Source organism: Coffea eugenioides, chromosome 9 (genome assembly GCF_003713205.1).
Source record: "Coffea eugenioides isolate CCC68of chromosome 9, Ceug_1.0, whole genome shotgun sequence".
Classification (NCBI taxonomy): domain Eukaryota; kingdom Viridiplantae; phylum Streptophyta; class Magnoliopsida; order Gentianales; family Rubiaceae; genus Coffea; species Coffea eugenioides.
Window position 1 is genome coordinate 2,271,242 of NC_040043.1, and position 139,043 is coordinate 2,410,284.

Consider the following 139,043-nt stretch of genomic DNA (forward strand, 5'->3'; position numbering starts at 1 on the left):
CGCAAATTTCACTGGTGAGTATAATACTAAAAAACAATTATAAACTCTCCAATTTTGATCATACCTAGTTTGCACCGTTCAATGAGAAGGTAATGTTTATTGTTTCATTTGTTGCCTTCAATAGAAAAGATATATGAAAGTTCACATGGTTATATTTTTCCACTTCAATTGAAAAGATAATGATTTGATTGTACAACCTCATCTAAATTCATGCTCCATGCTCTTAACTGCTGATTAGAGAGAGTATCTAACAAAAAGAGTTCAGAAAGTTCCTCAAAGTCCACCACCACGTAGGGCATTTTAATTATTCTCTCATGTTCAAGAAAGATGTTGATCCCAAATGTTCTTGAAACCTTGGAAGTTTCATACATTGCTAGGGTTTAAAATGTTTTATACAAAATTTAGTAATGATGTAATCCCATCTCAAATTGGCCCGTCCTTGCAGATGAATACCCGAGAAGAAGCCTTCTAAATCACATACAGCTCAAGTCATCAACTCCTCCCCGAGGCTCTATTTAACGCCATCAACAAAACTCTGGAGCAAAATGAATGTAATCGTCAAATGATGTGAAAGTATTGCATTTACAAATCAACCGGTAAATTGCATAAGTGCCAGCATTTAATTTCGTACATATATTGAGGTAGACATGGAATATTAATCTCTACGTAGAAGTAGAACCTAAAACATTAGCAATACAATAGTCAAAAAGACAGTTTTCAAGAGGATTGGGCTGTAGTGACTCAGAAAAATCAACAGCTTAAGCAATCTACTATGAAGATTATGGTCCAACTATCTATTCTTACTTAAAAATCAATGAATTAGCATTTGATCAGCAGTCAACAAGCTGCAGATTTACTTTACAATGTGGGGAACCTTGTTCAGTCCTTATATTTCATTGTTTCTTTCTTGAACCCAATTGTTGGAATTTGTTTGGCATACCCTTCAACCTCATGCCGTAGCTTAGTAATCCCAGATTTAAGTTAGCATCCTTCATTGTTGCCACAAAGTCCTTCAATTTTGTACCTGAACAAAAGCAAAGATAGAGCTATTTGAACACCCTGCCAGCTTATTAAGCTCCAGAGGATCTCAAAAAAGATGAGTCAAAGTAACATATGATTCAGAGCCAGTTTCACGGCTGCATCAAAGAACTCACCCACTTTGACGAAATCTTCTTCAGCAAATCCTCTAGAAGTGAGAGCTAGGGTTCCTATCACGAGCCAGAGTCGGTGAGTCATTAACAGACACAGAGAGGTTATCCTTTTGTCTTGACTGCCTGCACACTTTACGCTACCATCACACCATTCACTAAAGACAAATCATAGATGGAGTCGTTGAAGAATTGAGTAATACTTGTGTCCAAGTCGGGCCTCTCTGGTTACCCCAACGATTTAAAATTAAAAATGCATAAGCACTTAAAAAATGGCATACATGGAGAAGTGTGCTATATCAGAACAGCATTGTATTGCTGTTGTTTTCTTTTCTTTTCTTTTTTCCCCCCTTTTCTGAGCTTTGAAAGCAAATGATGATTTGAGAAACCCTAGGTCTAATGCAGCCTGAATGGACACAGAAATATAGAATCTAGACAACAATAAACACTTCTCTGTAAAACAATAAAATCTCTCAATCACTAAGCCTAAATTTCGTATATGCATCTCTATTGCTATAGGATAGGGTGAGAGAAGTGATTCTGGTACACATGTACTTACAATCTACTGCAGCAAAGCTACCAAATTCAGAGGCAATTGCATCAAATATGACGAACATTGCCCAAATTGAACTCCACCAAAGTTGGTTGGCATCTATATTCTACAGTGAACGGTTCAGCCACAACAAAAGGGAACAAAATTGAAATTGGCATACTAGCGCATCAAGCATTAACCATGTTCCTGTAGTTCATTTGTTCACGGGCATGTTCGTTTTCATCCCTGAAACTGATGGTCCAGAAGGCGAGGGAGGTACTAACTATAAGGATGAGAAGGATGGCCACGAATAGTGCCTTATCAGCCTGTCAATCCATCTGGGATTTGGCTAGGTAACCTGTTTTGCATGAGTCACAATCATAGCACCCTCCCCTGTTGCTGCTGTTTGCCCACATTTGGCATTCCTCGTTCTGGGAAGCAAACCCGGATTCTGGGATCTCTCAGAAGCTTTCATTTCTTTGTAGAAAATCATAACGTTTTGGTGGACTACAGCAGCCCAATTGCAGACAAGCAACATAGCATCAATCAAACATGCATCAAAACTTAATTGCCCAATCGTGAATTTTGCTATGACCCCGTAGTAGAGGAAGAGACAGGGGGGTGGAGGAGAGATGAATACCGTCATAAACAAAAGGAGACGACGATCAAATAAAAAAAGATGTTAAATTGTTAATAACCTGAACATAGTACAAGTAATAACTCTTGCTGCAGAGTGGCAAAACGAACTCAGACAAATATATCAATGTCAAATAATTAAACAGAAAATAAACCTATAAACAAGGCAACAAATAGCCAAATATGTCGATGGTATTTGTTGAGAGAGGTAATCAAACCTTGTGCAAGCAAAAATCTAAAAGGGATTACAATAAAAAAAAAAATTTCTGCAATTTGAGCCCATGAAAGAAGAATGGATGTGCATATGCCAGCCCAAATATGCGGTTCAACAAACAAGAAGAATTCTTTACAAACTATCAAAATACGAGAAATTCAATGGCCATTCTTGCTCTGTGAGAACCATTACCTTCAATAACTTCTCCATAGTTTTGAAAAGCCTCTTCCAGACTTGCTTGATCCGTTTGATATGAGAGCCCTATAAAAATAAAGGGTAAGAACAATGCATAAAAAAAAAGACATCTTTGCCCGTAGACAGGGAGATAGGTAAAAAATTGAAAAGTCAAAAACATCGAAATATTCCCTGATATTGATATTTCACCTAGGGAAAAAAAAGTGGAGCAAAAACTTTCAAAATAAAAGTAAAGGGCGAGGGAGTGGAGATCGATAGAGGAAAGGCAGTGAGAGAGGCCGATGAGGGCGAGGATCTTGCGGCGGAATTGAAAGGGAAGAGGGGATCCGGCGACGATGAACTTGAAATGGAGGTGATGTGAAACCCCGATCTAGACAACCAAAACACCATGGTTTAGGCAGCGGAAATTTGACCCAACTAATCCCTAGAAGTCACGAACAATTTTGATATTATCTCAACCCGTAACTACTCGAATTAACGAACCAAATTGGAGGTAGTAGAACGCCACAATCAAGGAGATACTCGATTGATAAGTTCGGGTGAATAACTTGAGAAGATTCTCAAGTATTCAAAGGCAACTCTCTTGCTAAAGAGAAAGTGAAAACTCACTAATTGTATTTAATAGTCAGAAACTGATCCCCAACAAAGAGGAAGTGAGGCTATTTATAGCCCTTACAAGCATTAACCCTAATCCAAAAGTTGACCAAACTACCCTACATACTTAAGAAAGATTTTGGGCTTTACTTGCTAACAAATGGGCCGCAATTAAACTAGCTTAATTACCTAGACCTTCTAAAGCGAGAAATAACCAAAATCAACGAGGAAAATCAAATAATCCTACTAAACTCAAGTATTCTTCACTTGAATCTTCCAATTCCCCATGTGCTTGAATGGGTCTTGGTCTTTTTATTCTCATCATTCCCCTCCTCTTAAAAGCAATTTGCCCACAAATTGAAGCACGAATGGTGACAAGACGAGTTACATGCCTTCGACTCAATCTTGTTATGATGGCTACAGATGGCATCCAATTCAAAGCCCATGTACTAAGTTGGAAAATAACCCTTGTCGAACCTTGAATCTCACAAATCATCTTCAATGTATGCTCAACTTTATTGTTTGTGGTCATGAGGTAAGGGTCCTCAAAGTGGTATGAAGTGTATCCCGTGAAATCGAACTCCGGCTCGAACACACTTGCAAGGTACCAAGGCGGATTTGGTGATGTTGGAGCTGCATGTGGACTAAGAGCAAGATGAAAATCATAATGGTCATTGAGGTACTTGTTCTTTAAACGAACCCTTGGTACACAACCATCCCTAAAATATGGAGTGTTCCCTTCAAGATGAGCTCGAATCAACTCCCCTTTGGTGTGGACTGATTTGAGTTGACATTGTTCCAGGAATGGATACCAAGGGGGTTTAACTCTTGGAGTACCAACTCCATGGAGGCTTGCAACGTCTACAATTGATTTTCGAATGGAACACACCAAGATCAGCTCAACTTGCCTTTGCTTGATCTGTATAAAAGAAGAAACACTAAACAAAACAAAGGTAAGTTTGTTAAGAAAATAATAGGCCTTCACCGGTTTGCTCAAGATCAGCCAACTTTCTCTTCTTTCTTCCTTTTTACCACCCATCTCGTTAGATTTTTCCATCTCTTTTTCTAGTTCAACAGCTGCCCCTTTTATCTCATTACTTTCAACTTCCTCGGGTTTTACCTCTGCAGGCACAATTCCCTCATCTAGCTTTTTCTCCATTCTATAACGCTCAAACTCACTTTTCATGCATGCTAGATCAATATAAAGTTGGTCATAAGTAAGTGATACAAGTGCAAGACGACGACTATTAAATAAGAAGGAATACTTATTAGTATGTCCATCAATTTTAACTTCTCGCCTCGACATCCATGCTTTGCCCAACAACACATGTGTCACTTGAATTGGGACAACATCACACAACACCTCATCCACATATTTGTCGATTTGAATAGGTACAAGTGTGTGCTTAGTAACCCAAACATCCCCATGAGTGCTCGTCAACTTGTACGGTTGAAAATGATCAATGGTTGGAAGATTTAATTTCTCAACCATGATAGCACTTGCAAGATTGACTTCACAACTACCATCAATGGCCAAGCTACAAATTTTATCTTTGACACCGCAACGAGTATAAAATCAACCAAGCAACTGAGATTTGACGAGGTCCAATTGCTCATCTACACCACGTAATGCCACTTCTTTGACTCCCTTAGGATCAGGAAAATAATGTTGTGGGCTAACTTTTATGCGTCTTATACTCGCCATGACGTATGAGGGAACCTGCAAAAAGTTAGCAACGAAACCGAAGATATTGCCTTTCACGCTCCCTTACGTGTATCCACTCGCACTCGTGTATATGGATGTCACTCTAATGGACTTACCAAATACCTTTACCTGTTGGGTTAGGTAGTTGAGAAATGCTGCTCAAGTCCAACAACCGTTACCAACCTTTCCACAAGTGTAATCACAAGAATGTAGGAGAAAATGTAGGAAAGTGTTCCTAGAATCTAGGAAGAGAATATAGGAGAGTTTTCTAAAGTGGATGAGAGAATATAGGAAAGTTCCTAAAAATAGATGAGAGAATTTTAGGAGAGTTTCCTAAAAAATGGATGAGAGAATTTAGGAAAGTTTTCAAAAAAATGGATGAGAGAGTTTAGGAAAATTTCCTAAAAATGGATGAGAGAATATAGGAAAGTTTCCAAAAAATGGATGAGAGAGTTTAGGAAAGTTTCCTAAAAAGGTAGGAGAGAGTGTGTCCAAGTGAGTACAAAGAGTTATCCAAGTGCTTTACTTAGTTTCCTAATTGATTTTGGAAACAAGTTAGTTTTTGAAAACCTTTTGAAAATCCTCTTCCTCTTGAACAACTTTTGGTAACCTTCTTGAAACAACTTTTGGTAACCTTCTTGAAACAACTTTTGGTAACCTTCTTGAAACAACCTTTGGTAATCTTCTTGAAACAACTTTTGGTAACTTCCAAATTCTACTCCAAGAAAGATTGCACAAATCAGATTTGGTTCTCTATTCAAAACAATTCGGTTGCCCATTTCTTTCCTTTCTTCTTTTTTTTTTGTCTTTTTTTTTTGACTACAACTATCAACCACGACACAAAACAAGGAAGTCCACAAATAATAACAACCAAGAACTCCAAGATTTTTCAAGAACGTTCAAGGAAGTTGTCAGGAACTTCAGAAATTTCAAGATTGTGGCCAAGAATTCAAGAAACTCAAGATTATTGTAAGTTCTCTTCAAGATTCACAAAATTCCAACAAGTTTTGCCAAAATTCAGATTTGAAAATCAAGTAAACAAGTTGGATAACACAAACAACAAGACTGGACAGATTTGTATTCAGATGAATAGTAACTATGAACAGTGTCGGTGAACAGTACGATGAACAGTGTCGGTGAACAGTAACGATGAACAGTCGATGAACAGTAATAATTTTTTTTTTTTTTGGTTCTAAACAAACGAACAGATTGGGATAAACATATATGACTCGAAATAAACGAAAAACAAAAAAAAAGATATAACCTGGTGGTTGTCAACTAGCTCTGGTACCAACTGATGTGAAACCCCGATCTATACAACCAAAACACCATGGTTTAGGCAGCGGAAATTTGACCCAACTAATCCCTAGAAGTCACGAACAATTTTGATATTATCTCAACCCGTAACTACTCGAATTAACGAACCAAATTGGAGGTAGTAGAACGCCACAATCAAGGAAATACTCGATTGATAAGTTCGAGTGAATAACTTGAGAAGATTCTCAAGTATTCAAAGGCAACTCTCTTGCCAAAGAGAAAGTGAAAACTCATTAATTGTATTTAATAGTCAGAAATTGATCCCCAACAAAGAGGAAGTGGGGCTATTTATAGCCCTTACAAGCATTAACCCTAATCCAAAAGTTGACCAAACTACCCTACATATTTAAGAAAGATTTTGGGCCTTACTTACTAACAAATGGGCCGCAATTAAACTAGCTTAATTACCTAGACCTTCTAAAGCGAGAAATAACCAAAATCAACGAGGAAAATCAAATAATCCTACTAAACTCAAGTATTCTTCACTTGAATCTTCCAATTTTTCATGTGTTTGAATGGGTCTTGATCTTTAAATTCTCATCAGGAGGGAGGCGGAGAGGGAATCCCAAGGCTGGTAGGAGAAGCAGGACTCGTGGTTTTGGATGACAGAGGAGAGGAAAATGACGTGGCGGCGGAAAAAACAGAGAGAGGTTGAGAGTAAGAGAGAGGGGGAAGAGAGAGAGAGGAAGAGGAAAGTATGGAAGAGAGAGAGAGGAAAAAAAATCGAGAAGAAAAGGAAGAGAATACTGTTGGCATTTTAGTCTGACCTAGGCGTCGCGCGATGCGCTAAACAGATACCAGTGAAGATCACATGAGGATGACGAAATCACGTGCAGAACGACGAAACCCTTCGCACTTTTATTACTTATGTAGATAAGCACAAATGAGTCCATTCAATACTTTAGTGACTCCCTTAAACAAATCAAAAAAGAGGATGTTAACCAAGTTAAGAAATGGTTGCAAACATTAAATCCAACAGTCTCGATTTCAACCTCGATACTGAACTCGAAGGAGTGGTGAATAATAGACAGCTATATATTGGGTCTTCAGGAAACCAGAAATCGTCTTTATAATCTGTAGCATCAGTGATAGAGACGAGGAGGCTGCCATGGGATTGCTGTCTTAAGTAAGCCCTCAAGAATAGAGGATCCTGAGTGACTGAGCTTCCTACCACCTATCAAACAGAATTTGAAGTTAGTATAGCACAAGCACAATAAGAAATCCTGCACAAAATTATCCGATTATCTAAACAATTTTATCCATATGATAAATACCTTAACAATTCCAATTTATCCATATGAATTATGACTCTAGTTGCACTTTATCGTCCATAGAATTTTATACTTAATTTATCTTTAAAGATAAAATTAGGGTTAATTACATTAAGTCCCCTAAAATACATACTAATTCTTATTATATCTCATAAAAAATATTTATCACTTAATCCCTTTAAACCTAAACTATCCCTCTATTATTCTACCATTTTGGCTTTTTCATTTCTTCTCTATTTTCTATTTTCCTTTCTTTTTTCTTCCTATCATCTTCTATTTTCTCTTCTTTATTTTTTCTATTGTCCCTTCATTCCCTCATTCTACCAAATAATTTCAATTCTCAAATTTCAACACAAATATTTCAAGGCTAATATATGATTTTTTTTAAAAAAATCAAAAAAATCAAATCTACTATTTTCATTCTCATCCCTTCTTCCAACCTGCTGCTATAGCCATAAATCTATTTACTCTCACTCTTGACTATCCAATTAAAAAAAATGCAAGGATAGATTTGATGGGTTGTTGCCATCTCTCAACGGCATAAGGACAACAACATTTGAATTGAGACCAAACTCAAATTCAAATTTGTTTTGCTTTACTTGAGTTCGAACTCAAACTCGATCAAATCAAATCCAATCGAGCTCAATCGAGTCCAATCAAGTTTAAGTAATAGAAATTTATATTGTATATAATTTTAAACAAGGGACAAGATAGACAATTCATACTAATAAATGAAAAATAATATATATATGTATGTGAAGTTCGATGGAGCTCGATTAAATTCGATGAACTTTCAAGCTTCACATATTAAGGTCAAACTTGAACTCATCTAGCATCTCAAGTTGCTTGAACTCGAAGTTGAATTTTGATCGAATAAACTCATGAGCTACTCGATTAAACTGGACTTGTTTGCACTCCACTACAAAGTGTAGAAGATGAGGATTGAATTCCTTTTCAACTCTCTTTGTAGACTCTATTCCCATACCCCAGAATATGGGGCCTTTGTATTTCCTTTCTATTTGTTTCAATTGAAACAGTGCTTCCCTCTATTATTTTATTAATAGTATATAACTTTATTAATAGTATATAACAGTTTTTTTTAAATCATTAGAAATCTAAAGAAGTTAGGGGCTTTGGAGTAAAGAGACACTGTGACAAAGATGGAAGGAGGGAAAACCAGAATAGAGAAAAGAAAAAGAAAAGGACATAAGATAACAATCTTCGAGGGGTAATTTTTTGTTCTTTGGGGACAAAGTGACACCCAAAAAAAAAGTTAGGAGGTAAAGTTAGAATAGAAATTTAAAACAATTAACCTGTAAAATTACCACTAATATTTTATCCATCCTCATCTTTTCTTTTTCCCTTTAGTTTCTTGTTTGTTTACAAAGATATCAAAAATTAAAAATATTTAGATGTGGATGTAAAATTTAGAACTTTTGATTAATCAATTAGTAATAGTGATAAAATAGATTAGAAGTGACAAGAGGTTATGGGAATAAATAAGAGAGAGAGAAAAAAATGAAAGACGAAAACAAGAGGAAAGAATAACTAAAATAGCATGGGCAAAATGCTTAAAAAATGCTTTAGGAGACAAAAGGCAACTAGGATCATAATTCATTAGGTAAACTGCAAATGAACAATTTTCTTCGTATTGAAAATGAGGGCGATATTGGAACTTCATCTATTATTTAATAGTCAAACATGATTTTGAAAGAAAGAGTGGGTAAAGTGCTTACAAAATAATGTTAGGGGGCAAAGTGTAAATCACTCCAAAAAAAAAAAGGTTGAGGGGCTTTAATGCTATTAACCCAACTTAAATGGTAGCAATTCCCTTCTTACAAAAATAAATATATGTATATGGAAAATGCATGTTGGTCGAAAGCAAGCAAGTGTTTCAGCTGTTCCTCAACACCTATTCTCTGCTTGTCATCCCACTCCCCCCATGCAGGCAACATGTCAACAGGCCCCATTAAAGGAGTAATACTTGACGGTTTGATAATACTCTTAGCTGGCCAAACAAGAGAATGAATCCGCAAATGAAAATGTTTTGAGTTTGATACTTGGATTGACTGTGGGGTTTGAAGCTATGATGAATATATGGTAGGATACAGTGGCCTGTTTCCGTGCAAATGCTTGGCCCATCTTCTAGCCATGAAAGAGTCATGGTAGTCCCAGCTCTCCGCACTGCTTGTCCTCCCACCCATGCTCGCAACAGAATCTAAGCCGTCATTCCTTTCACTTTGATCTGGAATCCCGACTACAATTTCCCCAGTCTTGCTGCATTCATCAATTCCACTGTCAACGTAGCTATATTCCACGCAGACATGCCCACATTTTCGCAATATTAGTGGTATCCTTCTTTCTTCACCACCCCTTAGTTCTCCAAGCTTTATAACCCGAGCATCCTCCTTGATTTTTAGCCGTATCTCCTTGATTGCCCCGCCCAACATTCTGGCAAGAAATTCCTCAAACTCGTGCATGACAAATCCATTCAAAGTGCCGAAACCGAACCCTACATGAAAGCGATATATTCTCACGGGAACTTCTGTGCTGAAGCTATGGTAGGACCTGGTCGGACCATCCGAGAGGTGCAGAATACAAGACTCCGGGTTTCTGTAGACACGATCACTGAGTACTTTCACCCCTTTCTTTAGGCCTACAATTGGATTTGCAGGTCCTGTATGAAAAAGCCGATCAATGACTTGTAATGCTGTTCTTTTCCCATAGGAAGTCATGCGCTTGAGGGGAAACATACGTGCAGCCGCAGAAGAGTAGGTGACAATGGCCAAACGGTCCACGGCTCGCAGTGAGAAGATCACCAATGCCATGGCTTGTTTCATAAGCCTCAGGTGTGGCCCGTTGGGGCTGGCAACTAAGACCAAATCAGTTGCTGGTTGATGTTCTAATCTTACACAAAGATAAGCTCTTGTTGAAGTACAAGCAAAAGGGTACTGTCCAGCTGTGGCAGGATGCTCTGCTGGTACAAGTGATGATTGTACCATCAAATGTGAGGGACTAGTCAATTGATGCTGTAATGAAATATCACGAGAATGACCTACACTAACCCCAGAATTCGTATGTGCGCACAAGTGAATGTCAGGATGAGCTAGATGGAAAGGTAACAAAGAGATGTGGAGACGCTGATGGTCTGATGCATGGTCAGGCTCTACTGGATCATCGTCATCATAGTGAGCAGAGAGTAGAAAGGAGCGTCTGTGAACCCGAAAACTAGCGATAGAGTCATCAAGGATCTGGAGAATGGGATCAGACTGGTTGCTTTGGAGGGAGCAATGTGAATCTAAATTACGAGGAAGCTGTGTCCAATGGGCACGGCAAATTGGGCAGGTCATGCTACCATGGCAAACATTGGAAGAGATGCAGGCAAAGTGAAATGCATGAGAGCATTGTGCAGTGAATATAGCTGGGCACGGGTTGCTGCCTGAGCTGCAATTCAAAGGATCCAGACAGATCGTACAAATGCTCTGCCAGAAAAAGGAAAAAAGGGAAAAAAAAAAAAAAACCTTGTCATAAAGCCTACGACAGCAAAACCAGAATAATATAGTGAAGTATGCCAAAACTGGAAGGGGAATGAATTCTGCATTTATAATAAAAGAAATGAATCGATTTCGACAGTTGCTCTTTGTCCCAATCCTAAATCCATAATGCAAAAAGACACCTGCATTATAACTCAAATTACCAGCCAGATTAAATTTCGATAATCCGCGTACTGTCTTTCTACCCAAGTAGTTGGAATGGCAACTCAAATTTGAAAAACAACCTACCAAAGAATTCCATTATCTTCTTTTTCGGAAACATGATGATGATGATGTGGAGATTTAGGTAGTCTCTCTTAGTGGCCTTTCATTGAGAAACTTGAAGAGTCTATCTCACAAATTCTTCCAACAGTGTTGAACCTAAAATATTTGATATCGTCTCCTCCAAAATTCAAGAAATTTGAATTACAATAAAAAGAAAAAGTTCATTTCAAGAACTTGATCCAAGAATCAATTTTTAAGTAAGTAGGACTTTTAGGAAGGAATGAGATGGCTTTTATTTGACTACAAGTAGAATTTCGCAATGTCAGTATCACGAAATCATCATCACTCTTTCTTCAAATTTCATGTAAGAGATCCCAAATCCAATACTGTAACCCCTGTCTCACATATACAAGCAGCATATCTTAGTTCACCAGCGGAGACTCTGGGTGGGGTCATTAAACAGAAAAATATTTAGTTTTTTGGGCTTGGCTGGGCTATATCTTCATCTACAGATAAGTAGATTAGGTGAAGTATGAAGTGCGACAAAACAAGCTAATAAATAAGGGGGAAGGACTATAAAGTCGGACGCATGACTGGGACATGTGGAATTGCAGGAAAATCGCAACCAAGTAATGAGTGCAAGGAAAACGAAGTTTGTGGGCAAATTTGTTAGTGCTGTTTAGTAATGAGATTAGGGATGCGGGGGCACAAGAAAGCAATATTATATGTCAGGGCACTGTTAATGAATGTTACAATAACCACTTGAGTAGTAATGATAAGTTTTTGCTCAACGGAGAAGAAGATAGATAGTAGTGTTGGTGACATTAAGTAGTGCAAGCACCTTACTAGCAGAAATAGTAGTGTTGGTGGTGGAAACTGCTTGGTCTGAGGTCCCATTGGAGCAGATTGGGCGCGGAGAGGTAATTGCGGGCTTAAAAAGGTAGCAGCAGGGTGAATCGGAAGATACCTGCTTCAGCAAATGGGCAAAACAAATGAAACAATTATTGAGGTGAAGGAACGAAAATTAGACCAAACTGGAGACGGAGAGATAGGAGGAGGGGTAAGATTGGGTAAACGAAAATTTCATTTCATTCTGGAATAGACGCTTCGCTATAAAATGCAAACATGTAATTTTATTGACACAATGAGTACACAAGAAGAAGAAGGAGAGCAAGAGCATCTAACCCACATGAGTTAACATCCTTTTATTCATTTGCACTAGAAATATATGATGGTGCGGGATTGCTGTTATTGTACATGCAGCAGTATCAATTTTGTTGAACTTGAGAGATTGAGCAATGAGAAATTTAAGGGGGCGAGAGAGAGAGGGAGAGAAGACTCACATGGAGAGCATTGGAGGGGGTGTCGGGGAGGACATTGACATGGGAGGTTTGGTTTGTACTGGTATTAGAAGTGGTGGTCCAGGAAAAGGAGGCGCATGTTTGGGAAAGTATCTTCTTGGCGGCCTTCTTCAATTTCCGAGATGCTCCTCCTCCTCCTCCTCCCACCATTTCAATACTCTGCTTCAATTCAAAATACTACAAGAATTAGCTTTTCGTCTCTCTGTCTCTTGTCTCTCTGTCTGATTAGCTTGGGATGATGGATCTTTGCGAAGAAAAGCCATAAGAAATCCAGATAATTGAGCAACTTTAACTTCTGAATTGCATCCTGAAATGGAGCAGTAGAAGTTGCAATTGCTGCCGTTTCTGGAAACCAATTGCTGCCGCGTGGTTGGCTTAGCTGAGTGCTAAGCGCTAACTACTACCAGTAATCTCATCTAAGGAGCAGCAGCACTACAGTAGTTGCTAGTTTTGCTGCTAAGCGTAAGCGCAAGTGCTCTTACTTTTTTGTTGTGGTGTTCTTCTGTTTGGACTTTTAACTACTGCTGCAGCAGCAGCAGCATGGTGGTGGTAGTGGTATCCATTTTCTGGCGCGTCACTCCCACCTGGAGCCGGCAGAGGGGACCCCGCCTCAGAAGGGCCCACAACGCTGCCCACTTTTATTTTTCGTTTCCTTTTTGCAGATGGATCTAAATGTTTTGAGCGCGAGCGCGGAATACCTGCCTCGAGTGTGGTCTGCTTCTTGTTGTCCACGCCATACGTACAGCACTTGGTAGTAATAGGAAAAAATCTATTATGTCGCTATTCTCTGTCTATCTTCTTCTTCTTCTTTTTTTTTTTTTCAACAATAGGCATTTACAGAAAAAAAAAAGTTAAACTACACTCAGGACACACTAGGAGAAAAGATATTCTCTGTCTATCTTACTGTTATCATTTAAAAAGTACCACAATTTTGATATTTTAAATGTAATTATGAAACCTACGAACTACTTTCGTTCAGTGACTATTGAAAAAAGATTAAATCTCTCTTTGGACTATAGATTGAAGATTCGAACTCTATCTACTTGGAGTGAAAAAAAATTCAAAAGAAATATCAGAACTCCTCACCTGCTAGCCCTTTGTTTTACTCTTGCTGAAAAAGAAAATGAAAAAAGCAAAATGGCAAGTGATATGCACAAAATTTGAAAAGGGAAATAGTGATATGCTTAAAAAAGAAAAATCGAAGACTAAGCTCTAATTTGATATGTGATGATAATTAATTTAATATAATGCTCCAATCTTAACATTCCATCTTTAAAATTTTTGTACGTTAGACTGTATTGCAAATGCTTAGTTTTTTACATGCAATAAACGTTTTGCATGATTGCTAATTACTACATTTTGTTCACCGCAATTTCTTAGATAATATTATGTTAACAATCAAAATATTATAAAAAAATTAGTATATCTAAAATGTTATATTCACGCACAACACAAAGTACTTGATGTGTTACTTACTAGTAAAAGAAAAAGTACCAACTTGTAGCGACCGTCGGTGATGCTGACAACAAAAGACAACACAACTGCACTTTTTTTTTTTTTTCTTTGGAAGGAACAACACAACTGCACTTTTCAAAGCAAATTCCCGCCGGTACACATACAAATTAAACTTGTAATTCCTAAAATCAGCTGCTAAACCTGGGTTCTGAGTATTTTTCTGCTTAGTTTGTTGTAACAAAATTTTAGCACTACCATGGTAAGGATAAAAAAAAAATTGAAAAAGGGAAAAAGTGTCTCAATTCAAATGATACCTAGTGCATTTCTCAAAGTTACGTGTATTGTATTGATGTGCAGTTGCTCACACTCCCAAGTCCCAGGACAAAACATTCTTGAAAGTCTTACTACTATTAACTGCTCCGCCGGGCATGAAGCTGGAGAAATACTTGTGCAGTGGTAGTAGTAGTAGTAATATACTCCTATCTAATACTAGTACCATCGAGTTCACCTTAAAACGTCCAAGAAACATGGAGGAATAAGGAACGCAGCAATCCGGTGGAGGAGGGTACGTGAGTACCAAACCTACACACAAAAGTAGGGATGTAATCGAGCCAAGTCAAACTCGAGTATTGCTATACTCGACCTCGATTCGACTCATATATACCTAGGCTCGAACTCGACTCGAGCTCGATCGAGTACAAAAAATCGATATTCGAAACTTGACTCGAAAAACTCGCTTTAAACTCGAGACTCGACTCGATAAGGCTCGACCTTTAGTCAAGCCTTATCAAGTCGAGCCTAATCAAGCTTTTTGACGCACTTTCGTCTTTTCTTCCCTTTTTTAGACATTTTTTCTTTTTAGGTCTTTTTACAATTATGTTATTACTTTTTTGCCATTATGAAATTTTATTATAAAGAAGAATTTATTGTAAATTTCGTAAAACTTATACCTATAATGGTTATTTTATAATTATAATACATATATATTATTTAAATTATAAATATATTATTTAAATACTCCCGGCTCAACGAGTAGCTCGACAAGTCTCGAGCCTCAAAATATTGGCTCGAAACTCGACTCGAATGACAACTAGTAGCTACAAATAACACTAGTTAGTTGCTGTATTGTTGCGTCTCTGCTAATTAATTTCTGGGTTGCTGCTATAGTAATAGAATACCCTCTGCCTGTCTGGGCATTAAACAACCACAACACCCACCTACACAATAAAAGAAATCTAGAAAAAAAAAGAAAGAAAGTGTAGATAAATATTTCGAGTGATTGCTAATAAATTTACATTCACTAGCTAGCTAGCACCCCCAAGCAACAATACACACATGTTTATAATAACGGCCAAGCTTCAGCGAAAGCACCAATACTTAAAGATGAGCCAGTCAAAACATTTCAAAGCCATCTTACAATTGTACTCTGTCTGTCAGTAGTGTTTTCTTTCAATAAAGAGTTACTCCAAAAAGGTAAAGAAGCATTTTGATTTTTTGACGACAAGACTTGCAGCACTTTAGATTAGTCTGTCAATGTTGAGCATCCCCGCTTTCATATTTTTCTGACGAGAAAGCAAAGGGCTTTTCGGATTATGGATTTTTACGGGGCATATATATATATATATATGGTCATGGTCCCCTCGAAAGAAGTGAAACAAGGAATGACACGATCTCTGATTCCAGTTCCGATGTCCTTCGGCCTACAAGGCCCAATATCCCCCTATTATGTTATTTATTTATTTATATGTATTGCAATGCCAATTGTTTAACGAACAACAATTATCTAATCTACATAAATGCTCTATTGGAGAGGAGGTTAAAGAGACCCGTACGAGGAATGAACCATCAGACCACAGGTTTGAGCCCCTTACTTAATACATGACAGAGACTTAAATGAATTCTTTCTGACCACTAAATTAAAATCTACTGATTATATCCTCACAAGACTTTCGAGTCGTGTTTGCGTGCGTGTCTTTTTTTTTTTTTTTAAGTTGCGAGTTGAATGAGTTGTTTCTTTCCAATGCTGTTGGCATTGTTTGTCATGCTATTATTATACTTTTCTATATACTTGTATTTGTTAGAATTAATTGTTCGAATTTTTTTGTTCGTGCTTTCCTTTTCAGTTAATTCTGAACTTAGGACTGCTTTACGCTAATGTTTCCAATTAGCAATCCTAAAGAGAAACACTCTACTGCCATGTGGTTGAATCTATATTTGCCATCTTTTTTTTATTCTTACATTGTTGATGTTTGTCTAATAGAAAATATAAATCATGCATATATGTCAAACAATAATAATATTCTAAGTGGGCCTGGCTCCCTAGCGGATTGTTATATACAAACGGACGTCCACCTCATCTCTGTGCTCAAATTCTCATCACAACACGAGAGGGGATTGCTGGGTCCCAAGCCCCAGCTGTCGTTTCAAGCAAGCATATTATTGCGTACGCCGTACGCCCCCCTCTTTGTCGTCATGGACACTCACAGAATTGTTGTTGCATTGATGGAGATTCGATTTAATTAAACGTAACCATGAATGAAGTTTACTCCAAAAAAAAAATTGTTAAATTAATACTCCACAGTAATTGCGTGATACTCCATAAAATGGTGGTTTGATTGAAAGGGTAAAAAGGAAAAAACGCCCAATATCAAACACTACTGTCGTGTCGGCAGTACACGAGGACATCAAAACCTAGAAAACCAGCTATACGACTGTGCGCAAAAGTAGCAGTACTAGTGTATTTCCCCTCCTCATCTTTCTTTCTTTCAAAGCCCCGTGTGAAAATGAATCCAGAAATACCCAGTCAATAGCACACTTTTATTTTTGAGTTTTTAACTTGACGACAACATTGCACGGCCTAGGGTCGATTATCACCGTTCGCTTGGATTGTGGCTCAGGACATGCAAAGAAGCAAACATACACTACCGTGTGCATATATGCACTTGTGGTTAATCTCAAAAACCATAGCTCCCCATGGGGACAAGACAAAACATAGAACAAAGCACACCATTCCGAGCGTTTGCTGCAAATTGACCATAAACTTTTTGTCATCAAAGCTAATGGAATAACAAACTTCTGTCGGTTACAAAGATGCAGTCATATTCCTAATCAAACGGAAATCACTTGTGGGAAGCTACACATGTAGGAAATATACTACCGCCTATCAAGCAAAATGAACGAATGATATACATACCTTACAAGGAAGTAACATCCCAAAAGAATCGAAGGAAAACAAAGTTGCAGGGAGTAGGGGAACATCTTTCCAACCATCCACACATTTTATCTGCAACCTCCAGCTCCAGAGTAATGGATGACTAGAAGAAATGTCTCGGCAATCGCTCCGCCAGCAATTTGTATACCTAAACAGCTCTCCTTTCACAAGTGAACAAAATAATCCCTACTCAGCCAACTTCATAGAGCATGCATTAAGCGGACCAGCATCATCCTGCACTGGAGGACCTCTACACAGCAGAAATTGTCAGCAGACTTTTAGGGGTTGATGTTGCACTCCCTCAAGTACATCTGATCATTGTCAACGTATTTAGCCCAGTAACTTCGATACTTGGGTATGCCAATCTCAAGCCATGGTTTTAAGTTGCCATTGTAATGTACAACCGCTGCTCGATCAATCTCCTTCGGGCTTATATTTGGATTGTAACCAAGGCCCAGCACATGCCAGTATCGATCAAGGGCATACGTGCGATTCCAAAATGTTATCAATCCAGGTGGCAGTGTCCCCAATTTCCACAACTGCCTATCATGGTTCTGTAACAGCACCAAAACCTTACACTAGTAAGCCTTCAGAATTGAAGCAGATTCAGACTAACACTACTGAAACGAGTAATCTAATGACATGAACACAAAGGACAACTTGCCAGTAATCCAAATAAGCATCAAAGCTGGATTATTAACACAGCAAAAATAGAAATAAGCATGCCTGTAGTGACACATATTAGTAATGATAAATGCAAGATTTCACAGTACTTGTTTATTTCAAGCAGCAAGGGAAAATATTTCACTGATATTGGTCAACAAATGCATTTGGATCGATGAAAGGAACAATGCCTATTCAAGAATCAGGAACCAATGTACTTCTCCAGCCAAATCCCTTACCAGATTTTGCCATGAGTGGTAGACTTCTGTTATGTTTTGCCTCTTCCACTCATCCAAGTCAACAATATTCATTCCAAACGCCCAACCACAAGCACGAGGGTCAAATTTTTTGGAAATCAGAGGATTTGAAAAGTTTAGGTAACGATCAAACCGATGAAAGCTTTCTCCACAAGTCTCAACCACACCAATCACCTTTCCCTTCAGATTAAGGGACCACAGCTTAGTTAGATCCTTCTGCACCACAATATCATCATCTAAGAACAGAACCTTGCCTAGCTTGGGGAAAATTTCTGGCAGGTAAAAACGTAGATGATTCATTATTGACAGGTATTTCGGGTTCCTGAACTTCAAATTTGAATCAGATTCAGCACGGCGATTCTTGAAGTAGTAATCAATCATGGAGGGAGAACCCAGCTGCTTGAGAACAGGACTGTAACTTGAATTTAACCAAGAAAATTCCTCGACATTCTGGACCTGTATCGTGGCATTGCTGGGTGGATTTGCCAAAAACCACATCCTCATTGCAGCATAATTTAGCCTGTCCGTGACGATGTGGAAAACATGCCTTGAAGTGTCCTGCTGACATCGAAATTTGTTATGACAAAACATTACAGCAACTGATATCCACAACAAAAGCAAATGGACATCATCACCTAGATTGATACAAAATCAAGAAAACACAAATAGTCTGTACATCATCACATTAATCAGTACCTTTTTTGAGTTAAAAGGAAACCCATGCACATTAATGAGAGGATAATACCACTTACCTTTGCGTGAGAGATAGTTGAGTTTACAACAACAGCAGCTGCCAGTACATTATCTGAGAACAGTGCATAGTGGTAGAGCCTGGAGTCTTCCAATTTATCTTGACCTGGAAATTGTTGTTGGGAAGAATTTAGCATGAAGTACTCAGTTGAAAGACGCAACGGAAGACAATGAAGTCCTTTAGGAAGAGTTTTGGCGGTTAAATGAGTCAAGAATAAGGTCTGCTTCTTGTGGACCCGAAGCTGTTCTTCAGTGGAGTGAAGCATGGCTCGAAGCTTCTTTACCACTGCAGCACAATCATCTTGAATTTGCTTGCCTTTAGTTAGGGTTTGCTCCATGGCTTTCAACTTCTCAAAGGCACTGCAATGGAATTGGACACCATCAAAGTCGATCAATAAATCAATCCGCACACACACAAACACAGACACAGGAGACAATAAACTGAAAAAGAAGACCAAAAACTTATCTAGTCACTATTTCATGCAATCTAATCCTTACTAATGTATCATACGAGTTAAAAATGAGATTGTAGAAGAATCGTTCAGAAGAGATAATAATGTCCATGATGGGCACCATTAGTGAAGGGTAGAGAAGAAATACAAACGTTGTAACCCCAACAAGCATGTTGCAACCATTAAGGCACAAACAATAAATTCGGCAACTCATTTTTAATTAATTATTCCAAACATATCTTGCAATCTGAAAGAAAGGAAATTACATGAACTTGAAACATAGACACACCAACCCTAACTATCAGAGTTGCATTTCAACCCTCGAACAAGAATAAAACCCATTTAACCCCCTCAGCAAACAAATGAAGAAGTAACTCCATGTGCTATCAGCCACAGTGAACAATCTACTGCAAAATTAAAAAATGGGATCAACATTGGATGGGGTTAATTCATAAATGTCTTACATAAAACTTTAAAGCTGGACTCAATTAATTGTTAACTAATCATCCAACGAGAAGCCCCGCCAAAAAAAAACCCCCCCAAAAAAAAATCATCTAATGAGGAAAACATATTTGAACGGCTATATACAAAGATATACCTAATTCGAAAACTTACTTCCTGGGTAGGTCAGAATCTTTGGTGACATCCCCAAGCACTCGTTGAACTTCCTTCATACGCAATCGGAGCTCCCTTATAAAGTGGGGATTATTTCTAGTTGCTGAGAGGGAGAGATAAACTTTTCCCCTAATGAGTTGATCCTTTAGTTGGCTAACACGAGCATCTGGCAGAGCTGCTTGTTCTTTCTGCTTATCATTTTGGGCATCCATTTGTTCTCTAGCACCATTTCTACCAGAGTTTCTGGAAGTGTGATGCTCAACATTTGTTTGCTAGAAAGATAGAGGTTCCAGAAGTTCAGTACCACTATAAAGCTCCTATAATCCCATATCTATCAAATTAGTAAAACAAACTCTCACATTAATTTGCGACAATCAAACTCCAAATTGTATTTCAGCGGAAATTATGAAAAAACAATAAAGACATGAGACATGCTCACAGTGAGAAATAATTCGTTGTTATAATCTGTTTTAAGAAGGTCTGCAGAAGTTCAATAAATAGAAAAACTTCATCCATCTTAAAAAGTTTACCACTGATTGGAAACAAAAATGCTCAGGGAACTGGAAGATAACCTTGTTCTAGGGTAACAAAATGAACCTCCATGAGGTACTTATCTCACTATTTAAGATCAATAGTAGAAGGCAGCTTTAAAAAGCTTTCAATCAAGCAAGTTCATGTGACCAAATGCTAAATCCCAGCTTCCACATTACTGAAACACCAAGCCATGCATTTAGCAGCGAAAAGAAAACAGATTGAAAAGCATAGAACATATACCATTTTCCCAAAGGCACTGTCTGACTTCTCAGAACTGGTTCTACTCATTTCTTTAGTTGAATCAGTATGTATAGTCTTGAATTCAGTTTCCTGAGAATGTAACTCTTCTCCATCCTTAGACTGAGCTTTCAGCTCTTTGGTGGTGGTGACCTGCCTGATGGGATTTTCAAAAGCGTCTCCAGTGCGGCCTCCGCTCAGGACAGATGAGACAGTGGCTTGATGCTGCAGAGAATCTGCAAATAGAGTTTAGAAATGAAGTCAGGCATCTAAAACAGGCATAAACTGGAAGTATGGTATCATGGATGCAAGTCATGTGTGTACAGAATGGCTGCTCAATATAACAAGAAAATTTATTAAAAAAAACCTTCAGTTAGCTGTCTTGTTATGCGAGCATTGTCATTGGCGGAGGCATCAGAAACATTAGCAGCAAGAGATTGGGTAGAATTTTCTGAATAAACAAAGCCCAACGGCTCTTTCAGAATGGTAGTTGATTCCTGTCAATTAAGATTGAAATGGATAAAGCGGAAGAGCAAAAGATCTTTTTTTTTTTTTGGGTACAAGAAACATTAGAAAAGGGAAAACAGACAAACAGAGCAAGAGCAGAAATGGGGAAAGCAATTAAACTACATACTTGGGGCAGTATATTGAGTGGCCTGATGTCACCTCCAAAGGTCTACAATCATCAAAATAAAGAATTCATTGAGGAAATTAACACGGGAAAGAAAAAGATTTAAATTTGTCTAAAGTTACAGAACAAGTAGTAATAATTAAACGAGCCAAGAAAATGGATGAGGCAAAATTATTAGGATAAAACTTACAAAGGCAGAAGCTTCTTCAACAATAAAGTCATTCCCAGCTGAAATAAGCAAATTAGAAAGTGAAAAACCAAAAGAAATAAAACTACGAAGTATGCTCTAGTTAAAAGAGCAAACTGAAAATAAACGTTGCAGAAATTATTTAAAAAGTGGAGTAATTGGTCATCCTGCTACTTACAAGAAGAAGAAGAAGTAGCAGAAGACGGAAGATAAATGCCGAGAGTTTCAGTGTAGAGGACAATAGGGGCAAGAACCGTGGATACCAACAGCAACAACAACGCAGCCTTTCTAAGCTTCATCCTCCCTCCCCCGGCCGTAACCACCCTATAACCAGCGGCGATTTCTTTTTATCTTTCCTTTTTCTTTTGACTTCCTCCGGCGACGGTAACCTCTCGCACTGGGGCCTACCACAGATGACCAATATAAACCTTTAATCCCACCAAATCTCTCTGATAATGAACGTAAAAAATGTACGGATATTCTTTTTCGCCCAAAATCATCAAATTTCTGGACCAACGCCCCCCACTACACACTGATCTTGTGCTTGTATACAGTACCAATGCACCAAGCAGGATAAAAAAGAAGAAGAACCCAAGAAGAAGAAGAAGAAGAAGAAGAAAATGGTGAAAAACAGAAATTAAGGATTGATTGAATTTTTATTTTTTTTTTTGGCAATTAAACCAAAGACTCCGAATTAGGACGTTAGGGTCGGACGAAACCCGACTTCCCCAGCTTCTAGAGAGAGAGAGACAGAGACAGAGAGCAGCGTCGGCGACTAAAATGACAAAATAATACTCGATGCTGACAACGGGACTTGGGGCTAGCTGGTAGTAATATTTATTTTATTTGGTGGTCACAACTCACAAGTCACGTGCACCCAAATTTTTTTTTGCTGAAATAACTTTAATACCCTTAGTGCCAACCAAAATTTGCCCCCATGAGTTGTGGACCAATTACGCATTAAAAGTAGTTTTAAGTACTAAGGTTTTTAAAATCATAATAGATTTTAATTATCAAAAAATTGCTCTAACTATAATTGTAATTCTTCATAGCTTATTCAAAATCATAATAATGAATTTTAATTATCAAAAAGTGCTCTAACTAGAATAATTGTAATTCATTATAGCTAGTATTGCTAATTACGGATTCTGCTTCCCAACCGCCTTATTATAGGCCTTGTTGAAGTATCTGGTTCCAATGAGCTTCCTGCAGTGTCACAAACACACGTCACTCGTACTTTTGTGTGCAACACACCTCCCTGCTGATTAATTGTGGTGTACGTGTGCGTGTCTATACATATATATATACACGCACACATTATGTTTAATTCTTCATACTATAAACAAATATGACGTAATAATTAGATAATTAGCCGAAAGAGAGAGAGAAAGCGATTTGGAAGGGAAAACATAAAAAACCAATCAAGAGAGGGGAACGATTTACTTAACCAACTACTTCTAAAGTAATCGGCCATCGTAGGAGGTCAAATGTTCAAGTTATTTTTCATCACAAAATTGTCACTTAATGTGACTTATCTTAGATCTGTATGGATGACTCTTGCACCCGTATGGTCCAACGGTGATTTAGTGTTCGTCGGCTCTTCATGGTCATGTTGAATTACCCCCTAATATATATTAGAATAAGAGTAGAAGTAGGTGTAAATGGTGTTAATAGACAAAAGGGGGGGGGGATCGATTTACATTTTGCAAGGAAAGCCTTGGTCATCCATTCAGCCCAAACGCCTGCCTACATAGCAAATAAAGTGATATCAGATAGGAACTAATTTGTTTAATTACTATTCCTATAATGCACATACACAAATTTTTTTTTCTTCTCTAGTACACAAATAAAGGCAGTTTTTTTTTTCATTTAAAGTTATCATATTTGTTTGATATTTTAAATCAGAGCTTAAATTCAATTGTGATCAAACAAATTTAGGTTTATCAAATCAACGACTTAATCAAGACTCAATTTTTGGACTTTAAAATTTAGGTTTCAAATTTTAGCCTTATCAAACGAAACCTTAGTGATAACAAAATTGGATTAATTACATGAATCTCTCCTGAAATTTAACCATATATTACGAAAAATGAACCTTGCGATTTAGGCAAAAAATAGTCTGCCTTCTCGAATGTCCCTTGATATCCTGGGCTCCTACTAGTTTTAATTTTTTTTTCCCCCAAAAAAGTGAAAGGGTTTGCTTTGGTAGGACGTGTCCCACCAAAAGTCCCCCAGAAGGTCAGAGAACACCGCGTGGATTGTAAGCCCGGGCACGTCATCTCTCAACAGTCTGCCACGTATTCTCATCAGACAATCTCTCTCTCTCTCTCTCTCTCCAACGCTCATATCTCATCTCGATTCCCCGGTGCACGCTTACCACTGGCCAAACCTCCCACCGCCGGCCATGTCTGATTTCTTTTGTTTTATATCTCCATATAATATATATGCACTATTACCTTACTGGTGCGAGTGGTACTAATTGATGAAATAGTACTAACGAATACTACTAGATAGCATTAATAGCAGCAGCTAGCCGTAATGGAGGCTGGGGAAGAGGATATCTCAGCAGCAGCAGCCAACCTGCGTAACGACGCCCACCAGCAGCAGCAGCAACCGCCCGTCTCATCCTCCAATATTATCAGCGTTGATAACAATAGCGTCATCAATCTCCATAGCCTCACCCACCTCACCGATTACCTTCCTCACCTCCAAACCCACGTTAACCCCTTGGACTCCATCCCTTTCTTTCACCCAATCTCCGGCTTCTACCTTTCCCCAACCGACGTCATCTTTCGCAACATCCTCTTCGACCTCTCTCTCTCTGCTGGGAGCTCAGGCTCAGCAACCCACCACCTGCAGCAGCTGGACGCCTACCACAGAGCCGGCCCCCGTAAGCACATCTACTTCGATCACTCCCACGTCCGCGCCGCCATCGTCACTTGCGGAGGCCTGTGTCCCGGAATGAACACCGTCATCAGGGAGCTGGTGGTCGGGCTCTGGGACCTGTATGGGGTCCGCCACATCTTTGGCATTAAATCTGGGTATCGGGGCTTTTATTCCGCTTCTACTGATCCCGTCCCACTCTGTCCCAATATGGTTCACGACTTGCACAAGAGGGGTGGCACCGTGCTGGAGACCTCCAGGGGTGGTTTTGATCTTCATCTCATTGTGAATGCCATTGAAAATCGTGGATATAATCAGGTCAGAGTCATTTGATACACTTGCACACAAAAGTAAATTAAGAAAACAATTTTGTCCTGCATGTAATTAGCGAAAGATTGGCAAGGCTGTAGCTGGTTTGAATGCCTTGTGTACTTGGTGGGATCTTAATCCTATACATATATTATTTTTTCCCTATATGAAAAAAAAAGAAATGAGTATATTGCACCTTCTCATTCCATGATCAAGAATGACACAGGTTTACATTATCGGTGGAGATGGCACAATGCGTGGGGCAGTAAAAATATTTGAGGAAATAAAGCGGCGGAAATTGAAGATAGCAGTTGCTGGAATTCCTAAAACAGTGGACAATGATGTCGGGGTGATTGACAGATCGTTTGGGTTTCAGACGGCGGTAGAGATGGCCCAGGAAGCAATCAGCGCAGCTCATGTGGAGGCAGAGAGCGCAGTTAACGGCGTAGGGTTGGTGAAGCTGATGGGGCGCAGCACAGGGCACATTGCACTCCACGCAACTCTAAGTAGCCGGGACGTGGATTGCTGTTTAATCCCTGAAATTGAGTTTTACTTGGAAGGGAAAGGAGGGCTGTTTGAGTTCCTGGAAAGCCGGCTGAAACAGAATGGGCATGCAGTGTTGGTGGTAGCAGAGGGAGCTGGACAAAATCTAATACCCAGAAGTAAAGAAGCTGCTGAAGGACAGGCGGGGAAGGATGAATCCGGGAACGCGGTGTTGTTGGATGTTGGTGGGTGGTTGAAATCGGAGTTGAAGAAGTGGTGGGGGAGGGATCACCCGGAGGAGGAGCTGTTCACCGTCAAGTACATAGATCCTACGTACATGATCCGTGCGGTGGCGGCGAATGCAACGGATAATTTGTACTGCACTCTATTGGCGCACGCAGCCATCCACGGAGCAATGGCCGGCTACAGTGGGTTTGTGTGCGGGCCGATTAATGGGAATTATGGGTATATTCCGGTTGAAGAGGTGGCGGGGGCCAACAATGTGGTCGACACGAATGATCATAAGTGGGCTTGGGTTCGATCCGTTAACAATCAACCTGATTTTATGCGGACCTGATTCATTGACTCTTTGTATCTCCATCATCTATCAAGAGCGCATTTGATACTACTTGCAAGCAATTTCCCTTTCCGGGGGAAGTTTTTTTTTTTTTTTTTTTAAAGTCTTCAACTCTTACTCCTATTTTAATCTTGTACATTAATTAGGAGGGGATTTTGAATAAATAGGGGTTGTTGAATTGAGTAAAATTGTTGGGATGCGATTCACCTGTTCGTGCCTCCAGTTCAGTAAAGCACAGGTGATGGCTTGTCAGTTGTCACTCACTCCTCTTATAGGGGTTGGCATTTTTATTTCCTTTATAGTTTGTACCCATGGCTTGGCAACTGAATGGCCTGCATGAAGGAAAAGGGTAGTGTGAAATTGCACCTGAAAGAAAGAAAGAGAGGGTTTGGGGACCATACCCCCATCATGTCTTCTTCTCTGTAATTAAATAAAGTGATCGTTTAATGAGTATGAGATGCCGCTGGTGATTGCGGTTGCATCTGCGTCACAATCCGGTGATTTGGGAGCTGTCTTAAAGCGTCCAAAAGACATTTACGTGTGTCTAGTTAAGATAAGTATGACGGATTGATGCGGATATTCCTTCAAATGTCGGCCATTATCGTCTACTCGATTATATTCCTCCTGCTCCACCAGCTCCTCCTCCACAGTTCACTGTCTGAATGAATGAACGAGAGAGTAAAAAGTTGAAGATGGTAAAATCAATTTGTGCGTAACTTTTTGTTATGATTATCGATATACAATAATAAATGATGATTCTCTCCTGAAAGCAAAGCATCCATAATTATTCCACTCCTACTCACTGCATCCAGCCATCCACTTAAATTACCTCTACCCTCTTTTTCTTTGCTGCTTACAACTCTAGGCTTTTCGACCATTTGCCCGACCTATCATTGTCAGACCAGAGAATTCATTTTCTTCTCCTCTCTCTCTCTCGGGGGATTATCCATAAAAATATCTCGGCCTTCAAAGAATGCGCCTCACCTTTTCGGCTCATCTTGTCGCGTCTATCCTCAAAGAAAACAAAAAAAAAAAAAAAACAATTATCTTGGTTGCAACTCCCCAAAGCAAGTTCCCCTAGTTTCCATTCCATGATAATTGCTGCAAATTTTCAAGGAATCACACTACCGTGTCTGGTGGGGTGATTCTCCCACTGCAGTCAAAAGTTTAATCGAAAAAGCTACTACTAGCAGTAGACAGTAATCAGCAATAGCACTAGTAGATGATATCATAATTAATTAAGGTCGGTTAAGCTGTTGCATCCTCTGCCTCACACATATACACGTAGCACATGATGAAAAGGACAGGAGTGGCAGCACCTTTTTTCAAAGAAACGCTTTTTGCAGTTTCAACTTTCATACTCGACAATATATAATATCCCTTCTCCTTCCTCCTCTGTCTCTGTCCTCTCAGTCTCAGTCTCGGCAGTTGGTTTGCTCAGCTCTCACAGAAGAGGGGTGGTGGCCTGGTGGCTGTGTGCATGCCGACTACGGCGCACACAGACTCTCTCCGAGAGTGAATGACCGATCTTGTAAGCAGCTCTGAGGACCTGTCCCCTCCAAAACATTCCGAGAAAGGGAAGAAAAAATGTCCCCGTTTTTCGCTAAAGACGCTGCTACGGGCAGTAAATGTAATATTGGTAGTAGAGTTCTTTTGTCCATCCTAGCGGTGGTGGTGGTGGTTGGGTCATCAGGTATGGTGGCGGTGGTGGAGTCCGGAATAGGAGTCAATTGGGGCACCGTCACTCTACACAGGCTGTCTCCCCACACTGTGGTGAATCTTCTCAAGGACAACAAGATAGGGAAGGTGAAGCTGTTCGATGCCGACCCAGATTCGTTGAAAGCTCTCATGGGCTCCGGGATTGAGGTCATGGTTGGGATCCCCAATGACATGTTGTCTCTGCTTAGCTCCTCCCCTACTGCTTCCGATTCGTGGGTCTCCCAGAATGTATCCAGATACATGGTCAAGAACGGTGTTAATATCAAGTAGGCCTTTTTTCTTTTTTCTTTTTTTTAAATCTCGTCCTTTGTCACTGGTATTCCTACTTGTGATTCTCATTTGCATTTATTCTATCAATTGGTTGGCTGAAGATTAAGAAGATTTAGATGATAAAACACAAACATGGGATGCATTCAGATTTTTTAGTGAGAACTTTTCAAAAATTCTTCCAAGATTCGAAAGAAAGTTTCCTTTTTTTCCCCCCTTTTAATTTTGATGGCAAGCAAACATTTCGCATTCTAAGAGGATTCTACACCCCCAGTTTGCACGCTCATTAATGCAGTATCAGAAAAGTGTCAGTCTTCAAGAAGGGGAAAACAAATACCAAAAGATTACAATTTTGAAATGAGCCTGATCACTAAGTTAGATTATTAATCAGTTTCAAGTATTTGTAGACAATGAATAAATGACGATATTTCACATTCCATGGACAGCATAAACACAAGGTTCTGGTTTGCTGTGCACTTAAAAGCCCAGATGCTTAAAAATCCCTTACATCTTGTGTTTCTGGTTTAAATGCATGAACTCTGCCAAAACTAAATTGGTAAGTCCTTTCCAGTATGCTTTGCAACCCAACTGTCAATGTCTGCTTGATCGAGATCTCTGGTTGGGGATACATGTAAAGTTCCAGGAAACTGGTTTATACTAATGTTTGTTTTTTTGTTTAACTTTTGTGTTTGGCAGTTCTAATGGTCGGTGTGTTTTAGACCCCTATGCTACATGGAAGCCACACTAAGCGTTCACGCTGTATGCTATTCTGTTCTTATAGAGCCTACAACAGTGTGGCGTTCTTTCTATTTAATTATGAACAACTGTGTCAAGTCATTGATTTTGCCTGGATTATAAGTACTGCAGCGTATATAGTAGACCTGACTCACGTCCGCAACTAGGTTAATGGAAATTAATCTGGGGAAAAGGCCAGTAAAAAATAGCCAGGAGACTTTGTTAGGTAAATTGGCTTCCCGATACCAAAGGTTGACACATATATCGTGGACACGGAATTTTGTTTTACAAATTAAGATGAGATACTTTTTGGACTATATTGAGCACTGAGCAGAACAGACGCCTGTGTGTGTTGAAGTGAGATATTGACCTGACTTGACATCATCATCATGTAAGAGATACTCTTAATAGTTGCCGAGGTCAAGAGAAAATCTTTCTCATAAGATATGTAGGTTTTTTCTTGGTATGGGTGGACATTTATGAATCTTATGGATTTAAAGCAGGTCAGGCAGCATGACTAAGATCAACTCTGATGGTCAATGCATTTACAAGCTGAGTTCAATGTTAGTGGTACATATTTTGTTGATAAATGTCACTGGGAGTCCTTTACATATACAAATTATATTCAGTCAGTAATTTATGCATATGGACCATTTGGTTTCAGAAAATCCTCAATAATATCTGGTTTTGTTAGTCCTGAAACTGATGTAAATCATCAACCTTTACAGCTTATTTCCTACTCTGAATGAAAGCCAAAGCTCCTTCTTTAGTATTAAGTTTGTAATAATAGTAGCCTTTAAAAGTTAATAGACAAATGATAGCTTAAAATATTTTTCTTTGGGTTGTGGAATTTTTGTCAAAATTTTAGACATGTACTGTCTAAACTCCTTGTTTTTCAATATGGACTTTTGAAGGTTTTAATTATAATACATCCTTGGAGACTGACAATAAGAAGTTAACCTAATAATGCTCAAGTGATCGTCAAGTGGAAGTGCCAAAGGAAAATTTTCTTAGACCATACTGCTATTTTGCACTATCTTATCGTTTCCATGATGATGAAATCTACAACGTGATATATCAGAACATTTAATGTCCCAACAAGGTGCACAGTTGCTGGGGCAGATGATTAATAGGACAACTAAACTAATGTATTTTCTCCTTTAGATGGATGAAAGTATTTGAGAACGTGAGGATTCTGTGGAGTACAAAACTGAAGGTCTGAGGGCAGTAGTTTCCTGATATTATCAAAAAAGAGCTGTGAACGTAGCCTTCAAGTCCCTTCAGGACAACATCACCATTAATACTTGAACAAAATGAAAACTGATACAAGTTTGACATCATTTATTTTCTCAATTGAGAGGGAAATTTCATGTTTGATAGCTGAACTGGTAGGAATGTAGATGAGAGTTTTGTTATACATGGCTACGATCATGATACTTGGAAATGAAATATTTTAGGCTTTGTATAGATGGGGTGTTTTTAGAGGTGTTTTTGAAACATTACATTGTAGCATTGTATATGAAAAACTTGTCACTATAGATGTATTTCGGGGTGTTTTTAAAATTTAATAATTTATTGGGGCATTTTTAAGGGGGGGCAGCAGATCTTTCGTAGACAACGCTACAGTAACACTTGCCAAAAACACCACCAAAAATACCTAATTCATACAATCTCAAATACAACTTACAAAAACAGAGAAAAAAAAAAATCCGACTACCTTCTTTCTTCCACCCATCACCATCACACACTACCAACCACCACCACCACCTACCACTCCCCTCCCTCCACTGCCACTGCCAACCACCACTGCCACCAAAAAATAAGACCCTGCTTGAAAAACTTGTAACTATAGATTTATTACATTATAGATGTATTACACTGTTGCATGCATATGAAAAACTTTTACCACGCTTATTAGAATGGCATAGATAAAGATATTGCATTTGAAAATAAAGTTGAGATTGAGAATCCTAACACGCATGGCGTTCAGATTGTTTGCTTAGCACTGACTACTGACTATTGGTTATGCATTTGCAGGTATGTTGCTGTAGGAAATGAACCTTTCCTTACAAGTTATTCTGGTCAATATCAGTCTTATGTTGTCCCAGCATTGACGAACTTACAACAGTCCTTTGCAAAAGCAAATCTTGCAGGTATCATAAAGCTAGTCGTGCCCTGCAACGCTGATGCTTATGAGTCATCCCTTCCTTCACAAGGGGCATTCCGACCTGAACTCAACCAAATAATGACTCAACTTGTTTCATTTCTGAACTCTAATGGCTCACCTTTCATAGTCAATATCTACCCATTCCTCAGTCTGTATGGAAGTTCTGATTTCCCTCAGGACTATGCGTTCTTTGATGGGACAACACATTCTGTGATAGATGGACCAAATGTTTATAATAATGCATTTGATGGGAACTTTGATACATTAGTTGCTGCCCTCAGTAAAATTGGATACGGCCAGATGCCAATCATCATAGGAGAGGTGGGGTGGCCAACTGACGGGGTCATCAGTGCTAATCTTTCTGCTGCGAGGGCTTTTAATCAAGGCCTCATAAATCATGTTTTAAGCAACAAAGGAACCCCCCTGAGGCCTGGTGTGCCTCCTATGGATATATACCTCTTCAGTCTTTTAGATGAAGGGGCTAAAAGCACACTTCCGGGAAATTTTGAGAGGCATTGGGGAATTTTCTCTTTCGATGGCCAGGCAAAGTACAAGCTGAACCTTGGCAATGGATTATTAAAGAATGCAAAAGACGTTGAGTATCTTCCATTCAGATGGTGTGTGGCAGATCCATCCAAGGACCTGTCTACAGTGGCTAACCACTTCAAACTTGCTTGCAGCTATGCTGATTGCACAACGCTCAACTATGGGGGATCATGTAATGACATTGGGGCCAAGGGAAATATTTCTTATGCATTTAACAGTTACTATCAGCTACTGAAACAGAATGTCCAAAGCTGCGATTTTGATGGGCTTGGGGTGGTGACATTCTTGGATCCTTCAGTTGGTGATTGCAGATTTCTAGTAGGGATCACGGAGGGGAAATCTTCAGGAATTTGTTTGGATGGTAGGTTAGTCATAGTTCTTTTGCTGATATTTTGGGTGAGTTACATTTATCTTGTGTAGTAAATTAAACAGTTCTTAAAGTGGGGTTTTCCAGTTCCCTCTTCTGAGATTTATAGCTATCAAAAGGTGGAGGATATAAGTTTTAGCTTTACAGAAACTTGTAGTCAGGTGGAGTATTAGTATTAGTAATGCTCGTGATTTTGCGGATATGCATACTATGTACACATTTAGCCGTTTACTTGTCTATATTGGAGTTTTGCCGTCTCTTATTTGGTGTAAACTTGATGATCTCTTTACATCCGCTGTCTTTTTTTTTTCTTTCTATTTTCTTTTTCCCTGCAAAATGATATATCTATTGCCGTTAGTTCAAGCAAATATGGCATCAGCGGTCTGTTGAGCAATGCTTGAAATTGGCAAATGGTGGATGTTTCGTTGGTATGAAGCTAGTTTGACGAGTTGGAAAGGTTTTACTAACTCAGTTGCTGGAGCATATATTAAGGAGTTCCCAGAATTTTATTACATTTGTTCGTAGATGTTTCTTAAAAACACCGTCTGAACAAGCTTGGCTTATTTCTTCTGGTAGAACTCTTGGTAAATCATATCCATGATGATGGTTGGGATTGATGAGAAGTGCCCTAGCAACAATCATCTCCGCAACAAACTCTTATGCAGCGTATCAGGGGCTGCCACTCGAAAGTGCAGCATCGACAACCTTCACATGAGAGAAGATCGATCCTTTGTTAAAACTCTATACAGAAAAGGGGAAGGAAGAAAAAAAACACTCATTTGCCAATCTAAAATGAAATTAATTTGATATCAATCGCTTGTGTACAAGTTAGCAAACGGAAGTAATCCCACCTTGAGGATGAACTGTCTGCTCAGAAGTTTGCAGTCGAGCAGCTGCGCAAGCGACGACACATGCAGCCACTGTAAGCAGCCATATTGCCAAAGCTATCACTGCATTTCCCTTTCGGACCATTTTGATGATCAGTTCAGTGTGCAGTCCCTCTTTCAACAGTCGCTGTAGAGACAATCGAATCGAAGGTACACTCATCTTCCTCCTCTTTCCTCATACTTATAGTGGAGTTTCAAAACCACACAGCACCCCCCAACCCCTTCCTCACCCCACCCAACAACCGAAAAAAAAAAGGAAAAAAAATATAAAGTTAGGAGTTTGGACCATCAGTACACGGTTTAAGTTGGCGAGACTTTCTTGGGTTCACATGCAGAAGCTTCAAAAGGAAATGGATAAAGGTGGCGTAAGATTTGTTTGCTTCCGGCTCCTTTTTTTTGACCTCAGCATTATTACACAAGTTGCTGGCCCAAATGTCTGTCAAAATGAAAGAGAAGTCCCGGTCCCGGAGCCTCTAACTTTGAAGGGGGGATGATGGTGGAATGGAAGACTTGTGTTATCATCAAGTCTTTCACTTTGTCGACATTTGTACCAAGTTGCATTTCAGAAGTTTGAACTTATCATCCTTCTTTGTCTTACTCTTACACATTCAATTCATTGAGGTCCGTCCTAAAGCCAGAGATCTCTATGGGACATTGAGGCGGACCTGTGTGATGAGAATGACAAGTCCTCCATTTTCAAACAGTTCCTCCTTCGACCGGACCCCGGCTTCAGATTAGGATCATGAAGCATGATATGGTATGGTGTAGAGAGTCCGATTCCTCCTGGAAACTTTTATTCTTTACCATTCAAGCAGGAAGCTATTTGCTTCCGCAGGGACGGAGATGCCATAATCTATAAATTATATGAACAACAATTCATAATTTTGCTCCCATAGTTAATAGAGTAGCTATTTGCTTCCACTGAACTGCATTTTTAGCTACGCCCTGCAGACACGCCTCTCCGAATTTTTGGTTGTATGTTGATGATAGAGTAGTCCTTTGGTATCCCTACTATATATATATATATATATTACCAAACGATTAATAAATATTTCATTAACAAAGCATCGAAATAATGACCAAGTTAAGCAACTGCTATCCCTACAATGTCTAAACTCGCAAATTCTCGATCAGGATAATGCACAACCATTATATATTGGAGTAGATCCTATGGCATACGGAATAACATGACAATTAAGAACATCATCTCTTGAGGTAGATGTTTTCAGTTGATTCTTGCTGCTCGTTAGTTCTTTAATTTAGCATATCCTCTAATCCTCTCACAAGTCCCTCCACGATTCTTGTTTCCAGAAACAGTCTCACCTTTCCGATTACATAATGAGATCCATCTAACCAGGGACTTGATATGCGACATCATTTTTTTGCTACCACTACCAGGTAACAGTTTCAAACTGCCTTATAAAAGCATTTCATTGTTAATGCTATGCATACAAGTTATGCAACGATAAGAAATAGGGAAAATTATCTTCAGCAAGGTAATCTGCCTGAGCTACTTCAAAAATGGAGCCTGTATTCACATCCGTAAAGCCCCAGAAATTAAGCAATAGCTGTGAATGAGAACAAAAATTAAATGACTAGCAATCAAGAGCTGTAAAAAGGACCAAAGAACGGCTTGAGAATCAAACTCAGTGAAACAAATTAACAAGCTCAAAGTATCAGAATCCAAAAGCAAATGCAACATGATGAATGTGGGATATTACCATCAACTGGTGTATCAAGACCTTACACCGAGCTTTGGATCTTGGCTAGTTCATTCAAAGCAGTTTTGAGGGGGTCTCTCAGCTTGCCCTCTTTACTCTAAAGAAAAAATGCAAAAATAACACAAGCTGTCACAGGTTCAATTAAAAACTGTGGCAAACAATACTACAGTCCAAAAGTTGATCTATCAGCAACTAATGGCATTTGTCCTCCCTTAAGACCAAGTAACCTAGTCCTCCCCTAATACAGCATGGCGATAAAATCCAATCTTAAGATTCACCAAACATCTGCATATGTGACGAGCAAGCAAGACACGTATGAAGCAGGAAAAAGAGCCAGACAGTTAAATTGAAGAAATCTACCAATCTCTCACTTCAGAATTGCCTAGACAAAAATCGAAAGAAACAATGGGAAAGCAAGCAAATTAACTTCCCCTCAAAGAAAAATATGGTCAATATCGCTTTATGAAGTCATAGGTGACTAGTGCCTCCTCCTAACAACTTTCAGTGAAATTTTTACTGGTTACCATCCAAATATATGAGAATCAAAATAATTTACATAGGCAACCAGCTTTTGTCTTTAATATTTTAGTTATTTTGGTTGAATCACATAAATTCTAAGTACAACTACATGTTTATGGAAGGACGAGACGATTTTTAGTCAGCATTTAAAATAGCAACAAAACAGATTGGATGATTTTTAGTTTACCAGCATTTAGAATAGCAATAAAACGTAACAGCTAGAAAAGCAAGTAACCAAAAACGTTCAGCTAATGCAAATTTCAGTATCATACCTTCAGTGAGGGCACAAGAGCAAAAACTTCATCATCAGATTCTACTTTTAGATTGGCAACCATGCACATCTGTTATCAGAAATATGATATCAAATGGCTAACAACAAAACAAAAGAGCATAAAGCAAAAGGTTGTGATCCATAGAGACCATACCTCGCCCTCAGAAACACCGTATTTGATAAGAGGCCTAGTCCGAGTTAAGTTAACAGCTACCAATGCTTATTGAATGAAACTTTCCACAATTATACATGGGTAGTGTCCTCAAGAAAATATAACACATATAAATAGATGCACATAAATCATCAAAAAGGATACTCAAGTATTTTTCGAACAGACTGTGGATTAGAAAAAACGCCACCCCTCTTGGCATATGTCAGGCCACTGTCAAATGAACTGCTAACAAAGGATGAGAGTTGAGGACTGAATAAAAGTAAATTAGAGTTCAAAAGCAGATGAAAGGGTAATAAGCAGTACAGTACACACTGACTCTTATCTTGTGGTCAAAGTACTCAGAAAACTTAATACATGCAGCTTACATGGGAATTTTTATGGATGGATCAGCTGATATTACTACCATCCTATCTTGAATTCCTTGCAAGATCTCTGCAGCTTCACAGTCCATTAAGCATTTTACATTCTTGGGAAGTTCTGCAGAAGCATCAATGAAGATATTAGCACACAAAGAACAACAACTTAAACACACTGACAGAATATCTACAGCTCACAAAACAAGCTGACAAAGATATTGGCCAATAGCTATCTCAAATAAATAAATATCTCTGATCATCTAATGCCAAATTCAATAAGAGGTATTAACTACTAAACTATTCTATATGCTAAGAAAAGGGAATTCTAGATGAGGCAATGACAAAAAGGATTCATCAACTCCATTTTTTGCGCCTCTCGCAATCAAATGCTCTCGTGCTTTCCTTTTTCTTTAGGTGCTTATAATTTCACAAAGGAAGATAACTAACGGTCCTCTCATCAGTGACTTTAGTCCACTCTTTTCTACATGCAGAATGTCTTGGGTCTCTTTTGCCTGATTTGGTATGATGCCTGCTCTCCACTTTCAGTGCATATAAGAGATGAAGAAACAACTGGTGGTATGGTGATACAAGAATCATGTGTAGTGAATGAAAAGTTTGGTGGAGATAAAACCCAATCATTTTTTGTTTCTCTTTTGCCACTTTAATGCTGCTGGCATCTTTATGACCTTTGCATTCGTCCAGCCATAGCGTGTTCTTGTTTCAAACTTAAAGTTATCCCCATTAACATGTCTTGGGTATTCAATAAAAGAAATTGCTTTACATCATGCATGAAATAACTGGAAAAACAGCAAAGGCAAAATCAACTAAGAATAACAAATAAAGCTGGATGAGTTCAATTTCAATCTAGAACAGATAGCCAAGGGGTGGGGAGGACCAATTAAACACCAACCTTCCTCAATTTTGAACTCCAGAGAAGGTGCTTTTGTCACGGAATTCGTACCACCACTTGCAGCCTTACTTGCTTTCCCACCTTTGCCCGAGTCACCTTTACAACCATTTTAGAGCTTTAGAGATTGGTAATGATGATTACCAAACAGATTCTATCCATGATTTTAACCAGACATGAAATAGCATATCAAAAGGTAGGGAGGGAAAGATCATGGAGGTCAAACCTTTGGAAATTGGTGTATTAACCTTCCCATTGGTCTTTGGTGAATTAGGTTCCAATGGATCTGAAACATCTAGAACAGTTAGAATCAGAGTAAGCACCAGGCATCACCAGACAGGCTGACAGAAGTTTAGCACATCAGAAGCACTAAATATAGAGGAATTTTCAACAGATTTTTCTGAATCTTATCAAAAACTTAACCTTCAAAGTCGATCTGGACCTTCCTTCCCTGTTTTGACTTTGCTGAGTTGTCATCCTTACCTTTCAGAGAACCTATAAGAAAATTATGAAGAAAATATAAGAGGCAAAAACTAAAGAGTTGTGGTTATCCTTCTGATGAGCCATTGCAGAGTCAATAGCACAGGTGGATTTGCAAGCCCGACCCCTTTTTACTAGGATTTTTAATGCTTACAAGACAAGCCAAAGTAGAATTTAGAATTCAGTTCCGAATAATGTGGATTCGATTATAAGAAATCCCTAGCGTCTTATTCTATCAGGATGCTCAGCCAGCAAAATTTGAGACAAAAAATGGTCTCTTTCTTCTTAATATGAAATATGAAGGACAAAAAGACATCCAACAAGTTCACATGCCGTACACAAGATAAGAGGCATTGTGAATATGAAATCTCAAATAGAACTTAGCAGACCATCTCCAATGAAAATAACGAACATAAGAACATGAATCAAAGCCATTTATTTGCCTGAACACTTTTAAGGTACTACCTAAGTTGTCATTGCCAAGTTCAATGAGAGCTCCCTCCTCTTTAACAAATCACTCCTCCCACAATACATGCCTCTTGATGTACTATACACTTCAAAGGACATTGCACTTAGTTTTCGCCCTCCATGCCACGATAAAGCAATTATCCTGAAATTACGTGAAAAAAGGGGACAATTCCAAGACCTTGTCCTGTATGCATACTGTATCACCCAATGCAACAATAGCTAACGAAAGCATCCACTTTAACTCTCAACCTTCTCCAATAAGTACTTTGTTTTAATCTTTTCTCTTTTTGCCTTTTGACCTTCTTTAAAGATGCAGGTACATTGCCTTTGGATATTAATCCTAAGTGGCATAGATCTCCAAAGACCCGCAAAGCAACAAGTGTGTAAGAGGTTTCAGTTGTGCACAATGCTCAACGCAATCACAAGCATTTATGGAGCGTAATTAATGAATTTAAGGCACGTCTGCTTTGCACATCACCAGTTGATGAAGGAATAAAATCAAGAAATTATAACCTTCAAATGTTGTGGCATGTGCAGAACAAGACTCTTAGATGTAATCGATGCAATTGTCAGCATTATATGAAGTAACCTTTGATTCTTTCTTGGAATTGGGAAGTAAAAAATCTCCGGGGAATTTGTAAGACCAGGAGATGAAATCTAGCAGCAAAACAAATTTAGTATAAGTGGAGAGAAAGAGCGAAAAAAAGGTTGCACCTTTGGGAAGCGAAAACCCCTTTCCTCCTTTTTCCGCCATCTCTTTCTGACTGCAACGGATTAGTCTGCTAACAAGAGGGAAGGATTACTCAAAAAAAAAAAGAAAAAAAAAAAGAAAGAGGAGGGGGGCCGGGGCCGGGGGGAAGTTGTAGCCTCGCAATGGAGGGTAGAAAATGGAGTATGCCATAGGGTCCTACGGAGGAGGAGAAGAACAAATGGACAAACATTAAAGAGCAGCAGTAGTAGTGGCACTGATTTATGGAATGAAACAAACAATTAAGCAGGAGGAAAAGTCTAATATTAGCATTACAGACAATATGGATCATATTCACGGGTGAATGGAACTTTTATGGTAATTCAATTATGTGAATGTTAAATGTTGAGAGAAATATAAGGGAGGAGTGGAGGAAGGAGCATTCTTTTTACTAGTACTGAATTATTATTTAGTCTTTCCATCAGAAACTAACTATAGGAGAAATTGCAATGTGAAATGGACAGAAAACGAAAATACACAATAGGAGACAACATGTAACTGGAGAAATTTGGGTTAGGCTGATAGAATACCCCTACAATGGAAGCAAGCACAGAAGCGCAAAGCTCTTTCAGCAGCAGCAGCAGCGGGAGGGGGAGGACGACGGCAGTTACTTCTTTAATCTCCCAGAAGAAATAGAGAATTATTGATATTTGGTAGAGGCCGGGTGGGTTACTGGGCACTGCATGATATTTTGACTTTGGTCTACGCACAGGTGTACAAAATATTCCTCTTTCACCAATTTGCAGTCACTTTCTTGTCTTTAATTTCTACATTTTTTCCCTAGTCTTCTTCTATGTATATACACGGCCGGGTCTATCTAAAGAAGCCTTATGAGCACTCGTTAATATATATTTTAGGTGTTATATATTTTTTATAATATAAGATTAATTAGAAAAAATAAAAATAAGAAAGGGTGAATAAGATTAAATAAAAAATATATATAATTATACGGGAGGATAATAATTATTAATATATATATATATATATATAATACCCCTGCATATGTATATGTATATCCATTGGAGTGAAGTATTGCTTTTGCGTTGATTCCCTTTTTCAGATGAACTGACGCAGCAGAAGGAATTTATTTTGTTAACCTTAAAGTGGAGAGCCTTTCAATCACTTTAAACTCAGAAATAGCATAAAATGGGAAGATGAATAGCATAACTCTCTAAACTGGAAACATCCAACCGCCTAAACTGCACTGCATTGTCATCATCACCATAACAAAGACAGTTTAATTTAGAAGCAAAAGAACCAACAAGTCTGAATTTAATCCAATGGGGTGTTGCTGAATTGCATTCTATATTGTAAGCTGATTGTAAAGTTGTACAAGGACATGCGCGTGCGCTTAATCTGTTGGTGTTATTTGCAATCCCTAATCCACTCTGGCCGGTATTTCAATTCATACAACGCGCTGCAGCAGAAAGAAAGAAGGTGGACATAAATAATCACACCATGCATGCATCTTTCCAAATTACACAAATGTCTATGAGACAAACTGCCCTCCGCTTCTTGGCATTCCAAAACAACAATTCATACTCCCAAAACCTTTTGGCCATCGGTACCAACAAGTTAATTTGCTCCCCCCCCCAAAAAAAAAAAAAAATCAAAATTTTTATATTTCAAAAAGAAAAATAACAGAGAGCGTGGCGTGGCGATGAAGAACGCCAATAAGAACGAAAGAGAAGCTGCTAGTCCTTGAACAAGGACACATTTGAGAATCCCATTTTGGTCATTTTCTCCCCGTGGCACATCAGCCAATAAGCATCCTTGTCAACCTCTACGCACACAACTGCAAGACTGTGTACAGCAGCAAACCACACCAATGGACTAACTGAACAAATCTGGATCAGGTATCATCAACTTGAGAATGAAATACAAAACTTGGGAATGTGGTAGTGATGTCTCTGTCCATAGAAAGAACAAATTTAGCAAGTGCGCATGCATTGTCACTCCTGACAGTCTTTGAATGCAAAATCTTGATCATTTGGTAAGCTACTTATGAAGGCAAGCAACAGCAAAGGTACCTCCTTTCAACCAACAATGAAGCTTATGTATACACGGTTGTAAGAATGAAACAAAAAAAGAAAGAACAGAGAGTGCATTTTAAATGGCAAAGTTTGGATATAATAATGTTATATAGGCGGAGGACAAAGTTGTTGGCTGAAAAAAGCTTCAAGCTGAGGAAGGATTAATTTGGAGAGACCATTACATATCCCCATGAGAACTTAACAAAATGTTCTCATGCCTCAAAGATCTATGCAAGAACTGATTATAATTCATGTGAAAGAACGACTAAAAAATCTTAGAAATTGCAGATAGGTCATCAAAGCAATCATCAATTAAGGACAAGAAGTCATCTATTATTCACATATCATGTTCCTGCTTCATAGATCTTGAAAGCTGTCCAAAATAAAAATCGACGGGGCCTAAAATGATTTAAAGAACAAAAGATAACACAAACACAACTCACTTAAGATATTGAAGAGTCATATTCTTCAAAAGAGAAGGATGTCTTAGAACAAGGCTACGCCACTCTTCTTTGTCAATCTTTCCATCATGCTTGGTATCAGCTTCCTCAAAGGTCTGAAATCAGAAAATGGATTAATATATTAGCTTCTTGCTCCAAGAAAGTGTTCCAAATAACTTCTCAGAATTTCCTGGAAGCAGATGCATAAAAGGTAAATGCTTGTCTTATCAAGAACAAAAGGCATGAGATACTGCAATCGTTAACAGAGCATCATGAACCAATTCCCTATAGAAACAACTACAGATAATAACAATTTTTCTGCAGTGCAAAAAATCAAAACTTTGCCGTTATATTTTCTAAAGTATTCCAGGTAGGGAAGGGGAAAAGAAACACCATAATTAGATGAAAATCTGCAAACAAAAAAATTAACCAACCAAGAGTGGTACATAAGGGAATGAAGAGTGGAATTCTTGCCTTATCTATAATATTTTCAATTACATCATCTGAAAGATTCATGCCTGATTCAGCAAGTGTTGCGACTACCATTTGTTTTACCTACAGTAAGATCACCAAAGTCAAATTCCTTCCAGCAAGGCAAAGACCACAGAAGAAAATGAAAGGGGGAAAAACAAAGGATTCCACAATGTATAGAATAGGTCAAGGAAAACTTTGAAATTCATGCAAACAACCACCTCTGAATTATGAAAAGTAAACCAAAGACTGCAAGCTCAGGTACTTCCAAGGTGTATGTGCTTGATATACACAGAGATGCAGATTACAACAACTCTTTCCAAGATGAAAGACCAAAGTGTGAAACAGGAAAAGAGAAACCATAGGTTCATATGCATACATAGTCCATGGTACAGCAACATTATAGACTCTTTTGCTAACCAAGTAAAACAACTATATCAACTAGTCACTAATTAATTTCAAAACGAACGGGCAATGATGGTTGTCATGCTTTTGCTATAAGCACTGAAGTAGGGGCACTAAAACAAAACTATGCAAACTTGTTTTTGCACAAAAGCATAGATTGAGTACAGAATCCTTTTATTATGCTGCCAAATCTTGGCAAAGAAAGCTACTCAGTTTCTAATGATTCACTGCCAAAGCTTTTCCATTGTTCTCTAAATGAATACTTTAGAGATGAACTAGAACAACCTGATCATGTTGACTTAGTCGTTTGGGGGTTCCAGACCGTAAAAGTTCAAACTCCAGATAGCAATCCCAAGCAATGCTAATTAAAAAAAAAAAGGATTACTAAAAGAAGTAACCCTTTATTTCTAACTGTTCTTAAACCCTAAACACAAAAATAACCAGACAATTGCCATATAATTACTTATATTAGTTCCAATAAGGTTATAAGGAAGTTACCTCTTGTCTTTCAATATATCCTTGCTGCTTGAGATCATAAAGTTGGAATGAAACTACAAAAGAGCAAATTTGGCATCACCAAGAGAAAAAATTGTCAGAACCACCTTGTGGTCATAGTGGTACGTACAAGTCAGGCCAGAATTTTCAATTCAAGTTACTTTATGTCCATAATGGGACCTACTTCATGGAAGCCACAACAATCAGTCAAAGTACAGTCTTGGAGGTAATGACCAGGTCCCAGAATTTCCAAATCCCTTCTCAACTGTGTATCTTATAAATTGTAAAACATTCCTTTGAGAGAATGAGAGAGAAGAAATAAGAAGTAAAAAGAAAGATGCTTACATTCAATCTTATCATCAATCGGAGCATTTGGGTGAAAGACTGAAAGAGCGCGTGCAAACTCCTCAAAATCTAATATCCCATTATGCTTTGTGTCAAACAAGTCAAATACCTGGGAAATTTTAATGATTTTGTCATCGATTATCAAAAGGAAACGTGACTAAGTTTGAATACTTTCCACACAAGGAGAACAGGGGGCGTCAGAAAGCAGCTTAGAAAAGCTACATACTCCTAATGGAGACAGACATGAATCAAACAAATCAATTCTATTGTTCAACATTTGCAGAAAGTACCCGATCAGCAAATAAGCTCTCCTTTTTATTTGTCTTAAATAGTGCAAGTTGAAACTCTTCCTGCAAAGCAATTAATTAGCATAATTAAGGAAAAAACATAAATCAACTACAAAATATAGAAAAACAAAAACATGAGGGATGTAACTGAGACAGAAAAAGTACAAGTCAGTGCATTGACAGTATGGCTATGTTTGAATAGCACTTGTACCACTTACGGTGAAATCTATTACCTTGTTGATAAGCCCGTCATCAATCACAGCACTGCTGATCTTCTTAAATAATTCATACAGTGCCTCTATCTCACTGACACTGACTGCAGCCAGATTTCCCAAAAAGGGAGAAAAGAAGAAAAAATAACAGCAAAATTTCCAAATCAGAACAACTGGTAGACAACTGATATAAAAAAAATTCTTATCAGCACGAAAGTGAAGTAAGCTCTGAATATTAGAAATTCCACTTAGTCAAGGAAAATGAGCTGAGCACAGTACAAAGAAGACAAACTCTCCAGATGTCCCCAATTTAGGCAATCTACTACTGAGAAGAAAATGCACCACATTTTCAAAAAACACTTATAAGGTCTGCAAACCTCAACATCTTTGTTAGACCATTTATCACATAGGAGATATGTGAAGTAAGAACCAGCTAGATGATCATGTCTACTATCTTCAAGACTATTTAAATCATCTACATGTGCTTAAAATAAGTGTATTCTCTTCATGATTAATATCTTCTACGCCACTACTTTCTTGTATACTTTTGCCTTTCCTAAGATATGATACCAATTCTCCAAAAGAAGCCATGGTTCAATCTGTGGCCTGAGCTTGCACCAAGTTAAGACATGGCACCTGATATTGACATGGAAGAAGGAGTCACCAAGTGCTAGAGAAACTCCTTCAGTCTTTGAGAATTTATATGGACACTGGTAACTTATTTTTGCCTCATGCAGCTTTAACTCAGAGCTTAAATGCACTGTGAAAAGAATAGCATAGAGCAAATACTGCAGTCTTTGTTAATTTAAATCGCCCCTGGCCAATCAGCAGTAGAAATTTCAGTCCAGTCAGATGCCAGAAGTTCAACTAAGTAAAATTAATTTCTCAATTTGCGCGACAATTATGTCGATGAAGCACGTGCCATTCAATGAAAATAAGGCTACGTGATCTAAGTAACAGTTTCGTTTCCTTCAGTGTGAAAAAGAAATGCAAGTGACATAACATAGGCTCTTAGTACAATGCTAGAAATCAGTCTTGAGTGACATACAGACAGTCTCCCTTGCAAGAGCTTCAGGATTTTCTAATCCTCGGGGTTGCTTATAAATTTCAGAATCACAGCAATTGACAACAGCAGAAAGTAAATGCTTCACACCGTCTAAGCACCGCAACATGATATCTTACAGAAACCAAAACACTCCATACCTGTAAATTAAATGTTACAAAATTTTTGACATATCATTTCAGAAAAAGTGTTGATACATGAATTAGTGAAAAAACATCCAATGATATGTCAAAGAATAGGATATACTTAAAAGGAATACAAATCAATGAGATAACAGTAAAAAAACTCCAAAGAATGGACTGCAAAAGAATAGGTAATTGCAAACAATTGAAGGTGTAACTTATCCATACACTTTTGTCTTTAACTGAAGACATCACCTTTTAATTCATTAATGTGTTTTCCATACTTTTGACATACTTGCACAACATATGTTTCTTTTTTCTTTTTTTGAATAGAAATAAAAGTATTTGGCCATACAGTAGCACGAACACAGTTAAATTGTTTACTGATGATAGCAATATTGAATCAGTATCTCAGTAAACATGATATCCTCGTGTGCTTATATGTCAGTAAAAAAAAACATAACATACAAAGATATGTTCCAGAATTTTTGAACTACAAACGCTGATGTTTAAAACCTGATAATGCATACAAATTGAACTTAAAACCAACTTATTATTAATCTCCGCTTTGAATTAATAGCTGATGTGTATGATTGAGCGATAGAAATAAGGAAGGATAGAATCCACCATAGCACATTTCGCTTGGCGATAGCCCGTAATACTACTTTTATACGGAAAAGAACTTAAAAGAGATATTTCAGATAGCAAAATGAGATGTTGAATAGCTAGCTATTACATTTTAGATTCACGGTCAATAGTAAAAGTAAACTTCGATTTAATCTTTTCTTGTTTTTTCGTTTGCTTTCTATTTTGGCAAAACCAGTCCCCGTCCCTGTGAGGATATATCAAACGAAGAAACAAAGAAACTTATTTAGATTCAGACAAAAAAGAAACTACAAAGTTGCCTGAAGAATTGGCCTAGGAACAACTGAAAAGGCCACAGCGAAAAAAAAAAAAAAGGAAATGACTTCCTCCCCTTCCCCTTCATTCCCTCCAGCCGAAGAACCACAAAAAGAGCGGGACAGAGACAGAGACAGAGGTAAAAAGGAAGAAGCTGTAAAAGATTTGAAATATTTATCGAATGCATAAGAATGGTAGAAAGCAAAGCAGTGTGAGAGGCCGCATAAACAATGGATTGGAGACCCTAAACCGCCGGTCCGTTTGTTTCCATATCCCTGAAAACCCCGCTAGGATTCAGAAAAGAATATGCATCCGCATCCACATTTATTAAACGTCCACAAACTGACAGATTTTTGTCAAAGCTTAGGGTTTTAAGCATTCCCCTGACAGCAAATGTTAGAGAAGATGAATATTAATCAAGCCCAGACAATACCGAGAAAGAGAAAGAGGAAAGTAGAGGGAAAAAGAGGGTCTTTTTTTATTTTTTTTTCTTTTTTACCTTAATTAGAAGAAAATGGAGGGAGGACAGAGCGGAGGCAAGGAGGAGGAGGAGGCGGAGGGCGAGGCCAAGGACTTGTTGCTGCTGATCATCAATAATTTCATGGCAGTTTCAACTTTCAAATCAATACGCATATTCTCAATCAATTCTACGGGGATTCATAATTACACCAGACTCAATAATATATAACAATATAAAATTAATATAACCCCACCTCCCGCCTTATTTCTTCGACTGCTAGTTGTGGCATTCTAAATGGTGATGATTGATGATTGTGATTATTTATTGACTCCCCCCTCTTCGTTTGGGAGTGGAGGATTTGGAGAGAAAAGAAAGGGAAAGAGGAGAAAGTGAACATTTCCTTCGTTTGTTAGTTTTTATCAAGAAAGAAAAGAAGAGGAATGGAAGGATTTAAGAGGATAAATGGTAAGTAAAATTTTTCCTTTCAAATTGGAGAGAAATAAATTGGAGAGAAATGAAGAGAAAGTTGAAGGAAGCTTATGAAAATTTTTTAAAATACCTATTTTATCCTAAAAAATGTCTTGAATAAATATTTAATAATTTTTATATCCAAAATCATTTCACTAATTCTCAAAACTCCCAAACAACAAAACAATCCCTTCTCTTCTCTCATAACTTAAGTTTGCTCTGTTTTGGATTTACTTCTCTTTTTCTTTGGCAAACGGCCCGAATGTCCTTTTCATATCCACATTTCATATTATTTGCAAGGAAAACGTCCTTCATATTTTTTTTAATAAATTTTTTTATCATTCACTTTTAAACTATTAATTTTATATTTTTTTAATAAATTTAAATAAATAAAAATTATTTTAATTTAAATTTTCAATCATTTTTTAATATGAAATTACTGTATAATCCATATGCAATTATTTTTATATATATAAAAGTGCTAAGTTTCATTTTTTTAGCTATAAAAATAAATATAAATTGGATCAAATTTCACTTTTTTATGATAAAATAAATATTATTGGAATTAAATTTTATTTTTTTAAGAATAAAAATGAATATGAATTAGGTCATTTATTTATCTATAAATAAAATCTCACATTTTCTCTCCTAAAAAAATCACTATGTGAAGTAGTGTGATGGATTCATGTTAAAAAGTGATTGAAAATTTAAATTGAGATCAAAATTTATCGACTTAATTTTATATGCAATCTCAATTTATCATTTTAAATATAAAAGAATAAAAAAATTCATTTGATGAAATATTTTCCATCTTTCTTAAACTGGTCTCTGAAATTACCTTTTTATCACTCGCGCGTAATGAAAATGTCCGTTAGGATCGAGGCCAGCGGCAGCGGGTGGGTCCAGCAACAGAGAGAGAGAGAGAGAGAGAGAGAGAGAGAGAGAGAGTGGAACAGCAACAGAGACGAGGGAGGGAGTAAAAGAGAGCACGGAAGGAAGGCAACACTGCCCAAGCGAAATCCGCCCCAACTGAGGAAGACTGGAGGAGGAGGAGGAGGCCTCTTCTTAGATCACACACTTGGCATGAAATTGATACTGAGAGTGAGGGAGAGTTGGTAGTGAATTGCGGAGTAACACAGTCTGATAGCGATACGGCGGCGGCGGGAGGGGTAACCACATTCTCCTCTCCTCCTCTACAGGATACAGACGACAGACTCCATTTTCACGATTTTGTCTCCTCTCTCTCTGCATATTGTAAGTTTGCCGCTGCATTTGGGATTGTACTTCCAATTTCTTTCTTCATTCTCTTCCATTTCCCTACGTTTTTTTTTTTTTTTTTTTTTATTGTTTAGTTGCCTAACATTATCATCCCACACTTACATTACATAGCTTCTACTGCTAATTGCTCTCTCTCAGGCTAGTGTTTGGGTTTTTTTTTCAGTATCTGAAATTTCCTGGATGCATGTAATGATGTCAGTTCTTGGTTTTCTAATTGGTCAATTTTAATTATATAAAGCTAAATATCTTATCAGTTTTAATTGGACGCATGCTTCATTCTCAATTTCCTATGTTCGTATCCATTTGATTGATGAATTTCTAGTTAGCAGCTACCCCATTCAAGTACTTGATTTGGGTCCCCAAATCCCCTATTTGTTTTCGCTGCTTTTTATGCCAACCCATTTTCCAACCCCTCCCAAACCACACTCCCCGTCTTAATTAAATATCTGCTGCTGAGCTGAAGTGGATTTTTTTTTTTTAAGTTGAGCTAAAGTGGATAATTTATACACTCTTTCTCCTTTTATGTGGTTTCCTCTATGCCTTTTTTAAATTTGCACTGCATTCAGGATCCTGTAATTTTGTTGGCCATCCAATCCAAAGGGGTTTTCTTGTTTTTGTTTGTCATCATAGTTCTATCTATATGGTTCTCCTCCTTTCCACGCCTAATCTGTCCTAAATTCATAATTCAGCCTTTTCATACAAAACTCCTCTTTTGTCGATCTTGTTCTGTCTTGCACCCAGCTTTTTATTAATACAAGGGCAACCACTGTACAGGATACGTTGCCATCTCAAGCTGTTTCCATACATGGCTGAAAAGATGGACGAAACCAGGAATGGAGCCTATTCTCAGCCACTTTCATTTGCCTACGATTCTAAGGTTGTCAAGGACATTCCCACTTACAAAGATGCCTGTGTGACTCCAACTTTGAGTTTTTCTAGCATACAGAATTGATTCTCTCAAATAATATGCTCAATATGGAATTTAATTCATGCTGACATTGCAGAAACTTGAAGATGACATTCATTGTCTGGGTCTTAAAATTAAACAACATGAGGACAACATCAAATATTTGAGGCAACAAGTTCACAGATTGGATGACTCGATTCTTGACATGCAAGGTATGTCTCTTCATTTCTCTTTCCACTCATTAAATCAGCATGTGTGGTATGTTGCCTCAATTTGTGCTCGAAAAAGGGTACTTCGAGTTCTGATTGTACAGTTTAGAGGAATAGATTAAGAAGATGAGGTCTTTGGAGCTGAGCATTTCTGTGATTAATCCTCATGTCTTCTCTAAGGATGCTATTTTGCCAATTCATTATTCTCTCAAGTTAGTAGTACGTTCATGGTTTTATCTTTTCCCAATAATTAAGTTCCTAGATCTATCAGTTCCTTGACATGTTTTGCTTCCTGTCTACCTTTGTTCCTATTCTTCAACTATATCTTTTACATACAATATACTGTGTGTTTATTCCCCACGCTGTTCTACGCTTCTGTCTGATAAGTTTTCTTTGTTTAGTTGCTCTTGGCAAGTATCATTCATCCAGTACGCACAGGATGGAGAATAAGGATCTTTCTCACGTGGGTAGTGAAGAGGAGATGGTTGAACATATTCTGGCACATGAGAATTCTGCTGCTGGCACATTATTTCAGCTGAAAGCTTGTCATGAATCTCATGCTTCTCATCTTGCATGGATGAAAGATGTGGTTGGCGTTGTTGCTACTCTTGGAAATGTTGAGGATGATAACCTTAGCAGGTTCGTTTGACATTGGAGTCCTTGTTTAAAATTCTCCATACTATCAACTGAACACGACTTTCTCTATTATCAAGCTTGGTATTGGATTATATAAGATGATGGCATTTAACTACAGAGCTTATACCAAAAACTATTTGGTTTACCAAGTTTCTGCTATGACTTTCATCTTTCAGCATATCATTATTTTGAATCCAAGTGTCTTGTGCTTCTCATTTCTGTGAAGCTAGTGTTACGAACTTGTTTTTTAGTTTGACAGTTTGTGTTAAATCTTAATCTTAGGCTTCTCTCAGAGTATCTGGGGACAGAAAAGATGCTAGCAGTTGTCTGCAAAACCCATAATTGTGTTAAAGCGCTGGAAGCGTATGATAAGGAAGGCTTCATAAGTAAGACTTCTGGTCTTCATGAACTTGGAGCTTCAATTGAAAGGCCTCTAGATGGTCGATTTCTAGCAATTTGCCTGGAAAACCTAAGGTTTGTGGTTGCCAGATTCATCTGTTCAGCACTTATTTGTTTCTGCATAAAGCGTTTCTCTCCTCTTAATTATACATCATACTGCCTTGTATACAGACCATTTGTTGGCAACTTTGTGGTCAATGACCCGCAGCGGAGGCTTGACATAGTAAAACCAAGATTACCTAATGGAGAAACTCCGCCTGGCTTTCTTGGATTTGCTGTGAATATGATCAACATTGACAAGAGCAACCTATACTTTGTCACAAGCAGTGGCCGTGGCCTGAGAGAGACTCTCTTCTATAGCCTCTTTTCCCGGTTGCAGGTGTACAGAACTAGGGAAGAGATGTTACGGGCTCTCCCATTTATGACTGATGCTGCTCTTTCTTTGGATGGTGGGATCATGAGAGGTGCTGGTATGTTTTGCCTGGGAAAAGGGTAAGAAGCTTTGTCTTGAAAAAACATTGGTCAACTTTGTCAAAAACTTATTTGGAAGGGGAAATATTTCTGATTGATATCTTTTAGAGAGTAAACAACTTGTGCCATTTTTGGAAGTTAATATTATGGTTCCTTTGAGTCCAATGTTACATATACTTCTCCTTCAAACTTGTTGATTTCCAACTCATATCATTGACTTGTTAACTTAAATGCATCATCAAATGAGCTGCTGTGGAAATCTACCTATAGAGTCCTAAATTTTTTTCCTCTGATATTTATGAGGTTCACATACCTATCCCTTTTGTTTCTTAAATGCTCTCTGATTTTTCCTGACTATCCGTGTTTTTGATGAAAATATACTGAAGGTGCTTTAATCCCTTTCTGATTTTTTAAATGGCCACATAGATTGCCTTTTTCATATTATATTTGTTTTTGTTTTGAAGCAGTAAAACAGGAAACTAAAGCGAGGCTTCTTCTTTTGATCAACTTCAGGAGACATTCTCATCTTTAGTGATTACTGAGCCCCATGAAAAGAGTAATGATCAGGGCTCTATCCAGGAGAGTGGCTTGGCAAAAGAAACTTATTATATTAGGAAGGAATACATAAAAATAAATGTGTGAAATGTATGTGTACCTAAAAATATTGGTGGTTGTGGTTTTGAATTCTCTGTGGATCTTTTAGGCCATTTACTTGACTACTTTGATTTGCTTTCTGGATGGAGACCTTGGCCCTTTGAATTGATCCATAAAGTAGAAGTTGATAGGCCTAATGCTTTAGTATTTTTAATTGCTGTCCATATGTTCCAAAGCTCAAAACACCAGAAAAGTGTCCACAAGTGAGGTAGCAAAGATGTAATCATCTAAAAACAAGTGTATCTGCGAATTTATCTATTGATCCCATATTCATTTCCTGATAGGCTGTTTTCTGTTGCTTTGAAATCGTGTGCATGCAGAAAAGACGTAGTTCTGAGGTTTCCCAAAAACTCAGGAAGGTCAAGTCTACCTAAAGAGTATTTTGAAACCGAAACTGCGATGAAGGAGGAGAAATGGAAAAAGGAAAGATTGTCGGAAGATATCCGAAGAGAACAAATAGTTTTGGACCAAGTGAAGTTCAATTATGAAATAAAGAAACAAGAGTTTGTCAAATACTTGGCTGAGAGCTCATCACATTCAACTCAGGTAATGCTGCTGCATGCTGCAAACAATTGTTCATGTTCTGAGTACTTTCATCCTTTGATGTACTCTTAATATTAAAAAAACTAGTTGTATGACACATTAGATGACCTTTAATATCTTTTCCTTCATAAAAGATTTTGCTGGATAGTCAGAAATGATTTTAGCATGATGCTCATTATTAGATTATGGTGTTTTGTATCTGAAAAATCCTTCATAAATGATCTATCGATGGGCAATCTCAAACATTTGAATGTTTGGTCTGAAATAATTTGGCTGACTTTGACTTCTCTTGCGCCATTTACATATCAAAACCAGATCATGATTTGGAAGTGCCTATAGCATCTGTAGTTAGCCATCTCTTCCAAGTATGAAAGTTTCACAGAAATTTCCCCTAACATTTGATTTCTGCAGAGGAAGGTTAAATGCATTTACACTCAAGAATTAGAGTCAGGACCATTGTTCACATCTTTTGGAAGACCAAAAACTCAATGAGACATTTTATAGTAGTTCCCAATTATTAATACATCCGCGAATGAAACTGAGAATGGAATTACTGAATCCAGATTCTCTTCCCAACGAAACCTCCGAAAAGAACTTTTCTTTTGCTTAAGCTATTAGGAATCACAGATAGGAAATTCAAATCTAACTAAATATAGCTCTGTTCAATTTGACATTTGGACTGAGAACCCTGAACGAAATGATCTTGCAGGATTTCTACTATTACATAATCATTAGTTTTTTAAGTTAATGCGTTAATATTTCATTGGCATGTCATGCATCGCTTGAAAAATTCCTAGAAACACAATATTTTGTTTTCCGAACAAGCAAGAAAAACTTCAATTTTGGTGTGGTCAACAATTAAATTGGGAAAAGGTTCTAACATTGACACTAGAAAATGTCCACAGAGATCAGTTAGTGGAACTTATAGCAAACTACTACTATTTCAGGTGAGTGCTTTTTATTGTTTTATGAGAAACTCCAAGAGACCCTCCAAATTATTCTAATTTTCTTTGTAAGTGAATTTAATGATTTCATCTGTTACATATATAACTACTATATGTCAAAGTTAGGGCTTGATGGACAAACACGTTTTCTCTAGTTCTGTAACTGTAGTAAACCAAGCCCCTCCCCCCAAAATTTTCTGTTAGTGGTAAAAGGGGATAGATCAGCTGTACAAAGGGGGATGAAAAGAGGTGGAGGGGATTTGAGCTCCTTCCACCTGGCCTTGGGCAAGCATTTAGTGCAACTGGACCAAACCACCACTGGTTGACCCTTCCTTTCATGTTCATATAATGTTACATGAATGTCAACTTGGTGTTTATGAGAGCATAAACATGCTCTGAATTTGAATATCACCCTTAAGAATATTATAGGATATTGTAGGGAACCTTGTAATCACGCCATACATCAAAAAAGAGGTTAGTGGAATTAGCTCCTTACCAAAAGGTGTAGGATCAGTGATTACTCTATTTGCAGCTTATAGCAAAAAACTTGAAAACGGTTCTCTTGATAACTTTCATTTTTTTTTGAAATGGATACTCTAAATTTGGAGAAGAATTTAATACATCATTAAAATTTCTCATTCAATTTATTTACCATCATACCAAATTAAAAACCTAAATTGGTAGTAGATTCACATGAGGATTGTTTAGGTTCAAATCTGGAAGAATATCTGAAAGTCAAATTCAAATATGATGGCTTATTACAAATTATTACAAATTTGAATTGAGCATTAGTGTTATACGTCATGTACTTTTATTATATATAAGGACTAGGTGAGTATGTTTGTCCACATTGAACATGACACGTATCCAGTTGAACGTAGTAGATTTGATTTTTTGAACTCTTTTATGCATGAATCCTGGGTCTCACTAAATGCTAGGATCTTCTATTACTAGGATCCCATCCAAATTAACTAATCTTTATGAACAAGTGGTAAAATGATTCAACTATTTAATAGTTGTATTTTAATCAATCAGGAATGCTTTTCTTTGAAAAGATAGTTGATAATGTCATGTTCGGTAAAGACACGGTCCTTTGTTTATGGTTCTTTAAATATATTCACATTCCAATTTGTTAGGGAATATACAAATTACCTGGGAAGGTAAATAAATGGCTCATGAGCACAAGTAGGAATGCAGTGCTATCAAACCTGCCTGCAGGATAGGGAATTTAGGCTGAGGACAAACCGAATATGTTAGTTTAGAGACTAAATTGAGGAAATTAAGCGAATAGGGTCGAAATGAACCTTGTCAAACCTAGGAGCTTCCTCGATGGTTTACCCAAAACTAAAACATATTTCCTTGGAAGATAACAGAATGAGTATTACAAGTTTATAACACAGAGGACCTAAGAGAAGATTGTTAGCTATTGGAAAAACTCTAGTTTGGCTTAGTTCAGTCTTTATTAGTATCGCCTCTAATATGATGATTATAAATTGGACTAGTTTTGTGAATTCTTATAGTAAATAACACAAATGAGTTGGATGCAGGTAAATAGGACATGGAGAATCTTACATATAACATGATTTGATTGTCTTGATAAACAACACAGTTAAAAAAAAAAATTGTGTTTGGTGATCAATTTATTCATGTGCAATACATTTACTCTTATGTTGCCTTTGACTAAAGACATGTTCAAGACTAGTACTCAGGAATTGACTGTCAGCTGGCTATATTATTTGAAGCATTTATTGTTTTATTGATTATGGACCATTGTCCAGTTCATATTTTCTTGACAAGATCTAAACTATGATCTCTTTACATGCAGCACCAGCTTCAGTCTGAACGCGAGAGATTGACCCCAAGATCATAACGGTACCGAATCAAAGATCCAGCTGGAGTCTCAGACTAGATGAGCAGCATATTTCAGAAGCTTGTTCTCTTGGTTAACTCGTTTCCTCGTTCTCTTGGTTAACTTGTATTTTGAATTTGTCAATCTTGTGAATCACACTCATTTTTTACTTGAGGAGTTGAAACTTAAGAGAGGCTCTTGGCTTATCTGTGGGCAAATTTTTGTGCATGTATTGCCCATTGTACACAAAGTAGTTTGTACACATCAAGAGATTCGGTTGCAGTGGCCTTTACTGCCTGCCAACTTCTTGGCAACTGTACAGTATCTTCTTTTGGTTTTGCATTTTATTGATGCGGTACTCAAATTTGCTTGACCTCGATGTGAGAAATTTATTTAATTCCTTGATTTTTCTTTTGATGTGTTGGAATAAACATTAGGTTCATCATTGTCGTTCAGAAATGATATGTTCGTATAAAGGCTAATCTAACAGAGTAGTAGTTTTATTATGAAATGTTGATATTAATTTCAGTTTACATGTTATATCAGATAGATTAGACCTGGTTATCATGGTGGGAATGGTAGGTAGGGTTCTCTCTGCAGAAAAACTGACGCCTTTTACCTGTAAAGTTTCCTGTAAGTGTTTGTATTGTGTTTTTTTTTTTTTTTACAGTCTATTATGGAGCGTGGAAGATAAAAGGTCTAAAACTCTACATACAATTTCTCACATAATGTGGGTGCTGTTTTGTTGATTTACACAGAAGAACTAGAGATACCACTGTTATCAAACGAGGGAATTATTCAGTGAAGGAACTTTAAGAGTGTGATGCAACTTAAACAAGAAAAAGCTACAGATCTTAGCACCTAAAGAGGAAAATCTCTAAGTGGTTTAGGCCCCAAATGGAGCAGATATGGAGTAGTTTCTTCTGCTGGACAATCATGTCGGAAATCATGCTTCAACAATAGAAGAAAAGCATTACTAAATACGGTAAACATATTGCTGAATGGTTACTTGCTGAAGTGTACTTGAGTAAACATATTGCTGAATGGTTTCTTGCTGAAGTATACTTGAGTTCTCCGCTGAAACGTGGAAAGAATTTACCATTGAGTCACTCCGCTACCTGCTACTAGGATATAGCTTTAATGGAGTTTTTTGAGTCACTCCTTCAGTGAGCAACAGCTTCAATGGACTACTGGGAATAGTTTCAATTTGAGTGCTGTACAAATTGGTGATCGGCATGTCCAAAGATGAGCTCTGATTAGAAATCTGCGTTTTATTTATCTACAGGAGAATATACTCGACTACGTTTGTGCTAGCTCTCTCAGCTTTTACCCTGGCTGTGGTGCGATCCTGTTCTCCTGGCTAAGATCTGGAGATGCTCGGGCTTACTCCCGTTATTGCGGTCTCTGACTTCCTTGCCTTTCCTTGAATCTCTTACGGCACCATCGTGTCTAGGAGTGTCTGATGTGGGTTCCATGCCCGGCCTGCCATCTGACTTGCTCAAATTTTTATTTACTCGTTTGCTTGCAACGGGTGCATGGTGTTTGAGTCCCTCTGCTTCAGGTGATTCTTTACTTGAACGCAATTTAGGTTTGCTCATATCATCCGTGCAAAGTTGTGAGATCTGTTGCCAGCTGCGAAATTGCTCTCCAGTTGGAAGTTTTTGATCTTTTCCCCTGTAGCCTCTTCCTTGGTCGAAGAAGAGTGCCTGCACAATAGTTCTCAAAGGTAGATTCTCATTTCTCACTGCATGCAAACGTATCTCCGGAGGCAACTTCTGGCAGTCAAGAATGCGGCAGAGCTGCTTCTTATCTGCTTTGGCCAGACCAGGATGCTCCTGGGCAGACATTTGTGAGCAACTAGCAGTGTAGACAGTGAAGATATACACAAGCATTTTTTTTTTTTTTTTTAAAAAAGCGTGCATTTATTTGGTCGTCCTGCATGCATTTTATGTTTGATAAATTAACATGGAATTGAAATGCTCCAAAGGCAAATATTGCATGCTTCTCATTCTTTTTTTTCTTTGCCCCACAAAGCATTCCATTTAATGGTCAACTAGATAGTGCGTGCACACAAACTATACTATCTATTCTTTCCTGTGTCCGTGTTTAGTTGCAGTCAAATTACGGCATCATGGCTACACAAACACTAGTAGTAGCAGGTTTTGAGAGAACAAGGAATCTGCTGTTGGCATTTGTGCCCAAGTCCCATTTCATGACGATTGAAGCTTACCTTGAGATAAATGTTGATTGCCTTGTACAGTTGATCATGCTGAGGTCGCGCAATTTCTGGAACAGCTTCAGCTAATGAAACCACTTTCTGCACCGGCATATTGACATCCATTGCGACCGCTTGAAGATAAGAGTCAACGAGCTTTCCCACATTAATGATTGACTTAATGGATTGCCTCTCTCTTGATCGTCTCTTCCACAGCCTCAAGAAACTTTCTAGTAGTGCCCCAACCAAGTCAATGTCATAGGAATAATGATCATCACAATTACAAGAGGGAACCAGCAGGTCATTCGGCTTTGCCTCCTCTAGTTGCTGGCCTGATCTCCGTATGAGTTCAGCCTTTATTACTGGAGAAACCCCTAGGAGATTTGCCAAGCTGAGGAGTCTCAGTAGGAATCCGACTGAGACAGATCCTCCATCTACCGGAATCAAGCTAACAATGGTTTCAAGGATTTGCTGTTTCCTTTGGGCAGATTGGGCACCTGAACTTTCAGAAGATCCACTGGTCTTTGTAAGATCTGGTAGCCAACGACATGCATAGACGTGCAAAGCTTCACCAATCAGCTGAGGAGGTAGAATGTTGGTGGACCTTACGGCAGCAATGATGCATCTGAAGAGGTCTAAATCAAGGTCAGATACATCCTCTGTCCACCAGTCTCGTGGTACGGAATGGTGACCTTTTCGTTCATATCCCAGCCTAGTGTAAGTGAAGGACCATGTGACCTACAAATGTCCTTTACGCAAATTAAATACTAATGTCTAAAATGGAAGATATTGGCTAGTCTTTGGAGCCAATCAGAATAAATTAGGATTCAGAATATCTCTGACCTTTGCTGGAGGTTTCAGTATTTTCTCAAGAATAGAGTCAATGCATCTTCTAATGATCCCAAGATTCTCTGACCACTCAGGAACCATTCCAGTGCTCCGCAATGTGACAATGGAATCTTTCCAGCCTTCCAGAATGCACGAAGTGAAGAAAGCCTCTAGCTTTGCAACGAAGTTTCCCTTCTCAACTGCTTCAGTCATTCGGAGGAACTTTGCAGCACAGAAAGCAGATACAAAATTATGAGCACTGAGATTGATTGTGATTCCATAGCAAAATTTTGCACACAGCTCGAAAGCATTTTCTCCTCCAGGAATATCATGCAGCTCAAGAGTAACATTTCCAGATTCCTCAGAGACTGAGCAAAGTTGTTGCAGGAGGCCACACTTTGGAAGTAGCGGAAGCTGCAGTTGGAAAAAATTCTAGAACTCATGCACAGGATCCTAATAATCGCAAGTGTAAATGCGAAAAATGGTATGCTTCCGTAGCTTGCAGTAGGAACAGGAGTCATTTAATGTGCATAAAATTCTCTTTGAGTTAAAAATGGTCCAGGGATTGTTTGTTTTTCAAAAACCAGTTGCGTAAAATCAGGTTATGACGATGAATCTCCGAGATTGGCATATTAAAAGGTGCAAGACATGCTGTTCTTGTCCCTTGTCCTTTTCTTATTAATCCTCGGGTAGCCTTGGGCTCCTATATATTCCGCATACTGATTTGTTATGACAGTTGTGAATGTCCTGAGGCTTGTGATAGTGATTCTCACTTCTCGGCTCGGCTACCATTTTCGTCTCGTAGATTCATACGCTATCCTATTATGGATATCTCATGTTTCCTCATTGCTGAGTATACTGTGAGTTCTATCTAATACCTTTCAAATTCTCATTGCAGTACAGCTTTTTGGGTTGCGCCTATTGGTTTCCATTATGAAGCCAAACCATCACATCACACAAGGGGAACGAACATATATATAGAACTCAAAACATAACAAATCCTTTTTCTTTTCTTTTTTCCCTTTTCCTATGTATCATTCATACCTTATGAAGGTGATATGAAATGTTGTTGATGCGAACAGTGAGGTCAGTAGGCACCCCTGAAATTACAGTCCTGCATCAATATTTACGAAACAGATTGCGTTAGGCAGATACATTTCTATTAATTTTATCATGATGGCAACCTAGTTCCGTTCCAATTTTTGCTTAAGATTCATGCATTGTACCTGGTGGCCTCTTCTGTATAGAAGGTGTCCGGTCTTGTCCCAAGCTTCATAAATTTCATTCTGGCTGCTTTGCTTTTTTTTTTTCCTTTTACTTTTTTCTACTGTGTTGCATTAAGCATTTCAGAAATGGCATAAGCTGCAATCTGGACTCGGTGTGCTCAAATTTCTGAAACATTGAAAGTCGAATATATCTCGTCATCAGTTGAACTCAGCCTGAAAGCATCTATCCGTAGCTGCATGCGGGAATTAATTCAAAGTAAAAGAGTGCAGATATGATGTCAATTGGACGTTAGTTTGTATACATCCTCAGAATAGGCTGTTAGAGAAGAGAAAGGACTCTTATCTCAATAATATATCATGCACACAAATTAACACTTAAAAAAAAAGGCAATTGGATATGAGCAGACTAAGTAGTATGCAAGAATCGAGCATCAAACAGGAAGATGCAGAAGGAATGAGATTTTGCTAGTAGATACCATACCAGCGGATGATGCAATGCAATCGAGGGAGAATGTTTTATTAATTTCCGTAAAAATGATTTTGATCCTCCATTATAAGTACTAGGAATGGGAATAGGACAAAGGCGAACAACTGCTTCAGTTTCGGATGTCCTAATACGCTTTCTGAGCTAGCTAGAAAAGCTTCGGTGACCACCGAGCTACAGAAGAGCTATACAAGATGGAAGAAAAAGTACAAATCGATCTGCAGAAGACAGGAAAAACTTAGTGGAAATTGGAAGAAAGATAAAAAGTAGTGTATTAATTACAGCAATATAGCTTATACCATGCATTTCTTTGCTGACTTCAGATTATTCCTTTGAGATGCAACCCTAAATTCTTTCTTTCTTCCAGTAGTATGATGTTACTCCTTGTATTCCATTTACCATGGAGTAAAAGAAGAAGAAGAAGAAGAAGAAAACAAACATACATTGGAAACACCGACTCCAACTTTTGGGCTGTCATATTGCACTTTAATCTGGATGATTAATGCCAAAAAAAAAAAGAAATGTAATAGGACTAGGATTATATATGACCGCCTAGCTAGGAAGGTACTATACATATATATATATATATGTATATCTTCAACTTCAATATTACAAGTGTTTGTTAGCTAGGACAAGGATTAGTAAGTAATACCCTGCAGGGCCTAGGCCCCATCATTCCCAACTCACCTTATAATTACGGTCGTCCTCCTCATACGATACGATACGGCATCTCATTTCTGACTACTCTGGGAATTAAGAAGAAGAGGTAACATATATAACATCGTGATTCATGATGATTTGCTGAAAACAGGACGGCATTTTATGTTCATCCCGCGGGGGGGATACTACTACTCTTACATGTATTAATTTTTCATTTCTACCTACCTACCTCTATGTGGTTTCTTTCATTTATAAACTCCTCAAATCCTAAGTAATTGGCATTCATTTGCATCAGAACTAAACAAAGTGAAGTTAACACTACTACTACGCATATATAATATAACGTTTAAGAAAAAAAGGAAATTAAGATAAAAAAATAATGATTAATTTTGGATCCTCTGCTGCATGCTTTGCCGTTAACTTACTGATGCGAGAGCGTGGAATAAGAAGATCGATAATATATGGTGCTAAATAAAACCTCAAACATAATGATGAAGTATAAACCAAATGCAAAACATTATCAATTAGGAGAATACTTATATATATACATACAGTAAGCATTGTAACGTAAGAGAGAAGATTAATTAATTAAGCACAAAAATCTTTTCAATCTTGCACGTACGCTTGTATATGTATATATGTATATGTTCGGCCAATATTAGATCGAGTACGTATAACGACTAATCTAAATTGTTGAACAGTTAGTATTAAATGTATTGGAGCCTGCAGCAGGTACTCAGACTGATCCTTAAAGACATAACGTGATCTGTAATTGCACTTTGGTCCTCAGAAATGCATTGCATGCAGAACGTAATCCTCATCTCATAATTTAATTACTCTTCTACGCGACACGCGGGCTCCATCGCAATATTCCTCCGACGCCCACAATGGCTGTTGCCTTGCAGTTGTCGGGAGGGAAGAAGGAGATCGATGCAGCGGCTAATTAAGAGAAAAGGAAAATGGATGGATGGACTTAAAATGAACAGCAGCCCAGCCAAAAATAAAGAGGATTTTTTCCTTTTTTTCTGTTTACAAAAAAAATAAATACTCCATTCTTTTGCTACTACTCCATATATTATCATGTCGTTTCTCCAAAAAGAAAGGGAAAAAAATGGTAAGCAACTGACACGTTATCAATCCATTCATTTTGAAAGAAAGAAGTGTCTCTAGCTAGTCAGTCCCTTCTGCTTGTTCCTATATATATATATTAGAGAGAGAGAGAGAGAGAGAAGCAAGTAGTATAGTAGCAAATTTCTAGTAGTAAATCCCAATTCCCGTGAGTAATTAAAGTACTAGTAGAAGCTAGCGTTGGTGAGCGTGCCAGTAATTATGCACCAACAATCATTGGGAATTCAACTGGAAAATTAAAATCCGAAGAAGGGGACGAATCTGCTCTTAGCTAGCAGGCAGGTGCGTAGCTAGTTGTCGACTAGTCCCCCGCCTGGCTTCTTTGTCCATACTCGATTGGATTTTCTTTTCTTCGTAAGGTCGCTCACTCACTACTAGCCTACTACTTTCTCTACAAAAAGAAAAAGAAAAAGAAAAAGAAAAGGACACAAACACGAGCGCGCGCACAGTAATTGTATTATTATTATTATTATAACAGGATTCCTTTTTCCTTGCGAAATACATTTAAGTCACTCAACCATCCATCTCAAATCATTTGAACTGATGCAATTAAAACAGCAAAAGCATGGAGCTAATTGGAGATGAACATACCAAAATATTCTTGTTAAGAACCACCCGGAATCTTAACTCAGACCGCCACCGTCCGCAAAGTTTGGAGGAGGCTGCAAGAGAAGAGAATCACCACCACTCAGGTGTAAGAAAATAAACATGCTTGGATCAATGCTTTGTATAAAAACGGGAAGGGGGGGAAAAGAAAAAAGAGCAGGCAGGATAGAAAGGACGGACGGAATATTTGGTTTGTCATGCATGTAATGATGAGTCCAGAGAGAGAGAGAGAGAGGGAAGAAGGCCGCCGATATGTGGAGTTGGACACTAAACCCTACAAAAGATGTAGGACTGTTGGAGGGAGCAAAGACCAGAAAAGATCGAGCGCTGCGTAGCATTCTACATCGATCAAGTGCTACGCTGGCTAGGCTGCTAGCTAGTCTCTCCTACAACTAAGCATCCCTTTTTTCTTTGGGGTGGGCTGGGGTGGACTGGGGGGGGTTCGAGGATAAGGGTTGGCGGGGGAATCTAGCAATTACACGGAGGATAGCTTTGGGCATGGGGGGCTTTGCTCTTACATGGGAGTAGTCAACTTAGTAATGTATCAAAAGCACGTTATCATTATCTACTTGAATAGAATGGGAAAAAGGTGAAAAGGAGTGGCTTTCCTAATTTCCCCCCTGCCCTGAATATGTACCCACAAATGACTGAAATGCATTTCTCCCTACATAATATTTAGATAAGCTTGATCTACGTTTTCGTACTGTATGACGAAAGAAAAAAAAATTTGATGTTGGATGATATATGAGAACGAAAGAAAACTTGTGAGTTTGCATGGATTAGATGATTTCCAAAATATTTTTTAAAAAACTTTTTTAAAACATATTTAAATGTTTTGAATATGTCCCTCCTCCTTCTACCCTCCACTCTCAACTTTTCATCACCACCCCCTCTTCTATGCCTACTTCTTCTCACTATCGCCCTCTCCTCTATTTTCCTGCCCTTGCATGCCACATTTTTCCCTTCTTCTTTACCATTCTCTTTGAGGAAGAGGGGGAAGAGAAGGAAGAGAATGATGAAAGGAGGAAAGAGAACATGGTAGGTAGGAGAGGGTGGCGGAGGAGGTGACCGACATTTGGAGGGAATGAGAGGGCGGCAGAGGATAAGCAGTGGTGGTGAAAAGAGAGGGTCGCATGTGGGTAGTGGTGGAGAAAGAAAGGGATTTCTTATTTGCATTTTTTTAATAAATTTTTATTTGTTTGTAAGGTATATTTAAAGTGTTTTTAGGGTGTTTTTAAAGTGTGTTACTGTAAACGTATATTTGAAAAATTAAGTTTTGCCAAAGACTTGTATCCATACATACCTATATAATCATTGGATGTATGGTTTGGTCTTTATGAAATGGAGTTAATAAATTAAAGGGAGAAATGCAAGTTTGACCCTTAATATTTGGCTTGGGTACTAAATTATTCTTAATGTTTCAACTAAAATAAATATGGTCCACTAAATTTTTTATTTTAGGCATATCCAGTGCAATTGGCATAAATTCAGCAATGACTAATCGTTAATACATATCAAATTACCATTACTTAACAATTTTCACTTTCTGCTTTTATGGTCCCTAGCGTTTTGTTTACTTGTCTAAATTTTAAATACTAACATTGAGGTTTTACGATGAAGTGAGATGTGAATTAGAATGAAATTGCATTCAATGACCGAAACATTAAGAAGGGTAGGGATACGCAGGCCGAACATTTTTCCCTAAATGAATGAAACCTACATTGGTAATTCCCTTCCACTACCGCTAAGTCCAACAACTGTTATAGGTGCTTGGAAGTGAAAGAAGGGTAGGGACGTGAGTCTCGGCATGAGTGAACCGATTCGTCCATGTAGTGGGACCTTTTAGAGTGATCCCATGTAACAATCTCATCATACTTCTCCCCACTAGCTCATGGTTATAGGCGCTTGGTATATTCCCCTTTTCTTCTTCTAGGTGACTAGGAGGCCATGGTTCTGGCTGGTTGCTTCTGATTTTCTGTCGGCCACGTAGTTTGCATTGTGCCGCATGATCTTTCACTGGGTACATACACTGATGCATGATCGGCCTAGTCTGATTAGACTGGTGGGGGAGTTGACAGAGATGATCATAGTGGGATTATACCCGTAACGCATGCTGCCATTGTGGAAGGCAGACAGAATCAGAAGCAAATATTCCTTCCTTGCTGGTCTGCGTCTGTCACCCAATAATCTGTACATGTTTGGATTGTTATTTTGTAGAGTTTCGTAGAAAAATGTATTGTAATAATTTGATATATATATATTAGAGTTGGCAATTTGTCCCAAGTCCCAATGGGCTACCCATGCCCAAAGGAACTTTGGGCGGGATGGGTATTATAATTTGGTATTGGGTTTAAGTTGGGACACATCCCAACTATACCCATTAATGAATGGGAAAGGATGGGAAATACTTGGGTACCCATTGGGCTCAAATGGCAAGGGCTCCGTTTGGATTAGCTGTTTTTGGTAGGTGTTTTTGAAATATTTTATTGTAGCAGTGTTTATGAAAAATTTTTACTATAAAATTTTTTTGAAATATTTGATATATTAATATGGATGGGATGTTTCTTGAGTTATTGTATATTACTGTAACATTGTATTTGAAAAACTTATTTTTTGAAAAAAAAGTCAATCCAAACGGAATCTTAGATTCAAAAATTATCTTTAACAATTTTTATAGTCATACCAGCGAATATAATCTAGTAGTCTTCCTAGTCATTATCCACAAGAATTTCCAGCATTTCAGTTAGTTTAGACCTGTCATCCTTGGACAATGATAAGGATAAATATTCAACATCCTAAGGACCTTGGCCATCTTGATATATGTTGGAATATGGTTGTATATCTATCTTTTCCTTTATTTGTTAATCCAATTTTTGGTGGGAATCTTGAGTATAAAGCACTTGCATGTTTATTTAATAAAACTAAAAGAAATTTAATAAATCAAAAATATTAAAATTATATAAAAATAAAAAATGAATTAAAGGAAAAAAAATATGTAGAAAATGGATTTGGGTATTGGGCGGGATCAATCTAAACCCATCCCAAAATGATCCCGCCCAAGTTAGTCCCAAAACACATATGGGTAAGGTTGGGCCCAAACCCATATGACTCGGTTCCATCTCAAACCCAAGCAAATCCCGCCCATCCCGCCCATTTTGCCACCTCTAATATATATACGAGATGAAAAGGTAATTGAAAGATGTGTTTATGAAAAATTTTTAGTATAATTTTAGAAACCTCTCCAACATTTCTCATAATATCACTGAGTGCTCCTTAGATTTTAAAATCTCAAGTATCTTTCTTCGATTGACATCTCTTATAGTAATATTTTAGTCCCTTTAGACTTAGAGGGGAAGCGAGAAAGATAAAATCTTTGTTTCAATACTACCCTTATGTTATCCTACTTATGAAGCTTACAATAACAATAAAAACATAAATAAGATTAAAAAAATAAAAAGATGTAAATAAGAGTGGTTATGAATACAATGACAGGTAATTTTGTAGATATACAATAACTAATACCTAATATAACACATGATTTTTAACCCAAAAAAAAAGGATATTCCTAGATATATATTTGGTCATTAGATCGTTTTTTGTTATTTATAAAAAAAATTTCCATAGATAGAATTTATATTACAAACCACATGTATAAAGAGATTATTCTAATTTTCAATGCAACTTAAACTACATCATGTATTTAAACATATTTCCTAAAAAAATTTTCTTGACTTCCTTATAACTGTCCGCGAAAATTTTCAATGCGTTAATTATTCACCAAAATCTTCCTAAGTGATTGACTTTGATTAGATTTAATTTATCCACATCATTTGCTGTCCTACCACTATCTCGATATAGAGAAATACAAACCAATATTAGATAACAATTTATTTTTTTAATCTACATTTTTGGTTTAAAAATTTTATTTGGTTTTGGCTTTTTGGTTTTAAATAGTTATTAAGAGTAAGGGTAATGTTGTCAAATTGTGACATTTGATAGGAATATTTAGTCTTGTCAAACTAACATGGAAAGTAAGTGAGATTTTTAAAATTTTAGGGGAGTTGAGTGATATTATGAAAAATCTCAAGGGAGATTTATGAAATTATTCCAAATTTTTTTTAGGGAAAAATTACTTTCTAAAAAATTTTCCTTTGTAGCCGCGTCACCTAACACATGTACTACCCTACACCAAAAGGGAAGGGACCTAACCGTTATATGAAGAGCCAGAGGAAAGGTCCATCTAGATAGTTTTTTCATTTTTGTAGTGGCTCACTGTTTAAATTATTGTGGGAGTGTGAGATTTGAACTTCGGACTTACATTCATTAATTTAGAGAAAGATTTAAAATACTTTCTCAGGATTAACTTATCTTTGACAAATTAATTACCTAATAATAAATCAATTCGGATAGTTTTGTATTATTCGTTGTTAATAAGAGTTTAGGATACTAGCTAGGTTACATTCACTATTTATCAGGGTGATACACTTTTATTGTGGAATATAATCGATTTATGACTCGTGAAACTTTAAAAAGAATGTTGTATATGTAAAGCTACAATCAAATCGCAATACAACTAAATGAGGAAAGTATATATTTAAAATGTAAGCAGTAAAGTAAATATGTACATGGCATGATAATTTTGATAGTACGTATAAGTTAAATGCACCAGCAAGTGTTCATCCTAAAAAAACTCGTAGCTTAATTGGTCAAATAATGCTTGTTGAAATTGCGTTTCATTTTAGAATCATGGAAAAGCTTAAAACATTCCGAATCATCTCATGGCTTATCTATCAATTTTGTCTCTCCAACGACTCAACAAGCTTGCCAACTTTCAGGTCCCAACTCATCGATAATGCAAATGTTTAATCATGATGCTCGACATTAAGCATGCAGCTCCACGCTAGTACGCTTTCCGGAAAAATAAAAATCTTTATTTTCTTCAAGGATCAATTTTCTCTGCTCTAATTCCTCATCCGCTGAATAGCTTTATCCGTTCAACTTTTTTGGTATTGTCTAATAATTCGAGGCATGGCACGATACAGATAAGAGACTTGATGAACTGACGTAAAAGACTTTGCAAAACTATTTGGTTGTTCGCAATACAAAATTGATGGAATAGAATAAAACTAAGCTATATTTCCTAATTCTTTTAGTTTCTTGCTTTGGTGTTCTATTCGTTTAATTTTCATATTAGTTTAGGAAAATTTCAAGTCTATTCCAAGCAAGTTTCGGTTTGCAATTGTGTTTGTTTAGGGAATTCTACAATCTATATATACTACTACTCGATCTAATGCATTATTTTTTGGAGAGTTGAATTGAGTCTTGAAAAGTTAAGGGAAATGTGAGAATCCGTAAATTTTTTTCCCATTTTCTAGGTTTTATTCGGGTTACTGGCATGTTTTCTGCATTTTCTTTATTCAAAAAGTTTCTGATAATTTTTATGAGTAAATATAGTTTTTAGGTGAGTTTTCTAGTATCGGGTAGGTTTTGAGAAATTAAGAGTATATATCGGACGTGGGACCCGCTAGGGCGAAAAGTTCGGAAAAATTCGGCCAACTAGGTTAAGTTTCGGATACTGGGTTTAAATTATCGGGTGCTAAGAGATAATTAGAGGTTACCCAAGTGGATTGGTGTGAGAGGAAACAAAGTGATAGAGATGCATTTAAAGAAGTGACAAGTGTCACTTGGAGATTGGGTTTACCTTTTGACTACTATTTCTTGTTTTACCATTTGACTAAATAAACCAAAAATTACCAAAAATCATCTTCATTCTTAGCTATTGTGGCCGGCTCTCTCTCTCTAAGCAAAAGAAAGAAAACCTCTCCAAATTCTTGATTCACTCTTGCTCAAATCCAACAACTCAACCATTTAATCTTGCTTTTGTTCCATAGAAAACCTTAAGTGAGTGATTGTGAGGTGTTTAGTGGAGTTGTTTGGAAGGCCAAGGTGATTAGTTGCTCCCTCTCTTGTGTTACTAAGGTGAGTGGTGAAGGAATCTCTCTCCTCCATCTAAGGATATTTAATTCATGGTTGGTGGTAGTTTAAGATGTAATTTTATGGATTATATCTTGATTTTGGTTGAATTGGTGAAGTTTTATAATTATTGGTGATTTTTCTGTTTTCCTATGATTATTATTATGTGGTCATGTATGATGATTGGAAATAATATTGAAGGAAGCTAGAAGGTGGAAAAAGTGGTTAATTGCAAGAAATTTCTGTTTTGGAAGTGGTTTGGAAAGCTAGGGTTTCATGTTCTTACATTCTGCCCGGTACAGTACCTCATAGTTAGAGGCCGAATTGGCCTTGGGTTAAAACATGAAAGTTGTAGAGAATGATATTTTAGAAATGTCTACAAAATTTCAGGTCAATCGGAGCAACGTAACTTGAGAAAAAACTGAAATACCCCTGCTGCCCTGTTTCTACCCGAATTTGATAATTGCGTCTGTAATTGGTTATTTTGGTTGGGAATGCTTCTGATTTGGTTGTTGGTGCCTTCTGATGAATTGTATCCGTGTATCTTAGCTTTCGGATGGCTTTGGAATCACTTGATTTGGACTTAGGTAGCCTGACTTATGATGTTTGAATCAGAATGCAGTTTGTGAACCTGTTTTTGCGGTTCTGGTTTAGTATCTTGCATTTTTGACCTAGTTACTCTCGAAACTGGGCAGAGTAGCCTTCTTCAACATTGTAGCCCTATCTCTTAGCTTCGAAACGGTGTATCTTGTACCTCCATCTGATAATCGTAGTGCCAATGGTACCAAAACCGCAAAATGATGTCAAAAACTATTTTTCTGGTTTAGAGCTTAACTTTCATTTCTGGACTTTTCCCTAGCTTGAATTGTACTCATACTACTTGGAGCTTACTGAACGGCTATTGAATGAACTTATTTTGTATGTGACTTTGGGAGTGATTGATGGCTGGAAAAGTAAGAAATTTAGGGGAAGTGCTGTCCAATTTTCTAGGCCGTTTGGTTCCTTTAAGTTTGAATTGCCTTTTGGTAGAAATGAAGGGCTCTTAGGTTGTTTGAGTTAGGTCTTCATGTTACCTTTTCGTTCCCAAAAATTATGTTTTTGCACCCTTGCATTAGACTTATTTGGCGAGGCATACGACTGGTAGTCGAGCCTCACATGTGCGTTCTGTATACTTGATTTTGGAAGTGGAACCTTCAATTGTTCTCATTTGGTTCTTTTAGGGTTTCTTGGCGATTAAAGCTAGTTTGAAGTGAAAATTTTTGAAGCATCCGTACTTGAACTGGTGAGTGTACCACTCCCCTTACTTGTTGTTTAACTCGATTTCTATACATGCAATCTGTGATATGAACGACTGCATTATCTATTTATTTTGTTGGAGGCGAGGGTGTACTTTATCACACTCGTTCTCTTGTCTGTTCATATGCCAATTTTTGGTGTGAATCTGAATCTGTTATCTGTATCTGTTCTGCCGTCGTTTGGAAGATAGTATCCAACGACCTTTCTGTGACCTCTGAGCTTAACACCTATGGCTAGTTACTCGAGTCGGGCCGGCAAGGGCCTGGTCGATTAGATAACGAACCACGGTAGTCTGTTTTGGGATCTTTGGGTATTGAGACCCTTGATTCCGATATACTGGAGTATTACCATTTCTGAACTGATTGGATTTCGGGCCCGGTGGGGGTATGTGAGGTGGAAGGAATCGAAGAAAGTGGAGTCTACGGTATTGGTTACTTCTGTAACATTGACGGAGTGTCAACTGTTATTTCGATCAAATTTCGGTAAAGCAAATGAGAATTCGGCTCCTGAGAGCCACCCTTATCCTTTCTGTCTATGGTGTTTGTTCACTTCTTTATTTGATGCACATATGTGATTAATTGAATATGAAGTTCCATGTTTCTTATTTGCTACTCCCTCCGTCCCATTAGAAGTGTCATGCTTTCCTTTTTAGTCCGTCCCAAAATTAGTGTCACTTACCAATAATGGTAATAAAAACTTTCACCGATTTCCACTGATACCCTTAAATCTTACAACAAGATTCTTATATTTTAGTGGGCCCCAAAGTTCACTTGTGAAATAGAGAATTTTCATGTGATGGTATGTGAGTGTCACGTTAGAACCAGCAGGATTCGTGCATTGCACTTTCTCCAAAAGGGCTTGAAAATATATCATATGAATGGGTCCCACAATCATATCACTACTCTATCCTACCATCAATGGAGCAACACGTCAGGCTGCATAGCTAATTCAACCGGGGCATTCTTGGAACATAACCCATTACCTTTTGAAATCGGAGCACTGTTGAAAAAATGTGGGATTCCCAAAGCACGACAGATTCATTGGGACAGAGGGAGTATTATTTTGGTACCCCATTGAACGTAAACTCACCCCTTCCCGTTATCTTTGTTTTTCCTTACAGGGAACCACTTTTGGGGCTAAGATGTTTTGACGCACGAGTCGAGCTAGTTTTATTATATTTTTGTAAAGCTCCTCGATAGTTGAAAACCCTAAATGTATTTTGATCTAATTATCTTCTTTTGTTCCGAAAATTACAAACGTATGTGTATAAAACTATTTACCCTGTTCATGTATCCTATTTGGATTGGAAATGTTTTTCCGAGTTATATGGTCATATCTGTATTCGTTGGGCTCCTGGCGGGGTGGTGATGTGGCAACCACTATTCATTTTTGGTGTTGATTTTCGTTTTGCCATTTGGCGACTTTGAATCGTTTGAGAGCGCTATTACCTTCCTGAACGTTTTCGATTTCTTTTAACGGCTCAACTGAGTCCTGGCGAGAGTTGGGCAGGCGGCCCGCCGAACCCTTTGGTTCGCCTTAGGGGGAGGTGGGGCTGTCACAGGAAAGCTTTTGAGTATTGTTAGTGTGAGTTGTTGTTAGCGAAAGTTTACATCTTGATATTATTATTGTTGAGTTTTGAATTAATAAAATTATTGAACATTTATTATGTGTTTATTATTTTCCTCTTTCCATATATTTTTATATGTGTAAAAAGTTGCTTTCACTGTGCATGATTTTTTTGTTGGTCAACAAGTGGTATCAAAACCCTAGGTTTTGATCTTGCAGCTTATTCATGAAATTAAAATATGGATCCATGTTATTTACAATGTTATGCTGTTTTTTTCTTCGATGGTAAAAATGAATTTGAGATTTGAAGTTGAATGATGAAAATATTTTTTCAAATTGTTTGAATTTGGGATATTGCCCAAAAGGGGTTCACAGAACCTACACAAGGCGTGGAATTATTGAGCACTGCAATTAAAGAGCGTTAGAGAGAAATAGATATTTGAATCGCAAGACATCACTATGTCAGTATAAAAGTCCAGTTATGTACAATCAAAAAATTCATATGTGCAAAAATAGCAAGGGAGGCTTGTAAAATTTTGATGATTTCTTATTGTGGTCATGGTAGAGAAGAAATTTGTGATGAAAAAAGAAAAAAAAAAATTGAATGAGACAAAGAAAGAAAAAATTGTAAAAGCCCTGGGTGCACATGAAGATGAAAAATTTATGATTCAAAAAAGAAATTTCACAAGTGGTTGAGAGAAAAAAAAGAAATCATTAGTGAAATTAATGATGTGATTGAAGATTGTGATGAGATAGAAATTCTTGATTTTATAGGAGTTGATAATGTATTTGACGAAGAAAATCCAATAGTTGAAATCAATTGTGGAGTGGATAAATTATTTGAAAATTATGGTTCAACTAAAATTGATGCAATTTTTAGTGTGAAAAATTAAAGAAAAAAAAATATGGTTATGTTGAAAACTTTATTGGTGAAAATTATGATTTTGTGGTGTTGGGAGATTTTCTTGATGATGTAGGGATGAATTAAATAATGGGTCATTTAATCAGGAATAGGTGAACATGTTTGAGTTTTTTGACCGAAGTAATCAAGTCAAGAAATTATTTAAAAGTACAAATTCCATGCATTACCACACGTGAAATTGAAATTGAAAAACAATTGCAAGTTGGTGTTTCACATCGTTCATATAGTGACTGAATTATTCATGGAGACTCAAGTTCGAGATGGTATTGGAAGTGACTATAATGGAAAGTTTAATTTAGGGGAGACAATGATGGAATTAAACTAAATTATATTTTCTAATTCTGTTAGTTTTTTGTTTGTTTAATTTCCGTATTAGTTTAGGGAAATCTTAAGCCAGTTCCAAGTAAGTTTTGATTTACAATTGTGTTTGTTTTTGAAGTTCTATAATCTACAATCTAGTACATTTTGTTCCTTAGAAAGTTGAATTGAATTTTAAAAAGTTGAATTGAGGGAAAACCTCTAATAAGTATTGTTATTGTGAGTTGTCGTTAGTGAAAGGCCACAATTTGATATTGTTATTGTTGAGTTTTGAATTAATAAAATTACAGAGTATTTGTTGTGTGTTTACCTACCAGAGGATTTTTGTTGAGGCTGTTGGACTTCTTTCTGACTGAAAGCTTTCGTGTTCACCGCTGAGCCAGTCAACTAGCTTTTCGTCTCACTTACCTCGCATCCATAAAATATTACTACAAAATAGTTTACCCTCTCCGATAGAAGAATACTTTAACGTTGTGATACTCATTGAAGTCTGATCAGTTACATCTCTGTAAGGATTAAAAATTCAGATTATTGCCAAAAAAAAAAAAAAACGACAACAGTCTTCGCTCGAGTGCCAAAGACATTTGCAAAGGGTCACCATTTTTTTAATGTGTTTCCAATGAGTTTCGATTACTTGTTTTATATTTTATATAAAAGGCTTGAAGTACGTAGTATGCCACAAGAGCAGGGGAACGTTTAAAATTCATCTAATTGGAGAAGCTCAAATTGGAAAATCAAAAGTGAAAAGAACAAGATTTTTGACCGGGGGGTTTTTTTTTTTTTTTTTGTAATTAAGCAATTCGAGAACATTTTATTGCTTTGTATGTGGAAGTTGGAAAGTGTAAAGCTAAAAACTACCCGCCACCTTTGAAGTAGTAACATTTTATTTTTGAGGTTATTATTATTGTTAGTTTTCTGAGTAATTGTCGTCAGTTAAAAGTAAAACATCAACCAGAGGTGAAGTAGTAATTATTTGGGAATAGACCAGAGAGAGGTGTTGGATGGCATTTTATAATTTTACTTGTGGTGGGAAGGTTAAACTTATTGGTGGATGAGCATTCTTTGTAACTTGTTGGTTCTTATAATTAAGCTCAATCGGACTTGGAGCTTCCGCCGGCCGGTCTCATCATGTTTGAGAGGGTGACTTTTTAGGACGTTGAGTTTTTTGTGCATAATAATAATTATTGGGTTTCACTTTAATCTTAGAGGTTATTTTGCAAAACAATGCTGAGGCGTTTCCAAAATTCTGCTTTAAAAATAGGAATAAATTCAACCAAGGCATCAAGTCCAGAAATGGTACTGCTGCTTGGCTCACGCAAAAGACATGTATGGTTACAGACAGACTACAGAGAGGAGAGGAAAAGAATAGTAAGCACTACTTTTACCACAGAGAGGAAACTGAAACATATAAAATTGATTTTACCATGTAGATATTATCAGCCTGTATTGATTTCACGTTTCCATCTCTTCTTTTGCTGTCTGCATGGAGAGGGGGTATCAATAATATCATCTGATTAACCACGTACATTTGTCGTCCATCTAAATCTTCAATTAAAAGCATCAAACTAAGAGATTGGTTAATAAATTAACAAGTCTTCCTGCTTCATCTCAAAATCCAGTGCTGTTAATTTTCAAGAAAATCATGGATCCCATTTTACAGCTTGCTGAAGAAGAGGGAGATAGTGATGGTGATGACGATCTCAGCGATAGCGGCAGCAGGAGGAGGAGGTTTGGTAAATTCACCGACGCTGACCTTGACAAGCTCTTACTCGATCTTAATGAACTTGAGAAAGTAATGCCAGCATTCCCCGAAGGAGGAGGAGGAGGAGGAGGAGGCTCTACCAACTTTGTAGAATCCGTTTTAGCCATTAATGATCAGCTCAACCTTTACAACGCAAACATCAACGAGTCACTTCCTCCGCCTCAAACTCAGAGTTGTTTCGCCAGAACTAGCCAGGTTTTATTAGATGACTTCGATGCGTTTGAGACTACAATGCCGCCTGCAACTCCAACTTCCAGTACTACTCTTTGCACCCAACACGGGGTTACTGCAGCTAACCACTCCAGTACTTCAACAGCAACTACTACTACTAATTATGAGCAACAGGGTTTGGCCAGATATATTGAAGAGTCTCTAGCGATGATAGAGGAAATGGCTGATCATGAACATGATGATCATCAAGGAAGCGGTACCAAATCTTTTGCCCTGGGAAATTGCAATGATCCCTCTGAAAACGTGCACAGTGTTGCTGGAGGAGGTGGGAATGGGATAGGACCTTTTTCTGAACAAGCATACAATTATGGTAATGGAATCTGCGACGGCAATGGCCTTGGCCTAGAAGGGAATTATATCCATGGTGTCCCAAGCATCACATTCTTTGGGGGTCCTTCACCTTCAGTAAGATACTTCATTTGTTCCCAAAACAGCGACGGGGGTGGAACTGAAAAGGTCAAGGGTCGTCGGAAGAAGAGGAGATACAAAGGTGTAATCGAGACGCAGGAAGAGACTGCACGCAGGGCAGAGCGTACAAAGATCAAAAATAGAGAGGCAGCGGCAAAAGCACACGAAAAGAAACAGGTCATTTTTATCTCCCCGTCTCGCTCATGATTTTCCTCTTTCTTTAATGTTGCCAAATTCCTGATTTCCTTACATTTTGAGGCGATACCAATTGAAACAATTCATGCAGCATATTTCGGTTTAAGCACCTTTGTTGCCGAAGCTAAATAAATTGCAGGAACACTTCTTTCAGGATCAAGCCACAAAACCAGTCTTAACTGCGTTTTTCATATTAATCTGGAAATTTGTTTGACAGGTTTATGAAGCAAACTTGCAGAATCAGATTCTCAAGCTTCGCAAGAAAAATAAATTTTTGAAAAACATGACCATGGTAATATACAATCTACAGTTCTATTCCTTCCATGCTTCCATAGAAACTAAATAAACAAATCGATTCCTCTCCTTTTCGTCCAAACTGCGTTCTCCTTTTATAAGCACGTGAATTAATGCTGCTTTTCCATCCTCCCCAACCCGCCTCCTGCTTACAGTTTCTCCAAGGGCAAAAGAGGGCAGATGCAGATCCCCAGCTACTCAGGAGAACCATTTCAGGACCCGTATAAGTCCCCTACCCCCTCATCACTTGCCAGTGTACAGAGGGCAGAAGGAATTTAGAACCCACACTGCATACAGGCACGAGACTTCTAGCAGACACTACTTGCATGCTTCCATGTCAGCCGAAGAACCGCTACAACTAGGAAGAACAAGACTTTGGCAGACAAAAACATTCCCAGAATGAACACTTAATAGTTCGTCTGATTGAGTCCTTAGAACAGCTACATGCAATTTGATCAAGTAGGGTGAAGAAACTTTCAGATGAGAGAATTTAAATCCTCGCAGTCCAGAAAGAAACTACAGCATGCATTCATGGGCCACTAGTAAAACGCAGCACCGAAATGCTACGAAGGAACAATTACCCTAGCAACAATTAGGCAGAAACCGTGAGTACCAGGGCAATCAGTAGATCGCTAGCAGTAGAAAAACATTTATCTCAACTATGGGTTCAAAGGCTCTAATTAACTAAAAGCTTTAACAATTGATCAGTACAATTCCTTCAAATCATAAAGGTTCAAGTTAGAGGGAGAGATTAAAAATTTCAAGAAGTGCAATTTGGAAGCTCGGATGAGGATGCAAAACAAAGGATATTTAACAGCGAAGTACAACAAAAATGTCTCTTTACAGAAGGAAAAAAACCTCCTCATCAGCTAAAAAATTAAAAAACTTAGCCAAAAAGCTAGCCAAATAAATCATCATCAACCTCATTGTCAACCGCACTTAAGCTACTATCGAGCTCTCCACCAGAGGCAGCATCAGCTGTCCCTTCAATCTCACTGGCTGGAGATGCTTGCGTCTCACCAGATTTAGCGGAGGAAAATGCCCAAGACGAACCAACTTTACCGGAAAAGGATTCTCCAAAGAGATCATCATAAATCCCACTCCTTATAGGAGTTTTTACCTTGTCTAGAACTTGCTTAAGTTTTTCAGTTACGCCCACTTGGGAAACACCGACTTCTTTCGAGGAGGACTGTTCCTTGCCTTTGGGTATCACCGTAATTTGTACAAGGGATTCATATTTCCCAACAAGACTTCCTTCTTTAACACCCAGTGGACCAGGCTCCGTATCTACGTCAATTCCATCCGATACTCCAACTACTTCAACCAAATCTCCCCCTACTTGATCTCTAAAAGCCACTCTTGTTCTCCTAATCCTTTTAGCTGCCCTCTCATCTTTCCCCTGTAAGGAGCTATCAAAATCAGAAGATTTAGACTCATCTGGCTTGCCCAGCCCATACCGATTTAGAAATGTATTGTAAGCCACAACAGCTTCTTCATCTGAAGGATCAGGGGGTGGGGGTATATTAATATCTGAAGGATGTACTGGTGGAGGAAAAAGAGCTGCATTGTTCTTTCTCAATATATAAGTTCTCGTAGATGCTGCAAACCGTAAAGACTGCCCAACTTCAAGCTCAACAGGGGAATCTTTGGTTAACCGCTCATTTGCAACAAATGTGCCATGTGCAGATCCTAAATCAATCACGTATATGCTGCACAAAAAAATAACAATTGAGGGAAATACTCCAAAAGTTCACCTAGATGTCAGGTCAGCAATTGATGAAACTAACAGCGTCCTAAATGACTTAAGATATCCAAGAAAGTAGCAGTCACATATTTGGAGGACAGTAGAGCAAGTATATTGGCACACAACCCAAATGAGATTGAAATTTTTAAGTATAACACATAAATATCATGCTCTTGAACAATCTCCAGAGGGAACCCAGCCCCCCATGTTCATACATGATAGATACTAGCTTCATACACATCATACTTTGTTAGATTTGAGTTCAAACTATCCGGTGTCCAAGTGACACAGATACTAGGAAAACCATGGCCATAAGATATAAAATGAAAAGGAAGTAAAGCAAACCCTCCAACTATTAGCCATGCCTTTTAAATCTTGATTACCAGGAAGCAAAAACCAATAGAAGGCAGAGCAAGCAACAAACTGTGCTTGAGAGAGAGAATGAGAGATTTGCCGCTTTTGACACTTCAGAAGCTCCTAAAACGAGTTATAAAGGTGGAAGAGAGCCTTTAGCCCCTCTGACTGCAGAATCGAAGCATGCAGCCAACCACTGAAAGTGTGAAAGATGCAATCTTTGGCACCTCTCTTCTCAAAGATGTCAAATATGAATTTATGAGGACTCATCATTCTGCTAAATTGATACTAGCCTAGCCTAGAAGTTTCATGCTTTTCTGCTCAGACATTCAACTGTTTATATACTCTCTCCCAAGATGGGTTAAACTAGTCAAAATTTTGCACTTGACTTGTTCGTCTACATCAATGCCGCTGCTCCATAAATATTTGTCGGGTATGTCACATTTATAGTATCCTCCTTGAGTTGCATAATGACTACAAAAACCATTTCTGCTTTCTTTCGGAATTGCACTGATCATTCTATTCAGCATTTCAGTTCCACAATTACCTTAGAAAAGCAGTAGATTTTGGAAACTCATATGCTTTCCACATATGCAGAATCCTCAGAAGTTACTCCTTATCATTGTAGGGTAGGTCCTTTAATTCTTAAAAAGTCAAGTGAGAATATAGTGCAAGTGGAGCCCTTCAAGGTTTTGTGGCAATAGTGCCAGCTGTGGACAGAAAATTATTGTTGAACTAAGGGAAGCTTTTATTTTACCCTATCCTCTCCTTGCCCAATAGGGCTTCTCTTCAAATGGTTGATTCAGGTTAGCAAAAACAAAATAACTAGCCTCACATTGGCCATCTTTAATGGACAGAAAACAGGCACGCACATTGAAACAGTTCAACCATCATCTCATTGTGAGGATCCACAGAAAGTAAGGACACTGTGCTCCTCACTTTCTTTGGTTTAAGATATATTAAAACATTATATTTTCATCTAATTCATGATAAAACCATGAAATTGAATCAAATTCAAATGATCCATAACAATGTGAAGGTGGTTGGTTATGTACCTTGCATTCTTGTGAGGAATGACAGCAGCATGCTGCCGTGAGACAGACTGGTGGTCAAGCACAAAGTCACAAGTTTGAAATTGCCGTCCAAATATGTGCCTCCGCTTATCCAAATGGATGTTATCAAGAACCTCGCCATCCTTGATGACTTCAAGATAATAAAAACCAGGACAAGGTTCAATTGCCCAATCAGGGGGCTGCCAAGTTGATTGGCCCCCTCCAACCTGAGTCACTGGCTGAGTTGGGGGAACAGGGGGTACAGGTTGTGCAACATCCGGCAGTAGAGGCTTCTGGGAGCCAGGGTTTTGGTTATGGAACTGGCTTAGGTGGTGCTGAGAGTTGGAAGCAGAAGGGCTGGCAAGTGGTTTATTGGAAGGCTGTGTGGGTGATTTAGCATTGGCAGAAGAATTACTCACACTGACAGAAAATGGTTCCGAAGTTTGAGCCTTCTTGAAGCGATCAAGACCAGCTCTCCCATACATTTTCTTGAAGAATTGTAATCGTTGTTCGTTCTTGCACAGAGTTTCTTAAGAAATAGTACACTTCAATCAGATATTAGGTAAATGGTAGCGCTCCAGCATCCTCAACTAACACACACACACACACACACACACACACAGAACTTCAAACAGATGTTGAAGTCTACAGGCGCTTCACTTGACTCGGATAAAGCTTCCAGACAAAACCTACTAGTTCAGAAAAACCATATTAAGACTGTAAATCTACAGAAAGAATCTCGATAGTGCTAAGGTAGTCGGCAATGAACAAATTACAGATGAGATTTACGCCCGGCCCCCCACCCCCACCCCAACCACCAAAACTTCCATGGACTGAAAGCGGAAAACAGACGCAAAGACTGAGGGCATACACTAGCAGAGAGTAAGCAACAAAATCAAGACCTATGGAGCAAATCGATCGCCTGCACAAACTGCAGGTTGCTAGCAGCAAACAAACAGAAGAAACAAATGCCACCTGGAAAAGCTTTGAAATCTTTACCGCCTAATACCACCTGCACTAACAGCAAAAATACCAAAAACAGCGATAAGGTTAAAACTTTGATATTAGGGGTGCTCGATTTCTTTCTTTTTTTTTTGGCATTTATTCTTTCTGGTAGCATATGGGAATCAGAAAGCCACCCCACCACCCCCCCCCCCCCCTTTTCAACCCAAAAAAAAAAAAAACCAAAAATTACGTATAAGTTAATCCCAAAAATTAAGCATAAAGCTTTATATGTGTATTTAAGATGATGATCTTAAATACACATATAAAAAAAAAAGGATGATGATCTTCAAACTGAATACCGGAAATCATGAAGCAACTAAGTAAGACCATGTAAAGATGCCCTCTTTCCCCCAGCCCCCGGGAAAAGTGAGTAGATTGAAAGATTTACCTTACTGCCTCTCTTTCAACATGAAGATGAAGAAGCAGAAGCAAGAGGCAAGCAGCCAGACGGACCCAACAAGATACCACCCAAAAAAAAAAAAAACTTGTAACAAAGCGCAGGAAGATTTTTGTTTAAAATTCTTTCTTCTTTTTTTTTTTTTGGTTAATTTAATATATTAATCGCATTGACAGACAGGTGGTGTGGTGGTGGGTTTATCACTTAGATTTGAGACATGAATGAAGGGAAGCGTGGGTGGACGACGACAACAGCAGACGTAGGCCGAGTCCGATGCGGATTGAAGATATAAAAGGAAGAGGATGACGGGGCTCGGCTTGCGTTTTGTTTGGGCCTCTAACTTAATGGGGAATGTATCCCTGTCTAGTCTTTTATGCCTTTTCGTTGTAAATATCATATACTGCATACTCATAGACAGAGTGCTATTTTTCACAGACTTCACCTGAGATTTTGTCTTCATAACATTCACCTTCTCCCAATGTTTATACAAATTATAGTGAACAATAATTACCCCACCAGCTATCTCTCATCACCATCTTTTGGACGGCAGCATATACTGGTATAGTAGCTATTGTGTGCATCATAATGATGTTTGTGTTATTTTCATATTCACTCTCTCTCTCTCTCTCTTTTTAATACTAGCATTCGTAAACTTCATCTTAATTATTTACATTACGCACCGTGGTAATCAAACCTGTATAGATGGGAGAGAGGCCATGCAGTTACAGTCAAATGTGATTCGATTCGGTTATCATACTTTTTACATTATTTGATGTACAATTATATACATTATACATCGTGGTAATCAAACTTGTATGGATGGAAGAGGGCCAGTGCAGTTATGGTCAAATGTGATTCGATTTGGTTGTCATACTTCTTACATTATTTGGTGTACAATTATATTATATTATCGTATTCGAAATAAAAGTGATGTATTTATACGCCTCAAATTTAAATGTGTATAATGATCGAATGAAACTGTACAAAACACAATTATACTGAATCCTTATCCTGCATGGGCTATGGAGAAGGAGAGAGCCATAAATAAGGAAAGGACTCAGAACCCAACGAGCCTTTGTATGAAACTCCATAACAACTACCCTCTATCAACTCGTAGTAGTAGTTGCAGTGGGAGCTAGCAATGGCAGTCGATGCAGTTTTATAAACTACATGAAGGAAGCCTTTCTAAATTATGCTTAAACTTTAGATGTCTATAACCATCGCTTGTACAGACAATGGGGCATTTAGTGTCATTAACAAAATGAAATGAACATTCGTACCTTAAATGGTCCACATCTACAATGAAAAATCAGACACTGATCAGAGGTGTCACACTCTGACTAAACCAAAGAATGGATATTTTGATACAATCACACTTGCATTATGTTACAATTCATACTCAGTGGTAACTGCTTGTTGTAAATCAGATCTCCCAACTCATATTTAAACAAATAATAATAATAAAGGTCGAGGATCTGCTTGAACTAAAAAATTTCCACCATGTCCAGAACCAACTAATACCTGGGTTCCAGCCCCCAGGGCCATTCCTTGAGTCAGTCCTCTCTTGAGAGTTGAGTCTATTTCACACTAAAAATATTTTCACCCAGAAACTAAATACCAACCGCAAGTCCTCCTTTTGAGTATGCTCTCCTATAGCTATACCCTGCCCATGAAGCAAGGGCTCTCCGGGAGCAAACATCTCCACGATGACCACCCGAGATATCAACTTAGCTCGGGTCTGATACGATTAGCAGCAAGTTTAAGCATACTGCGCTGAGAGAACTCAGTGGAAGGGAAGGCCTTCAGAAATATTTACTCCCCCTGGAAATAACACAAAATTGTTGCCGACAGGTTTCATACAAACATCCATCTATCTCCCTGTAACAAATTCCTTTTCAAGTACGCTGAACATCACCAGTAGCCGCTCCTGCAGATTCACAAGAATGTTCTTGGTGATCCTTTTCTGATGTCTTGTATACTTCAACCATGCTAATCCAAAATAAACTTGGACACTGCATCCCATGGATCTTGATGGTGCATCCTCAACCTGGTATCTCATGTGAAGCTGCAACATTACATTAACAGAGAGCTTTTTGAGCAATGAAGATAAAGAAACCCAAAGAAAGGTCACAACAGAACAAGCAGGCATCTTGGAGGTGCAGTGTTCTTACGTTGAAATAGTCACCAAGTGGAACTCCATGGAGGGTCATAACCTCTTCTATGACCCAACCATTTCTTTCCGAAAGACGAGATTTCTGCTGAGTGCTTGTCACTTCTCCTCTATAACGAGAAATGCGTTTATCAAACTTGTAGTAAAGTTGTCTTTGGTAGACATCAGGCTTTTCAGACTCCCAAGGGCTGTAAGAATAATTAAGACAACCAACCCTTTCCATGACTTTACGATCAAGATCATTACCACCAAATAGCTCCATGAAGAAACTCATCTGAAAATGACCAACACATGAATTTTTGTGATCCAGATGAGTGCATAATGTTTGAGAATTTAGAAGCGTCTTAAGCTAAAGGTGGAGATGTACTTACAGGAATAGAAAGAACAGAAGAATAAAGCAGAGACATGCTGACATCCTCAACACCCAAGAATGACCCACTCTCTTCAGCATGGAGGCTTTTGGATTCAGAATCTTCATCTGTTTCTTGAGACACTTGGAGATTTTTAGTCTCAGATTCTTCTTCAACAATTTGGACCTTCTGCTCAGGGCTCAGGGCTCTCGCCTTCCACAGAGCCATGATTGTCCTATTCGGCAGAAAATGCATAACTAGTTAAGCACATGTTTAATGTCAAAATCCATTTTCATCTCCCAACTAGGAAGTCAGACACCCAACGAACTGGATTCCAGGTTCTTACATTGAATGAGTAAAAAGTCAATCCACAATTAAATTTCCTTTTTGGAAAAAATGAAGCACATTTTTCCAGTCTGTCAAATCACCAAAGTCAATAATTTGTGCAAGCATACGAGAGGTGGCTTCTTATTGAAATAATGAAGCATCGCGAATAAATGCATTTTTTTCAAACATAATAGTTTGAAATATTAGACATCCAAAGATCAAACCCGTCAAAAGTCGTATATTTACATATGGACCAGCAAGGTATGAGCCAAATGAAACCAGAAAAAACAAACATTAGATGGGGATGGGGGGAGCAAAGATTCACATTACTTCAAGAACAGGTCAAGTGAAGATCAAGATGAGGGCATTTTCCGTAAAATCCAAAAACCATGGCAGCAAGGATTTGCGGTTTAAATTCTAAAAGATCCATGTGAGCTGAGAACATGATAAAGTTTCATGCTTTAAGAGGAGCTACAAGCAGACACATCCAAAAAACAAGATCAACAAGTGTCAGTTCAAATATCAGTCAGGACACCACAACTCGTACACACTCTTGGATACTAAATAATTAACACTGATAGTTTAGGATTCCATATGTATGGTGGACGCTCATTCTGTTGTAGTCCAATATTTGCTTGGCGCAACAATCAATAAGTAGATGAATGATAATTGCACATGTAAAAGATATAAGTATTCAACCAACAACCATCATGTATTACAGGGGGAACATAAAATTGCTTGGTGCACACGTGATTTCTTGGGATAAAATAAGGATGATCCCTTGACATTATATGGGGAACATAAAATTGCAATAAAACTCTGTATTATACAAAACAGTGCATTCACACTACAGAGCCAAATACCACATACAAGGACACATAAATTTATTACCAAATGCACCCATAGGTAAAAACAGTGAGCTCCTTGCTTTTAAATGCATGTTATTTAAAAACTTAATGCATTCTACTTTATCCAAGAAAACCAAGTCCACCAAGTTGACGAGTGTCCCATGATCATGTTCATGGATCTTGGTTAGCAGTTCATTCTCCAATACTTTGAGAATTAAGTCATCATATTAAAGATTGAGGCTGATATCTAGATGTAGCTGCTTTGAAAATAAGTCTCATTTTCAAAGAGAAAACTAAAATCAGCTACAAAAATCTCCCAAGTTTTGTACTATAGAAATTTTTAGAGAGAGATCCAAAATAATCTCGTAGTTGCTCAGAGGGTAGTCAACCAAATTGCAGGCAACATAATAACCTCACTAGAAATGGTCGGATCTATTTGGGAAGGTGATAAAATAAGTTATTCAGTTGGCCACTTAAAACTCTTTATCTTTGACACCCAAATAAACAGAATTGGAAATATATGGAAATCTTTGAATTGGACTGATACACCCATAAGTATGAGTGAAGGTCCTTTGGACGAAAATAGGAAGTTCCAAGGTATCTTAATGTCCATCAGGCCCAATATGAATGATTGCCTAAATATTGTAACAGAAATGCCTATCTCTCCCCGCACATGCCAGAAATGACATGATTCCGAAAGGAAGCATATAGAAATCAGAGAGTAAATTTGATAATGTGCTCAAAGGCATTGAGAAATCAATCAAAAAAATTTTAAAATGAATAAGCAAGAAAACAACACAACTAATAGTCACCGTCATTTCTTACTATATCTACTACTTGAAATTACCTGTTTGCAATATTGAATGACACGAATGAGTGAAAATGAAACTTCAGTCTCCCCGCCTCATCTTGTGTCTTTGCACCATGCCTTGCATCAAAGCCTCTGCCTGGCTTCAGCGTCATGATAACAATAGGACTACCCATTGAAGACAAAGTAGGAGCAACAACTTGAATGTCCTCTATGTCTTCCCAAAGGAAGAAAAACTTTGTCTTGTGTCCAAATAGGTCTGCATGGAACCCAATTATTCTAGCAGACAAAAATAGACGGCCCTACATTTGAACAATAAGATTGCAAGACATAAGATAATATCCAAAAAAAGTAATGAACATCAAAAGCATCATTTTTATGCCTGAACACCATGAAGGTGCTGATAAATAAAGTATGCATACCCTTAACGATCTTAAAAATGTGATATCACATTAACTATGAAAACTACACCAAATCATATATTTCCATTGCACAATAAAACCGGAAAGAGAAAGAAAGAAGAAAGAGACTGAAGAACTACCTGGAGGGGCATCTTGCGTTTCAAATGACAAGTGAAGTCATTGATGAGGAATTCTTCCGGTGGGAGGCCAAAAAGCTTTTGGAATGCTGAATTTGTTTGAGGTGACCGCAATCTTATCTAGAGAAGATTTGGTTTACAGCATCAGAATGGAATCAAAAAGACCATAAAATCTGATCCATTAAGTAAATTAATATTAAATAATGGAAGACCAAACAAAAAGTTACCTTCTTTCCCACTTCCTTTTCCATCTTAGATAAATAATCTTTGACAACATTGGTACCTCTTGTATTGTTCAAGAAAATTCTTAAATGCAACTTAGACTGGCATGCCTGAGCCAACTTCCCTTGGAGAGGAACCCAAACGTCAGACAAATCTGATATATTAGATTTCAGAAAATTGATTTCTGCGTGCCCAAGAGAGGTTGCTTCATCAAAAGGTCCATCAAAATCAAAAATTTCCACTTCCAGCACTGATGGAGGTTCATCCATGGCATCAAATTCAAATATTTCTGCAAGCAACCAGAGGTGCAACAACCAAGTTTAATCGAGTGAATATACAGCCATCAACATACCTACTGCTGATATGATGATTTAGACAGACATAAAAGCTACAGAGAAACAAACAACTATACCATTCCACAGAGGATCAGACTTCTGGAATTTGATTGAGCTCGTTCTCGTTTTCCCATTGCATGTAAAGACCACATATGGATCTGAATAACCACTTGAATCAACAGCTGCTAAATTGTTTCCCTCAATCAAGGCAACAGTTAATAACCAACCATCTCCTTGTGCTTTAATTCCATGATCACTGCCTGCAGTTAAAATTTGAGAAAGAAAATCTTGGCTTTAAAGAACATTAATGCAAAAATAATAATATGACCAGGACGTTGCAATGCAGCAGAAAAAGCTACAAGAGGTAGTACTCAACTGAGGAATTCCAGCAAGACAAAAGAAACAATGGAACATATAAAGAAGCTATAAAGCCAATAATTCTTCAGTACGTGCAAAGCCATTTGATGCTAAAGGCAAACCAGCTGCCAACTAGAAGTTGACAGATGGAGACCTCAAAAATTCCTTTACCAAATACTGCATACTTGTTGAATTTAATAGCAATTCTGGCGCACTGAATTACCTTTTCGCACCCTGGCCTGCATGAAGCGCGACATTAATTCCAGCACCCGTTTTCCTTGAAGAACTAATATTCCACAGACAACCAATTCACCAATAGAATCTGGTAAGTCTAATCCAACAAACTCAAGCCCCTGAATTGTTCCTGGCATGGCCAGAGAAATGTGCACAAAGACATATAACCCTACAAAAATAGTAGATATTACTGTGAAATTGGCAAAATACTCGACTGCCAGTTTCCAATCTGACTGTTGCTCCACCTTTAGAGATGCCAAAACCTGTTCCTTCTCAGTACTGACGTCTTTCATATCAACCGGCTTCACAGTTTGAGATAACAAATTCCCATATACCACAAAGCTATCTTTTATACCTTGTCTTGCCCCACTTTCAATCATACCTTTCATCATAGTGCTCTGCAAGAAATTCATTCGCCATGACACAACTAACCGAGAAGATTGTTCCCCTGATGGGAGCTCAGGCCCTGAAGTGATGCAATAAAGCACTTCTGCCCTAAAACAACTACCATATGGAGCATCTGGAGTGCTCACACTCGAGAAAACTGCAAAAGTATTGCCATCAGCTTTCAGATAAGTTTGATCTTCAGTGGCTCTCAAAGCCTTAATTAACTTAGTTGCAGCTTTAATATAGGAAACCGTCCTTGTAAGGTTTTCACCACCATTTTCAAACTTCCAAGGCCCTACCTGCAACTCTGTGGATCCCTGCATATCCGTCGCAGATTTGAAAAAGTTTGAATCTTGTGAAAAGAGTAAAGAGTTCAGCTCATGAGGTGCAATTGCATACATTTGGTCTAGAACTACTCCCCCAGGTAGGTTGCTTGGAATGTCGCCCCCTTGCTCTTTCACCTCCAAGCTTCTCATAAGTTCTTCAAAGCTGCTTGAGGAGGGCTGGTCATCAGACTTGTCTTCATCATCCGCCGAATTTGCACTTTCAAATGGCTCCAAGACGTCAGGAACTTTATTGGTGGCGGCAGATGCTGTATCCCCATTTTTGTTAAACATTTGAGCAATTCGACCAGCAAAAGTTTGGGCATGTGACCTTTCTTCCTTAGAAGGGGCAGGGGCAGCTTCTTCTAATCTCACTGGCGAAGGTGATCTCGGGGGACCATTAGCAGGCCTTGAGGGAGAACCCATTGTCATGTCAGCGTACTTCCTTGACAATGGGCCATTATCACCACCAGATTGCAAATCCACAAACGAATTGCTTTGCGATAAACATATTGTCAAAAGAATTTCACCTAGTCGAACACAACAACAGTGTCAGTACTATTGAAGTCCCGGTTGCAATTGGCAATGACACCAAACTTGCCAAAATGGAAACTTTTTAGCTTTTAACATTTGACAACTACCTCATCTTTGCAACGACAACAACAGCTATTGAAGACCAAAAATGCCAAATTGAGCACTAAAGCAAAACATAGGATCATAAGAAAGTCAGAAATAGTAGAAGCCCAGAAAGAAAAAGAGATTAGTTACCGCAGTCCTTGTTCTTGGCTTTCTTGTTCTTGGGCTGCAAGGTGTACCAAGCGGTGCCAAGGGAATTGTCTGGAGCATCGAAAACTCGAGAAATAGGGACTTTGATCTGCCCAACAAAGTCATCGTTGAAGTACTTATCTTCGTCCAACACAGATATGAGAAGTTCTTCCTTCAAGTCATCGACCCGGAAAGCAAATTCCTCACACCAGGATGGATTTAAACACTTCTTAACCACCTTGGTCTTGAACCTCTGCTTTCCCAACTGCAATTTCACGTACGGATCACTGAACCCATTTGGGTCCATTGGTGGTATATCCCTGGCTTCGATTACGCGCACCAAGAGCTTCATACTTGCCGACGAGAATCGAAATTCTCAATGCCGCCAATCCTTGTAGCTGAGTTCAACCAATACTAACTCAACCGACCAATTCTAATTGTATTCGCCGTTGAGCAAATTCTTACAATATCAAAAGATCAGAACTGTTTTTTTTTCCTTCTTCTTCTTATGTAGTATTATGTAGTAGCATACGTGAGATAGAGAGGTACAGCCAGCAGAAATGGGCTCTGATCAACAACCAAAAGTGGAGTCTCACATATTTGACATGGAAAAAGAAAGAAATTTTCGATAGTAGCAACTGACATATACTAGTAGCATATGCTTACTTATTTCGGAAAAAACCAAGAAACAGGGCTGGCAAAAGGAGAGGAAGCTGACATATTTTCATTTGCTGGAGTGAAGAAAAATTACATAACACATATGAATGCTGTTCAACTGAATGTGAATGTGAATGAGAATGAAGGAGGACAGGAAAGTGGAGGGACTAGTATACCTCAGGAAACCAAAAAAAAAAAAAAAAAAAAAAAAAGAACAAATAAACGGAACGCCGGAAGATGGGTAACCAAAAAGGGAATCAAAAATTTGGGATGTCAGAAAACAAGAAAAGGTTCCAGAAAAAGGGATTTACGTATGTATTGTTTGAACTTTGAATCAAATTCTTTATTTCCTCAAGAGGGGAAAAAAATGAAATTCTTTATTGGGTAAGGTTTGAAGAATGAATATAATGGGTAATTTTTCAGGAGAAAGCGGGAGGCCGGGCGAGAAGAAGAATGTGTAGAGTAACGAGATGAAAATGCTAGTGATGAATGAATGAATGATTATTGACCATGTAAAAATTTGCAGAGGAGTAGTACTTGTTGTTGAAATGTTGTTGTTACTCCTAATCCTAATTCACAAGAAGAAGAAGAAGAAGAAGAAGAAGAAGTCATATGGACTTTTCTAATTGTGGCCTTTTCTTTGTTGTTGGGACTGCGAATTTGGAATTTACCAAATTAATTAACAACAACGCGCCCTCCCTCTGAACCTTACGTACGGACATCTTCGGACTTTCTGCAATTAATTAATAAACTACTACAGTTGCACATACCATCCATGATCCATACACAAATCTTATCATCCATGGCCCACTTAAAACGAAACCATTCTTGAATTATATATGTTGTCTTCAGTTTAAACAACATGAAAAATTCCCAATTCTTGTCTCAAGAAAAATTCCCTTTTGGGTATGTTTTGCCCAAAGGAAAAAAATTAAATTTCCGTTTCAGTGAGTGAGTAATGCAGTTATACGGTCTTATCTAGTAGTACAGTATAATAATGTTAAGGTCTAACTTAATATCATCATCACAAACTGCTTAAATTAAATCAGTAGTATTAACTTAAGTAGGGATGGATTTGTGTGTTTTGACCAAAAAGGCTTGTTCTAGACGATACGTTTAATGCGGGTGTGTGTGCTTGTTTTGACGCGTTCAATAGAGGACTTTTTTCTTTTGTGTGTGTGGGGGGGGTGTAGATGTTGAACAGTCCTTTCTTCATCATGTGTTGTGGACTACTTGTGGGTGGTCGATCAATCAAAAAGATGGCTTTAGAATATTACTCCCAAATCAATGGTTAGAAATTGGAATGTTACTTATTTATGTATGCAATTTTTTGAGAGAGGCAGAGGGTGTCCATTTGACTTGACTAGATAACATAATTTTTTTGTTTAAAAAAAAAAAAAGGAAAGGAGAATATCACCATCACATAATTAACAATAATATTATTCACTAGGATTAGGAGATAACTTGAAAAGTACTAGTACTAAAAGCCGCCGGTGACGAAGAAATACTCTCACATTTGCTGCATATAGGCCTGTCAATCGGGCCTAATGAGCCGGGCTTTGATGAGCTCAAATTCAGCTCATTTAATTTGAATCATTTTCGGGTTTCGGGTTCGTAAATGTGAAGCTCATACTCATCTCACATAATATTCGGGCTGTGAGACTTAATCGGGTTTAGCCCAAACTCACTTATTACTCCTTAATTTTCTTAATATAATTACTACAACTATTAAGTTGTAAAACTAATTTAACATTTACAAGACTATAATATTAAAACTAAACATGAACAAATAATAGTTCTTAAAATGTATATAAACCAAAAATTTTTCAACAATATTTATATTTAATCCATTCAAAATGCATGAAAAATAGTAATAAAACATGCGATCATAAGCCAATACATCTTTAAAAGTTGAAACTTTTTTTATAATCTTGTGATTTAAATCCAAATATGCTTGATGATTTTTGTGTTTGTAGACCAAAAAAAAATCAACCAATATTATGCTAATACAAAAATTTACTCAACCAATAAGAAAAATTAGAGATTTAGTTATGCATTACCAATATTGGCTCTCAAGAAAGCTCATGAAAGAGTTTTTAGATGTATTTTTGTGTTTTGTAATTTATGTATATATTTAGTATTTAGTAATAATATATTTGGATATATAATTATACATAATAGCAAGATATAAATATTATATATATAGGTAATTAAAGGGTCGAGCCTATATCGGGTTTGAGCCTAATAAGGTCCAAGCTCGGCTCACATTTAATTCGGGCCTAATTTTTAGGCTCAGACTCAGACCGGCTCACTAAATGATCAGGCTCATCGGACTTTTTATCGGGCCGAGCGAGCTGAGCTCGGGCTGGCCCAGCCCCATTGACAGTCCTAGCTGCATATTAATAATAATAATAATATTTAGTATTAAAACATAACGAAACACAGCAGCCCAAAAGGGAAAGAGGAAAACAGCTTAGACAAGTCAACACCGGACTCGGACATTAGGTGCCAATGTGGACTTTGTGGCGCGCTGCGCTAGTTGCCAGGAAATGTCTCATCTCCATTTCTCTTTCATTCTCTCTCATTTAATAATTAATAATTAATACTACTGCTGCTTTCATGGAATCCATTCCTTTGACTACCGTAAATAAACCGCGTGTTGAAGCCAAGGTTCAGACCCGGATTCCATACCCCCTGCTCCCCTTTCAATTTTTCAGAAAAAAAGAATAATACTTGCGGTTTCAGTATATGATATGGTGGTAGTGCTTGTATTTGGAAGCTAATTAATTGCAAAGGATTCTTGAATACACAGTAGTCTTCTCTTTCCACAAAAGCTCCCCTCAGCTCAGGTTGGAAAATTGATTTGCAGTAGTCATCTCAGGATACATTAATTATTGATGCAAATGACTTTGACTTTGAAAGAAAGGGCGAGTTCCCGATTCCATGAATTACGTATGCAAACCGGAAAGACGAAGAAGTTTCTTTTGATCATTATAACCTACTATTATTCATCAGGCATATGGAAGGAGCACCATTCTTCACCTTGAAAAGTTGGCCTTGCAGTTTTCAAAACCTTCTAGCATATATTTTTTTTAAAAAAAAAAACAGAAAGGAAACGGTATGGTATGGTTACAGCTGCAGCTCACGAAAACTCATCAGTCATTTGAGAAGACAAATAGATGAATAACTTTAAGGTTCGTTCATTGTTGCCTCAATAAATGCTGCCTCACATCGTCTGTGTTCTACATCTGAATACCGTTCATCCCTTTGCCAAGGATGTCAAAGCCAAAACAACAAGAATACACCAAAAAATAATAATAATAATAATGTGGAAGCTGATCCTAAAAATCAACAAGAACAAGTAGTGTTTGTTTCCCCTGTTCAACAATTAGATACCAAATGCCAAGTCTCTTTTGCTTTTATTCTTTGGGAATATCCTTTCTACTTCTGCCTCTTGTATATCTTCCCCAAAAATGACTTCAGCACTGACTGCACAGCTTTGCTGGGATGAGCTTCAATACAGCTTGTCAACTTCTCATAGCTTTTGCTTTCATATTCCGCAAACACGCCCTAAAAGAGTTGCAAATTGAATTCCAAAAACTAATTCGAGAATAATTTTAGCTGATTCGAGAATGAGAACCACAACAATAATGGTAACTGACAACTAAATGTACAAAACAGAGTAGTATCAGTGAGAGAATAATCTTGAGAACATATTCAAGTTGCAGAATTTCATTAGTTCTGAGGTCCATACTTCCTACACTAAATCATCTTTCATAACCTATTATGATAGTAGAGATCTGAGGAAATATTAGCAAGATCAAGCCCAAAGAAGGGGGCTTACCCCAACCTAGAGCAATGTTAATTATTAGAGACCTAAGATGAAGCATCCAATAGGCATATTTTATAGTCACGCGAGCCAGAAGAAGATTTCCTCAAGGCCCTGGCTTTTGGCACGACAGAAAGGTAGGTACTCTCACTTGAACTTTCCACATTCAGAACGTTGAACCCAAATCTTCTGTTCATTTTTTCAGCTCTTTGTTAAGTTTAGACATAAAGAAATGAAGTGTGTTCACCTAACGCAAAGAACTGGACCTTTTATAAACATGCAGGATCAGGTTTTCCCCCTCATGATGGTACAATTTAAAATTCTTCGTTTGAAACCACAAGTAAATTTGTCGTTTAGTAACTTAAAGCCTCGACAAAACAAGTTAGCATATTCTTAATATCCTCAAGTTTTTGCATCATCTCTCCATGAGAAGAATCCAAGTTCAAACCTGGAGATCAAGTTCGTGGTATAGAGCTTTGACTTTTGCAACATCAGCAGCATCTGCCTTTCCATAGTGCGCCTGGAAGTGGACACAGCTTTAAATGGGAATCCTAAATTTTAAGCAGAGAAATTGCCAAGAAATAAGGCATGCATCCTTACAAATAAAATCTTCTTCTGTTCTTCACTGCATCTTTCTAGTGCCTTTACGACCAACCAAGAACATTTAAAATCTTCAATATCAGTTCCTATCTGTGACAACAGGACGAAGTAAGGTATCCCAGCTGGTAAGTTGCTAAGTTGTATAAGAACATTAAACTCTGAATATAATGGCATTCATTTGTGCAAATGTTTATACCTTTCCAACCTTTTCTGGTTCACCAAAAGAATCCAAATAGTCATCCTGACAGGGTGAAAACACAGTCAGAAAAATCTTCTGGCTAAGTGTTTGCATGTATGTTTTGTATGTGAAGTGAAACCTTTGACGCTTATCCAGTCCGCAATATAACTTCCCATTTTGGCATGTTCTGGACTGTAAGGTGTAACTGCTTGAATAGAGTGTCTATCCAGCCAGAAGATTTTATTAATCTACCAGAATAGAAAACAGTAGTATTCTGCTACGAATAACTTTGAAACATTCAAAAGTGTGCTCCTACAGACACGGTTTGACCTTGACAAACCATTGTAAAATTAAGAAGTGTTGTTTCGAAATCCTTCAGAGATGGGAAAGTATGCTGACAATGGTAGCCAAGATACCCTAATTCAAGCTCCCTTCCCCGCCATTGAGAGAGAGCAAAAAAGACAAAAAGAATACAAAATTTTCACCTCTTTACCTCCCATCCCTTCCAAAAGATAACTTCAAAAGAACTTTGTCCACACATGTTTCACTAGAACTGCATCAATTATAAAACTCTTAGAGTAGAGGATTGCATCAGACAAACAAGTATTTACCTGAACTTGAAAGTATATTCCCATGTCAATCAGAATGTTCTTTACATCTATATGGTTGTCCAAATTCTCACCAGCCATAAGCAATGCACATGCAACCTATTTGGTAAATAATAACAAAACGATTGTTATTCACCTTGACAAATTTTTGAATGTCAATCACTCTATTTCATCGGGCAAAATCATTGAAAAGGTAGACATTAGCTTACAGGAAGGTAGAAAGAATAATACGCAGTCTTGTACTGAACAATTCGCCGGTGGCTGCATGAAAAACAAATATTAGTTCAGAGGACAATATGTTACATCTCACATCATCCAAAATAATTCAAAGCAGGCTCAAAAGTCAGCCAAATGTGGAAAATCACCATTCCCACGATAAGGATTGTATACTTAATAGAGATGTGTGCATGTATGATACAGTATTGGACAAATTAAACTACCTAATACCACTGCCTAAAATAGTTGAAATTCAGGTTTGTCAACAAAAAGCATTTACAACATGATGAGACCTAATGCAACACAATATACAATACCATCTGCCTAGAGTGAGGATATGAAAAAGAGCCCAGATGTAATATAAAAAAAAAAAAAAAAAGTATAACCATTTCTGATGTATACCAGGATAATAAATTCAAAGAGGAAAACTCCTGTTAAAAAGATCTAATTCTGATTGCTGGATGAAAGAAGTTTTCCTCTGTGGAAAACCCCATACTTTCAAATGGAATACAGAATATTACATGTCGTTCTAGTACATCGATGGTTCCCCAAAAACCAGAAATAGAAAGAATTGGCGGTAGGTTAATCAGTTCCTTTTTGCGGAAAGTTAACTGCAGGTAACAAGTGCAACTAGTTTATGGGATTTGAACATGAAAGAGTTAGGCAGATTCATCTACTCACAGTGACAAGGAGTATTTAGATAGATCCTTTTCTCCTTCAAGGGTAGTAATCAAATCTATCATCTGCCCTGAAGCAGTTTGGAACTCCACCTGCAATTCAAAACTACGATGGACATTAGAATGCAATAGCAGTTTAACTGAATGGAGCAGGGTCCATGTTTTACTTGGTTTACCTCATTGAACAAATCCAGAAGATCTACATAGTAAGCCTTTTCTCTGAAGTGTTTCTTAAGAATTCTAGGGATGTGATTACGGAGTAGGACACTGTCATTTGCAGCAATCATACCAACCTAACAATTGCAGTTAAAAGAAAAAGAGTTTCACGAAAGAACTTTATTGGAGTTAATGAAGAATTATGTAAATCTTTTTCATCCTTGAAGTAAACCTTTGGCACTCTGAACCAACAAAGTTGACCACGCCGAATGTGGGAATTATCCATAATGTCATCGAGGACAAGAAAGTATGCCTGCAGCTGTAAATTTTGCAAACTCAAGAGTATCAGAGCTCTGCACTGTGAAGCAACTAAATGAATTCTATTTATCAAAGTAAGAAGAAAAGTAGGATTACCATTGACCTACCCATTCAATACACCACCCTAGAGCACTAGCAAGAAACACCTCATCCTCAGTTAGTTCCTTTCCTTCTTTTAGCAGCTTGTAGCTATCAATGACGGACAGACCTCGGTTCAGCTTTCCTGCAAAACGGAATACATTTTGGAGCATTTCAGGGAAAAATGGTTTTCTGCAAATCACCACACAAGAAAAAGGCAAACAGAGCCTTCCTGCCAACTCCCTTCCCCTCCCCCCACCACTGGCCCTCTTTGTCATTTCCTTTTTGCTTTGCCATCTAGAGATAAGTAATAACTCCCAAGTGATCAGATCAACAGTTACCTCCAGGAACATTGTAGTCCAGCATCTGCATCATAATTAAAAATATAAGAAATTAAAGCAAGTACTCAAAGAAGTGCATTTTCTGAAGATGGATATGCTCAGACGCAAATGTAAGTGCAAGCACATGAGAGAGAGAGAGAGAGAGCAAATTTTCATCATTAATAACGGAAAAGAAAATGAGGAACGGAAGGCCAATCCATGGGAAATTCTCGACAACCCCCAAGATGGATCAAAATTAAGCTTCAAAAAAGAAATCAATTTGTAACGGAATCACGGTAAAGCAAGAAAAAAGCTAAGCATAGTGAAAGGGGAATAGCATAAAGCTCAGTGACAGCAACAAAAAATCAGCAGGGTATCATGCTAAGTGGAATCTCAAAAGCACTAGAATTTTTTAGGGAATTCATAGAATTACAAATCCATGATCTCAGAAATCATTAATGTTACAACTTTGTGAAACAACACAAGTTTCTAAAAGGAGAAGTTGGAAATCAGCATCCGAAAACAAAGACTGCCATTTGTTCCTTAAAAGAATGAGCAAGGCATCTCAAACAACAAGGAAATATATGTTGATGGAGAAAACAACAACATCATCAAACAAAGACCTATGCCGTTCCTTAACGCTATGAAACTTGATTTGCTCCGCGATCGAGGCGCAACGAAAATATAAATAAAATAAATAAATAAATAAAGGGTGTCCCCGTTTGTTTGAGTTTGATATCTCTTCTTTGTCAGTGGAAATTTTCTGGACAATAGAGCAGAGAAAAGGAAAATCCAGCGAGTGCATTATGATCAAACACAGAGAAAGAGACGGGACTTTGTCGTGTTGTTCTGAATCATTGGAAATGCATTGCTTAAAGAATAATTGACGGTTTTTAGCGAAACCTCCAATCACAGGTTCAGCTCAGAGGAGGAACATGAAAATAGTGAGGCACAGCAATATTGAAGTTAAGAAGGCATTATGTAACATCGCAAATCGCGTTTAGCAAATGACCGGTCCAACATTGTCGAATGATCTGGAAATAGACGTAGGCACAAGAAGAAGAAGGAGGACAGCTGTACACATTTATGAGGCGTGGGGTATGAGGGGGGTAGATCAATATGAGAGACGAAACCCGATCGACCCACACAGGCAAGAGAAATCCATCAGTCTCCACATCGGAAAGCTAGGGAGTCGTTCAAGAGCTCAGATTTGAGAACAGAGTAGACGCCAAGAAAGATGGTCTCAGATCCGAGGTGTCCGCGTTGAGATTTAAGCCATTTGTATTGGGTTTGGCTGCTTATTTTTGAGAGTCTGGAAGGGAAGGTATAAAATAGTCTAGTTGAGAGGGAAAGAACAAAAAAAGAGAGAAGAGAATCAGCAGAAAGAAGTGTGGAAGGAGGATATCAGAATGGTGCTATAGAAGCAGATATGCGAGAGAGTGCAAGGAGGCTCTCTTGCCGTCGAGTCCTCTCTCTCTTATTTCTTCTCTCGCTCCGGTTTGGAGGAGTAGTACTACTTCCTACAAAAATGCTGCTTGCTAGCAGTGTGTTGGAAAAATGGAAATTGGAGTGAGTTCTTAGCAGTGGAGTAGTAATACCGCTGCTGCTTCAATATAAGGAAGCGGGAAGGCAGGAAGCCACTGCTGTTCAAGTCAGTTAGTTCATCACACTCGTTGTTGTGTGGATAAGGGAAGGCCGGAGTTATTTGGACTTGGTGGAGTCCCCTTTTGGGTATATTTGACGACTTTTTCACACAGGTGCACTGCGCGCAAGAGAGGTCCTAATTCAGGGAGTGGAACCACGCAGAATTCGCCACCACGAGCCAAAGCATTAGTATATTTCGGTAGGTTGCAAGGTCAAGATCCAAATACTACCCTTCATCAATTATTATATTAAGTGAATTTGTATAAAAAAATTCAGATGGATGCGTAATATATCTGTCTGGTTCGATGGTGATTGAGTTCTCTCTGAATTACTCCTGGACCTCTTCATGTCGTCCCTCTTCTTCCTTTAGTATAAAATAGAATAGATTATACAATAATTATTTTCTAAAAAAAAAAGAAAACATGTGAATTACGGTCCGTCCGCAATTCAACACAAGGTTACGGGCGGATACGGGGCAGGAGCGGTCCTCAGACGACCGCTCCTGAACGGTCTCCTCACAATAAAAAACGTGAGGAGACAAATGAGCCAAGTCAGCAAGGCTGAAGCAGGGCACAAAAACGGTATCGTTCCAAATAAAAAAATGTTGACTTCCAAACGTGAGCAGACGGAGCAAACGGAAGAGAATTGGTTTTTGAAATTCAAGTTGAAATTTTGAATTAGCCGCAGAAAACAAAACTGAGGGAAGAGTCTTGGCGTGCTTCTGAAGGAGCTCTACTCTGACAGTCTGACCGACCGCTCATTGAAGGTAGAAAGCTGAAGTTCGAGTGGAATTCGACTTACTAGCTCTTTCTAGTGAAGTGAGTGTAGTCTACTCTGATGAAAATAGCAATTGACAGAAAAGTGAGTGGAAAGGCAGGCGGCAAGGAAGAAGCAAACAGAGATGAAGCCAAAGTTTGGAGGGAAAACTGAATAGCAGAAGCAGCTGTGGTTTTCAACTGGGTATAAGAGTATTGTATCTATTTTGAATGCGCACAAGGCAGGCGGTAAGGTAGAAGCAAACAGAGGAAGGACAAAATCTCACGAAGCCAGATTTTGTCCTTCAACTTAATAGCAGATGCAGCTACGCTCTCCGACTTCGGTGAAACGTGAAGCGTATTAGCATACCAAGGTAACATGACTGAACCATGTCAGTAACTGTGGCCAATAATTTGTCACCCAAATGCACATTTGTTAAATGAAGGATGAAATTAGAGTCACTGAAGACATAATATGAAGATGATACAAGAATAGTGAAGTTGTACTATATTAAATATATGTATCGTATCTGTGTGTGTGACCATTTAGTTTTTCAGTGATGAACTATAAAGGGATAGTAGTTTTTGGAAGACCTAGGGGTATGTATTCAAGTAAACCATCGAACGGAATTAGGGAAAGATGAGAGAAACAATGTCACATTTAACAAGTGAATGAATGTACATCTTGTTGTAAATTAGTTACATGTTATAGCCACCGTATTACAATTGATATGAATCATTGTGCATCTAGTAATTGGTCCATGCTCATGGAGTAATATTAGTTTGTCCCTCTCTTGACCGTGTAGTGTGTATAAAATAGAGGTGTAGAGTTGAATGAGGTGAAACTGAGGAAAAGACATATATGTGAATAATAAATGGGTGAACCTTGTATTGTAAGTAAATTACATGATGTAAAAAATATATTACAATGAGTAGAAAGTGATTGTTTGGCCCTCAAAATATGGAAATAGTAGAAAATGCGGAGTTGGCTTATGCGGTTGTTATTAACGAATGACATAAGGTCCAGTGAGGTAAAGAATCTAGAATCAAAATATAATCACCAGCGTGGATGTACATACAGTTAAAATAGACTTACATCGTGTGACCAATACATTACAATCCGTATAAGTTAGTGTACATGGAGTTGTATTTGTACACAGATTGTGTTAGAGTAAAAGTAAGGTGATGTGAATCATTAATCATATTGATAGCGTAATAATAGAATTTGGTATACGAGTAATGTATGATTCATAACACATTATGAATGGTAATATACATATATGTTGTCGTTTATGTACATACTATTCATGAAGTGTTGCAAATTAGGGTGTTTGATGCATAATTGGCAGGATCAGAAGTAATGGATTGCAGCAAATTGGCAGAAGATGGGACCCCTGAATTAGGAATGGAGTTCAACAGCGAAGAGGATGCGTACCAGTTTTACAACAAATATGCCTTTAAAATGGGTTTTAGTGTACGTAAAGACTATCTGAATAAAGACAAAGACGGCGTGACCACGTCTAGGAGATATAGTTGCTGCAAGGAAGGTGTGAAGCGCAAGTACGAAGGTGATGTGATGCCAAAGAGGACACGAGCTCCGACGAAAACAGGGTGTGGAGCTAAAATGGTTATTGTGTTGTTTAGAGGAACAATGAAGTACCGTGTGCATGATCTTGTTTTAGAGCATAACCATGAGTTGCACATTGCTCAATGTGCGCACATGATGCCATCACAAAGAAAAGTGAGCGAGGCTCAAGGATTCCAAGCTGAAATAAGCGAGGACGCTGGGCTTTCATTGAAACAGAGCCATGAGCTTATGGGAAAGGAGGCAGGTGGGATGGGAAATGTGGGATATACTCGGGAAGACCTGAAACGATATCTTCGTACTCGACGGGAAAGGAGTTTGAAATATGGAGAAGCAGGTAGCATGCTGAATTATTTTCAAGAGCAAACACTCGAGAATCCATCGTTTTTTCATGCCGTACAGCTGGACTGTGAAGAGCAGATAACGAATATCTTTTGGGCTGATGCAGGAATGTTAATTGACTACAAATTTTTTGGAGACGTAGTCACATTCGACACAACCTACAAAACAAATAAAGAATACCGGCCACTTGGAGTGTTTGTGGGTTTTAACCAACATAGGCAAATTGTGATATTCGGTGCTGCCCTTATGTATGATGAGACTATAGATTCTTTCAAATGGGTGTTTGGTACATTTCTAGAAGCAATGTGCGGAAAGCGTCCAAGTACCATACTAACCGACCAAGATCATGCCATGGCAGCCGCTCTTTCAGTTGTTATGCCTGAAACATTTCACGGTCTATGTACGTTTCACATAAGGCGTAATTTTATGAAACATCTTGGCAATCACTACAAGGAAAATAGTGATCTTCCATACATGTTTGGTGCATGCATGTATGAGTTTGAAGAAGTGGAACAATTCAATAGGGTGTGGGAGGCGATGGTGAAGAAACACGATCTTGAAAATAATGAATGGCTCTCCGGATTGTATAGAATTCGTGATAAATGGGCAAGGTGCATGATGAAAGAAAGATGGACCGCTGGAATGCGAAGCACCCAACTCAGCGAAAGCCTAAATGCAGCAATTAAAAATCATTTGAAACTGGATCATGACCTTGTGCAGTTCTTTAGACATTTCAATCGGGTGGTTGATGAAAAGAGACATAATGAACTGATCGCAGAATATGAAATGAGGCAAAAGCTCCCCATGGTCGGGTTAAGGCAAACACCTATGCTCGTGCATGCATCAGAGACGTATTCACCAACCGTATTTGTTGCATTCCAAAATGAATATGGCGAGTCAACAGCTATGGTTATATTGAGACAGCAAGATGCAGCGATGATTGTGGAGTTTGCGGTCATGAGGTATGATGGAGGACCTGAAAGAATAGTGGTATTCAATCGGAATGATCTAAGTGTACGTTGTAGTTGCAAAAAATACGAGAATGAAGGCATTTTATGTGGGCACGCGTTGAAGGTGTTTGATACTGTGGGCATAAAAATAATTCCTCCTGAATACATTAAGAGGCGATGGACAAAAAGAGCTCGGGCTGGAGACTGTTTTGATCGGCGAAGACGGGAAGTTGTGGCTGATCCTAAAATAATGATTTCAACTCGTTATCGGGAGCTCGCTCCAGCCATGATTAAGGTCGCAACTCGAGCAGCAATGTCGGAGGACACCAGCAAAGTAGCAATCACTGTCATATCCGATTTGGCAAAGAGAGTTGAGCTCCTCCTCTCAGAAAGTGAAGAACAACCTTTGCAAAATCAAAAAAATCTGAATATGGAGGAACGGGATAAAATTGAAATTGTGAATGAAATGGGGGAGGCAGTAGTCGCAAGAGGCATTAAAAAACGAGGTGGTGGGAAGAAAAGTAGAGTGATGCGAAGTTGGATCGATAAATTTGACAGAGTAAAAAGAAAATCTAGATTATCAAGGACTACACAGACTACGGTATGGATCAAATTTTGGTACTCGGGGAACATTTATGCTAAAACTAAGTTATCGTTATGCTATTAACTAAAGTTTAGGTATCATTCATGATGAAATAATATTATTGCCGTGTCAATACTGTAGGCCTCAGAATCGGAGCCGACATCGGTTTCAATTGAGGAATACATGTTTATGGGATGTCGTTCATCTACTGACTCTGTTTCGGTTAGTATAAAACGGACATGACCGTTGCTTTTATTTGGATGTTTCTAACAGCATCAATAGTTACATTGATCTTACATTGTGTGATAATGTTGTTACGGCTGTCATCCCTCCTGATATACCTATTTTGACTGTCTTATACAATGATTTGGTCCATACGAAACTCGTAGACGCATTCAATGAGCCAGACAGTGAATGGCCCTCCAAACGCTATTGCTCCGAATATCGATGAAAGTGAAACGGTATGTATATATTTAGTAGTTAAAATAAAGACCTTCTTATTCGTGTAGTAGAGCTACCTTTTTTTTAGGGTTAGTATCAGAAACCTCCCTTGAGGTTTCTTCTAATCACACCTAGAACCCCTCATGTTTTCGAAATCACACTTAGCACCCCTGAAATGACAACTTTGGTATCATTATCAGCCCCTCATTATTTTTGTTCCACTTTTACCCTCCTTGTGAACTCTATTTATGTAACTCACATCCCTCCAACTTTTGTAACACTACAAAATCGTTCTTAAGCAGTGTAACATGTTTTGAACATTTTGTAATTTTATGTAAGCTTGTTGTACATCTTTATAATAGATTGTGTTTCTGTTATTAAGTTTTACAAATAATTCACATAAAGTTACACATTGTTTAAAAAATGTTACATTGATCTGAACGGTGATAAAAAAAATGTGACTATGGATTCTAATAATGGCAGCAATAGTTTCAATATGTGATTGTAGTTGTAAATAAACTTGCTCTTCCATTTTTATGAAAATGGAATCGTATAAATAGCTTTTTGTGCATCCTAATCGAATGGAGTTTGTAAGTTATTAATATTGCGATGCCCTATTATCAAGTAAAAATGGATTGCTAATGCTATATACTCATGAATTCCCATCATCTTTAAACATCTTTTAGATTATGTTATTATTCACTTAGAAATTGCAATTTTGACAATGGCACTATGCCCATTGCCAAAAGTCAACATCACTGGAAACTCTATAGCTATTTAATATTAGGGAGTGGGATAGGAACAATTGTTAGATCAACCATCCCTAAATCGTGTAACATTTTTTGAACATTTTGTAATTTTATGTAAATTTCTTGTACATCGTTACAATAGAAGTCTGATAAGTTGTTAGTGTACATATGAGTCCAATATGTAATAATCGTATTTGTGTTGATAAATTTTACACATAGTTCAATTAGAATTACACTTTGTACAAAAAATATTACATAATTACATAATAATTTTACATAATTTAGGGAAAACCTCAAGGGAGGTTTCCGAAATTAAGTCTACATAAATAGAGTTCACCATTGCGGGTAAAAGTGGAACAAAAATAATGACTCGGCGGACATTGATACCAAAGTTGTCATTCCAGGGGTGCTAAATGTGATTTCGAAAACATGAAGGATTCTAGGTGTGATTAGAAGAAATCTCAAGGGAGGTTTCTGATATTAACCCTTTTTTTATAGTATTGTAATGGTGGGCACCTGAAAGCTGTCAAATCATGCAAATTATGTAGTTAACGTATGCTCGCTTTAATAACATATTATTTTTTATTATTCGAAGGGTCACCGTTTGGCTAATCAGGGGCCTCCTAGAAGTGTCCCTACAGAATGGATGCATCCCAGATTTTCTATTTTTTCCAAGTATAACTCTGTAAGAGATGTCTTAATGGTCTGATATATCATTTTTATTATAATGTCTAGTCCAATTTAACTTTTTAAGTGAGCAATATAGGGATTGGTAATGATTTGTTGACAGTCGATTACTTATACTATGTAATGTAGGAGGAGCGTGCAGCACTTTTAACACACTGTGATGTTGATGCATATCATGTATTTGCACCTTCACCCCAGGTGATAAACTTTTATCGTTACAGCACATATTTGTGTACTGTTGTTAATTGGAGACTTGGATATCGTATATCATTAATCGTATGGTTCATTAATAATATTGCTGATTTACCATCGTTACGCATTTCAGGGAAGAAATAACACCCAGGGATTGCAACTTCGCGCTGACGTCGCCGCCCCCGAGAATGAGATTGATGAATGATGTGTAACTATATTTTGCGAACGAGACATTAAGTGGTTGTCCCAACTTAGGAATACTGCATATGTACGTGTTACAAGCAGTTAGTAGGGTGTTACAACTTATTGACGAGGTTGTACAGGCAGCATTGATATTTCACTATTTTCAAATTTAGACACGTGGATTAGAATTGTAATCACATCTGGTGGTAGTAATCATCAATACTTTGTATTGGGTTATATAAAATTGTTAGGAAATTATAAAGTTGGTAGAAAATTGAAGTAACAATTTTACAATAGAATTGAACGTGTTATTTGTGATCGGATATTTTTCACTAAATCGACCATAACAGTTGAATGGCTGGCGTGATATGTATACCATTCTACTACATTCAATTGCATACCTTAATGGCCATAATTATTGGCATAGATCGCACCGGCAAATTGGGCGATGTATAAGATAACACAGTCTAAAGTATAAATTGTCTTGATTTTGTTACGATGCTAAATTCGAATTATTATTGGGCTATTTTTATTAAAACATTATCATTTAGGCCATTTGTTTTGTATCGATTGACGAATTTAGCGCCCCATTGACATGATGTATCACAGACACATCAATTGGTATTACAAGTTTTTAGGTTAATTGAATTATGGTCAAACCAGGCCACGACCACATGTTGGTAATAGGTGCGCATAAGAAAATGATTCCTTGGAGAATTAATTTGTAACATTAAAATGAAAGTTTACAATGTCACAAAAAGGAAGAACGAACAGTACAAAATGGGTTACAACCAGTAAGGTATATGTTACTGTTACGTTACAACTAGTTACGACTGTTTAACAGGCATGATTAATATCCAAATATGGTAAGCAATTTGTTTGAGTAGAGATTATAATGAGTATAGTTTTATCGCTACCCCGATGAACATTGGACTACATCCCTTGTTATCAGTTGTATCCCATACAACACCTGGGAACGCCGTCATGCATTAAACAGTGGGGTATGTACCTTTGAAAGTCATCGTCGCTTGATTCAGTAAAGTCAGATAGGTCCGGGTCCGATATAAGCATGGGATCTGCTAAAATGTGTTGAACCATACCATGTCTTTTTACGGCCTGGATCTCGTGGAACCTGTGAAGCCTACGTTCCATCTGCATAACTTCTCGCTGTAGTCTGTGTAATAGACTTGCATCATTAGCTTGTGGTTCTATAACAAGATCCGCTGACCTTGTTCTCGGGATGCGGATGCCATGCCAGCGACAAAATACCATTACAGGCACTTCAATAGGTATTACTCTTTCAGTACAGAAATGAACTTACAATTGGCGGCTTGGCTTGGTTCCACATGACCACATAATAAGTAACAGTTTCGCAGAAGAACATGATACTTCGTTGGGACAAGTAATTTGAAAGTAGGGTAACTAATATTTAAAATGCAACAAATTTTTATTACGCCATGTACATTTCGAGTTACAACCAATTATGTATATGTTACAATTGGTATTACAACTAATGAATATGCAAACGGCAGTTTTTCTGTCCATCTAGTTAGAACTACTGATATTACAACTAGTGATACTACAACTAGTTAATATCCGATGAACCTTTCCTCTTCTCTCGTTTGCGCAATTGCGCTTGGCACAAACAATAAGTCCGGCCCTCTAACACATATAATTTCTTAGACACTTTAGTAAGTGTCTATTGAGAACATAGAGATGGTCGATTCGAACCCCAAAACAATTGATGTAGCGAGGCCTTCTCGAACATCTCATTAAATTAGCGAGATCTTCTCGAACATCATGCAACCTACTGGCTGCTATTTGGCACCGAAGAGCTTGATTTCTGTGTGAACCCTCTATTGATGACACTGCAATTGAGGTTAGAGGAGGGTTGAAGAATACTAATAATAAATTTCATGCACGGGTTCATTGCCACCCTTCAGTAGAATGAAATAGGAAGTGTGAAGTTATTGAAAATGAAAAATGTTTGTGTAGTAGTGAAAGGTTGACGGAAAAATCTTTGTTGCTGAGGGATATACTACTGCAACCGCGCCCTTTTATAGTCCGCAGGACCCTCACAATGTAGTAAAATATCACTGGACAACGCATTCCAGACCAAACAATTTTGTCGTGGCAGTGGAAGCTGTAGAGTTCGATGCAATTAATTGAATTGTGTCAAATCTGTTCACACAATAAATGAAATTATGACAGCTGGCTCATGAAATGACCTATACACCAATATTAAGGGTCATGTGGATAAACAGTTACACATCAGTGACCTGTACGTTTCACTATGTACGGATTGCGTTACAACCAGTTAGCTGTATGTTACAATTTATTACAACTAATGAATTTGCAATCAGCAGCTTTTCGTTTGCTCTATTTAAAACTGAATAATATTCCAACTAGATATTCCCCGATATTACAACTAGTGATAATACAACTAGTTAATATTCGATGAACTTTTTCTCTTCTCTTGTTTGTGCTATTGCCCTTGGTAGAAACGATAATTCCTCCCACAGACACATTAAATTTCTTAGACACTTTATTAAGTATCTATTGAGAATAGTTACGATGATCGTTTCGAACCTCAAAACATTGCGTAGCGAGACTTTCTCGAACATCTCATTAAAATAGTGAATACTTCACGAACGCATATGAGGGCAACTAGTACATCACGGGAGAAGAGACTGTAGACCCACATGCAGTGCCTGAACCATGTCGGATAAGTTTTGTTACATTTCCAGGCCAGATTTGTTGTACCGACAGTGAATATACGTGTTACGTGCTGTTGCCAATCGTTTACAGACTTCAACACATGTTTGCAGCTTTTATCATGTTTTGGTCCTGTCCACCAACTTTTAAGAGTCACGTGGATACAGGGTTACACCTTAGATTCATGTACATTTCACTGTGTGGTTACACTGTCATAGGGAGGTATGACAGCCCAAATTATGCAACAGTTTCTTGGCCAAGAGTCAGATGTGTAACACTCTATGACCTTGGTCGGTCTATGACCCAAATTTACTACCTCTATGAGCGGTTCGTACCTCTTTCTGCTCCAATGCTCTATAGGAGATTTCAAATTCGACCAGAAATTTTATGTATGTTGTAACTCAGAACGAACAAAGAGGTAAATCATAACCTACTAATTGTAACAATATATGAACAGTTTGTCAATCGTTTGGACAAAATTTGTTGAACTATATTTTTAGTATCGATACATAAAATAATAAGTGTTACGTCGTGTCACTAATCAGCATCACAAAATAAAATATCAATTGGGCAATTTTTATTATGGTAAGACCTGTATTGCAATAGTTAAGGGTAACCGATGTGAATACTGAGTTACACATTAGTGACCTTAATTTCGACACTGTGCATACACAGTAATACGCAAAATAGTGTGCACAAAATTTCACAATGAATGTCAGTTTTTTGGCCCAGAGTCAGATGTGTAAAACTGAATGGCCTTGGTCATTCAATGACCCACAATGTGATAGTACCTGAATAAGCACCTCCTTCTGCTCCTGATGCTTTATTAAAGATTTTCAATTTTACAACTAATTCACTGAATGTTGTAACTTAGGACGAACAAAGCTGTAAGTAAGAACGTACGAATTGTAACAATTTACAATTAAGGTAACCATTTGTGCATCATTATACAATTAATAGTTTCAATTAGTTGGAGTCATTAACACAAAACAATTGAACAACACAGTTGATTTCAGATAAAAGAGCAATCATATAACTCCACAAAAAACTAACCTACAAAGACTTCACCAGTTTCATACAACTATACGACTGGATCTACTGTTTACTCTATCTTCTAGATCACCTGTCAAAATGGAAAGTCAACAGTACAAGGATGTCAGTGTAACTTTGCCTATGAAGGATACATCTTCGACAAACTACAGGCGAAGTTTATGTCATACGTTTGCGAAAAATTGAAAATGCTGTCAGCGAAAAATTGCTATTAGGAGCAACAGAAAGGCGACCGCAACCGATATCATCATGAAGGTTTTCATTTGTCGAATATCTTGTTCGATTCGATGCACATGATACGGGAAAGAGTTTGCTTCATTTTGCACTGTTCCGGGACTGTCGAAGGAGCTTTCTCTACTTATTGCTTGTCGATTCGGTGAGGGAGGGCAGTAGTTAGCCTGAACTTGCTCATGATTCCTTCGTATTGGATGACACCAAGCGAAAAAAGCACAAGTTTTTCCTTCACAATAGAAGTACAGCAACCCCTTCGTTGGTTTCTGTGACTCCACGATCTTCAGCCCAGCCCTTTTTCCGCAGTGACAGTACCGATATTGGTACCTTAACTCAGTAGATCCGTCACCAAAATTGCTCGATGAAGACATTTGAACGATCTAAAACTCCTTTTGGGTCACATAAGCTTTAGTGTTTTAACTTTCTGTTGAATTAATGGTTGTGTGTCGATCATGAGCTAACACGGACGTACACATAGGTGGGAGTTAATATGTGGCAAGATACGATATAAGCTAGTAACTAAATTCTGGAGAATTAGTAAGCATAGAATAAGTAACATGTTTTTTGAAGACATACACAAAACCCAAAACATGTAATTGACTGTTACAATTGGGTTTACGTATCACTAATCCAATAAATAAATTGATAATCAAACTTTTTGAATAAATGTAATAAACTACTGACCCGATTCGACACTTGCATGCCATTTTCGAGTGTGTTCAAATAAACTATTTTATTTGAATGCCATTCGTCATTTGTCACAATAACTATTTTGTAACAACCTACATGTAATTGACTGTAGCATGCAATCATCAAACATGGAGTTTTGTATTAATTTTCACACTCTAACTTCCCATTGAAGCATTTTGTAATTGTCTTTAATAACATTCAACTTCCCAATAACTATTTTGTAACAACCTACAAATACTTCGTAACTAACAATTTTCAAATATGGAGTTTTGTAAAAATTTTCAAACTACCCCCTTGCGAGTAACTGTTTTGTAACGGTTTTCGAACATACTGTAACTTCCCCAGAACTATTTTGTAACAATTTACAAACACTTCGTAACCAACAGACTTCAAATATGGACTTTTGTATTAATTTTCAAATTGCGACTTTCCCACTAACTATTTTGTAATAGTTAGCGAGCACACTGTAACTTTTAAAAAACTATTTTGTCCACAACCTACAAACACTTTGTAATGTAACTAACAGTTTTCAAATATGGAGTTTTATATTAATTTTCAAACTGCAACTTCCCAACTAACTATTCTGTAACATTCTACGAACACACTATAACTTCCCAATAACTATTTTGTAACAACCTACAAATACTTCGTAACTAACAATTTTCAAATATGGAGTTTTGTAAAAATTTTCAAACTACCCCCTTGCGAGTAACTGTTTTGTAACGGTTTTCGAACATACTGTAACTTCCCCAGAACTATTTTGTAACAATTTACAAACACTTCGTAACCAACAGACTTCAAATATGGACTTTTGTATTAATTTTCAAATTGCGACTTTCCCACTAACTATTTTGTAATAGTTAGCGAGCACACTGTAACTTTTACTAAACTATTTTGTAACAACCTACAAACACTTTGTAATGTAACTAACAGTTTTCAAAAAAGGAGTTTTATATTAATTTTCAAACTGCAACTTCCCAACTAACTATTCTGTAACATTCTACGAACACACTATAACTTTTTCAAAACTATTTTGTAACAACGTACAAACACATAGTAACTAACAGTTTTCAAATATGAAATTTTGTATTAATTTTCAAACTGTAACTTCCCAAATAACTATTTTGTTACAGTCATACAAAACACTGTCACTTCCCAATAATTCTTGACTGACAACCTACAAACACTTTGTAACAGTAGTCAGTTATGTATGAAGTTTTGTATTAATTTTCAAACTGTAACTTTTCAAAAACTAATTTTGCAACAAACTAATTGGGCGCTTGTTCTATAGTTACACAATGTTCAATGTAGGTTCTAGTATAGTTGGCACAGAGTCACGACGAGCATCTTAGAACCATAGATTCACGACACAATTGAACCAATTAATGCTCCGTTAATGTTATTACTGACATTATTCTAGTGTCAATAGAAAATCTAAATTAAATTCAGAATTTATGGCCACAAATGATAAACAAACAGCACCACGATAAAAATTGCTAATCAGTATTGATGCTAATGTCTCCAGAAAAACAAAACTACTGTCTCAAAAGAAAGGTCCTTCTGAGTAGACTCCATAATAAAATTAGTTACAGCAATCCAAAAGCTGTAATACACATGTAATAATATACAAAAGCACGTCAAATGCAATTTTGTCAATTTCTTTCTCTCCCAGTCATGAATACTTATAAATCAGGCATTACCAACATTCAACTGCGCCCGTTTAGGTACTTGCAGGTTTGCGAAGCTGTCCGGAAACTTTGAGTTCTCCGCTGAGTTACACAATCGAGCTGTGTACAACACTCGATACTTGCCAACATTTTCCTATCAGCACAAGAGGTAGGAATTAGTATAGTTGAGTGCCGAGGTAACAAGCATTAAATCAATTTCAGATGGATTGTAGGGAGAAAAGGGATATCAATTGTAATACCTCTGTAAGCCGAACAGCCAACCTTCCGCTCCAATGCTCTAGGAATGTCATAACGAAAACACCACTGTCACACCTGGTTACGTTGTCTTCTCATTAGTCAGTTATGGTATATATGTTGGACAAAAAACTTAGTGCACGCTCTAACAATAATGACGGGAGAAGTCAAACTATTTACACTTTGTTGGGTGAGTGATGAGGGACATCGGCAACAGAAAATCCGAAACTTTGAAAGTCAATTTGCTTGCCAAACTTTGCCGCCACGACCAAACCCAGTGAACGTTTCTATATCACCAAAGATTATGTAAAACTGATTACAATCCACTAATGTGTCACTGTCATGTCGTGTAATGCATTTAGCAATTTGTCCAACATACCAGTCGATTCAGTACACTAATGTCTTTGCTCTTTGCTTGACTGCTATCAGGGTCTAGCACGTGCACTTCTTTCTCTGAGACACCGAAGCTGTAGACAAACCAAGACCCCTCTATGCATACTGGCACAAGTATCTGCGCCAAATGAGGTATGAAAAAGGTCAGACAGGTCATTCTACATAACCGAGTATGACTATGTTTTGAATGTTTAACAGTCACATAAGAAGTTTTGGATTAAAACTGATAATTGCATACCCAATCACAATTTGCAGGATCAACCCCCGTATTGTTATTGCGAACCTTGAAGAGCTTTAGAAGCTTAGCAGATAAGCTGGCATCAGAGAGCTTGTCGAATTTTCCCATTTTTAAAATTCCTTCCTGCAACCAATAACATAGCCGAGTGAAAGGTGCATAGAAGACATTAATAATGGTGCGTTGGATCGTAATACCAATTCAGATATGATGATGAGCATCTTTAACACAACTGTAGGATGCAGTCCAAATTTCAAACTCACAACTGCAACAGGTTCTACGATGTAGCGTTCAAGTTTCCTAATTTTGGCAGTTCTTCCACCCCAATTCATGAGACGGGCAAACATATCAATCACCTAATCAATGGCAAATGGTGATCAAAACATATAATTGAGTGTTGCTGGGGTGAGTTTACGTATGACTATTCCTATCAATAGATACATAATCAAACTTTTTGACTAAAAGTAATGAATTACTGACCCGATTAGACACATGCATGCCATTTTCCATTGTCTTCAAGTCAAGCCGAGTCAGCGAAAATTGATACATTTGAACAAGTATGTCCCTATCACATCCAGGACACAATTAAACGATTTACTAATAATTATTACTCCTACTCCAAAACACGAAAATCTGACTAATGTATATGAACTCCAATCTCATCCATATTCAATCTGTTTTTCTATGCCATCTTCTTATGAACCACACGCGTACTTATTGTAGTGAATGGATCACAAGATCGAATTAATAGTTTTGTCAAGAATCTTACTTGAGATTTTGGTCCGGATCCCATGCATATGCAGCCACATTTTTTTCGTATAGGCTAACTGTCACAGGTGCTGGTAGAATGAACTCTGCTGACCGCAGAACAGTGCTCTTCTTTGTTGCACGTGTAGACTTGTGCTTCACCTCAACGTCAAGGCCTCCTACAAAAGACAAATAACATGCATTTCATATGATATTCATTTGTTGTCGTCTAACAAATTATAAGGTATTTTGCTTCATTCTTCAGACACAATGCAATTAGCAGTCATCAAACACCAATCGATTATTTTTCAAATGCAATGTAACTGTCCTAAGAACTATTTGTACAACTCTTCAAACACACTGTAACTAACACTTTTCAAACAGTTGTGATAAATTTTCAAACACACTAACTTCTCAATAACTAATTTGTAACAGACTTCAATCACACCATAACAGTATGCTAAACTAACTGTTTCTAAGAGTTTTCAAATGCACTTTGACCAATAAATAAGTGAGTATCAACTTACAAACACACATTTAAACAACAATCATTTAATATGGAGTTATGTTTGAATTTTGGAAACTGTAACTTATCTATTAATTATAATGACTAACAGTCTCCAATAACATTCAACTTTCGTCTAAATAATCACTCATGTAACAAGTTACAAACACTTCGTAACTAAAATTCTTCAATTACATCACCTGCATTAATTATGAAATAGCTTTCCGATAACTATTGTACAATAATGTAAAATAAATTCCGTGGCTAACGATCCGCGAATATGGAGTTGTGTATTCAATAGAGCAAACTGTAACTTTCAGGTTACTATTTCGTGACAAACTTCAAGCACACTGTAAACATTCTTCAAACATACTAATTTTAAATCTATAAGTTTCCACATTTTTTAGTAACAATTTTTAAACACACTGTAACTTTTCAATAACAATTTTGTAACATTTTTACACTGCAATGTAACTAACATTTTTCGAAACACACTAACTTCTTAACATCAATAAAGTCATACTTTCATAATATGCCTAATTACGTTTGTTACATCAACTTCATATGTGTTTCATATCGGACAGGGTATGACAGTATGCTTAACAAGTTTTCGATGATGACAAGCCAGAGTTCAGACCCGTGTACGTAGCATCATGATGGTATAAACACAGTTACCGTATATGATAATAGATGTTACAGTCATAGTACATGAATTACAACCTTATGAATAATAACAGTATACCAACCTTTCCGCTTTCGACCATATGATCGCAACTTTCGTGGCATTTCTTGCTCAAGCATGTGTGACGTCGATGCACTGGCGTGCAAAGGTGGTTGCACCGTACATTGACCCTCTTCGGCAGGTTCTATGACGTTTGACCTGTATTGCTCCTGCTCTTGCTCTTGAAGCTGTATAATGCTTCCTTGCGCAGTTGTTGTCATGGTGGTCCCTTGTTCCGATCCGCGACTGCTGTTATCGGGTACGACTGATGAGGTAGGAATTGGATTCTCCACGTCCATTACATCTTCATTCAGCTCTGGATCTTGGATACCTTCAATATTTGTCCTCGTATTGGCATCGTCTTTCTCGGCCTGCGCTGCATTATGCTCGTCTTCATCAGACCCTTCTGCATCAATTTCTTCAGCATCATCATCCTCGTCGTCTGCCCCTTCTTCGGCAGATTGAAATTCCGGCTCTTCTTCGGTATCAGGACTCTTGTGCATTGTATAGTCCTCCTGTACAGGTTTTTTTCCTTTGTCCAATGCTTCAGTCCCAGAAGTGGAAGCTTTTGCTCTCGGCTGAGAGGAGAGGATTTCTGCAATCTTCAATATCCTTCGTTGGCTACTAACAGCAATATTATACAGCTCATTTAGCTCAGCCTGCAGTTAGATGATGAAATTATCAATCCATAAATGAGCCACATGCTCTCAACAATTTCATACAATACAGGCATATACAATAGTACATTTACGCAAAGGTTCTTAATTTAACATTTGAATTGCGGCCATAGGTTCTATAACTGTAACTTATATACTAAAAAATAAAATGGTCACCCAGGATCATTGAAACTTCATACATTTATAACATGATTGGCCAAGAGATCACTATATTTCTGTATTTCCATTCATGTGACTTAATTTTTAATAACTCTCTAGACAGGGATGTAATATTGGGATTGGTATCACATATTAACATGATACTACAACATGAATGAAGTTCATAGGCCTATCAATAACCAATAACGTTGCTTACAATATGCAGTAATTACGTCTAATCAAATAACAAATTTCATTAAATCATGGAACAGACCCACTTACACCGATATCGGCGTGCCCGCTGTTCATCAGCATTCCTACCAAATCAGGGGGTAGTTCAGTACTCTGCCCATCATATTCATTATCTTCCGGATCATATTGTCCAATCTTTAACAACAAATTAAACCAACCATTTCAATAGAAAAGCCACGCAATACATAGACCACTACCTTTTATATGAAATGAGATCAATAATATATAACATTTTACCAGTTTTCCTTTTCCATAAGCTCCAAGATTTTTAATCTCAAGTGCATCCCTTTCAGAGATCAGAGCATCTGTCCATGCCTTAGCTCGCGGAGTAGTTCTCGACACTTTATGCTTCAGTATTTGTACCCGATCAAGATAATGAATCTGCAATACAATACAGTAATTAATTCAACTGTAGATAAGCTTGACCACACTGTTAAAACATCATCGTAGACGCATTCATTTGAGCATAATCTAATCAATCCATCGCACTGAATTTGATAAAATATGGAAATACAGACAGTAGTTATGAAGGCACGCAAAACTAATTGACTCTCTGGTGCACTGTGTAACAATTAGAGCATATTTTCGTCATGACTACAACTATCTAATCTTACCAGCAGAACGAAGATACAACCGCCAACGTATTGGTGCTGCTTTTCACTTTTCTTTTGCACCTCTAGCACCTTATTGCATAGTACGATCCTCACATACTCAGCCCAGTTCAATCTGGCTACCCTATCAACCAATTGCGTACAGTTCCAAACCTTTATTTTGTGCTCGGCTCTAGTGGTTGGAGCCAGTAGACATCCACAACAAAATGCCACGAATAGTCTTAAGAATTCTTCCCCTGCATTCATGGCTACCAACTCATTTGGGAGCTCATTCCATTTGTATGTCCTACGACTTGGTCCACTTCCCCCAACCTCGGTTGTATCGGTGTCTTCAACTGGAATGGGACCTTCGTTCGGGATCCCCAGGATTAAATTGATATCCTTTGACGTTAAAGGTAGCACACCATCTCCACCAACATTTAAACTGCTCAATGTCGGATTAAAGTTGTCAACAAGCCAGGTAGCTATGCCACTAGGAATCCAGTGACACTGTATGTCTAGCAGCCCTCCAAATCCTATGTCTCTAATCTGCTGCTTCTTAGTTTCATCGATTCGTGAAACTAAACTTGACATCTGCTTTGGCGAGCATCGGATAGTGTACTTCTGATTCTACACCATTTTTTAGATATATGCATTAGACTAATATAAGTTTCATTAAATGTTTGATGAATCATGCCGTGTATTTACCTTGATTTGAACCCGTGTTTTTCGCAATATCGGCTTTCCTAGACGTTCCATTTCTTTCTCATACTCTTCTTTCTCTTTCAAATATTCCTCCTTTCGCTTCCTCATTTCTTCCTCACTCAACTTATTATATGCTGCCCGGACAATGTCATTGTACTGCATTGAATAAATAAAATCAAAAAACACGTTAGACTAAACACAAAATAATTGCTCGTTTCACTATTTTTCCCTTAGGCACCCCATCGGTTCAATGATTCTTCAGTTTATTTTGCTAGGACAGCATACCTCAGTCAGCTTAACACCCTTCGCCGAAACCGTGTGTTGATACTCTTTCCTGTCCACATTCAAAACTCCAAAGTTATATGTGCTATTTAGTACCATTATTTTTCCCTCATATTCAATAATCTTACCTGAACTTCATCCATGGATTCAATGGTGGGACTGGTTCTGCGACCTCGCTTGTTCCCGCTGTAATCAGTTCTTCCTCCCCACCTAAACGATCATTCCTTTTACTGCTTCTTTTCCTTCCCATCCTGCCCCTGAACAGTCAACATTGTAATGCTGAATAATGATGCCAAGTCTAACCTACGCAAGCACTGGCCACTTACCTATTCGATGAAGTGGGTGCTGCACCGTGTTCTGTACCACCACTTGTTTCGGCGAGATCTTCTCTGTCTGCTTCCTGAAGTGTGCTTCCTGCTCGCGTTCTTGCCATTGTAAACTAATGTTTTTAACAAACATATTGCACTTCAGTTCCAAAATTTTTTTTCCAACCACAGTCAGAACATATCATGAAGTACTGCTAAACATAATATATGAGCATCAAATATTAGTCACGCTAGTTATAGTACAACCTGTAACATTTTTTCTCACACTCAGTAACTCATTCTTCACAGTTTGTTATTTATTCCAACTGCCACTAATCTACATAATCTGTTGTTCTACCTATCAGATTGTACTTCATCCATCAATTTCTTCTTCTATTTATTATGCTACTGTACAATACCAATGCAGTAGAATAAGGGGCCATCCAAATTTATAGTATCTTCATGAAATTCTATAGACCAGTTCTATTATTGTAACTTCTGATCTATTACGTGTAACAACTATCAAAGATGATGTCCAACCACAACAATTATTGTACAAGTAATCTTCCTTTTCACAATTTGTTTGTCTCAATACCAAATTTTCTGGTTAATTATCCCTCATTTAGTCATTTCATAATCTATTCCCCTGCCTATCAAGTTCAATTCAATCACATTCTCCTTTATTTATCACCCTCTTCAACAATATGAATGAAGCAACAAACCCGTTAAACAATTTTACGTCATTGTTCATCCAATTTTACAGTGCACTTCTCCTAGTGTCACTATTAAATGACTGCGTGTAATGACTATCCAACATGATGTGCACCTACAATAACTAGTAAGATTCTTAACCGTTATTCCACACTAACTATGCTAAACCTCATGATTCGTTATTCCGTCTGTCTCACATTGCCAACTTATAACCTACTCTCGTACTCATTCACTTCCAACCTAGAAACTTGTCTCTCTTTATGCAACTAAACCAATAACCTGTAACATCAATGTAAAAGAAAATATGAGAAGCACAACTGAGTACAAAACATTAAAACTCTGTTATTTCTCTGTACCTGTTAAACCACAACATGTAACAATTATCCAACACTGTGTTAATGCACACGCCCTAATACAATAAACTTACACCAATCAAGACACAAATACGACATCTCAATTTCAAAATAACATTTTCATTAGCAAGTATGAGACGCACAACTCAGTACAAAACATTTGAACTCTATTATTTCTATGTACCTGTTCAACCACAACATGTAACAATTATCCAACACTGTGTTCGTGCACACGAACTAATACAATAAACTTACACCATTCAAGACCCAAAAACGCCATCCCAATTTCATGATAACATTTTTTCAATTATAATCTGCATCCATTTTTTCAATACTAACTATCGAACCCATGCACACATTTTCTCAAGCAGTTGTGCCGCACGATTTCCCCCTTCTTTCCCACTCTCACTCTGTCATGCTCAAAAACTAACTCATAATACTCCTATCATGCTGCACTTACTCATTACTATACACAAAATTGTGCTCACGTGATATCCCTCTAAGCGATCATCCTACTGTACGCCAACAACATCCACAAGTAAGGTCCTTCAACAAGCATGTCAAATCACACATGTTACTGCATCATCGTAGGCCTCAAAAAAATTTGAATACCTGACTGATTTTCGGTCGTTCACTACTCCCGCGCCTACGATCTTCCGCTCTTCAACCTTGGGTTCACCTTTCTTCTTCTTATAACAAATCCGAATCACCAGAAATTTGTCCACCACTCCACCACTTCTTGCTTCTCCTTGCTATTTTTTCAGTATCCAATGTTGCACTTCCACAGCTTTTCGCAATGTCACGCCGGAGAGTGTTGCCAATCTCGTATTTTCCCCTCTTATTTCTCCCTTCGTGGCTTTTCGCATGCAACTGCTTCGTCTGGTTTGGGTGGGAGTCTAAGTGCAGCTTTTCATTTTGGTTTGGGCGGGACTTTGCTTACTAGTGGTCATAACGTTCCGTTTCTTGCCGTTACGGTCAGCAGAGCATAACCATTTTTTTTATTGTCTCACTTAATAAAACGACGTCGTTTTGGGCCAAACTGAAGCCTTTTGACGTGGTTTATTTCTGGCCTTACCTTTCTTTCTGTGAGGGGACCGTTCAGGAGCGGTCCTTCTGAGGACCGCTCCTGCCCCGTATCCTAGGCGATACCATAAATAGAATCAATTAGGACTGCTTGCTTGGCCAGTTGCAGTTTGCAACAGGAAATACGCATACAACCACCCCGGGATGGATTTGGTCAAAATTGTGGTCTAAGTGTTTTTTTAACAGAAATGGGCCACGGAAGTATGTGCTTGTCCCCCAATCACCTCGTATGCAAGTACTAGTAGTATAGAGGAGTTGATTCATTCAGCACTTTCTTTCTTCCTATAAAAAATAAAAAAGTGCTACTGCTACGCAGGGGAATCGATTCAAAAGCCAGTGAAGTCCAGTGCCGTGCAGACTGCTGGCGACCGTTAATGAAAGGGGAAAGTTCGGTGAGTTGTACTTGTACCCGAATCCGCTGTTTGTATGGGAATGGAGAGAGAGAGAGAGAGAGAGAGAGATCCTCAAAATCATCGACCACCACTCCTCGCACCGTCTGACACGTCGTCCGTTGTCGGGATTAATTAATTAAATTAGGTACCTAGCTACCATCGTACTCTGCTATAACCACCGGGGTCATCAATTCGCAGCAACTGCTATTTACTACAGTCCTACTTACGATTTCAACCAAAAAAAAGGTTGGCCAACTTGGTTGACTTCATGAGTTCATTCAGCCCCCAAAAAAGAAAAAAAATTAAAGAACTATAATAATTCATTCCCAAAGGCAATTGCAGAAGGGGAGGGGAGGCAGAAACGAGGGAACTGAAGAGATAGATTCGGCGTCTTGTTTGGTGGATGATGGTGATAGAGAGGATGGGGCATGGGAGAATCAATCAGAGAATTCGGCGTCTTGTTTCCTTTTTTGTTTGGATCTATGTCTTAACCCTTCCCTTCATCTTCCTAACGGTCTACACTATCACTCAGAACCTGATGGGATCTCTCTCCGACTTTGGTCCTTCCATCTAATCTTCCTCTCTCAAAAGTAGGGCCGTTAATCGAGCCGAATATTTGGCTGCCGAGCTCGACTCGAGTTTAATTCGAGCCGAGCTCGTTAGGAAAAAGAGTTTTAAAGTGTGTTCGAATTCGGCTCGTTAAATGTACATGTGACTCGAGTTCGATCACAAACGAGTCGAGCTTCATGAGCTCGAGTTTGAGTTCGTGCAAATTAACCTTAATAAAAACCTATAATTTTTAATTTTTATAATTTTGATTTCTAAAATAACAAATATATCCTTCATTAACGAGCTCTAACGAACTACTCGAGTATCAAACGAGCCGAGTAAGCTCGGCTTGTTTAACTAAACGAGCATCTTTCGAGCTCGAGCCTTAATGAATCGAGCTCTGACGAGTTACTCGATTGACTTAACAGCTCTACTCACAAGCATATTATTACTCTTCCTTCACCCCCCCCAAAAAAAAAAAAATTAATAATAATAATAAAGCATTATTACTCTTCCCATGATGCCTTCCGTTGTTCCATTCAAACAAAAACCACATTGGAGTTAGTTAATTGCAAACTAGTACAAAAGACATATGGGACTTTCAAATAAAAAACTGGAATTTTTCTCAATCTCAAAAAGTCTTCAAATCTGATTTGATAGCATCAAGCCACACAACGCAGTAGTAGTAGTAGTAGTAGTGTTAGTTTGACTATTTCCATCGCGATGGGCTTTGTCACGCCAAAGATTGGGTACATGTAAATGGAGGAGCCATTCAAAGTTGGCGTTAATTTTTTGTAGCAGTAGCACGGACTCCGGAGTAAGTAGGAGTATAATTTTCCAATCCTTAGGGGTACAGCGATTATTTGGTTAAAATAAAACAAAAGGGGGTCTGTGGTATGTCATAATAAATTGGAGGGGTCCAAACCAATACCATCGCAATTCGCAACCTTTAACTCTTTCTGGCCCCACGCTCCGTCAGCGGTGGCGGGCGGAATCACTGGAAATGAAAGGAGTAGGAGGAGGAGGAGGAGATGGACCAGAAGCAGCCTCCGCGGCAGCAGAATGCGGACATCAGCCCCTCACTCCCAACGACGTCAAAGACCTCCTTCATTCCGTCGATGCTTTTCTCTTCGACTGTGACGGTCTGTGCTTCCACTTTTTTTTTTCTTTCCTGTATATGCAGTACAAGTGTACAACAGCATGCATTGTTTTGTGTTCGTTATTGGATTACCTCAGCTTGTGTTATAGAATAACGAATATTCGTTTGATAATGAAAAATGATGATGGGGGGTTAATACTTTATAGGTGTGATTTGGAGAGGTGATGTTCTGATTGATGGTGTTCGTGACACTCTTGATATGCTCCGCTCTATGGTACCTACTTACTATTCTCTCTCAGTTCTCTCTGTTTTAGTATTCCTCTGCCATCCCCCACCTCCACCCTGAATTATGTTTTCACTTCTTTCCGGTTTATTTTTTTATTTTTGAATTTTTTGAGAATGAGAAAAAGCTTTTTCTTTTCTTTCCTTTTTTGTAAAGAATTGAATTCCTTCTGCTTTCTTGCGTTGTCCATTGATACTTCACTAAATACTATTCAGTTGGCACAGATGTTTCTATTCTTCAAGAAAGATTTGATCTTGATTCAGTGATAGGCTTCTTATTTAGTGTTAGTCCGCCAACATTATTATATACTTCCATCATTGAATGAGAAAATACAGTGAAAGAAATTTCTTTCTTTTTTGTGGCCTGCCCCAGATAAACACCGAAAGGCATAAAGGTTATGTAGCTTTTGTTGTTTTGGGTTTCTCTACATTAATGCTTCTGTTGGATTGAGCTCTATTTATTTATATGGCGGGGTGAAAAGAATAATTATCAAACATGTGGTGGCAGGGGAAGAAGCTGGTCTTTGTGACGAACAATTCCACAAAATCAAGAAGGCAATACGCCAAGAAGTTCCATTCCCTAGGAATCACTGTTACTGAGGTTTGTTGTGTTAATCAATTTTTCTCTTGGAGCTTATTGTGTGTGTTTGTATTATTATTATTATTATTAAATGCACTTGATGGATACATGATAAGAACTTCTCTTGCAACTTACAGGACGAGATATTCTCCTCCTCCTTTGCTGCTGCTATGTTCTTGAAAGTTAATGACTTCCCTAAAGAAAAGAAGGTTAGTGTTCATCCTAAATACGGAGTTTAAATTAGGACATTCCAGTGATATGTGCTTTTAATGCTAAGGCTTGCCAGCATTCTTTATGAATTGATGCTAGGTAAGAATCATGGATTAGAGGATGATAAGATTACTTATTTCAATACCATAGCAGATTTTATTATTGCTGCAGCCACCTGTGCAAGATCTATTCATTTAGTTGGTGCTTTAGAACGATACTTACAGGATGCTGCAAGTTTGAGAGACAAATAAACTCAAATTTACTTATGCAATTAACACATATAAGTAACTAAAAGTAGATATCTTTGGTTCTATCAGCTATCAGCTAATTGAAAATTTGATATGCCCTTGTTTCCATAAAATGCTCTAGCCAAAAGCATCCAGTACTTACTCCAACGAAAGAGTAGAAGTTCTGGCCCTTCTGAACTGCTTTGAGTTCCTCCTATAAATAGTCTTGCCAGACATTCTATTGCTGCAGTCGGATAATTATGCTTCTTTACATCTGAATTCCACTATTATAATAATCTTCAACTCATAATTTTTGCTCTTACTACTTGGATCAAGATATTAAGCTTGCCATCCATTTGAATTTGCAGGTGTATGTAATAGGTGGGGAAGGCATACTGGATGAACTGGAGCTTGCTGGTTTTGTGGGTCTTGGTGGCCCAGTAAGCTCCAATTTGTCTTTCTTTCTGTACTCATGATAACTTGTCATATATTTGGCAGAGCTCTGTACTTTGTATTTTATCTGCTTAGAAATCATGCTTGGTTTAACCAACTTTTGAGGAAAATATTGGGATTGTTGCTGCAGAAACTTTTGATGAATAATTTTTCTTTCGTTCTCACTTCACTGTAAGGAAGTTGAGAAGGCTGCTTTTGGAACTCTCCTCATGTTTTGGCCATGTTGAATAATGTTAAGCGCCTTCTTGTTAGGGAAGAAATAAAGATGAAGTTCTTGATTTACAAAGATTAAAAAAAAAAAATTAGATTCTTGCATTGGGAATATGAGTAAAGGATGAGGGAGTTAGTGAAAGGAGGAATTATTGCTCATTTGGAAATCCTATGCGACTTTAAGAGTCAGGAAATCCACCATTTCTTGTTGATGGGGTGTCTTTTATCTGTGCTTCAGCCATTCTTTGATTGAAAGAGCAAAGAATCTTTTGCAGTATTCCAATATTTTTTTAAGCAATTGTTTTTTGCTGGTTTTTGAGCTTCGTCTAAATGATTGTGTTATCTTTTGGCAGGAAGATGGGAAAAAGACGGTGGAATTGGAGGCAAACTGTCTTTTTGAACATGATAAGAGTGTATGTAATATCAATCCCTTGAGAACAATGAAGATTGGATTATTTATGCTTTGTTGGGATCATGAAAGTGAAATTTCTAATCCAGGTTGGAGCTGTTGTGGTTGGACTCGACCCATATGTAAACTACTACAAACTACAGTAAAATTCGCATCCCCTGTTCTAACTTTGCTCTTCTCCCACCCCCCCCCCCCCCCCGGGAAAAATTCTCTCTTCCATCTTCTCGAGGTTCCTTCAATCACCTGGTTAAGCGTCTACTGGACATGATTAAGTAGGATGCCCACGTCTTTGTGTCTTCCTACACGTAAGTGTAGTCCTTGGTCCTTTCTATTTGCAATTAGCAAGGACCTGTAACTTCTAATCAGAGTTTTCATGGTAATTCTCAATGGTGAATCTTTGTTCACTTGACACGATTGCTCGTCTCTATGGCCTCTCAATTTGAACGTATTTAAGTTGCTTAAGTAATCAGATATTGCTGCTGATACTTTCCCTTTAAGGGCAACCAGATTGTAGAATTATTCCCCAGGACACATTCAGTTATTATTGCTTTTGGAAGTAATTGCAAATCTTCCAGTAACAGATAATAATTCAAGTGGCATAATGGACTCCGGTTGATAGGCTTGTCTCTGTTAGTTGGTGTGTGTGTGTGTGTGTGAGGGAGAGTATGTGGACTTAAAAGTACTAATAAACTAATGGCGGTGATGACCTGCAGGTATGGAACTCTCTGCATACGTGAGAACCCAGGGTGCCTTTTTATAGCTACAAACCGTGATGCTGTGGGACATATGACTGATTTGCAAGAATGGCCTGGTATTGTTTTACATCTACCTTTGTTAAGTAGGATGAGAACAATATGAAAATTGTAGTAGGTTTGCCTGATTTTTAAATGGTCATTTTGGGTTTCAGGTGCAGGATGTATGGTTGCAGCCATTTGTGGTTCCACTCAAAGAGAACCCATTGTGGTTGGGAAGCCATCGACCTTTATGATGAAGTTTTTACTTAAAAAGTATGCCAACTTTTGCTGCTGTTAAGCACAAATGGATTTATTGGTCAACGTCATTTGGTTAGATGTTTAAATGTGGGTACAAGAGCCATTGCGTAAGCAGGGGTTGGGTAAATTTTGCACACTGTTGCCTTTTCAGGTTCAACATCAGCACTTCAAGAATGTGTATGGTTGGTGACAGACTCGACACTGATATCTTGTTTGGACAGAATGCTGGATGCAGAACTCTGCTTGTACTTTCAGGTGGGTATTTTTTCTCAAAATTGGGTTAAAGTTGATCATATGATGAGATTGGCTAGCAGCTTGCGCATCGTGAAGGTGACACTGTGTTTATAAATGTTTGCAGGTGTGACAAATCTATCGACTCTTGAAGATTCCTCAAATCACATCCGACCGGATTATTACACGAGCAAGCTGTCTGACATTAAGAAATTAGTTCTGGAGTAGTTGGGGAGCATTGTGCTTTCCATCATCTGTGCATTAAGAAATTAGTTGATTAAACAAGCATTCATTTCTGAAAAAAAAGCAACTAATTGAATCAGAATGGCTTTGACATGTGGGATTCGTTCCTTGTCTGATTGATATACAATCCGATCTTCACAGCTGTGCTGCATTTGTCATGGATGTGAATAGCTATTAAACTGTTGTTACCCAAATTAAATTAACAAGACATATTAATATTACTATAACTAACGGTTTCTCTGCGCAAGGCACTATTTGGTGTAAAGTTTGCTATATATCTGCATCCTGGTGGTTGGTTTTCTGAGACTGGACATTTTGGTTTGGAAACATGGGCGGGTGTGAGTCATAAAATTATAGAGTAGTATTCCTATATGTCGCAGCATCATCAGCCGTAGGTGGTTTGGTTTAGTTTGTTAAGGAATTACAACACCGTCTGGGCGGTAGTTAATGATTCCGTCCAATTTGGATCTAAAACTAAGGCCAAAATTACAAAATGTACGGTTTTTAAGTAAGTACATATATATCATGTAAATTTGATTAAAAACTGTTGTGTGATTTAATCACAACTGGTATTGGGTATTGGAGCATCCCCATATGTTGTTTTTTGATTGCAAAGTCAGCCCAGCAGAAAACCCAAGTTTATGTGTTTGGTACCCAGCCAGGGGATTCTATCTGTCCATGGCCTTCCTTTTTCCCTTGACAGAATCCACAGGAATGTCGGCGTGGGGGCGCAACCAGCGTCGTCGTCGTCATCATCTTTGACAAGCACAGTACTTTTTTTTTTTTGGGTAAGAAGTAAAGTACTGCTTCTACTACGACTTGTACATCATCATCTTTGACAAGTAAAGTACTGCTTCTACAACTACGACAGTTGTACACGGGGAGCTAGCTAAAGTCGCACGTAATTAATTGGGAGTCATTTATAAAAATACCAGTAATTAGGAGTCAATAAACGGAGACACGCGAGCGCGTGTGCTGTCTGTAGACCACAGAACTGTTCAATGATTATTCCATTTCATGTGATAGTACTTACAGTGATATGATGGATATATATATATATCATATATGTAGGTGTATATGCATACCTATATCAAGCCCAAAGGCGCATCAATTTAGTACTGCTTACAATCATTCCTGTCCTTCACTTTGTACCTACGCCTACTACAAACTCAACTCCGTCAAAAATATTTATATTTGTGACTAGCATTCGGCCGGGGGGTCTACATTCTACAACTGCAAAATGCACTGCCGTGTCAACTTCCTGCTGCTCCTTACCATCCTTAGCATTGTCCTAGCAACCGCACTCGCTCCTCCAGCGGGTGGGGGCGGCGCTGGTGGGGGAGGAGCCAGAGGAGGCACCAGTGGTGGTGGTACTGGTGCTAGCGGAGGAAAGAGCGGGGGTGGCAGCAGTAGTGGTGGTGGCGGCAGCAGAAGTGGTGGAGGCGGAGCTGGTGGGCGAAGTGGCAGCGGAGGTGCATCTCGTGGAGGCGTGGTAGGAGGGGGAGACGACGATGGGAACACTAATACAGGAGGTGGAGCTGGAGGGTCTGCGGGTACACATCCAGTGGTGTTGCCTAATAATGGCCGTCAGGGGAGCAGCGGCGGCACCAGCATAAGTAGTTTATCACATCTATTATTATACCTGCCCATCTCCCTCTTAGTTTCCTCCTCCTCAACTTCCCTCCGCTAGCCAATCTCTTCTTGTCCGTCGTACATCCGTGACTTGCAATCCAACCACGATCAGGATCTCATGTAGTGTTAGCTTGCAATCCAACGCTCGCTGTAGAGGGTGTAATTATTAATTAAACCCTTTGGAAACTTACAGAATAACCAATAAAAAGGTTTAGATCTCTGGAGAGAGCGAGCGAGCGAGAATCTCCCCCCAAAAACCCAAAAAAAAGAAAAAAAGGTGCTAAATTTTATAAAATTGCCCATGGAACCTTGAAATAAAACATAGGGTTAATTTCAATAAACCCTCTCAAAAAATGCCTCTTTATCACATTGCCCTCCTGAACGTTTAATCAAACTAATAAGCCCCCTCAAAAAATGCCTTTTTTTCACATAATATTGTCTCCTAAATATTTAACTGAACCAATACACACCTATGTTATATAAATTTTTCAATCATGTATAATTGGGTCAGGTAGCCCAATGCACTGAATTTGTGATCTAAAATGGATATAGTTTTGTGAATTGATCAAATTACCCGCACCATGCTACATAAAAATCAAAAAAAGTTTACAAATTTTGAGCTAATAAATAAGTCAAGATGGATCATGGATAGTTACCCTTTATTGTAAAACCTTTTGAACTAATAAAACATAAACTACAATATACTTATCAATCACCACATTTTTAAAATACATTTTGCACTCATACATACAGGGCTAATTTCTCTAAATAATCCAAAAAAAAATAATCTCAAAAGTGCAAGGTGTCCAGAGATATTTTCTAATATTAACGTCGTCGAAAAATTCAAATGCAGCGAATTTTTTTTTTTTTTTTTTTTTTGTAGAATCTTTCAGTCGCCACACAGCATTGTGCGGTGATAGAGAGAAATTCTTTTTATTTTTATTTTTAACCTATCTATAATTTTTTAAAATTTCTTTCTATCACCGCATGATTTAATGTGGCGATAGACACACTTGTTTTAAAAAACATAATTTTAAATTTTTTTATAAATGATGATTTTTTTAAAAAATTTATGTAAATTACATAATTGTAGAGATTAATTAATTAAATATAATTAATGAAAGTCCTTGCAAATTTGTTTTGATCTAAAAATTGTGGAGAGTATTTAAAGTCCAGTTAAGTAGTTAATGCCCACTTTTGAGATAATTTTTTTGGGATTATTTTGAGAAATTAGTTGACATATGGGGAACAATTATAGTAGTGATTTAGACGATTTTTCGTCAACAACGAGTAATTACAAAATTTGGTTAAAAAACTTGCGGTGTAATTAGTCACTTCACTAAACCATGTGTATTGGATACGACTCATTCAACCCGAGATTGAGCTTCCTGATTCAATTGCACCTGATTGGGAAAGGTCGTAATGACTTAAGGAGTGAATTGGTTTAATCACATATTCAAGAACAATGCCAACACAACTTGGCTTAGTTGCGAGACTGTGTTAGTGGGCGATCTATAAGAATTTTTGTAAGTAATATATAGTTTTGGAGGCATACTCTGCCCATAATAATGATCGGAGGCGAATCTACTCATGTTTTTAATTATCAAAAAAAATGTTCTAACTCATGATAATGATTAGAGTTGAACTTACCAAAACTTTTAATTACAAAAAAAAAAAATCAAGAGAGTTGTATTGGCGAGGGATCTGTAAGAATCTTTGTAAGCGACTTATAATTTCAAAAACATACCTTGACCCGTGATAATGATTGAAAATGAATTTATCTAAATTTTTTATTACAAAAAAAAAAATGTCCAGACTCGTGATAGTAATTAGAGTCGAACCTATCCAAATTTTTAATTACAAAAAAAAAACCAAGGAGGCAAAAGTACCAGAAAAAAATAAGAAGATAACCAAAACGAAGCCTTAGTAGTAGCAATAGTAGTAGTAGAGAGTCTCCAGACTTGACACTGATATCTTTCTTTCCTTCAATAACTTGAAAGTCTCTCTCTTTTTTTTTTCTTTTTTTTTTTTAATCCTAAACTCCCAAAGGCAGCCTAGCGGTCCTATCATCCGTCTTCTAGTTCTAGCAGCGGCGGGAGGCCCCCAAAAGAAAAGACTCAAGAATAGTAGTATCAAGTCCTCCCACTGGCAGCAGGAGATGATATGCCGGATATCAGAAGAAGTGCTGAAGTGCTGATTATTGTTACTGCTATCAGATTCTAATTGTACTGATCGTAGCCCCCTCCATCTGTCTCTCCGGGTAGGGCCTCTTCAGTCTTCATTATCGGTTTCTTGAGACTGTATTCTCCTCCACATCGACCTACATCCCTCAATATTTATCCAATAGAGAAAATAAGCTACTCCTCTTCCGCCGTATTCAGTTCATTCTGGCTTTGCTCCCTCCCTTTATGTTTTATTAGCTAAAATTGGTAAAAATATCTTATCTTGGATTTTTCAGAACAATTCTAATTTATACACCTCAAGCAGATAACAAAATGTAGTAGCAATAGTAGTAGTACAATCTGTGACAAACTGCTGCTTCCTCATCTTTTTTTTTTTTCCAATTTTGTTAATTATCCTTTCTGTGCATGCATTGCATATAAAAAAAAAAAAAAGAAAACTATTTGTGCCAATCACGATATTTGATTTCATCAACTTGGTAGCGCAAATATATACTCAAAGTATTCTCCTTTTTTTTTTTTGTGTTGGGGGGGGGGGGGGGGGTGTTTGGTTGATTGCGTGGGGGAGTGTTGATTCTATGGTTCAAGTTTAAAACGTCATGATACTAAAGTAATTATGGAGGTTCACAAGTTGGTAGATTCAGAAAACTACTTAGACTCGAACTACTGAGTCTTGGTTGGTTATTTGCTGTGCTTGACTCTAGCGCATAGGGACCTGTCCAATTGCCGTTTCTAGCTGGCAAGAGATTAATGCATTATGCGATTGTGATAGTTGATGAAAATTTGTCTTCCTTAAAGTGTTTAATGTTGTTGATCCTGCCTCATTGTCTTTTTGCTGGTTGCAGATTTTATTTAAAAGACCAGTCATGATGATCATAGGCTACAGGGCCATTGCCAGGCCTACTTTCTCCCTTGTCATTTGTGACGTGCCTGCCATTTCCTTCTGTAAGCCTCAACTGTATTCTTCTTCCATGAATGGATGTAGATTCATGCGGTTTAGTTGTTCAGTTTCTGGTAGAACCGTTTCATCTACTTCTCTAGACTTATCTTTGTCCAAGGACAATTCTGGTAATGAAGGGCTTCAAAGGCAAAAGGCTTCTTCCTCTTTGTATGCTCATCCTAGTTTGTCACAGATTAGGAGTGAGAAGGCAGCCAATCGAGCCCGTGTTTATGATTTCTTGAGGGGAATTGGTGTTTTCCCTGATGAGCTTGATGGATTGGAGCTCCCTGTCACTGTAGATGTCATGCGCGAACGTGTGGACTTTCTTCACAGATTAGGCCTCACTGTTGAAGATATAAACAATTACCCACTGGTTCTCGGCTGCAGTGTCAAGAAAAACATGGTTCCCGTCCTTGATTACCTCGGCAAGTTGGGTGTTAAAAAATCTACGTTTACAGAATTCTTGCGTAGATACCCACAAGTCCTCCATTCTAGTGTTGTTGTCGATCTCGCACCGGTAGTTAAGTATCTTCAAGGAATGGATATCAAGCCAAATGATATTCCTCGGGTTCTGGAGAAGTATCCTGAAGTATTGGGGTTTAAGCTGGAAGGCACCATGAGTACTTCAGTGGCTTACTTGGTTGGAATAGGGGTCGCAAGGAGAGAAATTGGTGGGGTACTAACTAGATACCCCCAAATACTAGGAATGAGAGTTGGCCGTACAATCAAACCATTTGTGGATTATCTAGAAAGCTTGGGAATACCACAATTAGCCATAGCTAGACTAATAGAGAAAAGACCTTTTATTCTTGGATTTGGACTTGAAGACAGGATCAAGCCAAATGTTGAGTCCCTTTTAGAGTTCAATGTTAGGAAATCGTTGCTTGCATCTGTCATTGCACAGTATCCTGAAATTATAGGAGTAGATGTTCAAACAAGACTTTGCACTCGAAGGGACTTTCTTAATTCAATTATCCAATTGGATCCTGTTGGTTTTGGGAGAGTTATAGAGAAGATGCCACAGATTGTCAGCCTCAATAATACTGCCATATTGAAACATTTGGATTTCCTCAAGGAATGCGGATTTTCCTTGGAACAAGTGAGAAAGATGGTGATGGCCTGTCCCCAACTGCTTGCTCTAAATCTTGATGTCATGAAATTAAGCTTTGATTACTTCCAGGGAAAAATGGCAAGACAGTTGGATGACTTGGTTTCTTTCCCAGCCTTTTTCACTTATGGTCTTGAGTCAACTATTAAACCAAGACATGCAATGATTGCAAAGAAGGGTTTGAAATGTTCTCTTGCTTGGTTCCTTAATTGTTCTGATGAGAAATTTGAGGAGCGGATGACATATGACACTATTGACATGGAAGAGATGGAAGTTGAGTCATCGTTTGACATGAACTGTTTACTCGGCACTAGAACCGATGGGTCAGATTCCGATTATGCAGATGATAGCGACAGTTCATATGTATAGAACATATGTGTAACATGGGCTAACCAGGGTATTGAATTTTGCCGAAGAGTCTCATCTTCTTTTCTAATATCAGCTGCATATGCTGTTAAAGGTGATTTTTCTTATCTGAAAAATGTAATCTATCAGCTAAATTTGATCCTATCTTTCCTTGAGTGAAGATGCACTCCTATTTGCTGCTTACCTTTATTGTGTTGGGTTTACCGTAGTATTGTTCTCCTGCTGGCAATTTTGCTTCTTTTTCCTGTTTATGTCTATGTATTCATTGTAGCTTCTTTGTCAGCTTTGCATGAATGGATATGTATACTGCACTTGTACGCCTTCTTTTGCCACTGGAAAGGCCTCACGGTTCCATATATTAATCTTACTTCGCATGGCACAGATACATTGATAAGACCATATGATATATTTCCTTCTTTTAATTCTTTTTCTGTATGAGGCTTGAGCTCTTTGTAACCCCAGGACCTCCATTCTCCTTGAACAATGCTTTTTTTGGTCCTTTTTTTTTTGAGCATTTGATCTCCCCTGTCCTTTATTATTTTTGTGATTACAAGTTCAGAACCTCAAGTTGTGGTGTTTTTCGTCTGAGCAGTTGTGATGCTTTCTTTCTCATACAAGTTCAATTGGATGATTGCTGACTTACAACTCTTGAGAGCAAGTTTTCTGTTATACTCTTTTGTTCCTTAAAGGATTGGTTCTGTGGGCTGGAATAAGCTGCTGTATGACTGCAGCTTTCTTTATTTAGATTTTTATTGCTCTTTTGTCTGCATTACACGTGTAAACTGATTAATGTTTTAGTTTAAGTTTTATTTTTGTTCTTGCTATCTAAGTACTTGTATTGATTTGTCTATCTCTTTCATGGCCAAGGGATGCAAACGATCTGAATGGCAAAGATTTTAATTTCTTTCTCACTCAGTGTGATGCTATTCTTAATGGCTTCTATTTTTCTGTATTTCATGGTGGTGCAAAGTTGAAATTCTTGATTGAGATAAGGTGTCTGAAAGTGTATGTGCGCGTCTGATAACATAGATTTATTATCTTTGATCTTTTTCTCCATAGATTTATTATATTTGATCTTTTTCTTGTTTGCACAATAATTTTGTGTAAAAAAGATATCTTGCCCTCAAGAATTTATGCTAAAGGTTTGTTCTCCCTATCCTTTTTGTATTGACAGGCTCTCCCTTTTCCAGTTCTAGATTTATCTTGATCCTTGGCTTCTTCATATGTTTCTATCTTTCTCTGTTTGTTTGTCTTTGATCTGTGTATCTAAACCCATTCATCTATCATGCTAATTATCCAAGTCCTTTTGTGATTATTTACCTTAGAAAGAACTCCCTTTGACATAACAGGATAGTAAGCCTTCTTTATTTACATGATGGTGACTACTGAACTGCACTTCCTGTATACAATCCTATCTAGTTGGTTGACTATGTCTGAATTCTGACATGTTGCTGGTCTTAAAATTCTTTAAAACTGAAACCTTCTCTTTCCAATGAGCATCTAAAATTTTAGTGATTGGCTAATGTAAAATTCTTTTTGTTTTACCCGAAGGAAAATTTCTGTTTGCTCCATTTATGTTTTCCTTTATGCTTTCTGCTATTTTTGCTGATAAAGAAATGGATATCTTTGTTGTCTCCCTAGCTATACTTTCAGCGTCAAAAGGCTTTTATTTTATTTTTTTATGTTTTATGTTTTACATTTACTCTGTGTTTTGAAATTTACAGTTGGTGGTAAATTATTCATTTCTCAGTAAATTTATGCATCTAACTTTGGATTGATGGTTGAGGATGATGTGAAGGTGTTGAGTGCAATCCTCTTGTTGAGTGTTTCTAAGATGGCATTGATTCTATGCCCATTGTATTTACCTTCTATACTCAGCTTCATTTGCGTACTGCAAGTGTGCAAGCCATTAAGTAATTTGACCTGTGCCTATGGTAGGACAAGTGACTGGACTGGGAAACAGAGCTGATCCATATCCAGACTGCGATGCATGTATCATGGACTCAAATGTGGTGCTATTTATTGAGAAGTCATGTAATACCAGTCTACTGGACGTGATGAAGCGTTTGAAAGGTTCACATCATTAGAATTAATTAACACTCTTCCTCCCTTTTTTTTTTTTTTTTTGAAATCATGCTTTCGTGGATTAGTTGTATTTGCATTTGGGGCTGCTTTTTAGGTGTTCTGTAAATCATTTTACCGCTCTTTGCTTATAATTTTTACGTTGCCTTCATTGAGAATGATCCACGAACATAAAGGGTATATATTTGTGTATGTCTTTGGATTACCGCATGTTCTTTTCTGCTGGTTGCACTTTTGTTTCCTGTTTAAGACTTTATAAGTCACTCATCAGCATGTGCTGTATCTAATTGGCCTGGAATAATAATAATAATTATATGTGTCTGTGTCTGTTTCTCTTGTATGATTGGCCTAGTATTCATGGAAGGATTTATCTAAAAGCATAGACGTGGAAAACATTCAAGGGGATGAGAATCTTTTTCTTTTCTTTTTTTTTTTTTTTAATATTTGGACGGGGTGCTGATTATTTTCCTTAATAGTTTGAGCTGGTGTGCGGTGGATCCAAGGCTTGTTGGGCGAAAAGTCTACCTACTTGGATTTAAAGTCTTGGCATTAATTTCAGTTTTACATGCTTGGATTTGATAACAAAGGAAAGGATTGATGAGATGCATGAGAGTAGGGTCCAATTCAACAGCTTTTTGTAGTGCATCAACTGCAACAGTGGCGGTCTCATTGTAGTTTGGGTATTCCCAGTTTGTCTCCCTATGGCTCAGGACCGTACAAGTGTGTGGATGGAAAGATAAATGAACATTGTCCGGTCATTCAACTTGCACCAGAAAGTATATGTATACATATACATATAGTTCACCACCTTAATAATTTGTTTTCAGCTTTACCATGCATGCAGTTGGAAGAATTCAGAAGTGAAGGTGGGTGATGTTGAACTGGTTTTAGGTGGTGGTGTTGCTAGTGCTGAATGCCAACTACCACTGCTGCTACTAATGCCTTTTTTGTTTTGGTCCATCATCACTCCGTTCGTTTAGGATGACTGGGAGGAGCATATGATATGATCAGAGGTAGCATATACTAACGTCAATTTTATTGTACTGCCTAATGCAGGACGGGAGTAATAAGTCGAGAGGGAATTCAAGAATAGGGTCGTCCAAAAGTGGACAACACATTTAAGATATGCTCCTCCTCCACATCACACCCTCACATGTGCCTGGCCTATCCATCGCACATGCACAGGCCATGATCATATGTACCATATAGCTTTACTAGTCTCTCCCCCTTAGGTGGTGTAGATGTACTACATGATATACACCGGTCCGATGGTGGTTCAGTTTCTGTCAGTTCCTCGTGATCCTGTTGGAAGCAAGGTCGCTCCCTTAGTATAGTTTAGTTAGGGTAGGAATAAGTGTAGATGGTGACGTACAAGTCTCTCTGCTGGGATGATGCATCCCCAGCCATTGAATTTAATTTTATTACCAGGACCACAAATCACGTCACCATCATGGATTAATGTTACTACTACTTGCTCATTCTTCGTTGACAGATGATGATGGATGGTATTGGTGGGTGATGGATGAGCTTCCTCTCCCATTCCGCCTTTCTTTTGTTTGTTTCGTTGGTAGTAAGTTTGTTGGTGGTATTTATTTATTTAATTAATTATCAAATCAGAATATCAGAGTTTGATCAACTTAATCAGCACAGCAGCGTGTTTTGCAGTCGTTCGTAGCTGATGATGTGGTCAAAGTCAAAGATCTATTTTTCTTTTCTCTTTTTTTTTTTTGGACTTAATAAGCTGGGGTTTTGGTGAGTAGCGTCAGAGACGATGGGTGAAGAAGCGCGCGAGATTTTTTTGAGAAGCGCTGATATCATTTCCCTTAGATTATATAAAGCAGAGGCAAGAAGACAACGCTAAAATGAGTCTTGAGTGTGACTTAAATATCTTAGTAATCAACTGACACTGACAAAATAGACCCACAAAGGGACGGAGTTGAGTTTGAGTCATCTTCTTGGATGTGGACTGGCACCTAAAAAACAAATGAGATGTCAGCGACAACAGCAGCCAAACAAAACAGCGGCCAACTCAAAGTCGCCCACCCACCACCTTCATTTCCATTTCACCATCTCATTATGTCCTTAATTCCTTCTCCTAGTCATCTCATCAATTACCTGCCCATTTACTACTTACGCTGGTATGATTGTACTCTCTACTACGCTACTTTTTACAAGCTCTTGCAGTCGCAGAAAAATGGAGGACCAAAGATTCATATATTCATGATCAGGGCTTTCTTTTTTTTTTTTTGGTTTTTATGGGGCGATTATGGGATGGTAATTTTTGGTAAACAGACTAAACGTCAATGGTAAGAACCCGTCACAACTCAAAGTGGAATAGTAGATAATACAAGTGTGTGCTTAAATTAATTTGCAGTTACCTTAATGTGAAGATGACTCGTGACTAAAAGAAGAGCTATAAGGATAACCAACATATAATATTAGGCATAATGAATAAGATTAATGTTGCCAACAACCTCTTGGGCTCTTGGTCACCATCAAGACTTTAAAGTCTTGATGCCTCCCACCATATACTTGTCACTTAATTGTGGCCACCACTTTCAAGTGGCTTTCTCCGAAGGAACCCATCGGTTGGCCTTTAACCTATGTTTTCAAACATGGATCGGATATTAACTCGGTCGAACTCAGGAATTAAGGGTAGATAGGTTCGATTGGGGATTAAATCGAATGACGTCATAAATATAAATTAATATATATAATACAAAATAACATATAAAAGTGTCCCTTAAATTAGTGGTTTACAACTTTATATAGTTCTTTGATGACTTTTAGATTTAATCCAAAAGGACTCTGGTTAAATAACTTTAAAAGTTATAAGAAGAAATGTAGTTTAGAAAATATGATGGGTTAATTTTACATTTTGCTAAAATTATAAAGGGCCAAATATAATTAGCAAAACGTTTTAGGGTTTTCAAAGTAAATAAAATGTCAAACCTAACTAGGAACTCCCACTTTCTTTGTTGAGGCGTCACTTGCTTTTCCTTGTTTTTTACTTTCTTTTGTTTCTTCTTCTTCTTCCTCTAGGCTACAACAATGACTAACTCTCTCCCTCTTCTTTTATATCACACAATAAACTCATTGAAAGCTCTCCCTTTTCTTTATTGTTTCTTTTGTTTTTGTTTTCTCTTTCTCCTAAATCCAATTCAACTCTTTCTATAGCTTTTGAGTGTTTGTTCACGTTAGGCATGGCGAATTGGGATCCACTTGGAAATTAGGACATGGGAACTTCATGCATATTTGGTCAAAATTTTGGGTTTAAGAAAGTGAAGATTAGCTAAGGAGGTTTGGCATGGAGGGCTTTTTAAACCGAAGCACTGGTTTCTTTTCATCTTGGCAAAACCAGTCAGAAGCATCCATCTTACTCTAGCAAAGGGAAAAAACCGAGTTTTGTCCGATTTCATCAATTCCTTATCAAACCCGATTTTTGACCAGGTTTGATCGAGTTTTTTAAAGATGGTTTTTAAGGTAGTTCGGACCAGACAACTGACCGGTTCCCAGTTCGACTGACTGGTCTGGTCCAAGTTTAAAAACATATAGCCTTTGACTGGGACCTCACATACTAACTACTTGTAGTATACAGGTGGTTGTGCATAATGTACGTAGCTAGGTCCCCAAAACAATACATGCATTGGAGTTTCCATGCATGCATGCTGCTGCAGCAGCAGCATATAAATACGACCACTAGTTTAATTAGTGCGCAGTAAGTGGTTAATTTTGTAGTAGCTACTACTACTACTATTTAGCGTACGTGATACCATTGAGCGTGTGTCGCTCGGAAGGAAGGGAAGCATGTGTCGCTTGGATTCTGGGCGTCCTAGTTCCAATCTTAAGCGAATGCAAGACGCATAACAGTGCTGTCTCTCTTTCTCTCTCAGTTTCTTCCTGTCTTATCCTCTTGTCTGGTACTGGAGTGCCGGTGGTAAATGATCGGCTAATTACAATAATGGTCATTGGGTAGCTGAGCCCGAGATGGATTTGTGCACTGCCGCCAGCCTGCATGGGTGGGAGGTGGGGTCCCGGCAAACTGCTTGCCTAATCCATCTTCAGGGGACCACCCAACCCAAGATCGGCCTGCGATTCCTTCAATATTCACAAACATCATCGGCAGTGCTGTATACTTTACAAACCCAAATTGCTCACTGCGGCTGAATGTAAATGCGCTCTGATACACGGACACCAGTAGGGGCGGCAACCAAGCACTGCAGATATTCTTTATTTTTGACTCCCAATTCCAAACCAATAGTACTCAACAAACAAGTTCAGAGAATCGAGTCCAAATTAGAATTGGGAAAATGTAAAGGTTAAATGATACTAGCAGCAGCAGCAGCAGCAGCAGCATTTGCCTGTGTAATTCACTCATTTTAATGGGACACGGAATTCAATCAGGATTCATCTGTTATGGGCTGTTCGTCACACGTGGTTAGGGGCATGGCAGACAGGGTTAGGCTGTAGAGTCCGACCTGTTGATTTGGATTTTGTAAGATTGGACCCCCCATCTTCAGTTTTGGGACGACCAATAAAAAGAAGACGGAATTTATTTATTGGTTGGACATCGTCAATCTAAATCTAAATAGCAAAATAAACGGGACCAGTTACTTAAAAATAGTACTAAGTAAAGACTAACTAGAAAAGAAAAAATAAATAAATAAACACAAAAGAGTCTGATTCGTCCGATTCTATTTCTGACTGCCCCGTATCCCCTGCCTTGCGTGAGTGAGAGCTTCAGTTTTTCCCTTCCCAGTTCCCACTACTGAAGTCAGTAACACTGTAGTAAAAGTAGGAAACTACTATTTTTTTTTTTTTTTGACACGATAACTTTCTATAGGATGAGGAGGGGGAGGGCCCATGGGAAGTGCCTGAAGTAGGAAACTACTACTGCTCGTGCTAACTACTAAGTGGACTCGTTCCAGAAGTTGAGGACCCCATGGGGCCCCAGCCCCAGCCCCACCCCCACACTATTCCAAAATCCAGACACAGGGAGGAGCATCTGTTTCCTCTCTTCCCTACTTTGCTCAGTTGCTGCCACAGGTTTTGCTAAATCAAGGGAGAGAGGAGTTGCTTCCTTCTCTTCTTTTTCTTTCTTTCTTTCTTTCTGCTAGTGTGATTTTTTCTCTCTGATTCCTCAACTCAACAACACTGCACGTCTCCTACTGTTTGCCACTGTCATTTCAGGTGCTTCAAACTCCTCCTTACTTTTCTGGGGGCTCTTCTAAAATTTGACGAGTTTTACTTACTTCCGAGTTTAGCCTGTTATATCTACCATGCTGATGGATCTGGGCCGTGCCTAAATTTAATCTTTTCTCATCAAGATCTGATTTTTTTTTAATGGGTCTTCAAGTTGAAATCATGCTCTTGAATTTGCCCTCGAATAATTTGTATGCACCTGTATGGCTGTATTTGTATACTTGTCTGATGCTTGCTTTCGTGAAACTGCCTGGGGTTTTGCTGGAGCTGACTGGATTGACTCCCGTCTCTACTTTTTGGTGGTCCTCAATTCTTTTCCGTGTCTTCTGAGTTTCAGTATTTTCCACGGACACTATTTTTTTTTCTTAAAGTTGAAATTAATACAATCTAGTGTCCAAGACCCCTTCTTCAAAATTTTAAGCTGGACCTCTGTTTTGCCGCATATATCAGCCTAGTCTGTATCTGTTCTGTAGCAGCTCCTTGTGCATGTTACCTCCAGGTTCCATCCTTACTCCTTAGTAACAATTGATGGAACTCTGCATGACGCCTTGTGTTTGAGCTCCTTTCTAGTAGTTTCTGTAACTTTAATTTCATCCTTCTTGCGATTCTGCTTGTGAAAGATTGCATCTTGATGGGCCTGTTTTGCCTTAATTGTTGCCTTCAATGCATTTCATCTGTGATCTAGGACTTGACTACGTGCGAATTTTCTTTATCATTATATCATACCTTCAGTACTTCTCCTCCATTTGTTGACCTAATCTGTAATTCTTGTTGGTTATTACCTTAACCATATAGCATCAAGATAGCTAGTGATAATTCAGCCAAAAAAATGTTAAAGGTCTTATTTCTGGCTTGTATGTTACTATAAATCTGTTGATCATCGCGTTTGTAACTTTCCAAATGAGTGACTAGTTATTACTGTCGTGGTCAGAGCCAGGGGAAAGCTTATGATCCAGTCTGGTTGTACAAGTGTTGAAGAATACGTCAATCTTTATGGAAAGCTATATTTGCCATAATTTTGGCGGATGCTGAATGACGCTTGAGTTGAATCTGATCTTTACAATTAATTGTCTCCATACTCTTATATGGCCTCAACAACTGCCATTAGACCTTCTGCAGAACAGCGACAGAAACCCTTAGGTGATAATCAAAATAGCGAAATGAAGGATTGCGGGTCTCTGCCCCCGCACGTCTCAAAAACAAGCAAATCCAAGTCAGCTTTACCCAAGAAATTACCAGAATCTGGGAAAGTGATGACGACAGTTACTGTAGAATCCTTGGAAATCAAAAACCCATCAAATTGCAATGGAAGAGGATCTAATAATCCATCAATAGAAATATCTCATTCAAATAATCCTTCAGCTGATGTTGATCGAGTTTCAAGAACTGTAGGTCTTGTGCTCAGTGAAACTGGAAGCTCATCAGAAGCTTCAGGTGAAAAAGAGAAGAAAGCTTCTGAGCTTGAAATCACGAAGAACAGTTCCGTCTCTGGAAAACTGAGTGACGGGGCTAGCAGTCTTGGGAAAACCAGTGGGAGTGCTAAAACTAGTGATCGTGCTGATTTTGTTGAGAGTGGTAAGAGCAGTATGTGTAGAGACAGCACTAGCAGTGATGTTAGCGATGAAAGCACTTGCAGCAGTTTCAGTTGCAGAGTCAGCAAACCCCATAAAGCAAATGACTTGAGATGGGAAGCCATCCAAGGAATCCGAACAAAAGATGCTATGTTGGGCTTAAGCCATTTCAGATTGCTGAAAAGGCTGGGTTGTGGAGACATTGGGAGTGTTTACCTTGCGGAGTTGAGTGGAACCAAGTGTTACTTTGCCATGAAAGTAATGGACAAAGCATCTCTGGCAAGTCGTAAGAAGCTTCTTCGTGCTCAGACAGAAAGAGAAATACTACAGTCCCTGGATCATCCGTTCCTTCCAACCCTCTACACGCATTTTGAGACAGATAAATTTTCATGTCTGGTGATGGAATTCTGCCCTGGAGGAGACTTGCACACTCTTCGGCAAAGACAGCCAGGCAAACATTTTTCTGAACAAGCAGTAAAGTATGATCTTTGTCTAATCCTTTATAGAATAACTTTTCAATATTGAAGATGCTTTCATTTGCTCATGCTCTTTTCTCCTTTTCAATGTTTTCCCGTGATTGAATCTTCTTTTGCAAGTCATAGCTGCAGCATTTATCCTTCTATAGTTTGAAAGCTCATAAGATGAGGTAGCCCTTTGCATCTTGTGGGTTTTTCTCTGCCTCCAGCTGCCTGTAAATTTTGTACCTTTCCAGATTTCTTTGATCACTTTGTAGTTGAACCTCAACTGATATATTACTTCTTCTCCTGGATACTTCTGAGGAGTCCGATACTCAAAAGTATTTGGTAGTATTTTCAAGATTTCTGGTGCTCCGACTTCCATAATGCAGTTGTTTTATGAAATTGATGAGCACATTGTAGACATGTGATACTGTCTTTTACTTGTGTCATAGAGTTGAGTGAAGGTTAAATTTTGACCATTAAACTCTGAATTACAAGTTAGGGAGCTTCAGGTTTCAACAGTACATGTTAAAATCTCACTGTGACTACAATTTCAATCTCAATCTGTGTCTAAGAAGAAATGATAGTGAAACTTGAGCATTTTGAATTAGGTATTAAATGAAAGGGAACCCTTGATGGAATGGTAAGGTTGCTCCAGCGCTATTTGCTAGGCATGGGTTGGTTATGCCAGAAAAACTGTGTGCTACTGAGAACAAGGCAGTACCACGAATCTCGCACACTCGGTTCATACTGTTTATTATGTGTTAAATATGTCCAGGAAACAAGTTGGGCAGTGTTTTTTCCAAGTAATTTACTACTTACTTAGTCTTATGATATTTTCCTTTTTCTTGTTTTTTATTTTGTGAGCTGGAATAATGCAATTGCAAATGTCTGGCTTTCTTCCATTTCACCCAGCCATAAGCATCTTTATGAAAGAACACACTTTGATTGAGGCAGGCGGAATGTTCGCCTTTTACACTTCTTCGTTGTCCTTTTTGCAGATTTTATGTGGCAGAGGTCCTCCTAGCTCTGGAGTATCTCCACATGCTTGGGATTGTCTATCGTGACCTCAAGCCAGAAAATGTCCTTGTACGGGAAGATGGACATATAATGCTATCCGATTTTGACCTTTCCCTTCGTTGCGTTGTTAGCCCAACACTAGTTAAGACCTCTTCTATTGAATCAGATCCCCTCCGGAAGAACCCCATTTATTGTGTCCAGCCAACTTGCATGGAACCTGCCTGCATGCAACCATCCTGTGTGGTTCCAACAACTTGCTTCTCTCCTCGCCTCTTTTCCAGCAAGTCCAAGAAGGACCGGAAGCCGAAAAATGAGATCAGGAACCAAGTC

General features: G+C 38.0%; 16 protein-coding genes and 1 long non-coding RNA gene across 25 annotated transcripts in view; 8 read left to right on the forward strand and 9 right to left on the reverse strand.

Annotated features, from left to right (window-relative positions):
• Window positions 1-9,279: 9,279 nt before the first annotated feature.
• Window positions 9,280-13,240, reverse strand: LOC113783824 (E3 ubiquitin-protein ligase WAV3-like). Of its 3 annotated transcripts, none has more exons than XM_027330053.1 (3): window positions 12,714-13,240; window positions 12,212-12,337; window positions 9,280-11,094 (listed from the first exon to the last, which is right to left on the reverse strand). In XM_027330053.1, exons 1-3 carry the CDS (start codon window positions 12,879-12,881, stop codon window positions 9,697-9,699), a joined length of 1,692 nt encoding a protein of 563 aa, XP_027185854.1. In that variant the 5' UTR covers window positions 12,882-13,240; the 3' UTR covers window positions 9,280-9,696. The 3 variants fall into 3 exon arrangements, with proteins under 3 accessions (XP_027185854.1, XP_027185856.1, XP_027185855.1); XM_027330055.1 differs by lacking the exon at window positions 12,714-13,240 and adding an exon at window positions 12,560-12,695 and having other exon boundaries at window positions 12,217-12,337; XM_027330054.1 differs by lacking the exon at window positions 12,212-12,337.
• Window positions 13,241-17,195: 3,955 nt separating this feature from the next.
• Window positions 17,196-22,501, reverse strand: LOC113782783 (probable galacturonosyltransferase 4). Its single transcript, XM_027328704.1, has 9 exons — window positions 21,902-22,501; window positions 21,727-21,764; window positions 21,540-21,581; window positions 21,273-21,402; window positions 20,909-21,141; window positions 20,135-20,406; window positions 19,070-19,427; window positions 18,300-18,875; window positions 17,196-17,951 (listed from the first exon to the last, which is right to left on the reverse strand). Exons 1-9 carry the CDS (start codon window positions 22,020-22,022, stop codon window positions 17,676-17,678), a joined length of 2,046 nt encoding a protein of 681 aa, XP_027184505.1. The 5' UTR covers window positions 22,023-22,501; the 3' UTR covers window positions 17,196-17,675.
• Window positions 22,502-24,023: 1,522 nt separating this feature from the next.
• On the forward strand, window positions 24,024-26,416 carry LOC113748432 (ATP-dependent 6-phosphofructokinase 2). Its single transcript, XM_027291984.1, has 2 exons — window positions 24,024-24,924; window positions 25,142-26,416. The coding sequence occupies exons 1-2, from the start codon at window positions 24,262-24,264 to the stop codon at window positions 25,973-25,975; spliced, it is 1,497 nt and encodes a 498-aa protein (XP_027147785.1). The 5' UTR covers window positions 24,024-24,261; the 3' UTR covers window positions 25,976-26,416.
• A 900-nt stretch (window positions 26,417-27,316) lies between these two features.
• On the forward strand, window positions 27,317-32,065 carry LOC113783407 (glucan endo-1,3-beta-glucosidase 5). Its single transcript, XM_027329533.1, has 2 exons — window positions 27,317-27,960; window positions 30,734-32,065. Exons 1-2 carry the CDS (start codon window positions 27,563-27,565, stop codon window positions 31,827-31,829), a joined length of 1,494 nt encoding a protein of 497 aa, XP_027185334.1. The 5' UTR covers window positions 27,317-27,562; the 3' UTR covers window positions 31,830-32,065.
• A 167-nt stretch (window positions 32,066-32,232) lies between these two features.
• On the reverse strand, window positions 32,233-32,824 carry LOC113783488. The gene is made up of 2 exons (XR_003469914.1): window positions 32,628-32,824; window positions 32,233-32,481 (listed from the first exon to the last, which is right to left on the reverse strand). It is a non-coding gene; the product is annotated as an uncharacterized LOC113783488 (long non-coding RNA).
• A 941-nt stretch (window positions 32,825-33,765) lies between these two features.
• Window positions 33,766-39,025, reverse strand: LOC113783101 (DNA-directed RNA polymerases IV and V subunit 4-like). The gene is made up of 11 exons (XM_027329137.1): window positions 38,840-39,025; window positions 38,272-38,336; window positions 37,033-37,104; window positions 36,836-36,904; window positions 36,613-36,708; window positions 35,712-35,823; window positions 35,491-35,568; window positions 35,329-35,362; window positions 35,176-35,244; window positions 34,385-34,481; window positions 33,766-34,231 (listed from the first exon to the last, which is right to left on the reverse strand). Exons 2-10 carry the CDS (start codon window positions 38,309-38,311, stop codon window positions 34,407-34,409), a joined length of 645 nt encoding a protein of 214 aa, XP_027184938.1. The 5' UTR covers window positions 38,312-38,336; window positions 38,840-39,025; the 3' UTR covers window positions 33,766-34,231; window positions 34,385-34,406.
• Window positions 39,026-39,576: 551 nt separating this feature from the next.
• On the reverse strand, window positions 39,577-45,875 carry LOC113783379 (calcineurin B-like protein 2). 4 transcript variants are annotated; one of them, XM_027329499.1, is made up of 10 exons: window positions 45,792-45,875; window positions 45,578-45,692; window positions 44,042-44,196; window positions 43,015-43,097; window positions 42,785-42,844; window positions 42,495-42,603; window positions 42,153-42,205; window positions 41,253-41,333; window positions 40,782-40,894; window positions 39,577-40,215 (listed from the first exon to the last, which is right to left on the reverse strand). In XM_027329499.1, the coding sequence occupies exons 3-10, from the start codon at window positions 44,163-44,165 to the stop codon at window positions 40,158-40,160; spliced, it is 681 nt and encodes a 226-aa protein (XP_027185300.1). In that variant the 5' UTR covers window positions 44,166-44,196; window positions 45,578-45,692; window positions 45,792-45,875; the 3' UTR covers window positions 39,577-40,157. The 4 variants fall into 4 exon arrangements, with proteins under 4 accessions (XP_027185300.1, XP_027185301.1, XP_027185302.1 ...); XM_027329500.1 differs by lacking the exon at window positions 45,792-45,875 and adding an exon at window positions 44,915-45,461 and having other exon boundaries at window positions 45,578-45,785; XM_027329501.1 differs by lacking the exon at window positions 45,578-45,692.
• A 1,054-nt stretch (window positions 45,876-46,929) lies between these two features.
• On the forward strand, window positions 46,930-54,269 carry LOC113783378 (protein DEFECTIVE IN MERISTEM SILENCING 3). The gene is made up of 8 exons (XM_027329496.1): window positions 46,930-47,260; window positions 48,059-48,161; window positions 48,289-48,403; window positions 48,802-49,039; window positions 49,319-49,510; window positions 49,607-49,927; window positions 50,881-51,106; window positions 53,873-54,269. The coding sequence occupies exons 2-8, from the start codon at window positions 48,090-48,092 to the stop codon at window positions 53,915-53,917; spliced, it is 1,209 nt and encodes a 402-aa protein (XP_027185297.1). The 5' UTR covers window positions 46,930-47,260; window positions 48,059-48,089; the 3' UTR covers window positions 53,918-54,269.
• A 405-nt stretch (window positions 54,270-54,674) lies between these two features.
• On the reverse strand, window positions 54,675-61,392 carry LOC113782663 (BTB/POZ domain-containing protein At5g47800). Of its 2 annotated transcripts, none has more exons than XM_027328539.1 (7): window positions 61,224-61,392; window positions 61,029-61,099; window positions 58,166-58,331; window positions 57,984-58,053; window positions 56,955-57,353; window positions 56,127-56,849; window positions 54,675-55,731 (listed from the first exon to the last, which is right to left on the reverse strand). In XM_027328539.1, the coding sequence occupies exons 3-7, from the start codon at window positions 58,222-58,224 to the stop codon at window positions 55,216-55,218; spliced, it is 1,767 nt and encodes a 588-aa protein (XP_027184340.1). In that variant the 5' UTR covers window positions 58,225-58,331; window positions 61,029-61,099; window positions 61,224-61,392; the 3' UTR covers window positions 54,675-55,215. The 2 variants fall into 2 exon arrangements, with proteins under 2 accessions (XP_027184340.1, XP_027184341.1); XM_027328540.1 differs by having other exon boundaries at window positions 55,539-55,706.
• A 13,280-nt stretch (window positions 61,393-74,672) lies between these two features.
• LOC113783377 (protein phosphatase 1 regulatory inhibitor subunit PPP1R8 homolog) lies at window positions 74,673-78,887 on the reverse strand. 2 transcript variants are annotated; one of them, XM_027329495.1, is made up of 3 exons: window positions 78,552-78,887; window positions 77,162-78,170; window positions 74,673-75,717 (listed from the first exon to the last, which is right to left on the reverse strand). In XM_027329495.1, the coding sequence occupies exons 2-3, from the start codon at window positions 77,641-77,643 to the stop codon at window positions 74,907-74,909; spliced, it is 1,293 nt and encodes a 430-aa protein (XP_027185296.1). In that variant the 5' UTR covers window positions 77,644-78,170; window positions 78,552-78,887; the 3' UTR covers window positions 74,673-74,906. The 2 variants fall into 2 exon arrangements, with proteins under 2 accessions (XP_027185296.1, XP_027185295.1); XM_027329494.1 differs by lacking the exon at window positions 78,552-78,887 and having other exon boundaries at window positions 77,162-78,289.
• A 921-nt stretch (window positions 78,888-79,808) lies between these two features.
• On the reverse strand, window positions 79,809-87,366 carry LOC113783501 (C2 and GRAM domain-containing protein At1g03370). The gene is made up of 9 exons (XM_027329650.1): window positions 86,228-87,366; window positions 84,739-85,989; window positions 84,236-84,418; window positions 83,829-84,112; window positions 83,605-83,721; window positions 83,103-83,365; window positions 81,102-81,315; window positions 80,732-81,004; window positions 79,809-80,625 (listed from the first exon to the last, which is right to left on the reverse strand). Exons 1-9 carry the CDS (start codon window positions 86,574-86,576, stop codon window positions 80,431-80,433), a joined length of 3,129 nt encoding a protein of 1,042 aa, XP_027185451.1. The 5' UTR covers window positions 86,577-87,366; the 3' UTR covers window positions 79,809-80,430.
• Window positions 87,367-90,061: 2,695 nt separating this feature from the next.
• Window positions 90,062-95,001, reverse strand: LOC113783056 (farnesyl pyrophosphate synthase 1). The gene is made up of 12 exons (XM_027329076.1): window positions 94,995-95,001; window positions 93,883-93,907; window positions 93,571-93,686; window positions 93,378-93,464; window positions 93,166-93,282; window positions 92,994-93,082; window positions 92,306-92,357; window positions 92,100-92,195; window positions 91,507-91,551; window positions 91,311-91,400; window positions 91,159-91,230; window positions 90,062-90,451 (listed from the first exon to the last, which is right to left on the reverse strand). Exons 2-12 carry the CDS (start codon window positions 93,905-93,907, stop codon window positions 90,323-90,325), a joined length of 918 nt encoding a protein of 305 aa, XP_027184877.1. The 5' UTR covers window positions 94,995-95,001; the 3' UTR covers window positions 90,062-90,322.
• A 2,619-nt stretch (window positions 95,002-97,620) lies between these two features.
• Window positions 97,621-101,994, forward strand: LOC113783296 (protein FAR1-RELATED SEQUENCE 5-like). The gene is made up of 6 exons (XM_027329388.1): window positions 97,621-99,738; window positions 99,862-99,942; window positions 100,110-100,181; window positions 101,506-101,613; window positions 101,727-101,795; window positions 101,923-101,994. The coding sequence occupies exons 1-6, from the start codon at window positions 97,621-97,623 to the stop codon at window positions 101,992-101,994; spliced, it is 2,520 nt and encodes an 839-aa protein (XP_027185189.1).
• A 16,016-nt stretch (window positions 101,995-118,010) lies between these two features.
• LOC113783179 (phosphoglycolate phosphatase 2) lies at window positions 118,011-122,312 on the forward strand. The gene is made up of 11 exons (XM_027329246.1): window positions 118,011-118,360; window positions 118,524-118,591; window positions 119,108-119,200; window positions 119,317-119,388; window positions 119,985-120,056; window positions 120,633-120,692; window positions 120,778-120,830; window positions 121,402-121,499; window positions 121,596-121,695; window positions 121,832-121,935; window positions 122,039-122,312. Exons 1-11 carry the CDS (start codon window positions 118,222-118,224, stop codon window positions 122,137-122,139), a joined length of 960 nt encoding a protein of 319 aa, XP_027185047.1. The 5' UTR covers window positions 118,011-118,221; the 3' UTR covers window positions 122,140-122,312.
• A 1,082-nt stretch (window positions 122,313-123,394) lies between these two features.
• Window positions 123,395-123,844, forward strand: LOC113783297 (putative glycine-rich cell wall structural protein 1). Its single transcript, XM_027329389.1, has one exon. It carries the CDS (start codon window positions 123,395-123,397, stop codon window positions 123,842-123,844), a length of 450 nt encoding a protein of 149 aa, XP_027185190.1.
• A 1,990-nt stretch (window positions 123,845-125,834) lies between these two features.
• On the forward strand, window positions 125,835-130,704 carry LOC113748424 (transcription termination factor MTERF4, chloroplastic). Its single transcript, XM_027291974.1, has 3 exons — window positions 125,835-126,046; window positions 126,812-128,474; window positions 130,319-130,704. Exon 2 carries the CDS (start codon window positions 126,833-126,835, stop codon window positions 128,381-128,383), a length of 1,551 nt encoding a protein of 516 aa, XP_027147775.1. The 5' UTR covers window positions 125,835-126,046; window positions 126,812-126,832; the 3' UTR covers window positions 128,384-128,474; window positions 130,319-130,704.
• Window positions 130,705-135,479: 4,775 nt separating this feature from the next.
• Window positions 135,480-139,043, forward strand: part of LOC113782948 (serine/threonine-protein kinase D6PKL2) — a 4,361-nt gene continuing 797 nt past the window's right edge. The window contains exons 1-3 of one of the 2 annotated variants that reach the window (XM_027328931.1): window positions 135,480-135,652; window positions 136,596-137,714; window positions 138,695-139,043. The exon at window positions 138,695-139,043 is cut by the window's right edge and continues 797 nt beyond it. In XM_027328931.1, coding sequence (XP_027184732.1) covers window positions 136,750-137,714; window positions 138,695-139,043 — 1,314 coding nt within the window. In that variant the 5' untranslated portion in view covers window positions 135,480-135,652; window positions 136,596-136,749. Of the gene's footprint in view, window positions 135,653-135,672; window positions 136,164-136,595; window positions 137,715-138,694 lie in introns of those variants that run through there. The other variant, XM_027328932.1, reaches the window with a different exon arrangement.

Bases quoted from the DNA above. Each gene is read 5' to 3' on its own strand.
- LOC113748424 (XM_027291974.1), top strand. From the start codon at position 126,833: ATGATGATCATAGGCTACAGGGCCATTGCCAGGCCTACTTTCTCCCTT.
- LOC113783101 (XM_027329137.1), bottom strand. From the start codon at position 38,311: ATGGCGGAAAAAGGAGGAAAGGGGTTTTCGCTTCCCAAAG. The intron at 37,105-38,271 runs GTGCAACCTTTT...ATTTTCTTATAG, and splicing joins GGGGTTTTCGCTTCCCAAAG to GTTCTCTGAAAGGTAAGGAT. The intron at 35,245-35,328 runs GTATGGTCTCTA...TTCTGATAACAG, and splicing joins ACGGTGTTTCTGAGGGCGAG to ATGTGCATGGTTGCCAATCT.
- LOC113782663 (XM_027328539.1), bottom strand. From the start codon at position 58,224: ATGAAATTTATGAAGCTTGGGACAAGACCGGACACCTTCTATACAGAA. The intron at 57,354-57,983 runs GTATGAATGATA...TTCCAACTGCAG, and splicing joins TTTCATATCACCTTCATAAG to CTTCCGCTACTTCCAAAGTG. The intron at 55,732-56,126 runs GTAAGCTTCAAT...ATGTCTGCCCAG, and splicing joins CAATCAACATTTATCTCAAG to GAGCATCCTGGTCTGGCCAA.
- LOC113783056 (XM_027329076.1), bottom strand. From the start codon at position 93,907: ATGCTGGACTACAATGTTCCTGGAG. The intron at 91,552-92,099 runs GTAAATACTTGT...TCACCCTGTCAG, and splicing joins GAATATACTTTCAAGTTCAG to GATGACTATTTGGATTCTTT. The intron at 90,452-91,158 runs GTTTGAACTTGG...CAACTCTTTTAG, and splicing joins ACCACGAACTTGATCTCCAG to GGCGTGTTTGCGGAATATGA.
- LOC113783179 (XM_027329246.1), top strand. From the start codon at position 118,222: ATGAAAGGAGTAGGAGGAGGAGGAGGAGATGGACCAGAAGCAGCCTCC. The intron at 119,389-119,984 runs GTTAGTGTTCAT...TTGAATTTGCAG, and splicing joins ACTTCCCTAAAGAAAAGAAG to GTGTATGTAATAGGTGGGGA. The intron at 120,057-120,632 runs GTAAGCTCCAAT...ATCTTTTGGCAG, and splicing joins TTGTGGGTCTTGGTGGCCCA to GAAGATGGGAAAAAGACGGT.
- LOC113783297 (XM_027329389.1), top strand. From the start codon at position 123,395: ATGCACTGCCGTGTCAACTTCCTGCTGCTCCTTACCATCCTTAGCATT.
- LOC113783296 (XM_027329388.1), top strand. From the start codon at position 97,621: ATGGATTGCAGCAAATTGGCAGAAGATGGGACCCCTGAATTAGGAATG. The intron at 99,739-99,861 runs GTATGGATCAAA...TCAATACTGTAG, and splicing joins CAAGGACTACACAGACTACG to GCCTCAGAATCGGAGCCGAC. The intron at 101,796-101,922 runs GTGATAAACTTT...TACGCATTTCAG, and splicing joins TATTTGCACCTTCACCCCAG to GGAAGAAATAACACCCAGGG.
- LOC113782783 (XM_027328704.1), bottom strand. From the start codon at position 22,022: ATGAAGCTTAGAAAGGCTGCGTTGTTGTTGCTGTTGGTATCCACGGTT. The intron at 21,765-21,901 runs GTAAGTAGCAGG...TGCTTATTTCAG, and splicing joins TGCTACTTCTTCTTCTTCTT to CTGGGAATGACTTTATTGTT. The intron at 21,142-21,272 runs GTTTTTTTTAAT...CTCTATTTGCAG, and splicing joins AACAAGACAGCTAACTGAAG to ATTCTCTGCAGCATCAAGCC.
- LOC113783407 (XM_027329533.1), top strand. From the start codon at position 27,563: ATGTCCCCGTTTTTCGCTAAAGACGCTGCTACGGGCAGTAAATGTAAT. The intron at 27,961-30,733 runs GTAGGCCTTTTT...ATGCATTTGCAG, and splicing joins AAGAACGGTGTTAATATCAA to GTATGTTGCTGTAGGAAATG.
- LOC113783377 (XM_027329495.1), bottom strand. From the start codon at position 77,643: ATGTATGGGAGAGCTGGTCTTGATCGCTTCAAGAAGGCTCAAACTTCG. The intron at 75,718-77,161 runs GTACATAACCAA...TTTTTTGTGCAG, and splicing joins ATTCCTCACAAGAATGCAAG to CATATACGTGATTGATTTAG.
- LOC113748432 (XM_027291984.1), top strand. From the start codon at position 24,262: ATGGAGGCTGGGGAAGAGGATATCTCAGCAGCAGCAGCCAACCTGCGT. The intron at 24,925-25,141 runs GTCAGAGTCATT...AGAATGACACAG, and splicing joins AAAATCGTGGATATAATCAG to GTTTACATTATCGGTGGAGA.
- LOC113783378 (XM_027329496.1), top strand. From the start codon at position 48,090: ATGGCTGAAAAGATGGACGAAACCAGGAATGGAGCCTATTCTCAGCCA. The intron at 49,511-49,606 runs GTTTGTGGTTGC...CCTTGTATACAG, and splicing joins ATTTGCCTGGAAAACCTAAG to ACCATTTGTTGGCAACTTTG. The intron at 51,107-53,872 runs GTAATGCTGCTG...CTTTACATGCAG, and splicing joins GCTCATCACATTCAACTCAG to CACCAGCTTCAGTCTGAACG.
- LOC113783379 (XM_027329501.1), bottom strand. From the start codon at position 44,165: ATGTTGCGGTGCTTAGACGGTGTGAAGCATTTACTTTCTGCTGTTGTC. The intron at 42,845-43,014 runs GTAATAGATTTC...ATTGCTTTGCAG, and splicing joins ATGACGGGCTTATCAACAAG to GAAGAGTTTCAACTTGCACT. The intron at 42,206-42,494 runs GTAAGCATCTTT...GCTCTTTTGTAG, and splicing joins GATTGATGATAAGATTGAAT to TTTCATTCCAACTTTATGAT.
- LOC113783501 (XM_027329650.1), bottom strand. From the start codon at position 86,576: ATGAAGCTCTTGGTGCGCGTAATCGAAGCCAGGGATATACCACCAATG. The intron at 84,419-84,738 runs GTAATTCAGTGC...TTTTAACTGCAG, and splicing joins GCAGGCCAGGGTGCGAAAAG to GCAGTGATCATGGAATTAAA. The intron at 81,316-83,102 runs GTAATTTCAAGT...TCTGCCGAATAG, and splicing joins TCATTCAATATTGCAAACAG to GACAATCATGGCTCTGTGGA.
- LOC113783824 (XM_027330053.1), bottom strand. From the start codon at position 12,881: ATGGTGGGAGGAGGAGGAGGAGGAGCATCTCGGAAATTGAAGAAGGCC. The intron at 12,338-12,713 runs GTGAGTCTTCTC...TTGCTGAAGCAG, and splicing joins CCCCCTCCAATGCTCTCCAT to GTATCTTCCGATTCACCCTG. The intron at 11,095-12,211 runs GTGCTTGCACTA...TTTTTCTGGCAG, and splicing joins CTACTATTTCTGCTAGTAAG to AGCATTTGTACGATCTGTCT.